This window comes from Eriocheir sinensis, chromosome 18 (assembly GCF_024679095.1).
Source record: "Eriocheir sinensis breed Jianghai 21 chromosome 18, ASM2467909v1, whole genome shotgun sequence".
NCBI classification, from domain to species: Eukaryota; Metazoa; Arthropoda; class Malacostraca; order Decapoda; family Varunidae; genus Eriocheir; species Eriocheir sinensis.
This window is the reverse complement of record NC_066526.1, coordinates 5,018,445-5,144,304: the sequence shown is the minus strand read 5'-3', so window position 1 is coordinate 5,144,304 and position 125,860 is coordinate 5,018,445. Positions and strand designations below refer to the sequence as shown.

At 44.0% G+C, this 125,860-nt stretch overlaps 2 protein-coding genes across 3 annotated transcripts in view; both read left to right on the top strand.

The window, feature by feature from the left end:
- Window positions 1-5,897: 5,897 nt before the first annotated feature.
- Window positions 5,898-90,721, top strand: LOC127000170 (ficolin-1-like). The gene is made up of 13 exons (XM_050863561.1): window positions 5,898-5,937; window positions 7,966-8,219; window positions 9,747-9,843; window positions 21,417-21,498; window positions 23,193-23,301; window positions 40,500-40,633; window positions 46,864-47,053; window positions 47,651-47,822; window positions 51,025-51,131; window positions 79,899-80,055; window positions 83,048-83,212; window positions 84,456-84,580; window positions 90,018-90,721. The coding sequence occupies exons 1-13, from the start codon at window positions 5,898-5,900 to the stop codon at window positions 90,147-90,149; spliced, it is 1,764 nt and encodes a 587-aa protein (XP_050719518.1). The 3' UTR covers window positions 90,150-90,721.
- An 18,598-nt stretch (window positions 90,722-109,319) lies between these two features.
- LOC127000245 (probable glutamate receptor) overlaps window positions 109,320-125,860 on the top strand; it is a 188,175-nt gene continuing 171,634 nt past the window's right edge. For both annotated transcript variants that reach the window (XM_050863697.1, XM_050863694.1), the window contains exon 1: window positions 109,320-109,472. The gene's annotated coding sequence lies outside the window, so the exon portion shown is untranslated. The remainder of the gene's footprint in view (window positions 109,473-125,860) is intronic.

The following is a 125,860-nucleotide window of genomic DNA, read 5'->3' as shown; positions in this document are numbered from 1 at the left end:
ATCTAATAAGACTGAGACGAATTTGAGACTGAAAGCAATAAGGAAAAAAGTTGGAGTGCCAGACCAGGAGGAGGAGGAGGAGGAGGAGAAGGAGGCCCACCTGTACTCCATCACGCACACCTGAAATCTGAGAAGCTTCAACATGGCCGCTCATACTCTTAATTTCGCTTTTGTTTGCTAATTTGTGGAGGGAGAGGGAAGGAGAGAAGGAGGGAAGGAGGAATGAAGGGAGAGGGAAGGAGAGAAGGAGGGAAGGAGGAATGAAGGGAGAGGGAAGGAGAGAAGGAGGGAAGGAGGAATGAAGGGAGAGGGAAGGAGAGAAGGAGGGAAGGAGGAATGAAGGGAGAGGGAAGGAGAGAAGGAGGGAAGGAGGAATGAAGGGAGAGGGAAGGAGAGAAGGAGGGAAGGAGGAATGAACGGAGAGGAAAGGGAGAGAAGGGAGAGGGAAGGGAGCGGAGGGAAGGAGGAATGAAGGGAGAGGAAAGGAGAGAAGGAGGGAAGGAGGAATGAAGGGAGAGGGAAGGAGAGAAGGAGGGAAGGAGGAATGAAGGGAGAGGGAAGGAGAGAAGGAGGGAAGGAGGAATGAAGGGAGAGGGAAGGAGAGAAGGAGGGAAGGAGGAATGAAGGGAGAGGGAAGGAGAGGAGGGAAGGAGGAGTGAAGGGAGAGGGAAGGAGAGAAGGAGGGAAGGAGGAATGAACGGAGAGGAAAGGGAGAGAAGGGAGAGGGAAGGGAGCGGAGGGAAGGAGGAATGAAGGGAGAGGGAAGGGAGAGAAGGGAGAGGGAAGGGAGTGGAGGGAAGGAAGGGTGAAGGACTATAAATTCAAGGGAGGAGGGAGTTTAAGTAGAAGAGGGAAAGAAGCTGAAGGGAAAGAAAAGGGAGAGGAGGTAGGAAACGAAGGAAAGGTGAAGGAAGAGAAGTCCAGGGAAGGAAGAATGATTAAAAACGAATGGAAGGAGATAAAAGCGAAAGATGAAGGAAGGAAAGGAGGGGAAAACGGAGGAGAAACATAGGGAAAGAGGAATACATGAGGAGTAAAGAGAAAGAAGGGAGAAGGGGGAACGTAGGTAGATGAAATAAGAGGAAAGAGAAGGGGAAGGGAAGAAAGAAAAAGCGAAGAATGTAGGAGAGGCATAGAAGGAAGGAAGAAAGGAGGATAATTAAGAAGGACGAGGAAGGGAGCAGAAAGTTGAGGGGAGACCAAAAACGGAAGAAAGGAAAGAAAGAAAACAATTGTGCCGGATTGATAGAGAAGAAAATAAAGTGAGGGAGGGAGAGAGGAAGGAGGGAGCAAGGAGAGATTCGTTGAAGATTAAAAGAATGGTTAAGGATGGAGGGAAATATAGGCAAAGGAATAAGGAAGAGAAGGAGGGGAAAGAAGAGGAGAATTTGAGGGAAAGAGGGATGAATGGAAAGGAGTGAGAAGAGGAAGGAAGAGAAGGAAGGGTGGAGAAGGAGAAACTGGGGGAAAGAGAAATGAATGATAAAGAATGAGGGGAAGGAAAGACGAAGGAAAAAGGAAGGAGGGGATAGAAGGAAATTTGAATGGAAAGGAGTGAGAAGAGGAAGGAAGAGAGAGAAGGAAGGGTGGAGGAGGAGAAACGGGGGAAAGAGAAATGAATGAGAAAGAATGAAGGGAAGGAAAGACGAAGGAAAAAGGAAGGAGGGGAAAAAAGAGAGAAGGAAGCATGTATGAGTTTGCGTGACATGGAGAAGGAAAATGAAAAGTAGAAGGAGAAGGAGAAGCTGAAAGAGATGAAATAAAGAAGGAAAGAAAAAGGCAATAGCGTAAAGGGAGTAAAGGGAGAAACGAAACACAGAGAAGTAATGTTGAGAAGAGAACATTTAAAACGCGAAGAATGGAGGGGAGGAAGAGAAGGAAGATACAAGCGAGAATAGCGAGAATAATGAAGAAGGACAAGAAAGGGAGCAGAAGGTTGAGGGGAGACCAAAAACGGAGGAACGGAAAGGAAGAAAAAACATGTGTAGGGGAAGGATAGAAGAAAATGAAAATAATATCGTAACGAACAAATCAGAATCACACACTGCCTTAATTTTGAAGTCATCAGCCAACCGCCAAGTAGGGAGAAGACAGAGGCTTGTCCCTATACTATGAGGGTGTGTCACTGTGTGTCAGGCAAAGATCCGAACACTCTCTCCTCTCTCTCTCTCTCTCTCTCTCTCTCTCTCTCTCTCTCTCTCTCTCTCTCTCTGGAAGATACATACTGAGAATGATTTTTGGCATGCTTGATGTGATACTGGGACTTTAATTTTGAGCATAGTGATACACATCTGGGCCGTGGACGTAATGACATGTGAGAGTAGGGTGAGGTGGTAAATGATGACTACTATGATTGATGGTAGAACGATTGCTCGTTGTATTTGTTTCTCTCGTTTGTTTTTGTTGTTATACCTTCGCAATTCTTCCTGTTACCATACTTTCAGCTCTTCCTGACAATAAAATTAATAGCACCACTTTAATTTGGCGATAAGAGCACCATTACTTTTATCAGTAGGTACATGCTATACAATAGCCCTACGAAAACGTACACCATAAACCACCAAACCACTACGCTACCAATAGTTACGGAGGTAATTAGGCTATGTAAGTAACACGTTACCCTACTCTCAACTTTATTTAAAGGATGCCTATCAGTATTAGAAAGAATATATAACGCCACTACAATTAATGCATGCATTTCATTCATTATAGTTACGAAGCTACATGAGAGAGAGAGAGAGAGAGAGAGAGAGAGAGAGAGAGAGAGAGAGAGAGAGAGAGAGAATATTGAGGAGAAGGAGGAGGGAGATGGAGGAAGAGGAACAAGGTGGGCGGAGCCTCTGGTAGTTGTGTTCGTATCTTTGCCTGACACTGATGACTTTACCTCTTGGTATAGGGACAAGTGCCTTTATTCTCTACTTGTGGCGGTTGGCGATACCTTCAAAATTAAGGCAGTGTGAAATACACTGTCGCAAAATCTCGTACCGATACGATTGTTCGTTACGATATTATTCCCAAAAAACGAGGCCGCACAGCCTCTGAAATCCTTAGTAGGAGTCTGCAAGAGACCGGTAGGCCTGTACCATGAATTTATCTAGTCTATTTTTGAATGTGACAATTGTATTGGCGCTCACCACATGACTGCTAAGCCTATTCCACTCATCCACCACCCTATTAGTAAACCAATTTTTGCCTATGTCCCTGTTGAATCTGAATTTATCCAGTTTAAACCCATTACTTCGTGTCCTACCCGGTTCTCTTACCAACAAAACCTTATGAATACCCCCCTTATTAAAGCCCTTCATCCATTTATAAACAGAAGAAGAAGAAGAAGAAGAAGAAGAAGAAGAAGAAGAAGACAAGAAAGATAGAGGGTGAAAAAGGAAAAAGAAAAAGGAAAGAAAATGCGTAGCTGATAATATTAACATGATGAGAGATACAAGGAAATAAATTAACAAGGCATGAGAGAGAGAGAGAGAGAGAGAGAGAGAGAGAGAGAACAAATAGACGAACACTTATAGTAAATATTCTTTTATCAGACGTAAGAGGGTGAAGGAGAATCATAAATAAACCTAAAATAAATAAACTAAGAAGAAAACAAACATAGACAAACATAGACCAGAGAGAGAGAGAGAGAGAGAGAGAGAGAGAGAGAGAGAGAGAGAGAGAGAGAGAGAGAGAGAGAGAGAGAGAGAGAGACCAAGCAAAATACCTCCTCCGTCCCCCCTCTCTTCCTCCTTCCCTCCCTCCCCCACCACCACACACACAAACAAACACACACACAAAATAATTATCTCACGCACGATGGCTTCTTGCTGAAATGTTTTGGTCGACGCGGAACAACACTCGACATATGTTTCATCTTACAACACACTTCCTCTGCGCTCAACACTTGTCATCGCCCTTCGCCCGGGACCACTACGCCTCGCCCGCTACGCCCTCCCGCATCCTTTCGTTCACTTACAAAACATCTGGCAGGGCATATGATCAATTAGACTCAAGTAACAGGATAGAAAACGATAGAGAGTGAGTGTATGTGTGTGGGGGTGGGTCCAGAGAGAGAGAGAGAGAGAGAGAGAGAGAGAGAGAGAGAGAGAGAGAGAGAGAGAGAGAGAGAGAGAAGAAAAAGGAAGAAACAGAGAAATGGTTCTAAAATATAAGTAAATAAAGAAAAGGAGAGATGAAAAGAGAGGCAGCAAATAAAATCAGAGAAAAATCATAAAAAAGGGATAAAATATTGATTAAGAAAGCAGGAATAAAGAACACACACACACACACACACACACACACACACACACGTACACACATACACTGTTTTCTTGTCTCCTGACCTTTTCCTCAAGCTGAAGATGATGGCGCCGTAGTCCTCCTCCTCCTCCTCTTCCTCCTCCTCCTCCTCTTGGCATCTTAGGCATCACAAGAGAAGGGCTTACCCCCCGCGTTGGGGTTTAACATCAGCTGCCTATCAGAAAGAGGTCACGTCCTTTACGAAAGGTCATAAGTTACAGGCTGTGAGTTCGCAACGAGAGAAGAGAGACGAGGGTGATATGTGATGAAGGGAGATGTAAATGGGAAGACGAATGGAGGAAGAGCGAATTAGGGACGGAAAAGAGGGGGACAAAAAAAGAAAGAAGCATATAGAGGTGAAAAGTTGAATGCTAAAAGTTTGCGATGAAAGTGACGAGCATTATGTGTGATGAAGGGAAATGTAGAGAGGGATAGGGAGAGGAAGGGAGGAAGAAGCAATACGTGAGAGAGGATGATGGTAAAGAAAAGAGGCATAGAAAGGTAAAAACTTGTATGGATGGAGTTTTGCGACAAGAGATGAGTGGCGAGAGTGATGTATTATGGAAGGTGGATAAAGAGGGAGCAGGAAAAGGGAGGCAGGAGGAAGGAATACGGTACAAAAGAGAGCAAGATGGATAGAGGAAGAGGCATATAAATGTTAAACGTTACATGTTGAGAGATTGCGATGAGAGGAGAGTGACGAGAGTGATGTATTATGGAGGGTAGATAAAGAGGGAGCAGGGAATGGGATGGAGGAAGAAGGGATACAGTACGAAAAAGAGGATGATGGATAGAGGAAGAGGCTTATAAAGGTTAAATGTTACATGTTGAGAATTTACGATTAGAGAAGAGTGATGAGAGTGTGACGTGTGATGAAGGTTTGATAAATTAGGGACAGAAGGAGAGGGAGGAAGAAGAGGAAATACGGAACGGAAAAAGAAGATGGAGAGAGGAAGAGCCATACACAGCTTATAAGTTTGCAATGAGAGAAGAGTAATGAATGTGAAGTATGATGAAGGGTAGATAAAGAGGGGGCATGAAAAGGGATGGAGGAAGAAGGAACACGGTACGAAAAAGAGGAAGATGAATAGAGGAAGAGGCATATAAAGGTTAAATGTTATATGTTGAGAGATTGCGATGAGAGGAGAGTGACGAGTGTGACGTGTGGTGAAGGTTTGATAACGAGGGAGAGAAGGAGAGGGAGAGAAGGAGAGGGAATACGGTACGGAAAAGAGGAAGATGGAAAGAGGAAGAGGCATAGACAGCTCAACCGTTTGCAAATAGAGAAACAAATGAGGGTAAAGTGTTATGAAGGAACAGGTAGAGGAGGAAAGGAAAGGAAGATGGGAAAGAGGAAACACTGTACGAAATAGAAGATGGAATGGGGAAAAGGCATATAAAATTAAAAGTTGCTTGCTGGCAGTTTGCGATTTGAGAAGAGTAACGAGGGTGATGTGACGAAGGGAGATGTAGAGAGGGAGAGGGAGAGGAAGGGAGGAAAAAGGGATACAGTACGAAAAAGGGGAAGATGCATATAAATAGAGGGGAAATTGAGTAGGGAGGAAACATGCATAAAAATCAGTCAGGAAATAGAGAAATAGGGGAAGAAGATGAGCAATGAGAGGAACAGAGATTGGAAGGTGGAAGGAAGTGAGGGAGGGAAAGAGGGAGATGAGAGAGATGAAAAGGGAGGATAAAAGAATAAGTGTCAAGAAACGGAGAAGCAGAAAGACGAGTAAAGAAGAAGAGGAGAAAGAGAAAAATGAAAACAGATAAACACAGATGGAAAGAAGCCAAGAAACAGAGAAGCAAGAAAGAAGGAAGAATAATAAGCAAACAGAGAAAGAGAGGAATAAAAAAGAAGAAGGAAAAAAAAGCAGAAAAGAAGGCACTGGAAAAAGAGGAGTAAAAGAAGAGGTGGAGAAGAAACCAAGAAGCAGAGAAGAAGGAAAGAAAGGACAATAATAAACGAACAGAGAGAGAGAGAGAAAGGGGGGGCAGATAAAACAGAGAGATAGAATAGGAGAAGGCATGGAATTAGAGGAGGCCGACAGAGAGGCGAGGAAGGAGGGAGGGAGAGGGAGGAAGCAGCATATATGTTTAGCTGTTAGTCAGAGAGAGAAAGAATACAAAAAAATAAGCTTGAGATAAAAACGGTTAAAGTTATGGTGGCGGTAAATTGTCGTCTTGTAATTAGGAGTAATATGCCACGGCGTTTCTTCTGGACATGTAAGTATATAATGATAGCTATTAGATGATACCGAGTCGTTAGAGAAGAAGGCGAGAGGGGAAAGAGGAGACGCTGGGGGCTGTTGGTTAGTGACAAGGGGAGATAGTGGTAATGGTAGTAGTAGTGGTAGTAGCGATAGTAGTAGTAGTAGTAGTGGTAGTAGTCGTGATGGCGGTGGTAGAAGTGTTGATAGCAGTAACGAGTGAATGGTTTATTTTTGAAGGCGAACTCACAGCCTGAAAGATACGTGTGGCAACAGAGGCGGTACTGTGCTGCGTGTGTGTGTGTGTGTGTGTGTGTGTGTGTGTGTGTGTGTGTGTGTGTGTGTGTGTGTGTGTTGCGGGTTTTAAGAGGCTTGTTAGGTTGAGGAAAACTTTAATGTGTGGAGAGAGAGAGAGCGAGCGAGCGAGAGAGAGAGAGAGAGAGAGAGAGAGAGAGAGAGAGAGAGAGAGAGAGAGAGAGAGAGAGAGAGAGAGAGAGAGAGAGAGAGAGAGAGAGAGAGAGAGAGAGAGAGAGAGAGAGAATCAGCGTTGTTTCAAGCACGCAAAGTAGAAACACACACACACACACACACACACACACACGCAAGCTCGAGTTAGAGAACATTTCTGCTTACAAATGCCCAATATTTAATCAACCTTTTTTTTCGTCCACCTGCTCCGGTAGAATAATTAACTTAGGTACGAAATTAAGGTGTTTTTAAATGTTGTTAGAGTTCAGTTCGCTTTTTTTTTTTTTTTAGAGGGCAGGAGGAAATTGTATAAACCTAATATTTTCTGTGTCTTATTTGTCTGTCTGTCTCTTTTCCTCTCTATGTAACTTACTTTTCTCTCTGTGTCTGTCTGTGTTTGCTTTTCCATCCATCAATGTATCTCTCTCTCTCTCTCTCTCTCCATTAATGTTTTCAATGTTTCAAGTGTAATTGTTTTTAAATATATGCAGACTCCCGTAATTGCGTACAATTTTCTGTTTCGCTTGTCCACAAACGCACGTACTCACTCACTCGTTCACTCACTCACTCACTCACTCGCTCACCCATTCTTTCCTCCATTTTCCATTCTTTCATTCTTTCTCATTCTCACTCAGCTTCGTTTTCATGTCCTCCTTTACATCTCCATTTATCCTTTTATCCTCACTCGCTCATGTCTTCAGTTCCTCACTTACACTCTTATTCACTTTCTTATCCTTCCTTACTGCTCTCCTAATTCCCTTCATAACATTATCATTCACCGTTCTATCTTCACTCCCTCCCATCCTCCCTCCCTGCCTGACACCTTTATTTACCTTATTTCCATCGTTCTATTATGCTATTACTATTATTATTGTTATCTTACTCCCTTTTTCCCTTCCTCCCTTTCTGTTACTCTCATTATCTCACTCCCTTTTTCACTCCCTCCCTCTTACCCTTATTCACCTATCCATCCTCACTCTCTCACTCCCTCTCTCCCTCACACCCTCATTCACCTACTTCTCACTCCCTTTCTGTCTCCCTCCATCCTCACACCCTTGTTCAACCTTCATTTTCTCCCTCCCCTTACTCACCACCTTCTCTCTCTTCCTCATAGGCGGGGGTCGAAGGAGGGTGACAGCCGCTGAAGTGAGGGAGGTCGTGAACGCCGCCCTCGAGGAACAACTGCAGCCGCTCCACACCGCCCTCGGCCTCATCCGCCTCGACACCTTCACTGAGCACGTGCATCGACAGGTAAAGTGGTTTGTGCGTGCGTGTGTGTGTGTGTGTAGGTGTGTAGGTGGATGAGTGGGTGGGTGGATGCAGGTAGGAAAGTGAGTAGATGGGTTGAAGACAGAAAACATGATGTGGAAAAGAAACAATAAAATATTTAAAAGAAAACAGAAAAGAAAAAGAAAATAAGAAAGAAACGCAAAGATATGGATGACAAAAAGACACTCACCCTCCAACTTCTTTTCTCCATTTCCTTTATTTCTTATATTTCCCTTAACTTTCCTTTCCTTCTCCTGATAAGGGGGTGGGTAGGCGGATAGAGGGGAAGAGAGAGGATAGGAGAATAGGGAAAGGGATAGGGCATGAAGGAAAGAGGAGGAAAGGTAGGAAAAATAAAGGGAAAGTTAAGAGAAGTATAACATATAAAAGAAGGAAGGGATGATAATGGAAGAGAAGGGAAGAGAGGTGTTAGGAGAGTAGAGAAAGGGAAAGGAAATGAAGAAAAGAGATTGATTAGTATAATAATGAAGGAAGAGCAGGAGAAAGAAAGGAAGGTTAAGAAATATATAGCATAAAGGAGAAGGAAGGGATGAGAATGGAAGAAAAGAGAGGGGATTGGAGAGTAGGGAAAAGGGAAGGGAAACGAAGACAAAAGAATAATAAGTATAGTAAAGAAGGAAGGGGAGGAGAAAGAAAGGAAAGATAAGAGAAATAAAACATAAAGGAGAAGGAAGGGCTGAGAATGGAAGAGAAGAGAGGGGATGGAAAAGTAAGGAAAGGTTAGGAAAATGAAGGAAAGTGCAAGTATAGCAACGAAAGAATGGCAGGAGAAAGAAAGAAAGGAAAGATAAGAAAAATATAACATAAAGAAGAAGGAAGGGAAGAGAATGGAAGAGAAGATAGGGGACAGGAGTGCAGGAAAAAAAAGGATAAAGAGAGGATAAAGAAGTTGATGGGTTGATGTCTTTCTTTCGTCCGTATTTTCGTGTATTCTGCCGTCATGAAAAGAGGGAATAGAAAAGGAAGAAAAAGGGAAATGAAGAAAAAAAAAAGCTGGTGGTGGGCATCTTTTTCTAGCCCTTTTTTCATGTTTTTGTTAATTGCTTTCTTCTCTGTCATATTCTTTTCTTTGTCTTCGTGTCATGTTTAATTACACTGTCCGTTAAAATGACAGGACGTGGTAGGTAAAAAACAGCAATTACTCCCGTTTTTTTACCTGTCTGCATTGTGTCTGTTATTGATTTTCACCTTCTGTACCCCCAACACACACACACACACACACACACACATACACGCAAACACATTCATAGCAACACGAACATGGCTTCTGTAATTACAAACACAACTACACTTCATCCTCTTACACCTTCCCTTTGCACTCTCTTCCTTTTTCCACCTCTTAACATGTAGCACTTCTCATCTCCTCTTTCCTCTTCCTTCCATCCTTCCGCTTTTCCCTTCCTCCCCGCTGTATGTACCTTCCTCCTCCTTTCTCCTTCCCTCGCCACTCCCTCCCTCTCACGTTCTCTCCCTCCTCGTCTCCCGCAGCTGTCCACCCTTGAGCACATCCAGGGCAAGCTGCTAACGGAGTACGGAGAGCTGAAAGCCGCCGTTGGAGAGGTCGGCAAGAACACGGTGGAGCTGAGTGAGTATTACAAAGGGGAAAGTATGGAAGGGGAAGGTGGAGGATGGGAAGAGAAAGGAAGGGTGGGTAAAGGAAGAGAATGGAACAGAAAGGAAAGGAAAAGAGAAGAAGGAAAATGGTTCAGTAGGGGAAGGGAAAGAAAAGGAAGAGAAAGGAAGGGAGAGAAAAGGAAAAGAATGGAACAGAAAGGGAAGGAAAAGAGAAGAAGGGAAATGGCTCTGTAGAGGAAGGGAAAAAATGATGAGAAAGGAAGGGAGAGAAAAGGAAGAGAATGGAACAGGAAGGGAAGGGAAAGAGAAGAAGGAAAATGGTTCAGTAGGGGAAGGGAAAAAAGGAAGAGAAAGGAAGGGAGAGAAAAGGAAAAGAATGGAACAGAAAGGGAAGGAAAAGAGAAGTGGAACAGAAAGGGAAGGAAAAGAGAAGAAGGAAAATGGTTCAGTAGGGGAAGGGAAAAAAGGAAGAGAAAGGAAGGGAGAGAAAAGGAAAAGAATGGAACAGGTAGGGAAGGGAAAGAGAAGAAGGAAAATAGTTCAGTTAGGGGAAGGGAAAAAAAAAGGAAGAGAATGGAAGAGAGCGGAAAGGAGAGTAGGGGAAGAAGAGGAAAGAAAAGTATGAGAATGGAACAGGAAGGGAAGGGAAAGAAAGGAAGAGAATGGAAAAGAAGAGAGCGAATAGGAGAGTAAGGGAGGGGAAGGAAAAGGAGTAGAGGGAAATGAAAAGTTAAGAAATAAAGGAAAACAAAGGGAAAAAAATAAGAGAAATGTAACAAAAGGGAAGGAAGGGAAGGGAAGAGAAGAGAAGGGATTTAATAGGAAAGAAGGGGAAGGGAAATGAAGAGAAGAGAATGATAAATGAAGCAACGAAGGAAGGGGAGGAGAGAGAAAGGGAAGTTAAGAGAAATATGACGTTAAGAGTAAGGATGGGACGACAATGGAAGGGAAGAGAGGGAAAAAGAAGAGAGAGGAGGGGAAAGTAAAAGAGGTAAAGGGAAAGGAGTAGAAGAGAATGAGAAGTAGGAAAAGGAAGGACAATCAGGAAAACGAAAGGAAAGCTAAAGGAAATATAACACAAAGAATTAAGGAGAGAAGGAAAGAGAAGAAAGGGCATAAGGGAGTCACGTAAAAAGGAAAGGAAGATAACAGAATAAAGATGAAACAACAAAGGAAGAAGAGGAGAAACAGAGAGGAGAAGTTAAGAGAAACGAAGCGAAGGATATTAAAATGTAAGAGCACTGAGATAAGATGAAACACACAGAGTAGAAAAAAATCCTGAAACAACAAATGGAAAGAGAAAAGCGGGAGAGAAAAAGCAAGAGATGTAATATGCAACTGAGCTCACTCGCTTCGCTTCACTACAACGATATTAATTGTTTACAAGAACAAAGAAAAGATAATTAAAATACAGGAACACGTGTACGTTGTATTTCTTTGTGCTTAAAGGAAAACTGAGGAAGATATATTTATTTATTTATATTTTTGTAAACATAGAAGAAAGAGTATTATGTTTCTGTGTCAGTGAGTGTTTGTGTGTTTGTGTTTGTGTGTGTGTGTGTGTGTGTGTGTGTGTGTGTGTGTGTGTGTGTGTGTGTGAGAGAGAGAGAGAGAGAGAGAGAGAGAGAGAGAGAGAGAGAGAGAGAGAGAGAGAGAGAGAGAGAGAGAGAGAGAGAGTAATTAAAACCTGACATGCCCATTCACGGCAAGGTAAAAAACAGAACAAACACACACACACACACACACACACACACCCACGACTGCACACCTATAAAGAATGGCCGAGGGAAGGAAGGATGGAGAGGGAGAGTAAGGAGGGACGGGAAGGGAAGGGACAATAAAAGAGAAGGTGAAGGGAGAAAGGAAGGAAAGAGGGAAATGAGAGTAATTGTGAAGGTTAGACACACCGTGATGGTGTTAAATTCAGTGTGTATGACAGAGAGAGAGAGAGAGAGAGAGAGAGAGAGAGAGAGAGAGAGAGAGAGAGAGAGAGAGAGAGAGAGAGAGAGAGAGAGAGAGAGAGAGAGAGAGAGAGAGAGAGAGAGAGAGAGAGAATTTTCATCAGTTTTATGAGACCAATATTGCATTTATAAGAGCCACAATAGCATAAGAGCCTGCGTGTGGGCGAAGCGAAATTCAATACTGGTAATAATATTCCAAACACACTTGTCTTTCCACTACAGTTCTTTTCGGTCGCATTATCCAGACCAACCCAAACAACAATTCAGCGCAACACGAGCGAAAAACAGCCTCATTTTATCGTAGTTTTGATGGGAGTTTAAATTCATCACATCTCGGTAAATTTGAGTGTATTTGTGGTGGCTTCTGTTTGGCGGTTATAAATCATGTGTGTGTGTGTTTGATTTGTGTGTTTGTGTGCAGTAAACAGCTGAGGTAATGAGTGTGTGATTGAGTGATTAATTGATTGAGTCAATGAGTAAGTGGGCGAATGAGTAAGCGAGTAGGAGTGAGGGAGTGAGTGGGTGGGAGGGATTGAGTTAAGCCAAAAGGGGAAGAAAGGAGAGACGAACGGAATGAATGAAGGAAATAAGGAAGATAGGTAAGAAGGAAAGAATAAACGAAGAAAGCAAAAAAGTAAGAAAGAAAGGGCGAAAGGGAAGAAAGAAGGAAACAAAAAAGGAAAGATAGAAAGATTGAATGAAGGAAATAAGGAAGATAGGTAAGAAGGAAAGAATAAACGATGAAAGCAAAAAAGTAAGAAAGAGAGCGAGAAAGGGAAGAATGAAGGAAACAAAAAAGGAAAGATAGAAAGAATGAATGAAGGAAAGAGAAAAAAAAAAGAACGAAAGAAGGAAGGGAGAAAGGAAGAAAGCAAGGACAGACGGTAAGATGGAAGGAAGGAAGAAAGAAATGGAGAGTGAGGGCATGTATTAGCGAATGAATATGGATCGAAAGTTAGTGAAGAAATGAGTGAGTAACAGACAGGAATAGTGAGACAGAAGGACCTAGAAAAAATAAAGTTAAGGAAAAATCGAAAATAGAGTTAGAAGTTTTGACTGAAAGAATAAATGAGATAATTCGTTTAGGAAGTTAGAGAGGAAGGGAGTAAATGGGAGGGCGAAGAGTTAGTGTTAGGGGGAGAAGGATGAGGAGAAGGAAGAGGAGAGGAGGAGGAGGAGGAATGGAGACAGTGAAATGTGAGGAAAATGACAACGTGTTAGCGAATGAAGGACAAAAAAGATGTTAGGGATTGAGTAAGTGACTGTGTGTGTGCGTGTGTGTGTGTGTGTGTGTGTGTGTGTGTGTGTGTGTGTGTGTGTGTGTGTGTGTGTGTGTGTGTGTGCGCGGGAGAAAACAATCAAGTAAAATCTACGGACCCCGCCCATCGCGTTTAATATACAGGTAGATTATTTTTTTTGTTTAGTTACCTTGAGAAAAGTGTTGGTTTGCAGGTAATAATTATGCTGCGATAAGAGAGAGAGAGAGAGAGAGAGCGTTATACAATACCATTATGTAATATCATTTTCTAAAAGCTATCCGTGTGTGTGTGTGTGTGTGTGTGTGTGTGTGTGTGTGTAATTCACCATGGTATGATCACGTATTAGACTCGTGATCGCCAGCCAGTACCCTCCCTGACTGATCTAGGAGCCCACAAGTGACGGATCTCTGGGTACGGCTGAAACCTCACACCCACACACACCTGGTAGGAGGTAAACCGCCCACACTGACACCCTGCACCCTTTGACTGCTGGGTGGACAGGGGGGTTTAAGGAGGCTGTCTATCCGTCTCCACTTTGCCTGGGACTCGAACCCTGGATCTATCGGTTGTGAGATGAGCAAGCTAACCATTGCACAACGGGGGATACGTATGAGTGTGTGTGCGTGCGTGTGTGTGCGTGGCATAATATTGTTAAAAAGTTTGTGAACCGTGTGTTAGTTGTCCGCCTCCTCCTCCTTCTCCTTCTTCCCCTCCTCCTCCTCCTCCTTCCCCTCCTCGTCCTCGTCCTCCTCGTCTTCCTCCCTCTGCTCTTACTTCCCCCTGCCTCTCTTCCTACTTCTTCTTACCCCCACCTCCTCCTCCTTCTCTACCTCCTCCTCCCACTCCTTCTTCTCCTCCTTCTCCTCCTCTTCTTTATCTTGTTCTTCTTCCTCCTCCTCCCCCTCCTCCTCCTTCTCCTCCTCCTCCACTTCCCCATCTCCTTCACCTCCTCCTCCTCCTCCCTCCTCCTCCTCCTCCAGCACTGAGACTCTTCCATCCACCTTCCCCGTACAGTTTTATTCCCCCGTTCGACAATAAGATGATTTTTATTCCTTCCTCTCGAAAACTCTTGCCCGGTTGCGAGGACTCGGCGACGCGGATCCAGACGACAAAGAAGATAAAGGGAACGTGTTATTTTCCTTTCTTCTTCTTCTGTTTCTTAAGCCAAAGGGTGGTAGCAAGAGAGAGAGAGAGAGAGAGAGAGAGAGAGAGTACTTTATGTTTTTCTTCTTTCTCTGTTACGTAAAAGAAAATAGTTGTTGAGCAAAAGAAAGAAAGAAAAAAACAAAAAAACGTCAGAGTGAGTTGAGTTGCATGTGGGTATGAATGTTACTTAAGTTTGTGTGTGTGTGTGTGTGTGTGTGTGTGTGTGTGTGTGTGTTATATGAACTGTGTCGACTTTAGATCAATTAAAACTTGTCAAATGAAAAGATGAAGGTAACAGAGAGAGAGAGAGAGAGAGAGAGAGAGAGAGAGAGAGTGTGAGAGGAGTGGGGAGAGAAAGAGAAAGCTGTCATGTCACCTCAAACTTTTAATTAAAACTAACTTCCTCAGACAGATTCAGAAAAGCTGCAAGAAACGTCCAAAAAGAAACACACACACACACACACACACACACACACACACACACACACACACACACACACACACACACACACACGAAATGCAGTGGTTGGTAAACTCGCCTCACAACCGAGAGATCCCTGGTTCGATTCCCGGATGGAGTTGAGGCGGATGGGCTGTCTCCTTTAATCTGTCCCCTCTGTCTACTCAGCAGTGAATGGGTACCAGGGGTCAGTCGGGGGTTGTGTTCCATCTCCTGAGTGTGTGTGTGTGTGTGTGTGTGTAATGTGAGGTTTCATGAAAGAGGTGAAGAAAGAGGAGAATAATGAAGAGCCCGCGCCCTAAGATCAGTTATTTGTGAGGAAGTTCATTGGGAGAGAGTACATGCTTGTGATCGGGAGTCCAGCATGTGATCAGACCATGGCAAACTGCTCACACAAATCACTCAAGCAAAACCACGCCCAGCCAAACCCAGATAACAGATAGTCAGTAGCCCAAACCACTTAACACACAAACACCAGCAACAACACACAGTTATCTCGGCTCACACGGTTGACTGCAAGAGTATAAGACCGTTTTGTGGAGGGACTATTAAAAAATGCCAAGTTTATCCACTCTTTACGACAGGGCAATGTAAACAGAGATAAGGAAGGAGGGAAGAAGCGTAGGAGGATCTCAAGGCCTCAAAATTAAGCATTCGATCCCAATACAAAAAACCTCAAAGGAATCACCGAGTTCTTTCTTCTTTTTATGTTTTTGAAATGTAAACAGAGATAAGGAAAGAGGGAAAGGGGAATGAGGGAAGGAGGGATTTAGTATCACAAGGCCTCAAAACCAAGCATTCGAATCTCTTCTGCAGACTTATACCAAATACAGGAAAGCACAGTAAAGAATCGACAAGTCTCTTCTCCTTTTACGTTATTGAAATGTAAACAAAAATATGGAAGGAGGGAAGGAGCATCTCAAGTCCACAAAACCAAACATTCTCTCAAGCATTCGAACCCCTTCTGTAAAACCTTCCTTCAATACTCGAAAGCTCAGTAAGGAATCACCGAGTTTCTTTTCCTTTTACGTTATTGAAATGTAAACAAAAATATAGGAGGGAAGGAGCATCTCAAGTCCACAAAACCAAACATTCTCACAAGCATTCAAACCCCTTCTGTAAAACCTTCCTCTAATACTCGAAAGCTCAGTTAGGAATCGCCAAGTCTCTTCTCCTTTTACGTTATTGAAATGTAAACAAAAATATGGAAGGAGGGAAGGAGCATCTCCAGTCCACAAAACCAAACATTCTCACAAGCATTCAAACCCCTTCTGTAAAACCTTCCTCCAATACTCGAAAGCTCAGTTAGGAATCGCCGAGTCTCTTCTCCTTTTACGTTATTGAAATGTAAACAAAAATATGGAAGGAGGGAAGGAGCAACTCATGTCCACAAAACCAAACATTCTCACAAGCATTCGAACCCCTTCTGTAAAACCTTCCTCCAATACTCGAAAGCTCAGTTAGGAATCGCCAAGTCTCTTCTCCTTTTACGTTATTGAAATGTAAACAGAGATAAGCGGAGCGTATCTCAAGGCCACACAGGCAATCGTTTGAAGCCCCACCGCAGTCTCGCCCCAGTAAGAAAACAAGGCGAGGGTTTATAGTTCCTGACCTGGCTGACCTCTTCTCTTCGCCGCCTCTTTGCCGCGTCCCGCCCTCCGCTGTAACCTGACCCCCTGCCCCCGCCTCTCGCTGCACATACGAATAATTAACAGTTTAGCCTAAATTTTTGAGCTTCACTTGACGCTGCGCCTTCACTGGGGCTCTGTTGGTCCGCTTCACAAAACAAACATGAATGCTGTTCCCGGACATGAGCGTAGCGAGTTAAATGAAGGTTGCACCGCTTTGCTACTCTCTCCTTACTTCTCTTCTTCCTCTTCCTTCGTCTCCTTCTCCTCTATGTCCTCCTTTATCTCTATCGCTATCCTTCATCTCCTCTTCCTCCTCTCCCTGTTTCTTCTCCTTCTCCTCCATCTCCTTCCCGTACTCTTCATCCTCCATCTCCTTTTCTTCTTCCTCCAGCTCCTCCTCCTTTTCCTTCTTTTTCACCTCTTCCGCGTTCTTTTCCTCCTATTTCTATTTATCCTCTTCCTTCTCCTCCACTTTTTTCCTACCCCTTCTTTTCCACCTCCTTCTCCACCACCAGCACCTCCTTCCTCTTCCTCCTAATTCTCTTCACTTCGAGGCGCCTTACATTCACCAACAAAACCGTCACTCTATGGCTTTATGCGAGGCACGTTTGGGGAGAGATGTACACTTCCCGCCGCTCGCCTTCTTACGCGTTGTGGGACTGTGGAAAGTTGGAATTATTCACGTTACCTGGGGAGGACTAACGCTTTCCCATAGTCGCTCAATATTCAAGGAAGGGTTCGAGATGAGTTAGATGTATTCCATTTTGGGGTCGATGTGTAGTTGTAAGGATTTAGGTTATAGTGTTTTCGTGGGCTACATTTTTTTAATTTTTTTTAGTTATTGGATAAAACTTTGACTTACTGTGAGTTGATGTAAAATGAGTTGTATTATTTTATGACAGATTATCTTGCTTTTTGTAGTTTATTGAAGAGTTGCGTTTGTCCTAGTGTTTTTTTGTTTCCTATTTGTAAGATGGGTTGTATTATTTCATGAGGGACTTTTTTTAACAGTAAATGAAATAGCTTTGTGTTGTTGTTGTTTTATTAGAAGAATCACGTTTATCATTGTGTATATTCATTTCTGGTTACATTTATCTTTTTTACGTTGCGGCCTATTGCTCCGGTAGGCTTTCTTGGTGGGGTCTGATGGTCGGCGCAGCCCGTTATGGCGCAGACAAATGTTTTTAGTGGCGCCATCTTGCTTGGCTTGTGGTTTAACGTTTCATGGCAAGTTGAATTTCTTTGTTGATTTAAGAAGAGTCCTGTTTGTCATTGTGTATTTTTGTTCCTGGTCGTAAAATGAAGTGGAAGGTTACATGGCAGCTTATGTTTCTTTTTGCATCAGGGACGATTTGTGCTCTTCATTTTGCATATTTTCTTTCGTAATCCTTAACTTCGTTGTATTATATCATAGCAGGTTGTATTTCTTTGTGCATCAGAGCCGAGTTACGTTTATCATTGTCTACGTTAAGAATAATACCTGCGGAAGTCCATCTTAATTAATTACAGGTACGGGGAGACGAGGCAGAAGCATACAGGGGAGTCATTTATAAATTCGGAGGGGAGAGCCGCGCCCTGATCCCCTTGAGCCTTCTACTAATGACCCGTGAGCCGCCCCGTGACCACCAGACGCCACACTAACTCCGCGTCTCCCTCATGAAGCATCGTCCTCATGACCTTCCCCTTCCCCTCGCTTCTTCCTGCTCGGGTGGTTCCTCTCTCCTCCCCTTTCCATCCCCTCTGGCGGTTGTGTTCCCCTGTGACAGCCTTACTTCGTTCCCCTCTCACGTTCTTCCTCCCCTCTTTCCTCTTCCCTCTCGTCTCTCAACTCTTCTCTCTTTCCCCTGGTTCATTCTATCTTTCCTCTTTCCCCTCGCCCTTCGCCTCCTCTTTCTTTCCCCTCACCCCTTCCATCTTCCTTCTTTCCCCCCTCATCGTCTCCTCTTTCCTCTTTCCCCTCGTTCCTCCCCTCTTTCCTCTCCTCGTATTTCTTCTTTCCCTTTATCCATCTCATCTTTCCTCTTTCCCCTCGTTATTCTCCTCCTATTCCTTTCCCCTCACCCTTTCCATCTTTCTTCTTTCCCCCTCGCATCCCTTCCCTCTTCCCTCTTTCCCCTTGCTCGTTTCTCTCCTCTCTCCTCTTCCGTTTGTCAACTCTTTCCTCCATCGCCTCGTCTTTTTCCTTTTCCTTTTTTTCTCTCCTCTTGTAACTCTCCTCTTTCCTCTTTCAACTTGTTCTTCCCCTCACCCCTCCCCTCTTTCCTCTTTTCCCTTGTCCCTCCCCTCCTTCTTCTTCCCCTTTGTACCAACCCCTCTTTCCTCTTCTCTCTTCTTCTTCATCTCCTTTCTTTCTCTCTCCCGCTTTCCCCTCTTCTCTCTTTTCGTCCTGTCGTTCCAATCTTTTCCTCTCTTCTCTCCCTCTTTCCCCTCGATTGATTCCTCCCCCTCGGATGATATAAGGATGTGTACCCCATTGGACTGATCTCTTCCTCTTCTTCGTTTTCGTCTCTTCGTCCTTGTTGTTGTTGTTATTGTCCTCCTCCTCGTCCCTGATCTTGTCTTCCTCGTCCTCGTTATTTTTGTTGTCCTCCTCGTCCTCCTCGTCTTCCTCCTCCTCAGCTTTCTCTATCTCATCATTTTTTCTTTCCTTCTCCTCCTCTTTTTTCCACTAATATGAACCCTCTTTCCTATTAATTGAACCCTCTGTGGCCCACCTTTTGTAACCCATCTCCCCCTTCGCCCCCATCATCACCCACCTCTCCCGGCACCAACCCCATTTTCACCCACCTCCTCCATCACCGCTCATCCTTTTTCATCTACACCATCACCACCAGCTCTCCCGTCACCCACCTCCTCACCACCCACCTCCACCCACCCAAACACAACCCCCATGCCCTGTCACTCTCCTCATCAACACCCACTACCTCTTTCACCACACACCTTCCCTGATACCTACCCCATAACCATCCATGTTCCCCATCACCCAGGCTGTTTGTAAGCACCCTCGTTAATGTCCTAGAGCAGGGCTACTCAACTGGCGGCCCGCGGTCTGAATCCGGACCTTCTGAGTGTTGTAGCTGCACCCCAGGCTCCGTGAGTAGAAAATATAATTGAATAACATGAAGGTCCTGGCGTATATTCCTCGACAGAGTGTAAGGCCAACAGTCAGTCCAGGAAATACACTTGCAAGTATCCGTCACCAGGACATTCATGTTGTATATTTATATTTTTTTCTACTCCTGAACCCTGGGGTCCAGTTACAGTATTTATCCGGTCCTCTGCATACATTTGAACTTTTCTAACTGGACCTTTGTTATATCAGTTGAGTAGCCCTGTCCCAGACGCACACATCATCTCTTATACCCCTCATCACCTCTCATAGTCCAGCCCACCACTACAACTTTGCCATCACCACAACAATAAAAAAAAACTCCTGGTGAAAATAATCTTTAGTTCCTCTCAATAAAAAGTTTATGAATAAAAAAAAGAATATTTAATCGATTAAGAAGACTAATTAGCTCCTTTGAAAGCCCCAAAAGTCTTTCCTTTACATGCCAAATTGATGTCTTTCTTCCCTTCTCCTTTTTCGTCTCCGCCTTTGAGTCCTAATAGCAAGTTCGGGGAATCCTCAGGGAGCGAGTGTAGTGTCAGGAACCTTTACACACACCAAGGTGATGGATTTCTTTTCTTCTTCTTCTTCGTCTTTGATCCTTAAATAACGACTTCGGGGAATTGTCAGGGAGCAAAAGTAGTGTGAGGAACTTTTATAAATGGCAAGTCGATGTTCACTTCCCTTTCTTCTTCTCAGTCTTTGGCTCTTCATCGCAAGTTCAGAGAATCATCAGGGAGAGAATATAGTGTTAGAATCTTTTAAACATGCCAAATTGATGTAGCCTATATTTTCCCTTTTTCTCCTTCTTCTTCTTCTTTTTCTTCTTCCTTCTCTTCGTCTTCTTTTTCTTTTATCTTCCTCTTATTATTATTATTGTCATTTCTTCCTCTTTTTCTTTGTCTTCCTCTTTTTCGTCTTTGCCTCTTCATCACAAGTTCGGGGAATCGTCCGGGAGAGAATGTATAGAATCTTTTATACATGTCAAGGTGATGTTATATTTTCCCTTCTTTTTCATTTTTATCTTCTTTTTCGTCTTGGCTCTTCATAACAAGTTCGGGGAATCGTCCGGCAGAGAATGTAGTGTAAGACTCTTTTATACATGTCAAGGTGATGTTATACTTTCCCTTCCTTTTCTTCGCCTTTGACTCTTAATAGCAAGTTCGGGGAATCGTCAGGGAGAGAATGTAGTGTAAGAATCTTTTATACATGCCAAGGTGATGTTATACTTTCCCTTCCTTTTCTTCTTCGCCTTTGACCATTAATAGCAAGTTCGGGGAATCGTCAGGGGGCGAGTGTAGTGTTCGGAAGCTCGTCGACACTGTAAACACAAACACCGTGTAGCTCTGCGCCGCCCTTGCCTCCCGCGCTCAGGTGGAAACAGAAATAAACACGTCGCTCGGAGTTGTGTTGTTTCGCCCGCCGCACCGCACTCCGCTCTCCGCCTTCCCTTGAGCGTTGCAGTATGTTGTGTTGCGAGGATGAGGCGCTGTGTGGGTGGGTGGAAAGGGGGTTGGAGGTATATGTGTGTGTGTGTGTGTGTGTGTGTGTGTGCAATGAAAGATCACGTCCACGGCATTGCTTACATAGAAAATAATAAAGACGCAACATAAAATCTATTAATATTCTTCAAACTTCTTAGGTAACAGCACCGTTCTTGTAAGGCTGTAGAGAGAAAAAAAACTGCCTGCTCATAACTTTCAAATAATAAAATGCAATAAAATCAGTAGTAAAACAAACAAGATATAAAAACAACTCATTCACTGCATATAACCAGTCTTGTGAAAATGCAAAGTTATCCTTCGTGAATATTATCTTTCCCTATATGCAGTGCTGTCTTATGCCTGTCTTATGTCTTACAGGAAAATGTATTAAAGGATTGCAGGGTGACAAGAAAGTGTAATGAATGATTGCAGAGTGACAGGAAAGTTTATTGAAGGAGTGCAGAGAGACAGGAAAATGTATTACGCCTTATGTCTATCTTATGCCTTATGTCTGTGCTTTGTTGCCGTTACAGTGAAGCAAATGGCGGCTCTGGATGCTCGTGTGACGGCCCTGGACCGCTCTTCGCCCCAACGACACCCACAGGAGACCATCATGTAAGTATCCTGTTATTGAACCTTTTAAAGAACGACACCCACAGAAGACTATCATGTAAGTATCCTGTTACTGAACCTTTTAAAGCCCCTTATAGTCTTGGGTCGGATTTCTTTAACGCTTTCGGCACAAACAGCAAGTATTTCCAAAGTCCACAAAGGATATGAGTCGGGTTATCATGGTCGTTCCTCACTTTCACGGTGCAGAAGGGTTGTCAAACTATCACTAGGCTCATAAAACTACAGATGGAAATACTATCACAACGTCCACGAAAGCCTTATCGAATGTGAGTGTGTGAGCCCCGAAGAACGTGAAGAAGAAGAAGAATGCGGGCGTTTGTCTTCATTTTCTTGTTCTCACCCTTGCCTTCAGTTTGTCTTCCATTTCCTTCTCCTCTGATCTTCCTCCTCCCGTCTCCTCTTCCCCCTCTCACCCTTACCTTCACCTTGTCTTCCATTTTCGTCACCTTTGATCTTCCTCCTCCCGTCTCCTCTTCCCCCTCTCACCCTTACCTTCACCTTGTCTAACATTTCCTTCTCCTCTGATCTTCCTCCTCCCGTCTCTTCTTCCCCCTCTCACCTTTTACCTTCACCTTGTCTTCCATTTCCTTCTCCTCTGATCTTCCTCCTCCCGTCTCCTCTTCCCCCTCTCACCCTTACCTTCACCTTGTCTTCCTCTTTTTCCTCCCACTGTTTCATCACGTCACCCCAGAGGTCTTACATCCACCAAACACGCACTCATTCCCTCTCGCAGTCACTTTACAGCCCCATCATAACCACTCACACACACACTCTCCCAGTCTCTCAGTCCCCCTACACTCATGGCGTTCATACAACCACCGTCAGTCACTTACACTCACCCTACAGCCTGCACAGTCACCTCGCATCCACTCACTCCCCCCCAGACATCTCTCAGCCTCTCACGATCAGCCTTTTGCTCTCCAGGGTTATCCCATACTCAGAAATTCTCTCTCACTGAAGCTCTTTACCTCGTCCCTGTGTGTGTGTGCGTGTGTGTGTGTGTGTGTGTGTGTGTGCGTGTGTGTGTGCGTGTGTACAGCCTGGTATTTTCATTTCACTGCTTGGAAAATACGAACAATTTGTGGTGACTTTTATACCTTTTGTAACATTTCAAATTACCCTCTTCGTGCTTCCTCCCTTCCTCCCTCATCGCCTCCTTCCATAACTCCTCTTCTTCCTTTTCCTTCACCTCTTCCATGTTATCTCTCCATCTTGCTTTTACCCTTATTCACCTCCTTCTTTTCATCCTCTTTCTTCTCCTTCTCCTTTTACTTCTCCTCATCTCATTCTTGCCTTCATCTCGTTTTCCTCTTCTTCCTCTTCTTATTTTCCTCCTCCCCTTCTCCCTTGTTATCTCCCATCTTTCTCCCTTTTCCTTATTTACCTCCTTTCTTTCTCCTCCTCTTCTTTTTCCTTCTCCTACTTCTCATCACCCAACTCTACCTCCTCATCTGCGTCTTCTTCTCCCTCCACCTCTTCCCTTCTACCTCCTCCTCTTTCTTCTTTTCCCTCTTACCCCCTTCTTCGTCTCTCTATTCCTCTCCTTCTCATTCCACCTTGTCCTCCTTCTGCTTCCTCTTCACTTCCTCTACCAAACTTTCTCCTCTTCCACATTCCTTCACCACCTCCTCCTCTTTTTCCTCCCCTAATCTCTCTCCTCCTCTTCTCTTCCTCAGGTCACGCCTCGACTCGGAGGACTACCCACAAGCCCCCGTGAGCTCGGAGGTGACACAGGTGACCCGAGTCGTGCGCGAAGCCGTGGCCTCCATCAGCGACCGCCTCCAGGTAAGATCAGGTGCACGGGAGTGATAGTGAGAGTGACAGGTGTTTGATGATCTTTTCTGTCCCTTTTCTCGGCCTTTTCTTTTGTTTACAAATGTTTCTATACTTGTTTTTTTTTATTTGTTTCTGGTTTTGTTTTTATCTGAGAGTGACAGTACGCAGGTGTTTGATATTTTCTTGTACGTTTCTTCACTTAATGATACTTGTCTTTGTACCTGTTTGTTTGCATATGTTTCTGCTTTTGTTTTTACCTTTGTTTCTCTACCTGTCTATCCGTTTTCCTATCTGGTTTATTTAGCATCTTTATCCTTTTTTGTTTTTTATTCATTCGTTTTTATTCGTTACCTGTCTGTTCTCTATATGATTAACCTGTGGCTTTATCTGGTTTAAATAACGTACCTCCATGTCCTTATTTCTTCCTTACTTGTGATAATTTGTTAAAGGTATGTCTATTTTCTTGTTTTCTTACTTACCTGTCTGTCTCCCAGCTAATCTACTATTATCTGTCTGTAATTAATTTGAACGCCCTATCCTCCGAGGACTTTTTTTTTTCTAACCTGAGATGATTAATTAGATTTACGCAGGAGATGGTAATTAATTGAATATACAGGTGTGTCTTTCTAGGTGTGTTTATATTTTTCTTTGTCTCTGTGTGTGTCGAGAGAGAGAGAGAGAGAGAGAGAGAGAGAGAGAGAGAGAGAGAGAGAGAGAGAGAGAGAGAGAGAGATATATCCCGTTTTTACGTTTACTTCCTCTGCAGACGCGTAGCAGCAGAATTATGATCCTCTCCTCCTCCTCCTCTTTCTCCTCCTCCTCCTCCTCCTCTTCCTCTTTCTCCTCCTCCTCCTCCTCCTCCTCCTCCTCCTCCTCCTCCCCCTCCTCCTCCTCCTCCTCCTCCTCCTCCTCCTCCTCCTCCCCCTCCTCTCCTTCCCCTCCTTATCCTCCTCCTCCTCCTCCTCCTCCTCCTCAAGGGTACCAGCGAGCCGTGCATCTCCAGGAAGGACCCGAAAAAGAGGATTCGGAATTTTCAACACCATTTGGAAGCGTGTGTGATCGGAGCTTCGCGAGTCGAGACCCCGAATCGTGATGCTTCAAGAGGTGTTTACGAGGAGGAGGAGGAGGAGGAGGAGGAGGAGGAGGAAAAGTACGAAGAAGAGATGTGGAGAGAGGCGAAGGGATAGGCAGAGAGAGAAAGAGACGGAGAAGAAGGAGGAGGAGGAGTAAGGAGGAGTAAGGAGGAGGAGGAGGAGGAAGAGGAGGATGCAAAGTTCTCGAGGGAGGCACAGATAGAGATGGAAAAGGAATAGGAATAAGAGAAAATAAAGAAATCAAGAGGAGGAGAAAATGAAAGAATAAGAGGTGGATAAAGAGATAGAGGAGAAGAAGGAGGAGGAGGAATACATAGGAAGAACAGACACCAGAAGACCTATCGGTCTATGGCGAGGGTGTCTGTTTACTACCGCTACTACTATAAAATATAGTTGGCCGTATGTCCCAGGCAGTCGGCAATCATGGTAGCCGACACCAAGACGCCAAAAAATTCTTGGAGCGTGGGAGCCGACTTGTCAAATGCAGATGAAACCATTAAGGAGACTTCTGTGGAGACTAAGAATGTTACAGAAAATGGCGATGGACCTCAGAAAGTAGAACGAACAGAGATAACAAAGGAGATTCTGCCCAGCAATAAAACGAATGAAATTTTAGTAACAGAGAAAGAAGAAAAACTACCTTCACAGGAAAGCATTACGATGACATCTGTGGAGAGTAGAAATGCTTCAGAAAATGGCGACGGACCTCAGAAAAAAGAACGAACAGAGAAAACAATGGAGATTTTGCCCGTCAATAAAACGAATGTAACAGAGAAAGAAGAAAAACTACCTTCACAGGAAACCATTAAGGAGACATCTGTGGAGACTAAGAATATTACAGAAAATGGCGATGGACCTCATAAAGTAGAACGAACAGAGATAACAAAGGAGATTCTGCCCGGCAATAAAACGAATGAAGTTGTAGTGACAGAGAAAGAAGAAAAACAACCTTCACATGAAACCATTAAGGAGACTTCTGTGGAGAGTAAAAATATTACAGAAAATGGCGATAGACCTCTGATAGAAGAACGAACAGAGAAAACAGTGGAGATTTTGCCCGGCAATAAAACGAATGAAGTTGTAGTAACAGAGAAAGAAGAAAAACTACCTTCACGGGAAACTGCTGTGACGCCACCGAAGGTTGTTAAAAAGATTAGGAGAAGGAAAGTTTGCAGGTGTGACTCGTTGTGGACCATTTCGGTGGTAACAGAAAAATTAGTTGAAAGAATCGCTGCTGTTGTACTGAAGGAAATGACAACAGAGTAGTGATAATGTGTTGCTGTTTCTCTTATCAATTTCGTTAAAAAAATCAGAATCAAAATACTAAATATTGAAGAAGTTGGGAGACCGTGAACCATTCAAACATGTCACTTATGAACACGGTGACTGCGGCCCCGGTTTAGATTCGAGAGAGTTATGTTTCTTTTAAGAGTGTACACACACAATGCCGGTTTGGCTCCGGCCTTGAGTATTACAGCCTTTAGTGGCGTCCTTAGTTAACAGTTTACCACAATTTACCTTCCGCAGGTTTCCCCAGTGAGCACTGAGGCCACGCGCAGCTATAGCGTAGACCCCAACTTTACCTCTGACCTATATAGTTACCGCAGCACCCAGATTCAAGGAGCCGTTATTTAAGGCAACGTGTATAAAATTTCAGCCTGTCACCATGCACGTATTATTCACGCCTAGTTAGTGCCACATCAAGTGTCAAAGAGCCATTTTTTAAGGTAAGATATACATGATGCTAGTCTGTCTATTTCCATGTATTAATCCAGACCCTGGTAACGTCGCATCCAGTGTCAAATAGCCATCTTCTAATACAATATATATACATAATGTCAGTCTATTTCCATGTATTAATCCGGACCCAACTAATGCCGCATCCAGTGTCAAATAGCCATTTTCTAATACAATATATACACATAATGTCAGTCTATTTCCATGTATTAATTCAGACCCAGCTTACGTCGCATCCAGGGTCAAATAGCCATGTTCTAATGCAATATATATACATAATGTCAGTCTATTTCCATGTATTAATCCAGACCCAGCTAACGCCTCATCCAATTTCAAAGAGCCATTTTTTCAAAGATAATATATACGTAATTCCAGTCTGTCTCCATGTATACTAAACCACACTCATTTAATTTCTGCACCTGTATTACGTTTAGGAGAGCCAGATTTTAAAGGAAGACCTGTATACATAACGTCGGTCTCCCTCAGTTCAGTAAACCACCACAAATGTAAAACAAGTAAACGGGCATCGTATTGTTCCACGCCCAGTTAACGTCGTCTCCAGTTCCAAAGAGTCACCCATGTGCTGGGTGAGCTGCACGTGGACTGTCCGGGCCTGGAGGCGGGAGAATGAAAGAGGAAAATAAAGTTAGCACAATGATGAGAGAACAAAAAAGGAAGGTAAATTAAGGCAACCCGGATGTCACACTGGCCCTGTGTCCCACGGTAATGGGTTCTCTCTCACCACAAACTCAAAGGTCGTTACTCTCAGACGCTTCTACCTCTCAGATCAACTGTTTCCAAAGACAAAGAAGGAGAATAACCGGGTTTTAAAGAGTGTCTGTTTGGGTTCATGGTACGGAAGGGTCAAACTACCAGAGGGAACTACCCCTGGAAATGCCCAAAACTCCAACGAAAGCCTTGTCAAATCCATTTACACTTCGCTTGGCCCTTTTGATAACAACGTGGCGCCTGTGATTTAGTGGCCAACCTCTCCTATTCTATGGCTCCGCAGCACGCGGCCAAACTTTCCCTATCCTTGACACTGGGTGAGATCCTGGCTCCTGCTAAAGGCGGCGTCACACAGGGCAAATTTCTCCCAACATGTTGCTTGTTTTCGTTGGTGATATCACCAAACAACAATGTTGTGCATCACACAGCATTGACCCTGAACTGTTGTGCTGACGCCGCGCTCCAACAACAACAAACACCACGCCAGCATCTTTCCATCCAGTTAACCATAAATCGGAAGGATATTGAGCTAGGTTTTAGAAGATTGTGCTGCTGCATTGCACATAATGAAGCATGAGCTACGACTGCAGAAACGCCAGAAGAGGCAGTGTTCTCCATCTCAACAGTTTGTTTACCTCGCGCCAGGCACAGACTCCGCCCAGCATACCATCACAGTCAGTTGAGTGTTATAAATAACTTTACACAGTGGAAAAATAAATCACAAACACATATTTGCACATGTACGTCGGTTTTTGGAGTTTTACAGTTGACAATTTGAGTTAATATGTACGATGATTGATTTTCAATTTACATTTACAGCTTATAGCACGAATGTCATTTTACCCCGATTTCTCCCAACCAACCAACCAAACAACCGTTGTCCATCCTTCCCGAACCGCCAAATCTTGTTGGTGGTTGTTCATTTTGCCCAACCGCGAACAAAAACGAGCAACATGTTGGGAGAAATTTGCCCTGTGTGACGCCGCCTTAAGCCTCATTCACACTGTACCGACTCTGTGCCAAGACAACCCACGACTCTAGGGAACACGAGGTCTTGGGTGTTGATGTGAAAGGGTCGGGCATGTCTTGAAAGAGGTCTTGAGACTGCTGCGCCGACGTCGTGACGGGAGTCTGGAGTCGTGAGGGGTAGCGCAAAAAAGTATTCCATGCTAAACTTTCACGACAAGAGTCGGCAAGAGTCTGGACCAACCGTCACTTCCGGTTGAGATCTGAGGGAGGTCTGGGGCAGTCGTGACGACTGTCGTCAACAGTCTTGGCTTGTCTTGAGACAGTCGTGACGACTGTCGGGGCCATTTTTCAATTTTTTACCGTTTCTTGTCGGCACAGTCGTCTGTGCCGACTACTTAAGAATGATGAGGGACTGTCGTGACGACAGTCTTCGCCTAATGAAGGACATTCGTGATGACTGTCGGCTCAGAAATATTGGCTAATATTGCCGCCATCAAGAAATTTATATATTTATTTTGCAATCACAAGCACAATAACAACTGGGCATGGTTACGTTTCGCTGGCACAACTTGGGAGCCGCACAGCACGCACGCACTCCTTTTGCCTCGATCTCTCTTGTGTTGAATGACACAACTAGGGTTGCCACCCTGAGGTCACAAAAATGTGGAATGCAACATCTCACTCTCCAATACGGAATGGATCCATATCTAAAGGAACAGGTAGCAACCCTAAAATTTCTCGAGCATGCAATGAGTGACAGCCGCACGCAGCACGCTGCTGGTGTAGGCAAGAGGGAGGGGGGAGGGACGTTACGTCGCGTATTTTACACGTTTTTTTGGACGAAGCTTTGACAAATTTTACAGGCTGGTTTTGTGATTGACCGAAAAATGCGCTCACTACAATTTTAAAATACTGAATTTTATTTTCTTGACCATTCAGATAACAAAATACCGTACGGAACAACGCGAAGACCGTCGGCCAACTCCTTGGCAACTGTCGGCCAGCTAGTCGGCCAACCAGTTGACAGACAATCTGGAAGACTGTCGTCAAGACTGTCGGCCAATCGGTCGCCAGATTCGTGGTTGTCGTAGACACGGCGCCATTTAAAAAAAATGACCGCTGAGACTCGTCCTGAGACTAGTTGGCAGCATGTTGCAGACATGCTGCCAACTATAAAAAAAAAAAGATAGTTGGCAGCATGTCTGTAACATGCTGCCAACTATAGATGAAGGCTCCTCCCCACCCACCTCTCCCTCCGGCAACGTGAGATGTAGTTTCAGGGGTTACCGGTAGATGCTTGATCCTCGTTTACCTTCGGTACTGGGGTACCCTCCAGTATCCTGTTAACCTTACTGTACCCACACCTCACTGCCTGAAACATTTGAAAAAGGGTCAGTAAAATCTTATATCCCTGAAATAGTTATCCAATGAAGACCTGAAGCTATTAATACTCTGTGCGCTAACTACTGACGGTGGGAGTCTATTCCAGTGATCGACGACTCTATTTTTGAAATAACTTCTGCGCGCCAATGTGTTACGTCGGTTTCCTTAACTTCATACCGTTGCTGCGTGTTATTGTGTTGGTGTCTCCTTGAAATAGACTATCTGGGTTAATGTTTTCGAATCTATTAAGGATTTTGAACACTTCAATTAAGTCCCCTCTTACTCTTCGCTTCTTTAAAGAAAACATATCTAAACGCTTTAAACGCTCGTCATACGTCAAGTTACGGAGCGCTGGAATTTGTTTGGTTGCTCGTCGCTGTATCCTTTCTAGCAAAACTTGATCTTTTAAATAATTCGGTGACCAGAACTGAACGGCGTATTCTAGGTGTGGTCTTACAAATGCTAAATATAATATCTTCATAAGTTCGGGTGATTTATAATCAAAGTTTCTTAAGATTAATCCTAACATCATATTGGCTTTTTTACTCGCCGCAGAACATTGATCACTCATTTTAAGAGTGTTACTGATAATGACACCAAGATCTTTTTCTTGTTTTACTTCGCTGAGCTCATGTCCTTGAAGCTGATATTTAAAGTTAGGATTCTTTTCACCTATGTGCATTACTTTACATTTATCTACCTTGAAACACATTTGCCATTTTTCGCTCCAATCGGCAAGTCTTATTAAGTCTGATTGAATGTTCTCGCAATTTTTACTGTTCATTACAGTACCTCCTAATTTGGTGTCGTCGGCGAATTTGGCTACTTTTGACAGGATATCAGTCTCTAAATCGTTCACGTAAAATATGAATAGTGTTGGCCCCAGGACTGAACCTTGGGGCACGCCACTGGTTACGGGTTGCCAATCGGATGCTTCACCATTAAGAACTACACGCTGTTCTCTGTCGGTGAGCCAGTCATGAATCCACGCACATAGATGGTCACTAATACCGTGGGAACGAAGTTTTGAAATAAGCCTAACGTGGGGAACTTTATCAAACGCTTTCTGAAAGTCTAGGTAAATTACGTCATATGGGGCTCGGGCGTCCCAACCTGAATAAACGTCGTTGAAAAAAGTTAATAAGTTTGTAAGGCAAGATCGATTACTACGAAATCCATGCTGATTATCAGTTACCAAATCATTTGTTTCGAGGAAAGTGATCATTTTATCCCTGATTATTTTTTCGAATAATTTAATTAGGACAGACGTAAGGGTGATAGGACGATAATTACTGGCTTGTTTTTTATCTCCTTTTTTTAAATATCGGGGTAACATTGGCCTTTTTCCACTCTAGAGGCAGACTAGCCTGTGCTAATGACTTGTTGAACATTAACGTTATGGGTAATTCTAGCTGTTGACTACATTCTCTTAACACGCGAGGAGATAAATTGTCGGGGCCCGGAGATTTATTTGACTCTATTTTTTGTAGGTACGCACGCACTTCACTGATATCGATTTCGGTCAACGCAAACTTATGTTTTTCAGGGCTTTGAAAAATAGTCCTCGGGGCTGGGATCGATGTCATGTTCTCTTTTGTGAATACGCTACTAAAGGTTGAATTTAGGACCGACGCCATGCCTTTATCATCATTAATCGTATCGCCATTTACTAATAGTGGGCCGATATTACTTTTTACAGTTTTTTTGCTTCTTATGTAACTGAAAAATAATCTGGGATTTTTCTTCGCATCAAGTGATATTTTCATCTCATATTCGCGTTTCTGTTTTCTGATTTTCCTTTCGCACTCTCTCTTGATATTGATATAATTAGTATGATCCTGTGAAGTGTGTGACAGTTTAAATTTCTTATACATTTTTCTTTTTTCGACGATGATTTTCTGCAGGTAATTAGTCATCCATAACGGCTTTTGATTCTCTGTCCTTCGTGGCTTGAGTGGGATGAATTTATTTACGCTCGCTGTGATTTGTGCAGTAAAACGATTATACATTTGTTGAACGTTGACGTTATTGAGCAAATAATTATAATTTACTGAAGCCAATTCTCTTCTTAGGTCCGTAAACTTTGCTTTACTATAGTTAGGTATTAAGAGTGAGTTTTCTCGTGCTTTTGTTTCAATATTCAAAACGCATCTGATTATGTTGTGGTCACTGCTTGGAAATGGCTCGCCGACCTCACAGGCGGTTATGAGGTTGCTGTCGGTCGTGAAGACTAAATCCAGAATGTTATTTCCTCGCTTCGGCGCGGTAACTGTTTGATAAAGATATGTATCTTACGCAAAATGTATTAATATAGCTCCTTCCCTGTCGGCAGAGTGCAGACCAGTTAACAGAGGTGTTATTGAAGTCGCCGCATATTATTGCATTTCTGTTTCTGATAATTTTATTTATCTCTGCGTAGAGATTTCCATCAATGTCTTCATTTGATTTAGGAGGTCGGTAAATTACGGAGGAGGAGAACGAAGTGAAGCAGTGGAGGGAGGAGGAGGAAAAGCGATATAGGTAGAGAGATAGAGATGGAGAAGGAAGAGGAATAAGAGGAAAGAGGAGGAAGGGGAGAAAGAAAACTATGAGGAACCGAAGTTGCGGAGGGAAGAGAAGCGAAAAGCAGAGAGATAAAGAGATGGAGCAGGAAGAGGAGTACAAGAAAAAGAGGAGGAAGGAGAAGAAGTAGGAGGAAGAGTAGGAAAAGGAGGAGGAGCAGGAGGAGGAGGAGAAGGGAAAAATGGGACGAAGCGAAGTTGTAGATAAGGAAGGAGATGAACAGAAAGATTTAGATGCGAACAAGGAAGAGGGATAACAAAAGAAACTGTGCAAGAGGAGGAAGAGGAGGAGGAGGAGGAGAGAGTAATTGCAGTATGGAGTAGATGAGGAGGAAAGGAAAAAATATAAACGTAAACAGGCGAGCAGTAAAGATGGAATGAGGCGAAATTAGGGAAGCTGGAACGAAACGAGAGAGAGAGAGAGAGAGAGAGAGAGAGAGATGTGTTTGTGTATGTTTGTGTATATATTTGACTTGCATGCATTGTGGCTTTAAAGATAGTGGTTGTGTTGTTAGTGTTTGGTAGTAGTGGTGGTAGAGATTTGGGTGGTAGTGGTAGTAGTGGTGGTAGTAGTAGTAGTAGTAGTAGTAGTAGTAGTAGTAGTGGTGGTGTTACAGGTGGTGGTGGTTGGAGGTGAATGTTAGGATTGATTCCAGCGTTCCCTCCGTTTCCCCATTTTCATTCCGTCCCTAAAATGCCTAGAAAAAGAAAACACGCTTGCCAGATGTGACTCCCCGGTTACACGGCGTCCAGCGGGGCTCGACACGGGCGTTCAATTCGCTTCGCCTGTCGCAGTTTTTCTCCTCCGTCCTCCGGGAGACGCTGATGGGCAGAAATAAAGGTTGTGGAGGAATATAACAGTGGTGGCGCTGTGAGGTCTCATAGGAACATGGTGACCCGAGGAAGGGAGTTAAGGATGTAGGATGTTACGTTCCTTTAGGATGTCACCGGTTTTATTTTTTATTGCCATGTCTGCCCATCGAGGGGACTCTGTTTGGATTTAGATTTTTTGTTTTGTTTTCCTTTGATGCCCTTCCATGGATCTCAATAATAATAATAATAATAGTTTCTTAGATGTAGGACATTTTTATTGGACGATAATAAAAGTTGTGGAGAAATATATCATTGGCTGTTGTCTTTAGGATTTCATAGGAACGTTGCGGCTTGAAGGAGGAGGCATTGAATGAGTGCAGGACGTTATGGTCTAGTATCTCTGAGGCAAACGACACTCTCAATGAAGAGAAGCATAGGTTATGAAGGAATTTGACATTTACTAACGGAAAAGTTGTCTAGAATACAGGATGTTGAGTGTCAAGGCATTCCTAGAACCGACAACATTCTGAGAGAGGTGTTGTGGGAATATACGATGCTCCGAATAGTAGGGCGGGAAAAAGGGACGTTCTAAATCTAAAGAAAACAAATTGTGTAAGATGGCGAGGGTAAAGGAACTCGTAAAAAAGGGACACAGTAAAGGGAAAAAAGTTACGTACGTTGTTTAAGGGTAAAAGAACTCGTGAAAATGTAGAGAAAATAATGTTGGATAGCAAGTGTAAAGGAATTTGTGGAAAAAGAACACTTAAGGAAATATATGCGACGTAATTCATGGAAGGGAACACACTAAATGAAATCAGTTGTTTAGGATTGCGAGGGTAAAGGGACTGGGGAAAAGGAACACTAAAGGAATAAGGTTGTGTCGGATAGTATGGGTAAAATAACTCAAGGGAAAAGGGACACCGTAAAGGAAGAAGTCATGTACGTTTATTAAGGGTAAATAAACTCGTAAAAAAGAGAACACTGAATGAATAAGGTTATGTAGGATGCTGAATGTAAAGGAACTGGTGAAAAGGAAAAGTGAAAAGTCATGAAGGATGCTCATGGTAAAGGAACTTGTCGAATAGTCAACATAATGGAATTCCTGGGAACGTCATATCAGCCTCTCGTTGTACTGCAGCGGCGTGTGTCTGTGGCGCTGCGTCCCTCTGGCGGCGCTCGAATGAATGAATATTCCACGCACACGTCACACAACCCTCCTCCCTCGGGGCTCGTCCTCGCCTACATATTCACCGCTACTCAGCCTGCAAGCGTTCCTGTCCAATTTCGCTACAAACACTCGCATGACCCATTTGCCTAAAAAAAACAGTCCTTGCATGCATGAGGCCGCGTATTCACGATAACTCAGCCTCCTGCAAACTCTCCCGTCTCACTTATTTGCGCTAGAAAAGTAAAGATGAAAAATTCCCTGTTCGCATGAGACTAAAGGGCGGAGGTAAATCTAAGGGAAAAAGTGCGTAATGGAAAGAGTCAAGATTATTTTCAGTCCGTCGCTCGTCTCCCGGAGGAACGAAATTGCCTCGAAAGTTGAATTCCTCAGGTGTGTCAAGGTGTTCCGAGATTCTCCCTCCCCTTACGAAGAGGAGAAATATGAGGACAAGAAAAGAAAAGGAAAAAAAAAAGGTGAGTGTAAGACTTTAACCTTCAACTTTCCCCTCGTCTGAACTGGAAAACAAAACAAGAAGAAAAAGAAATTCCAAGAAGAAATGAGAAAATATATGAAGAAAAGCAAAAGAAAAGGAAAATAAAGCATAAGAAGACAAAAAGAAGAAAGGCAAGGTAAAATTAATCCTCAAGATGTTCCAAAACTCTTCCTTCCCTTAAAGATGAAAAATGATATGAGGAAAAGCAAAATATAAGGAAAACAAAACCAAACTAAGACGAAAAGAAGAAAGGCAAGGTAAGTCTAATCCTCAAGATGTTCCGAGATTCTTCCTTCCTCTTACGAAGAAAACAATGTAAGTAAAAGTAAAAGAAAGGGAAAACAAAACAGGAAAAACAGAATAAGGCGACGTAAGACTCCAACCTTTAGCTGTCTCCTCGTCGCAACTAGAAAAGAAAAAGAAAGAAATGTCAAGACGAAGCTAAAAACAACAAAACAAAAATATGAGAAAAAGCATAAGAAAGAGGAAAGCAAAAGAAAAGGAAGAAGGTGGACGTGAGATTCTAACCTTCACCCTTGTCTTCGTCATCCCTGCAGAAAAAAAACAAAGTAGGAAAGAATTGTCAAGATGAAACAGAGACAACACAACCTTCCTCGTCAGACCTAAAAACAGAACAGAAAATATAAGTGTTCGTGGCTGTACCTTAACATTCTAATACCAAGAGAGGTTGAGAGGTTCATGTAGGGCAGGGAAGAGAAGATCCTATAGCACAAGCCGCCATCTCAAAGCCTAAAACAATGAATAAATAAATAAAGGCGATGTTTGTACGTGTTCTGTGGCCTTCCAATTCAAGGAGAACAGGCGACGACGAAGATGTATGGGTGACAGATAAAAGAATTGTCTACAGTATAAGTCACCTTCACCGTGGAACTTGTTAGATAAAAGGAAATAAGATAAAAATGCTAAAAAAGTCATTACAGTATTCTGGTTTCGAAGGAAGACAAGACAGAGATGTATGGAAGGAAGATGAAGAGAGGCAAAAATTTAAGTAAAAGAACAACACTCGTACGTTTTAGAATATTCTGATTTCGAAGGAAGGTAAAACGGAGGAGTATGGAAGTTAGGTAAAAGATATAAAGTATTCACCATCTTTTTCTTCGCCTAACAAGAGCTGACTCGCTTAAAACAATATTCTGGTTTGGAGGGAAGGTAAAGCAGAGGCGGATGAGAGAAAGGTCAGAGGCAAAAAACTCACCTTTCCCTGCTTCGCTTGACTAGGGAAAGAAGAGTAACTTAAACGATATTCTAATTTCGAGGGAAGGTAAGACAAAAAGTGTATAGAAAACAGATAAGAGAGCAGTGTCAAAATAAAAAAAAAGAATAAAAGATAGGAGTCTACGGTAAAGCTCACCTTCCTCTGCTTCGCCAAACAAGAGAAACTAAAACAAACAACTTAACAAACAACTTAGGCAAAAAAAAGTCGAGAACCCTAAAGGACCCAAGCGTGTGCCCTAATTAGCATAAAGCAAGATTTTTCCTTCCCTTTACCAAGAAAAACATACGGGCAGTTAAAGCAAAAGGAAATGAAAACAAATCAAAACTAGATTAAAAGAAAAATGTGGATGTAAGACTCTACCACAAGGCAAGAAAATAAAAATCACCTTTCTCTGTTTTCTCTTCTCCGCGAAACGATATTCTGATTTCGAGGAACCGCAGGACAGACTTGTATGGAAAAAAGGAAGGAGGATGGGAAGGAGGCAGAGTAGAAAGGGAGAGAAAGAAAAACGGCAAGACAAAGAAGAAGAAGGAGGAGGATACGAAGAAGACCGTAGGAAAAGGAAATGAAGAAAAACGGCAAGACAATGAATAAAAAGGAGGAAAATGGGAAGAGAACCGCAGGAAAATGAAATAAAGGAAAACGGTAAAAATAATAATAATAAAAAGGAGGATCGAAAAAGACAGTAGGAAAAGGAAATATAGAGAAACAAAGAACGAAAATGAGGATGGGAAGGAGAAAGTAGGAAAAGGAAATAAAGAGAAAAGGTAAAACAAAGAATAAAAAGGAGGAGGATGGGAAGAAGACGGACTGAGAAGGAAATAAGAGAAACAGCAAAACAACGAGTAAAAAGGAGGAAAGGAAGAAGACAGTAGGAAAAGGAAATGAAGAAAAACAGCAAGACAAAGAATAAAAAGGAGGAAGATGGGAAGAAAACGGACTGAGAAGGAAATAAGAGAAACAGCAAAACAACGAGTAAAAAGGAGGAAAGGAAGAAGACAGAAAGAAAAGGAAATGAAGAAAAACAGCAAAACAACGAGTAAAAAGGAGGAAAGGAAGAAGACAGAAGGAAAAGGAAGTGAAGAAAAACAGCAAGACAAAGAATAAAAAGAAGAAGGATGAAAAGAAGACGGTGGGAAAGGGAAATAAAGAGAAACGGTAATACAGATAATAATGAGGGAAATTATAAGTCTAAGGCAAGTCTCACCTTCATCAGCTTTACCAAACAATCAAACAAACAAACAAACAACATTAACAAACAACCCAAACAAACAATAAGTAAGGGTAAAACAAAAAGAAAAAAAGAATAGAAAAATAGGAGTCTACGGCCGATCTCATCTTCCTCTTCTTCGCCAAACAAACAAACAAACAAACAACATTAACAAACAACACAAACAAACGAATAGAAAGGGTAAAAAAAAAAAAAAAATAGGAGTCTACTGCAAATCTCACTTTCCTCTGCTTCGCCAAACAAGAGAAACTAAAACAAACAACAAACAACTTCACAAACAACCTAAAACAAACAACTTAGGCAAACCAAAGTCGAGAACCCTAAAGGAGCCAAGCGTGTGCCCTAATTAGCATACAGCAAGACAGGTAAGATGGAGGCTCTTTTTATAAGGCTGTGGAGGGGGGGGGGGGGGAGTGAGGGACAGGTAAGGGGGGGCGGGCAGGTGAGGGGGGACAGGTGAAGGGGGGGCGAGTGATTAATTATGTTTTGATTCTTGAAAGTTAAAAGGTTTTGTGATGTTTTTTTCTCTCTCTGCAAATAAGGAGAAATTGCTTATGTGTGTGTGTGTGTGTGGGGGAGTTATGTGTGTGTGTGTGTGTGTGTGTGTGTGTGTGTGTGTGTGTGTGTGTGTATGTAAGTATCCTCAACTATTTTTATAAGTATTTTAGTGTTAAGCCTTTTTTTTTTTGTATAATCAGACCCCATCTATCTCTGTACCTCTCTCTCCGTGTTTATTTTATTGGTGTTTGTATTTTCCTAACCACTGATGTCGGATGCTAATGTCTTTATTCATTTGTTCATTTATTTCTCCCTTCATTATTCATGCTGCTTCTCGCTCTCTCATTATCGCCATGTCTATTTATCCGTCTGTCTGTATTTATTTGTTAGTGTCTTTCTCCTTTCAGTTCTCCCCTTTTATTATTTTTTATAAGGGTTATGTTCTTTTCTTTCTCCCATTATCGAGTACATCCTTCTTTATCTCCTATCTCGTTCCTATCTTTTTCCCTTTTATCTTTTTATCTTTTTCTTTCCCATTTTGTTTTCTTTCAGCATTCCCTACTTTGTGCCTCCTTCCCATTCTGTTCTTTTCTCTCTCCCATTATCGACTACACCCTTCTTTATCTCATATCTCGTTCCCATCTTTTTCCCTTTTATCTTTTCTTTTTACCTTGCATCTTTTTTCTTTCCCATTTTGTTTTCTTTCAGCATTCCCTACTTTGTGCCTCCTTCCCATTCTGTTCTTTTCTTTCTCCCATTATCGACTACACCCTTCTTTATCTCCTATCTCGTTCCCATCTTTTTTTCCCTTTTATCTTTTCTTTTTACCTTGCATCTTTTTTCTTTCCCATTTTTTTTTCTTTCAGCATTCCCTACTTTGTGCCTCCTTCCCATTCTGTTCTTTTCTTTCTCCCATTATCGAGTACATCCTTCTTTATCTCCTATCTCGTTCCCATCTTTTTTTCCCTTTTATCTTTTCTTTTTACCTCGCTTCTTTTTTCTTTCCCATTTTTTTTTCTTTCAGCATTTCCTACTTTGTGCCTCCTTCCCATTCTGTTCTTTTCTTTCTCCCATATTCGTCTACACCCTTCTTTATCTCCTATCTCGTTCCCATCTTTTTCCCTTTTATCTTTTCTTTTTACCTCGCTTCTTCTCTCCTTCCCATTTTTTCCTTTCATCATTTCCTACTTTGTGCCTCCTTCCCATTCTCTTCTTTTCTTTCTCCCATATTCGTCTACACCCTTCTTTATCTCCTATCTCATTCCCATCTATTTCCCTCATTTTTTTAACCTTCTTCTCTCCTTCCCATTTTTTTTTTCTTTCAGCACTCCCTTCTTTGTACCTCTTTCCCATCCTCCTTCGCTTCATCCTACTTCTCTTCCATTTATTTCTTCCTTCGTTCTTCATGCTGCCCCTCGCTGTCTCATTATCGCTGTGTCTATTTATCCGTCTGTCTGTATTTATTTGTTGGTGTCTCTCTTCTTCTCATCTGCCCGCCTTTTATTCTTCTTCTCCGCGGTATATCTTTCTTTCCTTTTTCCTATTTTTCTTTCGCACAACATTCACAGTCTCTCATTTCACTCCCATCTTTATCTCTTTTGTTATTCTTTACATTACCTCGCTCTCTATTCTTCCTTTTATTTCCTCGTACAGCCTTCCCTATTTCTTACCTCTTCCTCATTACCCTTCTCTATTCCTTTCTTTATCTTACTTATCTTTCTTTCCTTCCTATCGTACTTTCCTGTTCTTTCCCACTTCTTACCTCATACCCTCCCTTATCTTTATCGTACTTACACCTTTCTTTCCTTCCTCTCATTTCCTCCTTCATCTTTCCTTACTTCCTACCTCATTCCAATCCTCCTCCTTTTATCCTACTTCTCTTTCTTTCATTTTACTTTCTCCTCAGCCTTCCCTATATCCTACCTTCCCATCCTCCTTCCCATCCTCCTTCCTTATCTCCTACCTTCCCATTCTCCTTCCCATCCTCCTTCCCAACCTTCAGCCTCCTCCTTCAGATAACAGAGCAAACGACCACCAAGGGCTACATGTTTATTTTCATCGTCTCATTCTTCTTCAGCACAATCACCAACCAACCTCATCCTGTCCCTACCCTTCCCTTACCCTACCTCACTCTACCCTTACCCTCGCCCTAATCCTGCATCGCTAACTCTCCCTGACCTTACTCTTCCCTTACCCTGCCTGACTCTACCTTACTGTGGCCCTAACCCTGCCTCGCTAACTCTCCCTGACCTTACTCTTCCCTTACCCTACCTCACTCTACCTTACCTTGGCCCTAATCCTGCATCGCTAACTCTCCCTGACCTTACTCTTCCCTTACCCTGCCTGACTCTACCTTACTCTGGCCCTAACCCTGCCTCGCTAACTCTCCCTGACCTTACTCCATACTCCATACTCTTATCCTTGCCTTCCATTCCCTCCCTGTGCCTTTAGTCTCCCTTACTTGGTTCCCTGGCCTTGGTTGCCTCACCCTCTCTGGCTGTCGTCTTTCTTTTCCTCCCCTTCCACTTGACTCTTTCCCTTGCGTCATTCAGCTCTTTCATGCCTTTCCCCTTCCATCCTTTCATTCATATCGATCTCCCTTTACCAGACAACCCACCTTTTTTGCCTCATTCTGACTATCCTCAACTTTCCTTACCTTCCCCTGCCTCACATTAACTTCCTTCCCTCGTTCTTTGCAAATCTTAGTAACTAAAAACTAGAAATAACTTCAAGCGAGATTATGTAGTACAGACATTGACAGGGGTTTCTTTTCAAACCGAGTCATCCACCATTGTAACAATCTTCCCTCAAAATTAGTTAATACGAATACCATCAACTGCTTTAAAAATCGATCTATCAATATTTCGTTGCGTCAGGAGTAAATTGAAAAATGATTTCATCTGCTTTGCGGGCTCTAAGTACCTGTCGAGCAGATTAAATCACCAGAGCGGGCAACCTCGCAATGAGCCAATAAATTTTATGTTAACAGCATTTCCATGTTTCTATGTTTTCATGTTTCGTCGAGCTTTCCTCACCCTATATTTTTTGCCTCAGTCTGACCTTTATCGACATTGCTTTACCTTCCACTACTTCACACCCACCTTCCTTGCCTTTACCCTTCGACTTTCCCCTTCCTCACCCTACCTCAACCTGCCTTCCTCTCTTCCTTAGACCTTCTTTGACTTCCCCCTTCTTTACCCTTGCGTTAACCCGCTTCCTACTCTCCTTCAGTCCTACCTTCCTCGACCATCCCCTTCCTCACCCTGCCTCACCCTGCTTTCCTCTCTTCCTCAGGCCACGGAGAGGAGGTTCAAGGAGGACTTAGCCACGCTGGAGAATCGCACAACCCAGGCCATGAGGAAGACCCACGTGGACCTGGACCGCCGCCTCGCCACCGCAGGACACGACAGCATCCTCATCCTGAACACGTGAGTTACCTGTGTGTTTACCTGTGGGAGGGAGGGAAGAGGGGGCAGAGGGGGGGTGTATGGAAAGGAATGGGAAGGGTGCTGATTTGTTTGTATGGGGGAGATGGATGGAAGGAGAGGGTGAATGGATGTGTGTGTGTGTGTGTGTGTGTGTGTGTGTGTGTGTGTGTGTGTGTGTGTGTGTGTGTGTGTTTGTTGACGAGTTTATTGGTGTTTGCGCATCGTTTTTTGCCATGTTTATGTGTGTGCGTTTTTATGTGTGGTTTGTGTTTATAGCTTGCCTGTCTGTGTGTGTGTGTGTGTATGTGTGTGTGTGTGTGTGTGTGTGTGTGTGTGTGTGTGTGTGTGTGTGTGTGTGTGTGTGTGTGTGTGTGTGTGTGTATTTTTTTGTTTTCGTATTCTAAGTTATGCATTCACGTATTCTCCTCCTTTTCTTTACTAAAATTAAACTCACGTCTCCGAGTTACATTCATATCCAAGCCTCACTTTGTTTTCTCTGCAAATTTTCATATTCATTTTATTTCCACTCAGCATTTTTCCCCATTCTGAATCTCTCTCTCTCTCTCTCTCTCTCTCTCTCTCTCTCTCTCTCTCTCTCTCTCTCTCTCTCTCTCTCTCTCTCTCTCTCTCTCTCTCCCCCCCCCCCCACGGCGTTAAACTCAAAAGCGTTCAATGCGTCAAAGACTTGGGGATCAAAATCGCGTCAAACCTCAAATTCTCACAGCAATGCATCGATGCAGCAAATAAAGCGAACAGAATGTTGGGCTTCATTAAAAGAAACTTTGTATTCAAGAATAAAGATGTAATACTCCCGCTCTACAATAGTTTAGTCAGACCCCACTTGGAATATGCGGTACAGTTTTGGTCTCCCCACCATGCAAAGGATATTGCTAAATTAGAAGGTGTTCAGCGTCGGGCAACGAAAAAGATCCCTTCCTTGCGTAACAAATCCTACGAAGAAAGGCTTTCTACCCTTAACATGTTCTCTCTTGAGAAACGTCGCCTCCGAGGAAAACTGATCGAATGTTTAAAAAAACTTAATGGTTTCACGAATGTAGACAGATCAACATTGTTTATGATCGATGACACTTTGCGCACGAGGAACAATGGCGTAAAACTCAAATGTAGACAAGTAAATTCAGACTGCACCAAATTTTTCTTCACCAACGTTGTAGTGCGAGAATGGAATAAGCTTCCACCATCAGTGGTCCAGTGTAACACGATTGACTCCTTCAAAAATAAGCTCGACCGTCACTTCCTTCAACTTAACATCAACTAGAGTAGAAATGCAACGTTTAGGAGCCTTCTGATTAATGTAAAATCACTTAGGTTTAAGGACAGACCACCTAGTCTGGACCATGGGGTCTGTGTGGTCTGAGTTCCTATGTCATTCTCTCTCTCTCTCTCTCTCTCTCTCTCTCTCTCTCTCTCTCTCTCTCTCTCTCTCTCTCTCTCTCTCTCTCTCTCTCTCTCTCTCTCTCTCTCTCTCTCTCTCTCTCTCTCTCTCTCTCTCTCTCTCTCTCTCTCTCTCTCTCTCTCTCTCTCTCTCTCTCTCTCTCTCTCTCATTCCTCTCTAGCCACGCGCTCGGAACCTTATTTTTTCACTTCTTTAGTCAGCGTGGCGCAAGATGCAAAGTTTATACCTCTGTGAGTGTGCGGGTGTGGGTGAGGGTAAGGGGGAACGTGAGTGTGTTGGGGGGTGGAGGTCTTTGTTGGGAGTGGAAGGGTGGGGGGGTTCCGTGTGTGTGTGTGTGTGTGTGTGTGTGTGTGTGTCTCGTCTCCTCTGAGTGTCATCTTTTGCTTCAAGTTTTGTGTGTGTTTGGTTTAATGAGCGCAGTTTGAGTACCTGAGTGTTTTGTTTTCCTTTTGTTTGTTTGTTTGTTTGATTTTTCGTTTTCTGGTATTCTTCTTTTTCCTAGAATGGTGTTTGTTTTGTTTTATTCGTGAGTAGAGTAAAAGTTTGGCACCTCATTCGCTCTTCATTACTTGATTCTTCTTTTCTTCTATGTGTCTGCATTTGCCTCTATTTTTGTATCGTGGTCTTTTTTCTTTCCATGTGTCTTCTGGTGTCATGTGTCTTCTCATGTGTCTTTCCATGTGTCTTCTGGTGTAATATGTCTTCTGATGTGTCTTTCCATGTGTCTTTTGATGTCATGTTTCTTCTGATGTGTCTTTCCATGTGTCTTCTGGTGTCATGTGTCTTCTGATGTGTCTTTCCATGTGTCTTCTGGTGTCATGTGTCTTTCCATGTGTCTTCTGGTGTCATGTGTCTTTCCATGTGTCTTCTGGTGTCATGTGTCTTTCCATGTGTCTTCTGGTGTCATGTGTCTTTCCATGTGTCTTCTGGTGTCATGTGTCTTCTGGTGTCATGTGTCTTTCCATGTGTCTTCTGGTGTCATGTGTCTTTCCTTGTGTCTTCTGGTGTCATGTGTCTTTCCATGTGTCTTCTGGTGTCATGTGTCTTTCCATTGTCTTCTGGTGTCATGTGTCTTTCCATGTGTCTTCTGGTGTCATGTGTCTTTCCATGTGTCTTCTGGTGTCTTCTGGTGTCATGTGTCTTTCCATGTGTCTTCTGGTGTCATGTGTCTTTCCATGTGTCTTCTGGTGTCATGTGTCTTTCCATGTGTCTTCTGGTGTCATGTGTCTTTCCATGTGTCTTCTGGTGTCATGTGTCTTTCCATGTGTCTTCTGGTGTCATGTGTCTTTCCATGTGTCTTCTGGTGTCATGTGTCTTTCCATGTGTCTTCTGGTGTCATGTGTCTTTCCATGTGTCTTCTGGTGTCATGTGTCTTTCCATGTGTCTTCTGGTGTCATGTGTCTTTCCTTGTGTCTTCTGGTGTCATGTGTCTTTCCATGTGTCTTCTGGTGTCATGTGTCTTTCCATGTGTCTTCTGGTGTCATGTGTCTTTCCTTGTGTCTTCTGGTGTCATGTGTCTTCTGGTGTCATGTGTCTTCTCATGTGTCTTTTGATAATGTGTTCAGATGTGTTTTCTTATTAGTTTGTCATCTTTTCTCCAATCCTTCATCTATATTTAATACGTCTTCATTATTCGGAAAAGGTAACAGTGTCCTTTGCGTATCATCTTAAGGGAACGCACATTTTTTCGTTATTTTATTTCGTATATTTTTAGTCATTAGTGCGAGATGGGAGTGGTGCAGTTCCCCCTTAACGATTTTCTTTGCGTCACAAAATTAATGAGGAGGGAATGGAAGAATCTCACTAATACAACCCTTTGAAAACCGTCGCCTCCAGCTTCAATCAATCGTACTTTTTCAATTTATGTCATCGATTCTGAGCTCTTTGATGACTTTAATATATGTAGTTGTACCTGACGCCAACACTCAGTTCACTTTAACATTGAAAATAAACTCACATACCACAGCCTCGCATCCAGCAATAAGATTCAATCTAGTCCATCATCCCACATACCTCTGTTAATCATACTTTTTCAATTTACGTCATCGATTTCCAGCTCTTTGATGACCTTAATATGTAAGGGGTAGGCGGTGGCTGAGTGGTTAGCGTGTGGGCCCTGCATTCACCGCGTGCTGGACGACGCTACCACCTGGGATTTTCAGTCACCGCCGAGTGGCCTAAGACTACCCACATGCTGTCCAGAAGACCACCCATCAACCCGGACTTTAGAAGAAACCGTCCAAGTGAATCAAGAATGAGTTCCGGGGGGCAGCATGAGCCAAGAATAAATGGCGCCATTATAAAAATTGCCTGCTCCATGACGGGCCTGGGCCGACCACTAGGCCCCTGAATTAAGCCTACCAGCGCTATAGGCGAACACGTTAAAAAAAAAAAACGATTCACTAAACTTAGAAAAATGAACCCACCGAAACCAGCTTCCCATCCACCAATAAGGTTCAGCATCCAGTAATCATATGCAGACTGGGTTAGATAGGAGGCGTGGCTTGCTGATAGAGTAACCAATGATAGGCGCTTATATGAGGAAGGGGGAGGGGCTTATATTCAAAGTGTGCGTGAACTGAGTGTAGATAACTAGATCAAACAGAATAACTCAATCTAATGAAGTGTGTACCAAGTGTCTGTTCTGTAATTAATGCCGCGAATTCATTAATCAGGTAGTTCAATTAAGTATGAGACAGAGAGGAATGAAACGAATGTATATTGAGCAAACACACACACACACACACACACACACACACACACACACACACACACACACACACACACACACACACACAAACTCATATACACAATACATTCAACACAATACAGTATACCAAACTAATGAAGCGAAATAAACACAGCCAACCACTTACTCACACAATACAAATCATTATTAAGGAAAGAGCAACGAGGAAGAAGGCCACTACGATACAAGCTCTTTGGGGGAATGAACTCCAGTAATCTCTCTTTAGGTGCAATTTAGTATAAGGCAGCGGAGACTAATGAGATGGAAATTCCGGGCACGTAAGGTAATGTAGGTGATTCATTAAGATACACACCTGGACGCAATTACCTCACCTTGGCGGTACTCCGAATTGGGAATCGATAGCACTCATGGAATTGGAATTAGGGGCTCAGACCGCCTGGAGGAGACCAAATGGGCTACGGGGGTCTATAATTCTGGGTAGTATCTCCTCTCTGTCTCTGTCTGTCTGTCTGTCTGTCTGTCTTTCTCTCAATCTTTCTCTCTCGTCCCCCTCTACGTTACTTAATTTTTTTTTGCTTTTACTGAAACGCATAACACACATTCTCTCTCTCTCTCTCTCTCTCTCTCTCTCTCTCTCCTTCCCCTCCCTCCTCCTCCCCCCCTCTCCCCTAATAAGCTTCCTGGTTAAACAGCTCAGGTGGTCTAAAAAAAGTCTCTAATTAATGTATACGGTCGATAATTGCAGCAGAGGAAGTCCAAAAATAAATACACACCCAGCATGAGCGAATTTCTGGATCCGCCTTCATTAAAAGTGTCCGCGTGAGTGAATTCTTTCCCCGCGCTTGCCTGATCAAAAGGGGTCTTAGGGCGAGGCCGCGGAAATTACAGCATAAATACATATAACTGTTGGGAAAAAAGAGGAGAGGTTAAAAACGGGTTGAGACGGACGCTGCATCTTTCTGGTAATTGGGATCGTTAGTCGATATTTTGGTATTTATTAATATGCTTGTATTTTTTTTCCTTTTTTTTCTTGATTTTTTTTTCTTCTTTGTTACCTCTTTTTTTTCATTTTCTTCTGCTTCTGCTTTTCGTTACAATCATTATCGTCATCATCGTCAGTTGTAGTAGTTAGTAGTGGTAGTAGTAGAAGTAGTAGTAGTAGTGATAGAAGTAGTAGTAATAATAGGGGATGTAGCAGCTATAGCGTTAGCAGAGGTGGACAAGTGCGGTACTCAGTGCGGTAGTGCGGTAGTACCGCATCACAAAAAAAAGTACCGCACTTCCGCAAAATTTCTGAAAATGCCGCACAACCGCGGACCGCACTAAATAATCCTGCGGTACTTTTTTTACGGTACTTTGAAAATTATCGAAGACGACATTTGCAGCGCGGCATGCTCACAGAAATATTTTCTTTTTACAGTGAATCGGACTCAATCAGTCAATCAGTATGTCATCAGAATCAGTGATTCAATCATTCTGACTTTTCAGTTATTGTTCAAAATTAAATACTGAATAGACAGACTAAACTACTACACTGCGCGTCTTCTTTAACCCGCGCGGTGCCGGCCATTTCAACCCTCGACCCGTCCGTGGTGCCGGCCGATTTTTCATTTTGTAAATTAAGGCAATTGTACTATTTTAAGCATGTTTTCTTTATTTGGATAGCCAGGATAGGCACTGAAGTATTTTTTTATTTTGACTACCGCTACCGCAGTACCGCACACCGCGTACCGCAATGGGAAAGAAAAAAATGGGACCGTACTACCGCAACCGCACTACTTCGGAAAAAGTACCGCACTACCGCAACCGCACTACTTCGGAAAAAGTACCGCACTACCGCAACCGCACTACTGATTTTTCAGTACCGCGCCCACCTGTGAGCGTTAGTATAAGTAGCTTCAGTAATACGATTATCAATAATAACAATAAAAGCACAATAACAATCACAAAACCCAACAAAACACAAACACACACAAGCACACACAAAACATTGAAAACAAACACCCTTCCCATACCCACTTCCTTCCCTCAAAATAATCCCCACAAACATCACACCACATACTAACCCATCTCGCCTAACTTCCCTCTATCTCTCCCTCAAAGCCTGGATCAGCTGGCCAACAATACGTGCCCCGGGGACAGGCGCGGAGGCTTGGGCGGTCCGGAGCGACGAGGCATCTCCCCCAGCCTCTCGCGGTCCCGGCAACAGCGGACCTACCTGACGGGGGCCAAGGAGAGGTCGGCGCAGGATGATCTCGCATACTTCCCCACTGAGAACGGCGTGGAGAAGGAGGTGAGGCGAGGAGTGTGTGTTTTTGGATGAGTTCGTGTGTGTGTGTGTGTAGATTAGGGTTGGTGTATTTGTATATGTGTGGGAAAGGGGAGAGGGGAAAGTAGAGAGGGGAAAATAGAGAGAGGGGAAAGTAGAGAGAGGGTAAAGAGAGAACACAGAGAAACAGAGGGAACAGAACCAAGCAACCATAGTTCTTTGTGATGGAGTTAGTGTGTGTGTGTGTGTGTGTGTGTGTGTGTGTGTGTGTGTGTGTGTGCATATATGTGCGTGGAGGGCGGCGGGAGTGGAGACAAAGTACAGAGAGGGTAGAGAGAGGATAATAATAGTCAGATAGATATAGATAAATAGCTAGCTAGATAGACAGGTAGATAGGAAGGTATATAGATAGAGACAACAAAATTTAGCAGTCATATATATTCACCCCCAAAAATCACCAAAACTACAGAAAAAAACAGCAATAAAGAAGCAAAATCAATACCACAAAACACCCACCCTCGCACGTCACCCTCACCCCCCACATACATCACCCTCAGCCTACACCTCTCTCACACATCCCTCTCACACACATCCTCACACACACTCCCTCCTTCCCCCCAGGCACCAGGAGCTCGCAGTGACGGGCGGAGGAGAGGCGACGTGGACGAGTCTGGGTCCTGGCAGATGCGGGGCGTGCAGGGGCGGCCCATCACGGAGGTCCAATCACTCAACCTGGGGATGGTGACTCGCCTGGCCTCGGAGATCGCCAGGCAGATGACCGAGGAGGACGCAGGTTAGTGCCTGGGATGCTCAGCTGATTGGTTAGTTGAGGGTTTGGGAGACAGTTCAGCTTATTGGTCAGGTGAGAGTCAGAGATCGAGGTCAGATAGTTCAGCTCATTGGTCACTTGTGGGTCTGGGAAATAGTAAGTCAATTGGTCAGTTGAGGGTCAGGGAGTTCAGCCTTTTGGTCAGTTGAGGGTCAGGGAGTTCAGCTTTTCGATCAGTTGAGGGTCAGGAGTTCAGCTTATTGGTCAGTTGAGGGTTAGGGACTTCAGCCTTTTGGTCAGTTGAGAGTCAGGGAGTTCAGCCTTTTGGTCAGTTGTGGGTCTGGGAAATAGTAAGCCCATTGGTCAGTTGAGGGTCAGGGAGTTCAGCTTATTGGTCAGTTGAGGGTCAGGGAGTTCAGCTTATTGGTCAGTTGAGGGTCAGGGAGTTCAGCTTATTGGTCAGTTGAGGGTCAGGGACTTCAGCTTATTGGTCAGTTGAGGGTCAGGGAGTTCAGCTTATTGGTCAGTTGAGGGTCAGGGAGTTCAGCCTTTTGGTCAGTTGAGGGTCAGGGAGTTCAGCTTATTGGTCAGTTGAGGGTCAGAGACTTCAGCCTTTTGGTCAGTTGAGGGTCAGGGAGTTCAGCTTTTTGGTCAGTTGAGGGTCAGGGAGTTCAGCTTATTGGTCAGTTGAGGGTCAGGGAGTTCAGCTTTTTGGTCAGTTGAGGGTCAGGGAGTTCAGCTTTTTGGTCAGTTGAGGGTCAGGGAGTTCAGCTTATTGGTCAGTTGAGGGTCAGGGACTTCAGCTTATTGGTCAGTTGAGGGTCAGGGAGTTGAGCTTTTTGGTCAGTTGAGGGTCAGGGAGTTCAGCTTATTGGTCAGTTGAGGGTCAGGGACTTCAGCCTTTTGGTCAGTTGAGGGTCAGGGAGTTCAGCCTTTTGGTCAGGTGAGGGTCAGGGAGTTCAGCCTTTTGGTCAGTTGAGGGTCAGGGAGTTCAGCTTTTTGGTCAGTTGAGGGTCAGGGAGTTGAGCTTTTTGGTCAGTTGAGGGTCAGGGAGTTCAGCTTTTTGGTCAGTTGAGGGTCAGGGAGTTGAGCTTTTTGTTCAGTTGAGGGTCAGGGAGTTGAGCTTTTTGGTCAGTTGAGGGTCAGGGAGTTCAGCTTTTTGGTCAGTTGAGGGTCAGGGAGTTCAGCCTTTTGGTCAGGTGAGGGTCAGGGACTTCAGCCTTTTGGTCAGTTGAGGGTCAGGGAGTTCAGCTTATTGGTCAGGTGAGGGTCAGGGAGTTCAGCCTTTTGTTCAGTTGAGGGTCAGGGAGTTCAGCCTTTTGTTCAGTTGAGGGTCAGGGAGTTCAGCTTATTGGTCAGTTGAGAGTCAGGGAGTTCAGCTTATTGGTCAGTTGAGGGTCTGGGAGATAGTTCAGCTTATAAGAACATAAGGAGACTGCAAAAAGCCGGTAGGCCTATGCAAGGAAGCTCCTGTGAACCTAAGCCTACGTACACTCACTATCAATGTATTTATCTATTTTTTCAATATATCTGTCGTATTGGCACTCACGTCATGACTGCCAAGCCTGTTCCACTCACCCACCACTCCTTTGGTAAATTAATTCTCGCTCATGTCCTTGTTGAATCTGTTTAATTTTATAGGCCTATTGAGGGTCCCGGAGATGCAATTACCTGCGGCCTCCTCTTAGTGTATCTATCATTATTATTGTCTAGTAGCTTTTTTATCTCACATTTTAAAGCTCGTGTATGGAGGGATAATAATTTTGAGAGGAATAAGATTAAACACCCTCATTAAGGGGCTAAGGGAGAACAGGTTAATGAAGATATATGCGAGCACTTGTACAAACATTGAACGTGTAGATGACAAGATAATGGAAGTAATTATGATGATCAGTAGCACACGTAGGTAATTAACGCGTGACGAGTGATGTTAGCTGGAAAAGGTGTGATGAAGCGACACGTGTAATTGCTCACAATATTAGATGGTGAATTGCTGATACGTGAAAGTGTGATGAAATATATGAAAGAGAACAGGTGCGATATAGGAAAGAGAGAATAGTATGTTATCTAAATTTCCAGATGACAGTAGTAGTAATTAGTAGTAACAGTAACAGTAATAAGAGTAGTAATTTTAGTAGCAACAGTAATAGTAGTTTTAATAGTTATGAATCTACGTCAAAAAATTGAAATAGTAGTTTGCTAGTTATATTTACAAACGTTAACGGCAATAGTAGTAGTTATAGTAGTAATAGTAGTGGTAGAAGTAGTAGTAATAGAAGTAGTAGAAGTAGCAGTCGTAGCAACAGCAGTAGTAGTAGTAGTAGTAGTAGTAGTAGTAGTAGTAGTAGTAGTAGTTATAACAGTAATAAATCTACATCATATAAAAAAAAATAGAGAGCAGGTCGTTATTTAAATTTCCCGACATACAATTAACGTCAAAGTCGCGTCACCCGAACCATTAAGTCGAGAGATGAATTGGAGGTGTTTAATTAAAGGCATAAATATCACGCGGGTGACCTCTGCCGCCTCGGCCCTCGATAACCCCCATCAATATCTGACCTCAAGTTGTCCCAGATGACCCCTCCACCTCCCTCATTTGCAGTATGGCCTCCACTCCCCCCTCAATCTGACCCCCATCCTTCCTCCTCCACAGCTTGACCCCCTACTCCAAAATCCTCCTCCTCCTCCTCCTCCTCCACCTCCTCCTTCTCCTCCTTTCCTAATTCCTCATCCTTCCCTACCTCCTCCTCCTCTTCCTTATACTCCAATTCCTCAGTCTTTCCCTTCCTCAGTTCATCTTCCTTTTCCTCATCTTCTAGTTCCTCTCCTTTCTCCTCTTCCTCATCATCACTAAACTCCTCTTCCTCTTCCTTTCTCCCTCTTTTGTCATCCTTCTTCAATTCCTCCATATTCTCCGTTTCTTCGTCCTCTTTCTCCTCCTCGTCTTCGTCCACCTCCTCGTCCTCGTCCTCGTCCGCCTCGTCCTCGTCCTCATCCTCCTCGTCCTCCTCATCCTCGTCCTCGTCCTCATCCTCCTCGTCCTCCTCATCCTCGTCCTCGTCCTCGTCTTAGCCCTTGTCCTCGTTGTCCTCGGAAGCTTGATAACAGTTTTTCCCCACTAAGATAAACCAGTTCCTGCCACCGCCACCATCACCCCTCCTCCTCCTCCTCCTCCTCGTCCTCCTCGTCCTCCTCCCCCTGCCTGACCCCCCTCCTCCTCCCTCAGTCAGCACTCAACCCCGGGATTGCGCCGCCGTAGCCGCTGCAGGAGAGACAACCAGCGGCGTCTACACCATCTACCCCGCCTCCTGCACCGCCCGCTTCTCCGTGCAGGTAAGGGCAGGTGTACAGGTGCGCGGGCAAGGCGTCACGCACTCACCTTTGTCTCGTGTATCTTTCGTCTTGCCTTTTAATTGATGTTTGTGTCTCTGTTGTGTTTTAATGTCTTGTTTTTTTCTGTTTTTTTTGTGTGTGTGTTCTTTATTTTGTATGTGTTTTTTGTTTCGTTTTTCGTTTTTATTTCTGTTTTTTTCGTTATTTTGTGTATTTTGTTTTGTTTCTTCGTTTTTTGTCTTGCTTTTCTTTGTGTGTGTTCTTTTGTCTGTTGTGTTTTCTGTTGTATTTTTTTTATGTGTTCATGTCTATTATGTTTTAACGTCTATTGTCTCTATTTCCTCTATCTTTTGTCTTGCTCTTAATGTCTGTGTTTTGTATGTTCTTTGCCTCGTTTTCTTATCCTCGTTCATAGTTTTGGTAAGTGTTATTCTGTGTTGTTTAATTGTCCCTCGTGTTGTGTGTTCTTACCCTCGTTTTGTTCTTCATCTTCGTCTATGTTAATTTTCTAATGTGTTATTGGTTTTTGTTTGTCTCGTTTTTACTTTATCGTAGTCTGCCTGTGTTGATTCTAAGGCTCTCATTTACCTTTATCTTTATCGTCCATCTTTCTCTGCGCTGTTTATTTGCCTTATTTTGCTTTATCTTCGTCTATCTTCCTGTGGCGCTTCTTCGTCTCTCATTTTCCTGTATCTTGATCGTCTGTCTTTCTCGTGTGTTGATTTTAAGTCTCATTTTTCTTTATCTTTATCGTCCATCTTTATCTGTGCTGTTTATTTGCCTTATTTTGCTTTATCTTCGCCTATCTTCCTGTGGTGCTTCTTAGTCTGTCATTTTCCTGTATCTTGAGCGTCTATCTTTCTCGCGTATGTGTCCATATCTTGTTTATTTGTCCCGTTTGCCTTATATTCGCTGATCTTTCTTTCTGTGTTAATTTATCTTTTTTTCTTTATCTTCGTCCATCTATTTTTTTTTTTTTTTTTTTTTAAAGGAGACAGCTCAAGGGCACAAAAGTAAACATTAATAAAAAAAAAAAAAGAATCCAAAGAGGTGGCCAAAAGATAAGTCAGTTTTGGGAGGAGAGGTCCTGATACCCTCCTCTTGAAAGAGTTCAAGTCGTAGGCAGAAGGAAATACAGATGAAGGAAGATTGTTCCAGAGTTTAGGATGAGCATGAGTAGAAAGTCGATGCAGTTAGCAAGTTCAGAAGAGCAGTCAGCGTGGAAATATCGATAGAAGATAGAAAGAGAGCATGCGGCGGAATTTAAGAGGTAGAAGACTATCAGTATGAGGAGGAGAGCTGATGAGACGAAGAGCCTTTGCCTCCACTCTGTCCAGAAGAGCTGTGTGAGTGGAGCCCCCCCACACATGAGATGCATACTCCATCCATTGTTTCTAAGCCTCAATTTTCTCTATCTTTATCGTTCATGTGTCTAGTGTGTGTTCCTGTATAGTTAATTTGTTCTCTTTTACTCTATCTTTGTCTATCTTTCTGTGTCGCCTCTTAGTTTCTCATTTTTCCCTTATCTTTGTCTATCTTTCTAGTATGTGTTCCTCTGTCTTGTTTATTTGTCCTGCTTTTCGCTATCTTCGTCTATCTTTCTGTGTCGATTCTCATTTTCTCATTTTCCTCTTATCTCCGTTTATATTTCTGGTTCGTGTTCCCCTGTGCTGTTTATTTGCCTCATTTTGCTCTATCTTCGTCATCTGAGTGTTGTTTATTAGTCAGTCATTTTCTTTTATTTTCGTCTATTTTTTTATCGTGTGTCCCTTTCTGTGTTTCTTAGTCCCATATTCCTTTTACTTTTGTGTGTATTTGTGTCGTTTCTTAGTTTCTCTTTTTTGCTTCATCTTCGTCTATTTTTCTATTACGTGTCACCTTCTGTTGTTTGTTCCATTTTCTTTTATCTCCGTCCATCTTTTTAGTAACTGTTCCTCTTCCATTTTCATTTGTCTTCCGTATTTTCTCTCTCTTGTCTTTGTGTTATTTCCTCGTCTCTCAATTTCCTTTATCTCCCTTTTTATTTTCTTGTGAGTGTTTCCTCTGTCGCTTATTTGTCCTTTTTACCTTTATGTTCGTCTATCGTTCTGTTGTGTATCCTCTCGTGTTGTTTAGTTGCCTTATTTTCTTTAATTTTTCTTCTTTCTAGTGAGTGATTATCCTTGTTGTTCCTCAGTCTTCAATAACACGTTTGTACCCTTTAACTTTTATCTTCGGCCCGCCTTTTAGTGAGTGTTCATCCATGTTCCGTTGTCTCATAAAGTGTTCCGATCCCTTCTTTATCTTCCTTCGGCTTCCTATAGTGAATGAGTTAATCTGTCTCCACTCTCTCACTTAACCCTCTTTATCTCTCTCCAGCTATTAAGTGAGAGAGTTTATCCATGTTTCACTTTTCTCTGGTGTCTCAGGTGGGCTGATTGTAAGTGCTCGGGTGCCTTTTATACCTGTCCAGTTATCTAGTGAAAGAGCTGACCAGTGTTACGATCCCTTATTTGTGCCTCTGTTTGGTGTCCCTCTCACTTCGGTTGTAGTTAAATGGTTCGACTCCTTGTTTTATCTCCCTTATTTGTGTCTCTGTTTGGTATCCCTTTCATTTGGGTTGTCGTCAAATGGTTCAGGTCGTTGTTTTATCTTCGTCCAGCCTTGTAATGAAAGAGTAGGTCCGTGTTTCTCTCCCTTATGACTTATTGGTTGGTGTCCTTGCAGCTTCCGTATCTCTCTTCGACTCCTTACTGAGAGAAATGAGTTATGTCTTTGCTCGCATTCTGGTTACCTTTTAGTGTCTCATAAGTCTTCTGAACTCTTTTTTTTCTTCTCTACGACCCACAAAACGATTCCCTCTTTTTCTTGCATTTTATTTTGAGTCTTGTTTTCTTGTGTCGAGATTTTTGGGCTCGACTTGTCAATACTGTTTGATATTCCTTAAGGCAAAAGGAGATGCAGTAAGAGTTAATTACAAGAAAAGTCTCTTCTCTCGATAATCAATATATATATTTCGAAGGTCCTTGCTTAATCGCGGCTTTTCTCAAATATCACCCATGCTGTTAAGACTTCGCTAGTATAAATATGAATCTTATTATCATCATTTTCATCATCATAATCATCAATGTTTTTTTATCTCCATCATCATCATATTCATCAACATTCAACTACCTCTTCTGATCAGACTAAGATGAGTGTACCAGTTTAAAAAAAAATGTATCAGCCATCGTATTAAGACATCGTTAGTGTAGAAGTGAGTCATATCCTCATTATCATCACCATCATTATTTATATCATCATCATCATCATTATCCTCATATTCATAAACACTCCACGCCCTACATAAACCAGATTAAGGACGTGCGCGCCAGTATATAAAAAAAAGCAACAACAACGAGTCTCAGGTAACCACGGCGGAGATATGACAGGCGTGTGACAGGCGAAGGGCAGCCAGGCGAGGGCAGCGCGTGAGAACAGATGTTACGGGGCGCCGAGGACAGGTAGCAGAGGCAATTAAGGACGTGTCGATGTGTTTAAGTGGCAGCTCCGTTGACAACCTAATTAGTGTCGCGGTGGCGGGCAAAACTCCGCTCACTCATTACCGGAGTACCCGCGCCATCATGCAGTGTTTTCAGATAGTCACACGCAGAACATTGCATTCATCAGTTCCAGGCCCCCAAACCGCCTTAGCCACTCCAATTACGATATCCAGTTGAAGTTAGTGTTAAAACCGTAAAGTATCGATGTGCTTTTTGTATACTTATGGGTCAGAAAGCGATATAGACGATGTGCGAAGTGCGTTGATCTGGTAAAAAACGAAGAATTGCTAATTAACGCGTGGGCCCGAGAGGTGATGCCAGGGTGATTGCTTGTAGGAGATAAGGCGGCGACAGGTTGGTGATACGGACGCGTGTTTTATGTAGAGTAGGTGTGGGTTATCGGCGGCAGATCTTGGTGTAGAAAATGAAGGTTATCTTTGACGTCTTTAACAATTTGGCTTCCAAGTACGCACATTTGACACGGCTCTCGTAGGTGTTATGGGCATTTCCAGGGTAGTTGTATGACCCTTGTGGTAGTTTGACCCTTTTCCTATGCCATGAACGTGAAAAAAACACTCATGGGAATCCGATTAATCTCCTTTTCGGCTTTAGGAGAACGTTGATGTGAGAAGCGGAAGTGTCAGAATACCAACTTCAGCGTACCCAAAACGTTTATTACAGCAGTTTTTATAGAAGATCCGTGAATGTTCTTAATCTAGTGAAAAAATGCGAGTTATCGGCGACAGATCTTGGTGTAGAAAATGTGTTATCTCTGATGTCGTAGTATACCCAGAAGTTTAATCCGGTAGTGTTTGTTTTAGTGAAGATACGCGAATGTTTTTTTGCGAGTTATCGGCGACAGAGCTTGGTGAAGAAAATGTGTTATCATCCTATGTCGTAATATACCCAGAAGTTTTATTCCGGTAGTTTTTGTTTTGGTGAAGATACGCGAATGTTTTTTTGTTTTTTTAACTAGTGAAAGAAAGCCGAGTTAGCAGCGATAGATCTTAATGTAAAAAATGTGTGTTATCTCTGTCATCTTTGTGTATCCAGAAAACTTAGTAAGGTAGCTTTTGTTACAGAAGATACACAACTGTGCTTAACCTACTGAAAAAATTCGTTAACAGTGACAGAGTTTAGAGTAGAAAATATAGATATCTTGGGCGTCTCAGTATACCCAGAAGGCTCGTTTTTTTATTTTTATTTTTTATTTTTACAGAGATACGTGAATGTGAAAGTGAATGAAAGTGAAGGAAAAGCGAGTTAGCAGTTACAGATCTTAGTGTAGAAAATGTATGTTATCTTTGGCGTCTTAATATACCCGGAAGGTTCATTTTGGTAGTCTTTATTTTTAGAGCGACACGTAAATGGGAAAGCATACTCCTTAAGTTCTTATGTTCTTATGTAAAAGAAAGCGAAACAAAAGCGAGTTATCAGGTACAGATCTTGATGAAAAAAATGCGTTGTCGCTGATGTCCCTGAAAGATTAGTAAGGTACTTTTTTTTTTTATAGAAGGTACGTGAATGTTTCTTTTTTTTTTATCTGGTGTAAGAAAAGCTTTTTATCAGTAAGGAATCAGCACCCAGATCTTGACGTAGAAATATGTGCCATGTGTGAGGTCTCTACCCAGGCGGCTTATCCAGGTAGTTATTTTTTTATTTTTTTTTATTGAGGAGGTATGAGAGAGTTCTAATGTGGTGTGGAAAATGAGAGTTATCAGTGAGGCTCAGTACCCGGATCTTGGCATAAAAATGTGTCATGTGTGAGGTCTCTACCTAGGCGGCATATCCAGGTAATGTTATTTTTTTTTTTTTTTTTACAGTGGAGGTATGAGAAAGCTCCAATGTAATATAGAAAATGAGTTATCAGTGAGGCTCAGTACCCAGATCTTGGCGTAGAAATGTGGTATATGTGAGGTCTCTACCCAAGCGGCTTATTCAGGTAGTGTTATTTTTTTTACAGTGGAGGTATGAGAGAGTTCTAATGTGGTGTGGAAAATGAGAGTTATCAGTGAGGCTCAGTACCCGGATCTTGGCGCTGAAATGTGTGTTACGTGTGAGGTCTCTACCCAGGCGGCTTATTCAGGTAATTTTTTTTTTTTTTTACAGTGGAGGTATGAGAGAGTTCTAATGTAGTGTGGAGAATGAGAGTTATCAGAGACGGCTCAGAACCCAGATCTTGGCGCTGAAATGTGTGTTACGTGTGAGGTCTCTACCCAAGCGGCTCTTATCCAGGTAGCGTTTTTTTTTTTTGTGTGTGTGTGTGGAGATACAAGAGTTCCCAATGTAGTACAGAAAATGCGGGTTATCAGTGACGGCTGAGTACCCCGAACTTAGCGTAGTAAATGTGGATTACCTCTGACGCTTCAGCACCCAGAGACATCGTCAAGGTGGTTTATAAAAGAGAAAGGCGAGGGATTTTAGTCAAGTGTAGAAATGTAACCTGCGACATCAGATTTTTTATTTTTTTATAACGAAGGAGACAGCTCAAGGGCACACAAAAAAAGGAAACAATAATAAAAAAAAAGCCCGCTACTCGCTGCTCCTAAAAAGAATCCAAAGAGGTGGCTCAGATCGTAGCGTTGGAGATGTGGGTTGGACGCCTCACCACCCAGAGTCACCGTCAAGACAGTTTATAAAGGAGGAAAAACGCGTATTGTTAATCAAGTGTAGAAGTATAATCCGTAACAGCTGAATATCTGGACTTGAGCGTAGGAAGTTTAGGTTGCCATGGACGCCTCGGCACCCAGAATCACCGTCAAGGTAGTTTATGTAGGAGATAGGTGAGCGTTTTAAGTCTAGTGTAGAAATATAATCGGAAACGGCTGAATACCAAGACTTTAGAGTAGAAAATGTAGGTTGCCATGGACGCCTCAGCACCCAGAATCACCGTCTGGATAGCTTATAAAAGTGATAAGGGAGTGTTTTTAATCTAGTGTAGATATGCAGTGAGTGACAGCTGAGTGAGTACCTAGAATTTAGCGTAGACAAGGGGGATCATTATGGACGCCTCAGCACCCAGACCCCTCATTAAGGTAGTTATAATGGAGGAGATATGAAAGTGTTTTTAATCTAGTGAAGAAATCTAATATGCAACAGCTGAGTGAGTACCTAGACTTTGGCGTTGAAAATGTTAATTAGCTTTGACGCCCCAGCAGCCAGACCCTTCTTTAATCAAGGCATTTTTATATTGGAGAAACGCGAGTCTTGTTAATATAGGGAAGAAATATAATCTGTGACAGCTGAGTACCTAAACGTTTGCGTAGAAAAGGGGAGTTACAATGGACGTCTTGTCACCTAGACTCTACATTAATTAAGGTATTTCAAATAGAAGATCAACGAGTCTTGTTAATTTAGTGTAGAAATATAATCTGTGACAGCTGAGTACCCAAACCTCAGCATCGAAAACGTTAATTATCTCTAACGCCTCAAGCCCCGAGACCAATAATTAAGGTAGTCCATGAAGGAGGGTTTCTTGAAGGGTCTTTTGATAAGGATCCTATTGCGTTCACGCCACCTTAACCTCCGGCGAAGATAAACAGACATCGAAGTCGCCGTCAAGATATTGGCCGCCGTCAGCTCACTCCAAACCACCGGCCGATCAAGGCGACTAAAGGGGGGACTAAAGAGGAGTGATAGTGAACAATAAACACCCATTCACTCTCATCATGACCTTAGCGGAAATATAATCAGAGGCACGCCAGTCCTCCTCGGGTGAGCAGTTCGGCCGGCCCTTCCGGTCCGCCGGTTAAGTTGACTGTCTGGCTGCTCACCCGGGTCTTGGTACGGGCTGCTACTGGGCGCCTGCCCGGGGGGCCCGTGTCTCCGTCGCTGCTCGCCGGCTGATACCCGTGGCTGTGGCGGCGGCGGAGACGTCCCTATAACCGCCCCGAGTTTTGCATCGCTCGCTCCCCCTTACAGAGCCCCCTTTGTGCAAAGGCCCTGTTCCCTTCTTGAAGGGGTAAATCTTAAAGAAGAAGAAGAAGAAATATAATCAAAACAGACATCGAGGTAACCGTCAATATCGTGGTCGCCATCAGCTCACTCCGAACCGCCGGCCGATCAAGGCGACTGAAGGAGGAACTAAAGGGGAGTGATAGTGAATAACAAACGCCCACTCACTCCCATAACGACCTTGGCGGGAATAAAATCAAGCCAGACATCGAGGTAACCGTCAAGATATTGGTCACCGTCAACTCACTCCAACCCGCCGGCCGATCAAGGCGAGTGAAGAGTAGACTGAAGGGGAAGGGATACTGAATAACAAACACCCACTGGCTCCCATCAGGACCTTGGCTTGGCGGAAATAAAATCAAAACACCGGCGCCAAGACTGCCCGACGCGGATAAATGACGCATCGATCCAAGTGGCATATTTAATGAGCCTCCGCGGAGCGGCGCGACAAAAATCGAGTAGTAAAAGCTAATGCAGTTCCCGCGTCGGTGTCAATATGGAATGAGGCCTGTCAGGGGTGTTTGTCCGGCGGGAGAGAGAGAGAGAGAGAGAGAGAGAGAGAGAGAGAGAGAGAGAGAGAGAGAGAGAGAGAGAGAGAGAGAGAGAGAGAAAGACAGGTCAAGAGACAAACATACAGAGAAAGAGAGAAAGAATAGACAGGTAGACAGACAGAAAGACAGATACACAGACAAATAGATAGACAAAGACAGAGGAAAACAGTTAAAACACCCACACAGATGTCAGACAGAGAAACAGACAGGCAGACAGACAAATAGAAAGACAAATAAACAATCAGACAGACAGAAAGACAGACAGACAGAGACAGAGAGAAGCAGCTAAAATACACACATCGACATCAGACGGAGAGAAAGAGACAGAAAGGCAGACAGTGTGTGTGTGTGTGTGTGTGTGTGTGTGTGTGTGTGTGTGTGTGTGTGTGTTTAAAGGGCGTGGCTGTGCAAAGACTAGCTTGGAAATGTGTCTCCATCCGCCTGAGTTGGAGAGCCGATCAGTCGAGGCAGGAAGGCAAGCAGGAAAGCGACAACTGGAAGGAGGGACAAGGAGAGGAGGGGCTCGAGGGGGGGGGGGGGGGGCACACGAGTAAGGGAGGGCGGCGACTCGGCTCACTCCTCTCATCCCGCATCGCTTAGGCTGGGCATGCACCCTTATCGTCGCCTCTTATGGCCCGGAGACAAAGCGACTTGTTACACATAATGGAGGCCGCGTCGTTACTCGCTTGACCGCGCATCCGAGTCACCCAAATAAGTGATGGGGTGTTACGACTGTGATTTTTTTTTTTTTTTTTTTTTTTTTGCTTCTATATTCTTTTTGCTCGGTTTTCATATATGTGCATGCGAGCGGCGCGGACCTTGGCTCACCCTGGCCGTCCTCCGTCTCCAGGATCTGATATTTATGTTGTCCGGCTTTGCATATGCATCTGTGGCAGCGTAAATTAATGGTTATCTGATGGTCTATGCGTGTTTAAAAGGATCCACACACGTTAACCCGGATTTATAGGACTAATCAAGGTTGTAAGCTCGTTAAGAAAGAATAAGCTACTGAGGGACAAGAAGAGGAACGAAAGGGATAAATAGGTTAGAATTAATGGGAAAGAGAGATAGAAGAACGAAGGAAGAAGAAAAGAAATACAAATAAGGCCAAATTAACGTGATCAGTAAAGGAAGACAAGATCGAGACAAATGGAAATGGAAAATAACGAAAGAGAAAGAGGAGAAGGAGAATGATGAGAAGGAGGAGGAGGAAGAGGAGGAGGAGGAGGAGGAAAGGAAGACATGACTGAGGGAGATATGAGAAGGTTGAAGAAACAGGAATGGAAGTGGAGACAGGAAACGAGAGAGAGAGAGAGAGAGAGAGAGAGAGAGAGAGAGAGAGAGAGAGAGAGAGAGAGAGAGAGAGAGAGAGAGAGAGAGAGAGAGAGAGAGAGAGAGAGAAGCTCTTAAAATACACACAGACATCAAACAGACAGAGAAACAGACACACAAAGATAAATAGACAGATAAATAAGCACATGGACAGGCGGCAACGACATATGGAAATTACTCTTGCAAAAAAAAAAAAAAAGGCCGACAGACAGATCCAAACATGTGCACAAACAGACACAGAAAAACTAGTCAATAGGAGGAAAAGAATCTGAGAACGTAAGACGAGAGGATCAGTGACCAAGAAGACGAGAAAAAAAAGAAAAAAAAAGGAAGAAAAAAACACAGTGAAGGAGGAACGAAGTACGATTAGGAAATGTCAGAGGAGAAGAAACAGAAGACATGGAAAAAGAGGAAGAAAGGAGAAGTGAAGGACATGAAATCGAAAGAAATGACAATAAAAGAAAATTAAAGAAAGAGAAAAGAAAGAAGGAGGAGAAAGATGAAGAGAAGAGAGATTTGAAGAGCATGAAAACAGAGGCAGTTAAGAAGAACGGGATAAAGGAGAGATGTCAATAAAAGAGAATGAGAGAAAGAGAAAAGGAACAAAAAGAGAAGGAAGAAGAGAGAAGTGAAGAGCATGAAATCAAAGGCTGTTATAGAGAAATCAAAGAAAAAAAGAATGAAAAAATGACAATAACAAAAATTAAAGAGAGAAACGAAGCTAAAGGAGGAAGAATAAGAGAGATTTGAAGTGCAGGAAACTGAAAGCGGTTATAGATAAAGCAATGAAAAAAAAAATGACAGTAAAAGAAAATTAAAGAGAGAAACGAAGCAGAAAGAGGAAGAATAAGAGAGATTTGAAGCGCCGGAAATTGAAAGCTGTTGCAGAGAAAGCAATGAAAAAAAGAATGAAAAATAACTAAAAGAAAATGAGAGAAAGTGAAGCGAAACAGAAGGAGGAAGAATAAGAGAGATTTGAAGTGCAGGAAATTGAAAGCTGTTATAGAGAAAGCAAAGAAAAAAAGAACGAAAAATAACAGTGAAAGAAAATGAGACAAAGAAAGAAAACAGGAGGAGAAATAATAGAGATTTGAAGTGCATGAAATCGGAAACTGTGAAGAAAACATAAAAAAAATAAAAAAAATAAAAAAAAGAAAAAGAAGAAGGAATTAGAGGAAACTGAACAACATGAAATCGGAGAACGCCAGAAAAAAAAGAAAATATATAAAAGATCAAAACAACAAACATATGAAGAAAAAATAAAATAAAATAAAGCTGATCGCATAACCGACAAAAAGGGAAGAAAATAAAACAAAACAAATAAAACCAATACCAAGAAACCACAAAACTATTAGAAGGCGAGGAAAACACATTAAAAACAAATTGCCACGAGGGAAGGAGAAGAAAAAAAGAAAACAAATAAAGGAGGAATGATAATAATTGGATAAGAACGAGGAGGACACGGAGGAAATTAAAATGAATACGAGGAGGAAGTTGCGTATAAAGGAGAAGGAGGAGGAGGAGGAGGAGGAAGAGGAGGAGGAGGAGAGGGAAAAAGAAGACAAGAAGTAGATGGCTTAGGATGAGGAGGAGGAGGAGGAGGAGGAGGTGACATAAAAGGAAGAGGATGGAGGAAGAGGAGGAGGAAGACGAAAAGAAGAAGATAGATAAGTGTATTCAAGAGAGGAAGGAGAAAGACGGATCAGGAGAAGAGGAAATAGAAAGACGAGAAGGAAGAAGAGGAGAAGGAAAAGGCGTTAACTTGAAGGAGGAGGAGGAGGAGGAAGAAGAAGAAGAAGAGGATGGAGGGATAGATATCAAAGAAGCTTGAGATGAGGAGGATGGAGCGAGACAAGAAAGGCGGAGGCGTTGAAGGAGGAAGAAGAAGAGGAGGAGGAGGAGGAGGAGGAGGAGGGGGAGGAAGATTAAAAGCACGTTATAATCAGCCACACACTAAACCCTCATCACTTTCCGGCAATAATCTGTGCTTTGAGAGAGAGAGAGAGAGAGAGAAGAAGAAGAAGAAGAAGAAGAAGAAAAAGACAAAGAAGAGGAACACGAAGAACTCTAAAAACACGAAAGAAGACAAAGAAGAAGAAGAAGACGAGAGTGACGAATAACATCTACAACAACAACAACAACAACAACAACAACAACAACAACAACAGCAACAACAATAAACAACACTACCACCACCACCAACAACAACAACAACAACAACAACAACAAGAACAACAAGACGAAGCGAAATATTTCAAGACGCCCAACGTGAGATTAAAACTCTTGCCTCACGCTGTTGCCTCTCTTCCCGACACTCGCAAGACAGCCTACAAAGTAATTTTTTTTCCCCGACCGCTGCAGGTAAATTTAAGCTCCTCCTCCTCCTCCTCCTCCTCCCGACTTGCATATTCCCCAAGAGACGTGATAGCAAAGCCTCTCGCCTCGCTGGGAGATGCATGCAATTTCCTTTTGAGGCGCCGAGATAAGTAGTCGACGCATGGCCCACGGATGTTTATGATCAAGGCTGTCGTAATATATTTCAAAGTCGCAAATCTTGATCGTTGAGTGAGTGGCTGAGGAGAAGAAAGGGAGGAAGAGTCGACCACGATATCCCCCTCTCCTCTCCTCTTCCTTTCCCTTTCCCATCGTTTTTTAATCAGGAAAGGAAAAAAGACCATTACATTTCCCCTTCCTTCACCTCCTTTCCTTTCCCCCTTCCATCTTTATTTAATTTGGAAAAGGAGGGTAGGAGAAGAAAGGGAGGAAGACCACGATATCCCTCTTTCCTTTCCTTTTCCTTTCCCCCTTCCATCTTTTTTTAATTAGGAAAGGAAGGAAAACCATTACATCTCCCCTTTCTTCACCTCCTCTCCCTTTCCCCTTTCATCTTTTTTTATAATTAGGAAAAGGAGAAAGACCACGATATCACTCTTTCCTTTCCTCTTCCTTTCCCTCTCCCATCTTTTTTTACTAGGAAAGAAAGGAAGACAACCTCATCCCCCCTTTCTTCACCTTCTTTCCTTTCCCTTTTCCATCTTTTTTTTTAATTAGGAAAATGGGGAAAACCACGAGATCCCCATTTCTTCAGTCCCCTTTCCTTTCCCTCTTCCATCTTTCTTGAGTGAGTGGGTGATGGTAGGAGAGGAAAGGAAGGCTACGACATCCTTCCTTTCTCCCCTCCTTTCCTTTTCCTCTTCCATCTTCCTTGAGTGATAGGGTGAGGCTAGGAGAGGAAAGGAAGCCTACGACACCCCTCTTTTCTCACCTCCTTCCCTTTCCTTCTTCCATCTTCCTTGAGTGATAGGGTGAGGATAAGAGGGGAAAGGCAGGAGACCACGACATCTCTTTTTCCTTTCCTCCTTCCCTTTCCCCCTTCCATCTTCCTTGAGTGATAGGGCGAGGAGAAGAGGGGAAAGGCAGGGTGACCACGAGATCCCCTTTTCCTCACTCCCTTCCTTCCTTCCTTCCTTCCATCTTCCATTCCCTATTTCCCCATCACTCTTCTTTCTTACCTTACTTTTTCTTACCTCTAACTGTGGGATACATGACACAACACACCCCTACATAACACTACATTCATCTCTCTTCACCTTCTTTCCTTTCCCTCTCTTCCATCTTCCTTAACTTCCTTTCCTATTTGGTTTCGTTCAGCTACTTAACTATCATATTATCTACATCACTAAATCCTCTTTTCTTCGGACCCTTTCTTTCCCCTCTTCATCCTCCTTCCCCTACTTTCCGATCATTTTTATTACGGCTGTGTCCAAACCATACATACATACCCCCACACCCCCTTACATACGACTACAAACATCCCCCTTGCTTTCCTCTTCCTCTTCTTTCCATCTTCATTCCCCTTCTTCCCTATTTTCTTGCCTCTGTATGCAAACCTACCTTCCTGCTACCCACTTACCCTTCATTCTTGAGTGAGTGAGTGGGAAGAAAAGGGAGACAAAAGGAGATCGCTGCCCCTACCATCACCCACTCCGGCCTCTTGCATACTCCTTACGTTATTATGCTCTTCTCACTCCTTATCGCCCTTATTTCCAAAACCTTCCACCCCACACCCATTTCATTAACCCACTCCATCTCCTCCACTCACTCAGTCCACTCAGCCATCCAGCCTTGACTGAGAGAGAGGGGAAGGGACAGAAAAAACTTTGCCCTGTACCTCACCGTTCCCTTCCCCATCTTTCCCCATCCTTCTCCTTGTCTTCCCTTTCTTCCTATATTGTCAGCGTGCAGCCACTCAGCCATTCACTAAGCCATCCATCGTTGAATGAGAGAGAAGGGAAGGGGGAGAAAAATCATTGCTTCATTTCTCACCGCCCACATCTCCTTCCTTCTCATTACTTCCTCTTGCTTCCCCTTCCTTGCCATTACTTCCCTTTCCTTCCCCTTCCTTCCACATCCTTACCCTTGCTTCCCCTTCATTTCCCGTCCTTCCCCCTTCCTTCACTTCCTTCCCCTTACTTAACCTTGCTTCCCCTTCCTTCCACTTCCTTACCTTTGCTTCCCCGTTATTTCCCGTCTTTCCCCCTTCCTTTCCCCTTCCTGCACTTCCTTCCCCTTCCTTCCTGTTGCTTCACTTTACTTCTCTTTCCTTCCCCTTCCTTTCCCCTTCCTTTCCCTTTCTTCCCCTTTATTCCCTCTCCTTCCCTTTGCTTCCCCTTCCTTCCCATTCCTTCCCCTTTCTTCCCCCTCCTTCCCCTTTATTCCCCTTCGTTCACCCTTCTTTCACCTTTCTTCCCACTCCTTCCCCTTCATTCCCTTTCCTTCACCCTTCTTTCACCCTTTTTTCCCCTTCCTTCCCCTTCCTTCTCCTTTCTTCCCTTTTCTTCCCCTTCCTTCCTATCCCATCAGCGTGCAGCAACTCAGCCGCTCAGCCGCTCAGCCACTCAGCCATCCAGCCATCCATCCAGCCTGCCATGACGCGCCTGTCCAAAAACGGCTTACCAACAAGCTTAAAGAAGGCTGGATATTAGGACACACACACACACACACACACACACACACACACAGGCAAGCAAGAAGGTATGGGCACGTCTTCAAAACAGTCATGGATATCGAGCTAAATTACGTACACATGGCCCGCAGATGCATGCAAGGGTACACACGAGGGACATAACACACACACACACACACACACACACACACACACACACACACACACACACACACACACGTCACCCACACAATCCACTTCGACGTAAGAGAGTGGAGGAGAGTTGTGACCCATTCTTCCACTCCTCCCCTCCCCCCTTCCCCTCCCTCCCCCCCTTCCCTCACCCTTACCTCCAACCCTTGCCCTCTGCCCTTGCCAACCACACACCCCATTCTTACTCATTCCTACCTTCCTTTGTCCCCCTTAAGGCGGTGTCACACTAGCACTTTTTCCGTCAACTTTTTCCGTCGTTTTTCTGAAAATCGTCGATATCTTGGCTGCAGCCTGTCACACACAAACTGTGTTTCGTCTGAAACTTTCCGTCGGCACAGACCAAGGAATGTAAACAAACATGGAGTCCACGCTGCGGCAAAGATACGCTGCTCTGAACCTAATACTGTGTATTGTGAGACTTAGACGAGCTAAACAAGCCAAAAAGCGTGCATGGATGCGCTCATGGTTGGCTCGTCGGGAAAGAGAAAGTGTGTACCACAGGCTGTTAAAAGAGCTGAGTTTAGAGGATCATGAGACTCTGAAGAATTGGATCAGGTTGGACAAAAGCCAGTACCACAGACTTCTGGAGTTAGTGACACCTCTTATTGCCAGAAATGACACCAGGATGAGGAAGGCTGTCACTGCAGGAGAGCGTTTGTGACAGGCTGAAGCCACGCAGAAAGTCTCGGTCTTGGTCTTGGAAATGTAAACAAAGGCGGAAATTTGCAGGCGGAAACGATCCTGATCGTCTGACAAATTCATGCGATAAGTTCATGCGGAACGATGAAAAATCGACGGAAATCGCATTAATCGACGGAAAAAGTGCTAGTGTGACACCGCCTTTACCCATCCCTACACCTCCTTACCTTCTCTTCCTTACCCCAATGCTTTCTATCCCCTGCCATCCTGCTGTCCCCCTCCCCCTTCTTCCCCCCTCTTCCCCCCTCCTCCCCTGCCGACCTCCGCAACCACAGAACACGTGTTGATGTGCCGAGTATTAAATTTACAGCTGCAAATAACATCGGTGTACCCTAAGTGTGTGTGTGTGTGTGTGTGTGTGTGTGTGTGTGTGTGTGTGTGTCTCTCTCTCTCTCTCTCTCTCTCTCTCTCTCTCTCTCTCTCTCTCTCTCTCTCTCTCTCTCTCTCTCTCTCTCTCTCTCTCTCTCTCTCTCTCTCTCTCTCTCTCTCTCTCTCTCTCTCTCTCTTTTAAACTGACGAATCTATAGTACACAACATATTTGTATTTCACCGACGACACTTTATGCGATCGTTCGAGTAGCATATGTTTCACTGTGCACTTTTCAGGGCTTAAAATGTCACTTTTTCTCGTGCATTATTTCAAAAGCCCTTTACACTTGCTCACTGTGTATTTAGCAGCACTAGTGGTGTGGGGCATGTTCTTCGCCACCTGTGAGCAGCCACTTTTACCTGCTGGGTGGACATTTCCCTCACTGTTGGCCCTGCTGCAGTGAATGTGTTCCACAGGCGGGACACCCTGGAGGTGAAGGTCCGCTGGTGCTGGCTGGCGCGTGACCTCGGCACCCCGACCTGCTCGTGGCTGGAGAGTACCGTTCTCGTATCTCTCACAGCCTCTCGCGGGGGGAGCCTCAGTCTCGCCAGGTGTGGTACTCCTTGTACCTGGGCCTTGTGGAACACCACCAGCGCAGCGACGTCCCGGCGGTGCTCCAGAGTGTCTAGATGTATAATATCCTGAGGGGGCGGCTGGGGGTTGTTCTCCTGTAACAGTCGCTGCACCCGTCGCTCCACCTTGTCCAGTCTCTGCAGGTGTGTGGCAGCGCTGGACATCCAGGTCAGAGCCCCGTACTCCAGGTAGGATCTTACCTGGGCCTTGTAGAGGAGCATAATTCCTCGCTTGTCGAGGAAATTAGCCACTCTACGAAGGGCAGAGACACGTAGGGAGGCTTGGTGGGCGACGTGTTTCAGGTGGCGGTCGAAGCGCAGCTCTCGGTCCAAGTCCACTCCGAGGATCCTGACGTAATCCTGGAGCGGGAGGGTGACGGAGCCAAACATCACCCTTCCTTCAACAGCTTGTGTGGCTGCCGGGGACCGATAGATCACCATCGCCTGAGTCTTCTCAGGAGCAAAGTTCACCTGCCAGCGCTCCCCCCACTCCCGTATCAAGCGTAGTTGCTGGTTGACCTCAGCAACCGCTTGCTGGCTTTCTTGGCGAGGGTAGGAGAGGGAGAGCGTGCAGTCGTCAGCGTATGCAGAGACTGCTGGCAGACTCCTGAGAAGGTCGTCGATGTACAGATTCCAGAGGATAGGTCCCAGCACAGATCCCTGAGGGACTGAGGCACCCACTGGGAGGTCCTTGGACTGCTGGCCGCCGACGACGACGTGGAGGCTTCTTCCTTGAAGGTAGTCGCTCATCAGCATCAGCAGGTGTCCTTGGATGCCTTTGGCACGAAGCTTCTCCAGCAAGCCCGCGTGCCACACCCGGTCAAAAGCACCCGCGATGTCGAGAGCGACGACAATGGTATCCAGGCCGGTGTCTAGCGAGTCCTGCCAATCCCTGGAGAGGAGCAGCAGGAGGTCTGAGGTGGAGCGGCCAGATCTGAACCCAAACTGCTCTCTCTCTCTCTCTCTCTCTCTCTCTCTCTCTCTCTCTCTCTCTCTCTCTCTCTCTCTCTCTCTCTCTCTCTCTCTCTCTCTCTCTCTCTCTCTCTCTCTCTCTCTCTCTCTCTCTCTCTCTCTCTCTCTCTCTCTCTCTCTCTCTCTCTCTCTCTCTCTCTCTCTCTCTCTCTCTCTCTCTCTCTCTCTCTCTCTCTCTCTCTCTCTCTCTCTCTCTCTCTCTCTCTCTCTCTCTCTCTCTCTCTCTCTCTCTCTCTCTCTCTACTCAGATGTAGACAAGTAAATTCAGACTGCACCAAATTTTTCTTCACCAACGTTGTAGTGCGAGAATGGAATAAGCTTCCACCATCAGTGGTCCAGTGTAACACGATTGACTCCTTCAAAAATAAGCTCGACCGTCACTTCCTTCAACTTAATATCAACTAGAGTAGAAATGCAACGTTTTGGAGGCTTCTGATTAATGTAAAACATGGGTCTAGGTGTGGGGAACCTTTGTTGGTCCTATTTTCTCTATGTAAATCTCTCTCTCTCTCTCTCTCTCTCTCTCTCTCTCTCTCTCTCTCTCACTCTCTCTCTCTCTCTCTCTCTCTCTCTCTCTCTCTCTCTCTCTCTCTCTCTCTCTCTCTCTCTCTCTCTCTCTCTCTCTCTCTCTCTCTCTCTCTCTCTCTCTCTCTCTCTCTCTCTCTCTCTCTCTCTCTCTCTCTCTCTCTCTCTCTCGGATTAGCTGCTCTTATTTCAGCCTCCTTTGCGCCTTAAGGGCCGTGGGAAAGGAGCGGAAATGGAAGAGCTTAGGAAGGGAAGGAGGAGAGGGAAGGAAGAAAGGAGGAAGTGGAGGAGACAAAGAGAAAGGATCAGAAAAAGGGATAGGATGAAGGAAGCGAGAGAGGGGAAAGAAGATTGAATGCATTGATTGATTCTAAGACAGACAGAAAGACAGACAGACACACATACACACATATATACAGACGGACAGACAGACAGACACAGACATATATTGACAGTTAACCAGAAAGACGGAGGCAATCAAACACACACACACACACACACACACACACACACACACACACACACACACACACACACACACACACACACCAAAGCGGAAACCCAATTTATCAATCCGAAAAGGAAACTATCTAAGTTAGGTTGAATTGTCTTTTTTTTTCATTTGGTAGAGAAGACGAGGGAGACGAAAAAGGTTCTTGCTAAAAAATTATTATAATGCAAAAGGAGAGAAAGAAGGAGAAATGGAGACAAAAAGAGATGAAAAAGGAGAGAACGGAATAGAAAAAGGATAAAAATAGAGAAAAAAGGAGAGAGAAAGGAGAGTAAAATAGAGAAAAGGAGAGAAAGGAAGAGAAAAGGGAGAAAAATAGAGAAAAGGAGAGATAAGGGAGAGGAAAAGAGAGAAAAGGGAGAAACAAAGAAAAAGAGAAAAGGGAGAAAATAGAGAGAAAAGGAGAGAAAAGGAGAGAAAAGGGAAAAACAGAAAGAAAAGGAGAGAAAAAGAGAAAAGGAGAGAAAAGGGAGAAAAATATAGAGAAAAGAAGAGATAAGGGAGAAACAAAGGAAAAGAGAGAAAAAGAGAAAAGGGAGAAAACTATAAATAAAAAAGGAAAGGAAAGAAAAGGGAGAGACGGAAAGAAAAAAAAAGCAGATTCATGCAAAAAATTAATATGATGCAAAATGGAAGATATAATACAAGCTCATTCTGCCGTGTAAAATATTAAATCACAAAGCTGCGTTCTTCCTCGCCTTCCTTCCGTCTCTCTCCGCCTCCTTCATTCCTTCCATCCTTCATTCCTTCACGCGTGCCTTCATTCCGCTCCACTTTTTGTTAATTTAATCTTACTCTCATTTCTATATTAACGGATTCATGTTTCTCTTCATCTCATTATTTTTTTTTTATTTCCTTCCTCTTTTCTTATTTGCTTGCTTCATTTTTCCTTCCTCTCTTCCTTTCTTCTTTCATTTATTCTTTACTTTCCTTTCTTTTTCCTTTTTCCTTCTGTTTTCCTTCTCTCCAATCCTCTCTAATTTTCCTTCTTTTTTACCTTTTTCTCTTTCCTTTCCCTCTTTTTCCCTTCTTTATTTGTCCGTTTCTTTTCCCTTCTTCTTTGCTTCTTCCTTTCCTTTATTCATGGCTTCCTGTTTCTCTTCCTTTCATTATTTATTTTCTTTCCTTCTCCTTCTTCTCTTCTTTGCTTGCTTTATTTTTTCCTTCCTTTCTTCCTTTCTTCTTTCATTTATTCTTTACTTTCCCTTTTTTTCCTTTCTCCTTTTGTCTTTCAATCTTCAATCCTCTTTAATTTTCCTTATTCTTTTTTCCCTTTTTCTCTTTCCTTTCCCTCTTCTTTGCTTCTTTCTCTCCTTTATTCACGGCTTTCTGTTTCTCTTTCTTTCATTATTTTTTATCTTTCCTTCTTTCCTTCCTTCCTTGCTTCCTTCCTTTCTTCCTTTCTTTCTTTCCTCACACTCTTCCTTCCTTTCTTCCTTCCCTTACCCTCTTCCTTCCTTCCTTTCCTTTCTTCCTTTCTTTCTTTCCTCACATCCTTCCTTCCTTCCTTCCTTCCTTCCTTTCCTTACCCTCCTTCTTTCTTCCCTCCTTCCTTCCTTCCTTTGCTCCCTTCCTTCCCTTTCTCCTTTCCCCTCCCTCTCCCTCCCCTCACTCGGTTTCCTTTTATTATTACTTGCTTCTCCTTCCATGACCCTCAACTCCTCCCTTTTTAATTTCCACCTTCCATTTATAGTTGGTCCTCCCCTCTCCCTTTATCCTTTCCTCCCTTCGTTTCGTTTTTTCCCCCTCTCCTCCTCCTCTTCAGTCTTTCCCTCCCTTTGTTTCTTAATATTCGTTTCTTCCTTTCTTCCCTCTTCATTCACTTTTCTCTCCCTCATGGTTTTGTTGTCTTGTGTTCCTATTCTTATTTCGTTATGTATCTTCTTTATTCACCTTTTTTGTATCCTTTTCATTTTTAATTATTCTTCCTCTCCTTCTCACGTTTTCTACTTCTTTCTTTCGTTTCCTGCCTATTACTCTTTCTTATTTTCGTTTTTTCTCATTATCATTATCACTATTTTTGTATTTCTTCTCATCTCCTTTTATCATTTTTACTCTCTTACTCTCGATTACTCCCTCCCTCGTTTCCTTTCTTCTCTCTTCTTTCTCCTTTTCGTTCTCTTTATCCTAATCACCTTTATCTCCCTGTCATCTTCCTTTATCATTCTTACTTTCTTATCTCCTCTTTTACTTCCTTCATTCCATCTCTTCTCCTTTTCCTTCTCCCTCTCCTCTTATCTACTCCCTCTCTTCCTTCTCTCTTTTATTCCTTCCCCTAATCCACCTCTTCTCTTCTTCCTTCTTCCTTTCTGAGAAGCGAAGAAAGCCGTTTGATACATTTTAAATCACTTACGAGTATTCTTTTCTGGGAAGGGAAGGAAGGAAGGAGGAACGAGAAGGGAACGGAAAATTAACGGAGAAAAGAAAAAAAAGAAAAGAAGATAAGAAAAGAAAAAGAAAAGAACGTAGGAGTAAAGTGGAAGGAAAGAAGCAAAGAAAGAGACGAAGGAATTTACAAAGCGATAAGATGAGAACTTGATTAGATCTACAGCAACACACACACACACACACACACACACACACACACACACACACACACACACAGCATCGGGTTCCCTGTGTGTGTTATGTGTCTGTTCCCGAGTGTTTTGAAAGCCCCCGACGAGAATGGCTGATACGTGAGAGAGAGAGAGAGAGAGAGAGAGAGAGAGAGAGAGAGAGAGAGAGAGAGAGAGAGAGATGAGGGTATGCTGGTAAAATGGGGAGATTGACGAAGATAGAGTGATGGGAAGAGACAGATACACAGACAGACAGACAGACAGACAGACACACTAATCGACCAACTAACTGACTTACTGACGAATAAAAAAAACTATAAAAAGAAGAAAACAATTAAGATAGAAAGACAGACAAGCAACGAGCCAACCAACAGACGAACACACGACCAAAGAGAGTCAGTTATCCAAACAGACAAAGAGACGGTAACAGACACACAGACAGCGAAGAAAGAGACGTAGACAGACACAGGAAAAGGGACAAAAATACAGACAAAATGATGAAGAGAAAAAAAAAATATACAGAAACAAGACGTAGAAAAGGACGAAAACAACAGAGAAATATATAAACAGACAAATAAACAAACAGAAACAAGGAAGTAAACAGACAGACACACAGAGAAAGACGAAAGAAATACAGACAAAGAGGATGCACAGAAACACCGGACACAGAAAAGGACCAAAGAGCAAACAGATAAAAAGGAAGATGGTGACAAAGAAAACACAAACAGGGAAAAAGACAGACAGACAGACAAACAGACAGAGGACAGAAAGGGCAAAGGCAAACACAAAGCCTACAATAGACTCAACATCGAAGTCGAACAAGCGAGTCTCACCCTTACTCGTGTCTGGCTGGCGCATAAAAACAACGCCTGCCCGATGGTTCCTTCTTTGTTCCGATAATACAATAAAAGTGTAACCTTTCCTCGCCTTCCTTTTGTCCCCAAGTGTAGCGACAGCAGCGTTTTGTCCGATATTATTTAGCTCTTTTATTTTGTCTCCCGGATTTTGTTTTTTGATTCGTATAAATTTTTTTTGTCTTCCATATGTCTTGTTGGTGTTGGTGTTCTTGTTGCTGTTGATGATGGTGCTATTGATTGTCTTGTTGTTGTTGTTGTTGTTGCTGCTGTCACCTCCGCCAACCCCAAGGAATTTGTTTTCGGAGCTGCACGATTTATTTTTCGATGTTCGTTGCTCTTTGTGTGTCTGTCTTTTAGCAGGATTACGTTAAAACTCTTCCTTATAACAAAACAGAAAATTTGGTGGAAAGGTGTAACTTTGGTAAAAAAAAATATGCTACGAAATATTGAGAAAAAACGTGAGACTAAAAAAACTTACTGAACGGGAGCAGTGGATAAAAAAAAAAAACTTCATAAAACAATGACTTAGGGCGACCATATGAGAAAAGAAAAATTACCTGTGCTGTAAAGACTGAACAATGAGTGCTTACAGTGTGAACCAGTAGGAGTCTGTGTGTAGGGGGGGGAAGGGGGTGCTAAAAAAAATAATGAAAAAAATGACTAAACTGAAATCAATGAGTGCTTCCTGTTTGATCCAGTAGAGGAGTGATGTAGAGGTGTGTGGGGGGGAGGGTTGCTAAAAATGAATGATTGAAAAAGTGACCAAAGTGGACAATGAGTGCCGCCAGTTTGAACCAATGAGAGTGGATTTTTTTTATCAGAAATTGAAATATCTAAGGGGAGAAAATAAATATTGAAAAAAACGTTTGTACCGCTCCGATGAAAGAAAGTCGAGAAGAGTGGCCGAAAGAGACGCCAATTTCGGGTGTGTGTGAAGGGGAGTGTGCTAAAAATTGAATGAATGGAAAAAAAATAACACCAAAAAACTGAATGAATGGAAAAAAAATAACACCAAAAAACTGAATGAATGAAAGAAACTGATCAAATGAAATAGAATGACAATGACAAATAACTGACAATAAAATAAAAATAAAAATCCCTGAATGAAAAAAATGCTTAAAGAAAAAAAAGAGCATATAAAAAGTGCCGATAGTGTGAACCAAAAAAGAGTGTTGGTGTGGATTTTTTTTTTTTACAACAAAGGAGACAGCTCAAGGGCACACACAAAAAAAGGAAACAATAATAAAAAAAAAGCCCGCTACGGATTACTAAAAAAAATGTCAAATGAATGAATGATTGCGACCGTCGTTATGATAAAATGGTGTCTGATTTAGCGCGAGCCTTTTGACGATTTGTATGCGTCAAATTGGTGTATTGTTTGTGTGGGTTTGTGTATACGTGTATATAACCGGATCTGTGCTCTCCAAGTGTTTTTCTAGTTGATTTTGTTATTTTTATATTTTTTTGTTTGTTTGTTTTCATGATGTCGCCGGTGTTGTTTTTCTTGTTCTTGTTATTGTTGTTGCTATAATTGCTGTCGTTGCTGGTGCTGTTCTTTTTTATCTTCTTTTTCTCGTTCTTCTTCTTCTTCTTCTTCTTCTTCTTCTTCTTCTATTCCTTCTTCTTTTTTTTCTTCTTCTTCTTCTTCTTCTTCTTCTTCTTTTTCTTCTTCTTCTTGATGTTGTTGTTACTATAATTATTGCTGTTGTTGTTGCTGCTGTTCTTTTTATTCTGCTTCTTCTTTTTATATCTTATTTTTCTACTTCTTCTTCTTCTTCTTATTCTTATTCTTCTTCCTCTTCATGTTGTTGTTACTACAATTATTGCTGTCGTTACTGCTGTTGTTCTTTTTTTTCTACTTCTTTTTATATTTTCTTCTTCTTCCTCTTCTTCTTCTTCTGTGGGGTCTTGTTATTCCTTCAGTTAATTATCCTGTTATTTTCTTTCTCATAATTATATACAACTTCGTCGTCGTGTGTGGCTTCCTACTTTTCTTTGCTTTATTCTTTTTTTCCTCATATTTTTCTTTTTCCTAGACCTTTTTTTTCCCCTTCGTTCCTTTCCTTTAGTTTGTTTTGTGTGTATTTTTTCCTCTTTTCCTCGTTCTTCTGTTGCCATTCGTTCCATTCCCATACTTTATCATCCTTTCATTTTGTTTCTCATAACTATATATAACTTTGTCTCTCGTGTAGCTTCCTTTCTTTCTTCCTTCCTTTTCTTTGTTTTCCGAGTGTTTTCTTTGTTTAGTGAGTGTTTTTCCGCAATTCTGTATCATATTTTTCATTACATATATTTTTTTCATTTTATCGTTTTTCTCCTCGTTCTTTTTTAGTTTCGCCCTTCGCTCCCGTCTCGCCGCACGCCGCCGCCCGTCTCGTCCCTTCTGCCACGACGTTAGAACTCACACGTGACTGACAAATTGCTAATGCTTCCTTCACGACGGGGTGCGCAGTCATCATGTAATCTCTCTCTCTCTCTCTCTCTCTCTCTCTCTCTCTCTCTCTCTCTCTCTCTCTCTCTTGCTCTCGGTCTCGATCTCTCTCTCTCGTGCAGGTTCGGAAATGCTGTCAAAACATCGAATTATTATTTTTTTTACTTCCTTTCGTAGTTTCTCATGAATATTCTCTTGCAGGGTTCACTCGCCTCTTAAAGCCTCCCCCTCGCTGTTCCTTGCGTATTCTTCAAGTTGTTTCTTTTGTTTTGTTTTAGTGTTTCGGTCTTATTCATTATCCCTTCTTTGTTTCGTTCCATTCTCCTCCTCATCACCTTTCTATTTCTTTTCTCATTCTCGTTATCTCACTCCTTGTCAGCCATCTTCTTTTCCTTCTCTTCTTTTTTCTCCTCCTCTTCGTCCTTCTCCGTGTCTTAATTCTGTTCTTCTCTTCTTTTGTTTGGTTTATTTATCTTTCTCTTACCGTCTTTTTGTTCTCTTCTGCTTATCTTTCTTTCTTAATTTTGTTCTCCTCTTTCTCTCTTACGTTTTTTCTTCTTCTCTTTCCATCTTATTTATTCCTTTTCTCTCTTACTGTCCCCTCGTTCTCTTCTACTTCTCTCTTACTTTTGTCCTCCTCCTCTTTCCTATATTCTTTCCCCTTCTCTTTCTCTTTTGTCTTGCTTCATGTCTTTCTAACTTCCTTTACCCTCCTCCTCCTCCTCCTCACCTCCTTCCACTATCTCTTCCTCCTCTCGCAGCTACAGAGGAGATATGTTTGGCTTCTGTCTAACGCCTCTTACTCTTCCTCTCGTCCTTCCTTCCTTCCTTCCTTCCTTCCCACGCTTCTTTTCTTTCCTATCTCCCTTTGTTTGGCCTTCAAGTACTTATTTCCTTCCTCCTTCCTTCTCTTCTTCCTCCTCTCATTTTCTTCTCCTCCATCCCTTACTCTTCCTCTGTTTTTTCCTCTCCTCTTTTTTCATTCTGTTTATTTTTTTCTTCGTTGTTTTCTTTCCCTTCGTCTGTTTTCACTTTGTTTAGCTTATATTTTTTTATTGTTGTTTTTGGTGCTGTTATGTTGCTATGTCTTTTCTTTATATGATCTTGTGTTTTGTCAGGGTTTCTCTCTTTCTCTTCACTTTATTTTGTTTCTTCGTATTTTCTCTTCTCCTTTTTATGTACTTATTGTTTTCACCTTTTATCGCATCCTGTTCCATCTCCTTCATCCTCTCCCTTTTATCAGAGCTCTTCACTCCTCTCGTTACTATTCTCCAACTCCTTCCTTCCTTCTGCATCCTCCTCCTTTATCGTATCCTGTTCCATCTCTTCCTTCATCCTCTCCCTTATATCAGAGTTCTTCATCCCCTTGTTACTATCCTCCAACTCCTTCCTCCCTTCTTCTTCATCCTTCCTTCATTCCTCCTCCTCCTCCTCCTCCTCCTCCGAAACAACATAAGAAGGTCAGGCGCAACTAAATTACTGTTCCTCTGAGATCTCAATAGATTTTACTGGTCTGAGTCACGTTTTCCACTCGTCTCTCTCCCTCTCCTCCTCCCTCGCTCTCTCCCTCTCTCCCCCTTTCCCTCTCTGGCCCTTCCTTCTCTCCTCTCATAATGTTCCCTCCCTCCTTCTTCCATTACCTCCTTTTGTCTCTCCTCCTCTTATCTCTCTGTCTTCTCTCCTTCCACTTTTCCTCTTCACTCGTCTTTGTTTCCTCCTCTCTCCACTTATCTCTTCCTTATCATCCTTCTTTCCTTCCTCTCATATCTCCATCCCATTCCTTTTCTCCTTCACTTCTGTCCCTTCCACTCCATATCTTCCTTCCTCCTCATATTGCCTCTTTCCTCCTTTTCTTCTCTCCTCTTCCTCTCCCTCCACCTCCACCTCCGTAACTTTTCCTCCCATCTTGCTTGCTTTAAATCTTCCTTTTTCTTTGTCTCCTCCCATCTTTATCTTTCTTTTTTTTCCTCCACCCCTTTCCCTCTTCTCTTCACTCCTGTATCCTCCTTCCTCCCACTTCTTCCTTTCTTCTCTTCACTCCTGTATCCTCCTTCCTCCCACTTCTTCCTTTCTTCCTTCCTCGTTTCTTCTCCACCACTCCCTCGTCTTTCTTCCCTCCCTTATTTTGCCTCCTCTTTCTCTCTCCTTAATTCTTCTCTCCTTCTTGCTTGTCTCAATTATCCCTTTTGCCTCACTTCTTGCCCTGCCTTGCCTTGCCTTCTTCCTTTACTGTCTCTCTTCTCCTCTTCCTCCTTCCCTCTCCCTCCTCCTCCTCCCCTTCCCTGCCATGTCTGAGGTTCGTGCATTTTGTTGCCGGGTTGTTTACGTCTCTGTTCTTGTGGTGACGAGCCTGGCGCCGCGACCAGAACAAGTCACTCAGATTATGTTGTGGAGGAGGAGGAGGAGACCAGTTCGTGCGTGTGTGTGTGTGTGTGGTGGGGGGGAGGAGTAGGATGGTGGGGAACAGGAATGAGTGGGAGGGGAGGGTGGGGAGGGGCTGTGTGTGTGTGTGTGTGTGTGTGTGTGTGTGTGTGTGTGTGTGTGTGTGTGGAGCCCTGTGGTTAGCTGTTTGTTGTTGGTGGCGTTGGTGGTGGTGAAGTGATGAGGGTGGTGATGGTGGTGGTGGGAATGGGGGTGGAGAATTTAGGGTGGGTGGAGGTTGTTGTTGGTGGTGGGGGTGAAGGTGTCGGGGGGTGGGTGGGAGGGGGGAGTAAGGATGGTGGTGATGGTGGTGGTGGTGGTTTGATGTCGGGGGGATGCGGTTAAATGACGATATGTGTGACGCGTAAGCAAGAACACACACACACACTCACACATACACACATAAATACACGCACATGGTCACACACACACACACACACACACACACACACACACACACACACACACACAAATAGGTTCAAGTATATTTATTTTGAATTTCTGTGTTGGCTTGAAAGTGATCACACACACACACACACACACACACACACACACACACACACACACACACACAGGGGGTATTCAGAGTTGCCAGATGTTATTTTTGTCATGGAGAGAACAAAATGAGAGCCAGTCAATCTCTCTCTCTCTCTCTCTCTCTCTCTCTCTCTCTCTCTCTCTCTCTCTCTCAATTTCACAACCATTGCATTCCTCTTTTTCAGACCACGTGATGAGTGTTGCGTGATTTTGTGTTACGTTGTGATGTAAAACTATTGTATTTCGTTTGTTCGTGTTCTGTTGGGGATTGTGTTTCTGTTTTGATTTGTATTTCTCTCTTTTTTCCTTTTTTGGGGCACATTTTTGCTTTTTCATTAATATTATTTTTTACGTAACTCTTTCCTTTGTTTTGTCTAGTTTCAGTTTTCAGTCACAGATTTGTTTTCCTCTTTTATAATATTATCTTTTACACACTTCTTTTTCTTTGGTTTCGTCTAGTATTCCTTTTTAGTCAGTTTTGCTTCTCTTCTTAATATAATCGATACAACTCTTTCCTTTGTTTAGTCTAGTTTCATTTTTCCGTCACAGATTTGCTTTCCTTTTTTTACTATTATCTTTTACACAGTTATTTTTCTTTGGTTTCGTCTAGTATTCCTTTTTAGTTTTTCTTTTCCTTCTCTTCTTAATATAATCGACAAAACATTTTCCTTTCGTTTTGTCAAGTTTCCTTTTTAGTCACAGTTTTGCTTTTACTTTTAATATCATCTTCTTTTACCCAACTCTTTCCCTTCGTGTGTGTCTAGTTCAATTTGGTCTATTTTTACCAGGTCTCGTGTTTTGTGTCCGTCTCGCTTCATTTGTTTGTTTTCCCCTCCTCCATGTTTTTCTTCCCTTAGCTTTTAATCTTCCTTGTTTTCCTTTACCTCTAAATTAGTGTCTTTCTTCTCCCTGCCTTTTTTGTCATCAACGGACGTCAAGTTTTGTTTCCAAACTATATTTCATTTTAACTTCCTCCTTCGTCTCACCACCGCCACTTCTCCTCCTCCTCCTCCTCCTCCTCCCAGCCTCCGTCCCTTTGTCCTCATACCCTTCCTCATTTTTCCTCTTTCTTTCCTTCTCGTTTTAATCTTCCTTTACTTTTTCAATCTCTTATGTACTAACAGAAAACTTACGGGACACATTCTTTGATCAGAAACCCCAAAAATTCTTATCCATTTTTCAATATAATACTTTTCCTCCTCGATGTCTTTTTTTTTCCTTCTCTTCTTCCTCCATCTTCCTCCCTTCCTCCTGATCCTCTTCTTTATTATTTTTCTACTACTATTACACCAGCTCCTCTTTCTCGTCCTCCATCTCTTTCTTCTTCTCCCATTAATACTACTACTGCATGTCTTCCTCCTCCTCCTCCTCCTCCTCCTCCTCCTCCTCCCCATATATCTTCCTTCTCTTACCACTATTCTTCCATCTCTTTCTTCTCCTCCTCCTCCTCTCCATCTCTTTCTTCTACTCCTCCTCCTACTACCACTATTCTGTATCTTCCTTCTCCTCCTCCATCTCTTTCTTCTCCTCCTCCTCCTCCTCCTCCTCCTCCATCTCTTCCTTCTCCTCCTACTGCTGTTCTTCCATCTTTCCCTTCTCCTTCTCCTCCTCCTCTCCTCCTCCTCCTCTCCTCCTATTTCTACCACTACTCCATCTCTTCCTTCTTCTCGTTCTCCTCCTCCTTCTCCTCCTCCTCCTCCTTCTCATCATCAGCAGCAGTAGCATCTTCATCACCATTCCCACATTATTCCTCCTCCTCCTCCTTCTCCTCCTCCATCATTCACCTCTCCTCCCTCAGGTGTGGTGTGAGCTGGAGGAAGGAGGACCCTCGTGGACGGTGATCCAGCGCCGCGGCTCCAAGACCTCCGAGACGCCTCACCCCGTCGTGGACTTCTTCAGGAGCTGGGCGGAGTACAAGTGGGGCTTCGGCAACCTGGAGGGGGAGTACTGGCTCGGTAAGTCCTGCGGCTGTTTGTCAAGGGCGTTAGGAGAGGCTAAAGAAAACGCTGTGAGAGGTCTTTGGATTTACTCGAAGAAGGAGCACTTGATCTTTTGTGAGGGTATTTGATAGGCTTAACTAATTGAAAAGAGGGTTTTATGATTTCCTAAGACCATTCTCTGTCTGTCAAGCGCGTTGGTAGGGGCGAAACAAGACGCTGTGGGAGATGTTAATATTTGTTCGAAGAAGAAGCGTTTGGTCTTTCTTTAGGGGTTTAGAAATGTTTTAGAAGTTAATAAAAAGTACCTTAAATAAGGAAACATGACGCTGTGAGAGGTGTTTGGATGTGCTCGGAGAAGAAGCATTTCTCTCTTCACTTGGGGTCAGGAATGTATGCGTAATTGATTAAAGTGCCTGAGAGTGTTTACTGGTTCCATAACTCCATTGTCAACTAATCTAGGCATTGAGAAAGACCAGAAAAAAGATAAGAGGTTGATGCTATGAAGGCCGTTTGCGTTTGTTCGACTAGAATGCGTTTGATTATTTTGGAAACCAGGAAGGACTGAAGAGTTTGATTAAAGTATTGTCAAAGGAAATATTAGCTCAGTAGGTCCTTCGCCATTCACTCAGGACGGCGGAGTGACTAAGTGGTAAAAAGTAGACGCAGTGAAGGACGCTTAGTTCAGCTGAGATGCATCTGATTAACCTCTTGAAACCAGGAAGGGCTCATGCAGCGAGACAGTTCGCCCTTTTGTTAGGTCCCTTGTCATCCCCAGCCGCTCAAGGACACTGGGAAGGACTTGACTTGGTATAAAACGTCAATTGTGTTCAGTTTATTGAGATTTGCAGGGCTAGAACCTGAGTGATATGAAGTGCCTGAAGAGAACTAACTGAGTCCAGGTCTGTTGCTATTAGGTTATTTTTAGAGAAAGGGCTTTGGAAGTTTCAATGTAGGTAATGCAAAGTTTATCTGGATTTTCTTGTTTAAAAAGACAGTAAGACACCACACCAAGCGATTCTGACCCTCTTTTGGGGGCTACTCGGTCAAGTTTGAGCAAGAGCAGTGCCACTGACCTTTTTTTTTTTGTGTGGCTTTGTTTTATTGCGTGGTTGTGAAAGGCTTTGTGGGAGGAAGGAAACAAGGAAGGAAGGAAGGAAAGAGAAGAGGATAATGAAAGAAGGAGGAAAAAAGGAACGAAGGAAGGAAGAAAAGAAGGAGGGAGGGAAGATAAAAAAGAAGGATGAAAGAAAGGAAAGAAGAAAATGCATAAGTAAATGGAAAGAAGGAAAGACATGAATGAAGGATAGAAGAAAGGAAGGAAGGAAAAACACCTCATCAACCAATAATTCTAACCCTCTTATATTTGCTCTTTTAACGTACGGAGGAGCAGCGCCAGTGGTCTTTTTTGTTTCTTCTTTTGGATTTACTCGATTAGAAAGAGTCAAGACACCTCATACACCGAGTTTAACCGTCTTTTAGCTACTCGATCAACTTTTTACGGGAACAGCGCAAGTGGGGTTTTGTTTTGTTTTTTCCTTTCTTTATGTCCTTGAGCTACAAACTTTACCGTCAAAATAATGATGGGCTTCTCTTCAGGGGACTAAGAAGGAGTTACACGATTACCCAAAAATACCCAAAAAGTAGATGAATGCAATTACTGTTCGGATTTGCTCAACTGGGAAGACGACGGAGCGCTCTTCATCAAATCCTGCCACTGAATGAACGGCTTAACATGATGGACTATATTGGTTTAAGGAATGTGTGAGGGCGTCCTTCGTTACTCAGAATATCCTTGAGTCCTTTTTTTTTACCTCCGTCGCCCAAGCTCCCGGTACCCAAGGAGGGGGATTAGCGTGTCTTAATGTGTCTGTGTGAGGAATGTGTTGGCTTAAGCGGCTCAGGGGACAACGCTTGGTCAGTCCTTTTGGCTCTTTTATCTCTCTATCGTTCATGTTCTCCACTTTATCGTCCTTTCCCTCTCTCTCTTACGTTTCCCCTCTTTGTTCAGTCTTCCCGCTTTCCCACATCATCAGCAGCAGCAGCATCGTCATCATCATTCACCATTTCCTCCTCCTCTTCCTCCTTCTCCTTCTTTTCCTCGTCTGTTCTTTCTCCCTTCGTTCTACACTGCTTGTCATTTCCTCGCTTCTTCCTCCTCCAATCACGTATACTCGAGTTGTCTTAAATGGCTTTCTCATCTTTCTTCTCCCCCCTCTTCTTACCTTCATCATCACCCTCTCTTCATTATCCTTGCCTCTTATTGCTGTTCTCTTTTCCTCCACCTTCACCATTATCTATATCCCCTCTTTGTTCTTCTTTAAACTCTCACCACTATCACCTCACCCCTTCATCACTATCATCATCATCTTGTTACCTTCTTCCTCTCATTACCATCTCCCTTTCGTCACTCCATTCCCTTCTGTCTTCACACTCTTATTGCTCTTCTCTCTTCACCCTCTTCTAATTCCCTTCCTCCCTGTTGTCTTCCTCCTCTTTGACTCTCCTTTCGTCTCCTCTTCTTCCTCGCCCTTCTCTCACTTCCACCTTAATCCTTTCCTGGTCCTCCCCTCATCCGATCATCACTGTCAGCCCCTCGTCCTCTCCCTTGCCTCTCCCTGCTCTCATCTCATTTACTTTATTTATCCGCCCTCCTCGTACTCCTCTATGTCACCCCTTCGTCCTCTCGTCACTTTCCTCATCCTCCTCTCACCATCACCCTCTTCTCATTCCCTTCCTGTTCCTCATCCGCCCTAGTTCTCGTCCTTCTCTTTGTCACTTGTCTTCGTTCTCTCTTCACCTTCCACCTAATTCCTCTCTTGGTCTTCTCTTCATCCGATCATCATTGCTCACCCCTAGATCTTCTCTTCACCATCCTCATCTTCCTATCACCCTCGCCGTCTCCTTCCCTTCCTGGTTCCCTCTTCACCATCCTCGTCTTCCTATCACCCTCGCCCTCTCCTTCCTTTCCGTGTCCCCTCTTCACCCGTCCTCGTCTCGTCCTCGCCAGGCCTCGAGTACATCCATCAGCTGACTCAATCCGGGGACTACGAGCTGAGGGTGGACCTACAGGACTGGGCCAACGAGACGCGCTGGGCCAAGTACGAGCACTTCTCCCTCTCCCACGAGGACCACAACTACACGCTCTCCCTGGGCGACTACGAGGGCACGGCAGGTCAGTCTTGGGGTGGTTGGCTACGTGATGGCTTGGGTCGGGAGGTCAAGTAATTTTTCGTAGGCGTTTTTGTATCTTTTTTTTTGTATGTGGGTTCTCTTAAGCTTAACCTTCCTTGCCGTAAAATATGGAATTCAAGGGTCATTTCTAGGAGGGTTTTCAAGGGTTTTCATTTTTTTTCTGTTGTTTTTTTTAGGTTATTTTTTTTATTGTTTGTTTGTTTGGGGGAGGGGTTATCGGTGTTGGTTTTCATGTTTTTTTTCTGGTTTGTTTTTGCTTAGTATTCAAATTTAATGTTTGTTTTTAGGTAATTTTTTGGGTGTTGTTGCTGTAGAAGTTTTTTGTTATCCTATTTTGGTTTGTCTAAGTATATTTAAGGTCTGGTTTAGCTTGGTTTTCAAAGGGTTTATTATTAGTGTCTGCAAGATCTTTTTTTTTGTGTGTGTGTGTGTGTGTGTGTGTGTGTGTGTGTGTGTGTGTGTGTGTGTGTGTGTGTGTGTGTGTGTGTGTGTGTGTGTGTGTGTGTGTGTGTGTGTGTGTGTGTGTGTGTGTGTGTGTGTGTGTGTGTGTATGTTACTGACGTATTTTTGTAAAGGTATCTCATTCTTGTCCCATTTTATGTAATCATCACTTACTTCTGTCCTATTTTTGTAACCCTCACTTAGTTATGTATTTCTAATTAACTCGCAACTCTAACTAACTCATTCCTATCCCTTTTCCATAACCACAACTAATGCCTGTCTATTCTGTTCCTTTAACTCATTTCTAACCCACCCCTCTTGAAACTCTTGTAGCTGTACCTCATTTCAAGCCCATTTCCATAACCACAACTAATGCCTGTCAGCTTTGTATCTGTAACCCACTTCTAACCCACCCCTCTTGTAGCTGTACCTCATTTCAAACCCTTTTCCACAACTATAACTAATGCCTGTATCTGTTCTGTCCCTGTAACCCAATTCTAATCCACCTCTTTTGTAACTGTAACCCTTTTTCATAACCACAATTAATGCCTGTCTGTTTTGCCCTTGTAACCCACTTGTAACCCACCCCTCTTGAAGCTGTACCTCATTTCAAGCTCTTTCCCACAAACAAAACTAATGTCTGTCTGTTTTGTCCCTGTAACCCACTTCTAATCCACCTCTTTTGTAACTGTAGCCCTTTTTCATAACCACAACTAATGCCCATCTCTGTTCTGTCCCTGCAACACCTTTTAAACACACACCCCTCTCGTCTCCTCTTGCAGGTAACTCGCTCAGGTACCACCAGGGCGCTCCCTTCAGCACACGAGACCGGGACAACGACTTCAACCCTCGAGGACACTGCGCCAGGACCTTCCACGGCGCCTGGTGGTTCACGGCTTGTCACGAGGTAAGGATGAGGGGGAGAGAGGGGAGAGAGAGTGAGGGAGGGAGGAAGGGCGGGTGGAAAGGATGGAGTGAAGGATAGAAAGGAAGGGAGGGGGGGTGAGAGAGCGAAGGAGAGAGAGAGGAAGGGTGAATAAGGAAAAGGATAGAGTGAAGGACGGATGAAGGGTGTACCTCTTTTGTTTCTTTTTTAGGAGCAGCGAGTAGCGGGCTTTTTTTTATTATTGTTTTCTTTCTTTGTGTGCCCTTGAGCTGCCTCCTTTGTTGTAAAAAAAAACAAAAAAAAAACAGAGGGGAAAGAGGAAGGGAGGGAGAGAGGGAGGGAGGAAGGATGGAGAGGATGGAGTGAAGGATAGAAGAAGGACAGAAGGATGGTGTTTGGTTGGTGGATATCAAGTATGGGAGGAGGAAGTGAAGATGGGAAGGACAGAAGAATAGGAAGAAGAGAGAGAGAAGGGGAGAGAAGAACAAAGGGATGCAAATATATGAAAAAGTAGAAAGAAGGAGCGAAGGAGGAACAGAATGCGGGAGATATAGGCGAAGGAAGTATAGGAAGAAGGGGATGGCGATGATGAAGTAGAAAGAGCATGGAAGGAGAGAGAAGAGTTTGGCAATTAAGGAAAAGGGAGAGAAAAGTTCAGGTATTAAAGAGTACTTAGAAGAGAACATAAGGAACGTGAGGCGAAGGGGTAGATGAAGGAAGAGAATGGAGTGTGAGGGAAAAAGAAGGAAAAGAAAAGAAATAAAGAAAGGAAAGAGTTAGGGTGAAAGTGCAGACAGTGGAAAAAAATAGTGGATGAATGGAAGAAAAAAGTGGATGAATGGAAGAAAAGAGCAGATGAATGGAAGAAAATAATGGATGAGTGGAAGAAAAAATGGATGAATGAAAGAAAAAAGTGGATGAATGGAAAATAATGGATGAATGGAAGAAAAAAGTGGATGAATGAAAGAAAATAATGGGTGAATGGAAGAAAATTGCGAATGAGTGGAAGAAAATAGTGAATGGAAGGGAGAAAGAAAAAGAGGTCAATAGAGAAAGGGAAATCAGAAAGAGGAAAGGAGTGAGGAATATTACGAATAGGAAGATGAAGGAAAAGAGAAAAAGGGGAAGAGATGAAAAAAAAAGGTAAAGCAGGACCAGGGAGGAAGACGAATAAGAAATAGGAGAAAAGAGAAGAAAAAAACAAAGAAGAAAAAGAAAAATAGTGAAAAATCGAGAAAGGAAACAGAAATATCAAAAAGGAGGGCATTGGGGTGAAGGTGAAGGCGGAAGAGATGGAGAAGAAGAAGAAGAAGAGGAGCAAGAAGGTCAAGGAGGAGGAGGAGGGGGAGGGGATGAAGAAGAAGAAGGAGATCAAGGATAAGAGGCAAGGACAAGGATGAGGTTGAAGAGGGATGGGAAGGAGAAAAGAGGGAAAGGAAGTGAAGAGTAAAAATGGTGGTCACTCAATGCAGGAGGAGGGGGAGGAGGAGAAAGAAGAAGAAGAAAAAGAAGAGGAGCGTGTGGGCCGAAGAGTAGAGAAAAGGAGAATCGAGTGAAGGGGAGAGACAAAAGAGAAAAAACGAGGAACAAGAGGAGGAGGGGAAGGAGTAGAACGAGGAGGAGGAGGAGGAAGAAGAAGAAGAAGAAGAAGAAAAAGAAGAGGAGCGTGTGGGCCGAAGAGGAGAGAAGAGGAGAATCGAGTGAAGGGGAGAGACAAAAGAGAAAAAACGAGGAACAAGAGGAGGAGGGGAAGGAGTAGAACGAGGAGGAGGAGGAGGAAGAAGAATAAGAAGAAGAAAAAGAAGAGGAGCGTGTGGGCCGAAGAGGAGAGAAGAGGAGAATCGAGTGAAGGGGAGAGACAAAAGAGGAAAAACGAGGAACAAGAGGAGGAGGAGGAGAAGGAGGAGGAGGAGGAGGAGGAAGGGTGCATATCCCACAATTGCGAAGAAAGTTTTGGATGCGAAACAAAGGGTTAAAATGCGTGATGAAGGCGAGGGTGAAGTTAGGGGAGAGAGGGGTGAGAGGGACAAACTGTATAAATGATAGGAAATGAAAAAAACGACAAACCCTACTATTGAAAAGGGGGAGGAAGGCCGAACTAAAGCAGTCTCCGCTAAAACATGAAGGCTGGAAATTGAACAGAAAACGGGAATACAGAGCCAAATGTCAGAGCCAGAGCAACGGTTTAATTTAGTAAGAAACAGAAATATACACGAGATAGAAGGAGAGGAAGGGAGACCAGTCGGCTTAGTCATGACAAGTCTGGAAAGCTATTTACTCACCCGGTCTTCCTGTGTGTTTCTGTCTATCTTTGTCTATCTTACTGTCTATCTTATCTATCTTACTTCCATTTCAGAGTTTTAGTTGTATTTCCATTATCCGTATGACAGCTGAGATTGTTCCAGCATTTGATTGTTTTCCTTCAGTCTTCCACATTTTATTTCTTCGTTTCATCCATTTTCATATATTTAGCTTCATAGTTTTCTATCATCCACCTATTCATCCACTTTTCATCCTCTTTTTTCATCCATTTGACGTTATATTTTCCAGTCATCCACTTATTGATCCTCCTCTTCATTGTCTTTTTCATCCATTTGACGTAATACTTTCCTGTCATCCACTTATTCATCCTTCTCTTCATCTACTTTTTCATCCATTTGACGTAATATTTTTCTGTCATCCACTTATTCATCCTCCTCTTCATCTACTATTTCATCCATTTGACGTAAGAATTTCCTGTCATCCACTTATTCATCCTCTTTTTCATCCTCTTTTTCATCCATTTGTAATATTTTTCTGTCATCCACTTATTCATCCTCCTTTTAATCAACTTTTTCAGCCATTTGACGTAATATTTTCCTGTCATCCACTTATTCATCCTCTACTTCACCCACCTGATTTATATTCCCCTTTCATCTACTTATTTATCATCTTCTTCATCCACTTGACTTATATTTTCCTTTCCATTCCCTTATTCATCCATTTTTTCATCCATTTAACAATAACTTCCTTTGATTCACTTATTCATCCTCTGTTTCATCCACCTGGCGTAACATTATCCTGTCATCCATATATTCATCCACTTCTCCATCCACTAGACTTACATTTTCCCTCCATCTACTTTATCATCCACCTGGCGTTACATTTTCCTGTCATCCATTTATTCATCCATCTCTTCATCCACTAGACTTATATTTTCCTGTCATCCACTTATGCATCCACTTTTTCATCCATTTGACGTGATATTTTCCTTTCGGGTCTATAAACTCATCCAGTCTCAATTTTGGAGTTTCATTGGTATCTTCATTATTAACTACCCGATTAATTGCTCTGTTTCATTCATCTACTGCCTGGTTTCACTCACCCACTGTTTCATTCTCTTCATCCACTGTTTTGTTACTCTCATCCATTGTTTCATCCATTTCACCTTCTGTTTTATACCTCTAATTTACTGTTTCATTTCATTCATCCACTTTTTTGTTCTGTTCATCCACTGTTTCATCATATTAATCCACTCTTTTGTTTCATTATCGCTGTTTCCTTCCATTTCATCAACTGTTTCTTTCTATTCTTTCATTCTCTTGTTCCATTGATTCACCGTTTCATTTTTTTTTCGTTTTTTGTCCTTTTCTCATCACTTTCTTTTTTTCTTTATCCTCTCTTTTCCTCCATTCATCCACTTTTCCTCCATTCATCCACTCTTTTCCTCCATTCATCCACTCTTTTCCTCCATTCATCCACTCTTTTCCTCCATTCATCCACTCTTTTCCTCCACTCATCCACTCTTTTCCTCCATTCATCCACTCTTTTCCTCCATTCATCCACTATTTTCCTCCATTCATCCACTCTTTTCCTTCATTCATCCACTTTTTTCTCCATTCATCCACTCTTTTCCTCCACTCATCCACTCTTTTCCTCCATTCATCCACTCTTTTCCTCCATTCATCCACTCTTTTCCTCCATTCATCCACTATTTTCCTCCATTCATCCACTATTTTCCTCCATTCATCCACTATTTTCCTCCATTCATCCACTTTTTTTTCTCCATTCATCCACTCTTTTCCTCCATTCATCCATTTTTCCTCCATTCATCCACTATTTTCCTCCATTCATCCACTATTTTCCTCCATTCATCCACTATTTTCCTCCATTCATCCACTATTTTCTTCCATTCATCCACTATTTTCCTCCATTCATCCACTATTTTCCTCCATTCATCCACTTTTCCTCCATCCATCCACTATTTTCTTCCATTCATCCATTATTTTCCTCCATTCATCTACTATTTTCCTCCATTCATCCACTATTTTCCTCCATTCATCCACTCTTTTCCTCCATTCATCCACTCTTTTCCTCCATTCGTCCACTATTTTCCTCCATTCATCCATTATTTTCCTCCATTCATCCACTATTTTCCTCCATTCCTCCATTATTTTCCTCCATTCATCCATTATTTTTCTCCATTCATCCACAATTTTCCTCCATTCATCCATTATTTTCTTCCATTCATCCACTATTTTCCTCCATTCATCCACTATTTTCCTCCATTCATCCACTATTTTCCTCCATTCATCCAGTATTTTCCTCCATTCATCCACTATTTTCTTCCATTCATCCACTATTTTCTTCCATTCATCCACTATTTTCCTCCATTCATCCACTATTTTCCTCCATTCATCCACTATTTTCCTCCATTCATCCACTATTTTCCTCCATTCATCCACTATTTTCTTCCATTCATCCACTATTTTCCTCCATTCATCCACTATTTTCCTCCATTCATCCACTATTTTCCTCCATTCATCCACTATTTTCCTCCATTCATCCACTATTTTCTTCCATTCATCCACTATTTTCTTCCATTCATCCACTATTTTCCTCCATTCATCCACTATTTTCCTCCATTCATCCACTATTTTCCTCCATTCATCCACTATTTTCCTCCATTCATCCACTATTTTCCTCCATTCATCCACTATTTTCCTCCATTCATCCACTGTTTTCGTCCATTCATCCCCTCTTTTCTTCTATTCATCCCTAATTTTCCTCCATTCATCCCTTATTTTCCTCCATTCATCCCTTATTGTTCTCTACTCATCCACTGTTTTCATCCATTTTAATCTTCTTCATCCACCACTCTTCCATCCATCCACTCTTATCTTCCCTTTCTTCCGTTTTTATCCATTATTTCTTCTATTCATCCACCGGTTTCTTCCATTTCCTTCGTGTTCATCCAATACTTTCCTCCATCCCTTCCGTTTCCATCTATTTTCTTCCATCCATCCGCTTTTTATTTTATTCTTTACCATTTTCTTCTACTTTTTTCTTTTTACCCTCTGCTTTCTTTCCCTTTCTTTCGTTTTCATGCACGCTTTTCTTCCTTTCTCCACTACTTTCTTCCATTCATCCACTACATTCTTCTCCTCACTCCACCTGTTTCCTCGTCTCACCCTCACAGTCTCACCTGAACGGGCGCTACCACCACGGCCGTCACAAGAGCTACGGGGACGGGATCAACTGGATGGCTTTCCGCGGACACAACTACTCCTTGAAGTACTCCAGGATGATGATAAGGAGGACCAACATCTAAGCCGGCGAGGGTAGAGCAAAGAAAAGGAAAGAAGAGAGAGGGAAGAAAACAAAATGGATAAAAAAGTAAGGTGTTCTGTGCACTCTAGAATCTTGTCTTGCACGTAGTTTGGGAGAAGAAAAGAGGAGGAGGAGGAGGAGGAGGAGGAAGAAGAAGTGCGTAAATAGAAGTAAGTGGAGGAGAAGGAGTCGGAGGTAGTGGTATTGATGGAGGAGTTTGCAAAGATTCATAGCGCGTTAAGCAAACATTACACGTGATTAGTTAGTCGATCAATTAGAAAAAAAAACACTGCATGCATGAGGATGATCAATGGCGTAGAAGGAGGAGGAAGAGGAGAAAGAGAAGAGAAAATATGAAATGATGAAAGACAAAAAGGAAAAAGGAAACTGAATATTCAACGAGGCAAATTGGACTTACAGAATCTACAAACGAAGCAGGAAAACTTAATAAAAATCGGAGAACTGATAGAAAAAAATTACTTGGCATTGGACAAAAAGGAGAAAGAGAAATGTCAGAAGAGAGAAAACATAAAGAAAACCGATGTTTTAAATTTGTATAGGACGAAAACATAGTTAAAGAACTGGAAAGGTTGAAATGATAACTGGTACAAAAAAGTGTTACATTACGCAAAAAGGAGAAAGAGAAATACAAGATGACAGAAGGCAAAAAGGAAACTGATAAATTCAACTTATATTGAACATAAAAAGTGAAAAAGAAAAGAAGTTAAAGATTTGTAAAGATTAAAAAAGACAAATGTTAGGAGAAAGAAACCATAAATAAACTGAATCATTAAACATATATTAAACTAAAAGGTGAGAAAGAAAAGAAGCTAGAGGTGTGGAAAGGTGAAAAAAGATAATTGTTAGAAGGAATAAAAACTGACGCATTAAATATTGAACGAAAAAAAAAGAAAAAAAAGGAAGTTAGTGATTTGAAAAGGTTAAAAATGGGACGCGTTAGAGCCAACACTTGAATAGCTGAGTCACGTGCAATGGTTTCTAGGCTTCATGTAGACAGACTAACCCGTAAGAAGCACCTCGCCTTCCGGGGCTCCTTATGTACATGTGACTAGGGTAACACTATCCCCATGTATACACTACCCTGTATGTATGTATGTATTTACCAGGACACGTGCATAGAACACCCGTAAGCAGTAGATATAACTCCCCGTGAGCCTCGACTAGTGTTTAGGAGGCGCAATAACCGTTCGCTTAGACTCGGGGTGGGGTCACTTTAGTTAATCAGGACACGAAGTTGCGATGAGGCTCCGTTACATTTCGGAGAGTTTATCTAAAAAGACGAAGTGATGGTACGCAACGAAGAAGTAGATAAAGGCGAAGAAAAACGAGATTGTAAATAACAGAGGTTCTTTTGGGGTGGGGTCACTTTAGTTAATCAGGACACGAAGTTGCGATGAGGCTCCGTTACATTTTGGAAAGTTTATCCAGGAAGACGAAGGGATGGTGTGCAACGAAGAAGATAAAAGTGAAGAAAAAATAGAGATAATAAATAACGGAGGTTCTGTTGGGATGGGATGACTTTAGTTAATCAGAACACACAAAGTTGCGATGAGGCTCCGTTACATTTAGGAAAGTTTATCCAGGAAGGCGAAGGGATGGTACGCAACGAAGAAGTAGATAAAAGCGAAGAAAAAAACTTGAGATTATAAATAGCGGAGGTTCGGTTTAGGAGGCGCCATGACCGTTCACTTAAAGGTCCAGTTCCTTAGTCCGGCACAGCGAGTTCGTAAGCGCCCCAACCAAACACAAAATGCGACGAAACTTCCTTGCATAGTGTTGGTTCATAATACAGAAGGTAAGAAAACGGTCCATTATAGAAATTACAGTTCGGTGTGGGCGCTTGCACTGACACTGTTGGACTGTGGAACTGACCCTCATCTGACTTGGGATGGGATGACTTAAGTTAATCAGACTATACGAAGTTATGATGAAGCTCCGTTACATTTCGGAAACTCTAAACACGCGATGCAAAAATACCCAGACGCAGTGATAGAAGGCAATGAAGTAGATAAAGGCGAAGATAAACTTAGAGATTGAAAATAGCGGAGTTTCTGTTCACTTGAGTCGAAATATTCACAAGGACACAGCGAAGTAATGCGACGAACAAACAGATAACGAACAAAATGCAACAGAAAAACGAAAATCACCCAAAGCCACATAGAGCCTGGGCTAGCGATGGTAACAAGGCATAGAAATGGAGAAATAAGAGGATACAGACGAAGCTAAAGAAAAAAAAAATAAAACGAAATTACCCCCAAACCACATCACGTCAGGTTAGGCGTTGGTAATAAAACGAAGACGGAGATGAAGACAAGACAAGGAAACGGACGAACAAGGAGATAAAAACGAAGATAAAAAACATACGGCAATCACCCGAAACCACATCGCGTCTGGGCAGGTTATGGGAAGCGCAGGTGTGCAAGCGGCGGGGGGAGACGATTACCTAACTCACCTGCGTCGTTAATGGCCTCAAGCTACGTTAATTACAGCGATAGAGCAAGGATGGGCCCTCTCGCACCTCCCGCCGCGGCCGAAGGGAGTCTAGCGCCCTTCCTGGACACATCCGAGCAGATTGCAGTGCCGATGAAGTTCCCCAAAATAGCGCCAACTCCAGGAGGCCGCGCCGTTTCCCCCTCCAGCAATCAGCATTAGAGTTTTGCCGTAACGATCACTCAGAAGCCAAGTTGTGCGGGGCGCCACCTGGGGACGCTTCGAACCCTGGAAGTAATTGGGTTGTTGCTACCAGAGAACTCGAGCAACCTAGGCAGTAAGTTTGTTTTGTTGCCACCAGAGAGCGCGCGAAGCCTATGAAGTAATTACCTTGTCGGTAGCGCGCGCAGTTTAAGAAGTAATTGTGTTGTGTTGCCACCAGAGAGCGCGCGCAGTCTAGGAAGCGAATTTGTTTAGTTGCCACCAGAGAGCGCGTGCATCTTAGTAAGTTTGTTTTGTCGCCACCAGAGTACGTGAAACTTCCCGCCCTCGCAAGAAACAGTAAACGAAAGTAAGCACACCAAAAACAAAAGCAACAAGCTCAAACCAACGCTAAAAGGGTCTCAATTTGCCCTAGGAAGAAAGTTTGTTTTGTGGCCACCAGAGCGCGCGCAACCTCCCTCCCTCGCAAGAACAGAAAACGAAAGTAAGCACACCAAAACAAAAGCAACGAATCCAGACCAACTTTATCCTGAAACTCCTGCACTACAACGATAAAGGGTCGCAATTTTATCCTTGGAAGTAAGTCTCCCTCGCAAGAACAGAAAACGAAAGTAAGCACACTAAAACAAAAGCAACGAACCCAAACCAACTTAATCCTGAAAATCCCCGTGCAACAACGATGCAGGGTCGCGATTTTGTCCTAGAAAGCAATTGTGTTTTGTCGCCAGAGTGCGCACGCAACTTCTCTCCCTCTCTGGAGTAAACAGTAAAAGCAAACACCTAAAAGAAAACTATGAAAACCCGGATCAACTTTACCCAGAAGACCTTGTACAACGTTTCAATGGTGTTTTTGCTCGAAGAACAGCGTGTCCGGGGGAACATCTGGTGCGTGGGCTTTCCTTTGTATCAGAATTGTTATCCCTCGCAGACCTCGCAGAAAACGGGAGATAAATGCGAGCCCGGATGATAGAAGACGGGAAGCGAGTGTTCGGAACGGCAAAAGGAGGCGAAATGTGAAGAGAAAATGGATTACTAGCAGCAGCGAGGGAGGAGAGAAAGTGTAGGTGAGGGAAAGGTAATGAAGAGGGAAGAGGAGGAGAGTGATGAGGAGGGAGAACGAGCGTGAAACTGAAGCGTGTGAGAGGTGGAGAGAAATGACTGCAAATGGGGAGAGAAAGAGGGAAAGGGAAGGAACCAGCGAGAGAGAGAGAGAGAGAGAGAGAGAGAGAGAGAGAGTAATTCTGAAATGATAATGAGAAGAGAAGGGAAGAGAAATAGGTTAGAGGAGAAGTTTGCACCCAACCATTTTATATTTTTTTCTTGCGATGACGACTAAAAGTTTACATTTGGGCAATTAATCAAGTGTGAAACGTTAAATGTATTGACTGTAACTGGTCTACCAAGAGAGAGAGAGAGAGAGAGAGAGAGAGAGAGAGAGAGAGAGAGAGAGAGAAAGATTGGAGAATCGGAGGGGTGTAAGAGAGATGAATGACAGCCAGCGAGGGGAGAGAGAAAGGGTGGAGAAGAGAGGGAAGGGTAGCGAGGTAGCTGAAGATTGCCGAACACTTACACAGCGAAAGAAGAGGAGAAGGAAAGGAAGAAAAATAGGAAGAGATACACACAAGATACACGCAGTTACAAATCCGATCGTAAGGAGAATTAAACAAATGAAAGCCGATGAAAAACAATATCATGGAAGCTGAAGATATCTGAACACTTACTCAGAGAAGGAAGAGGAGGAAGAAAGGAAGAACAATAGCAAGATCAACACGAGATACACGCAGTTACAAATCCGATCGTAAGGAGAATTAAACAAATCAAAACCAATGAAAAAGATAACCATGGAAGCTGAAGAAAACCGGACATTGACACAGAGAAGGAAGAAGAGGAGGACGAGAACAAGAGAAGTGGGAACATCAACACGAGATACACGCAGGTACAAATCAGATCGCAAGAAAGGAGTATTAATGAAATGAAAGCCAATGAAAAACAAAATCATGAAAGCTGAAGATATCTGGACACTTACTCAGAAAAGGAAGGCGAGAAATGAAGGAAGAAAAATAGCAAGATCAACACGATATACACGCAGGTACAAATCAGATCACAAGAAGGGAGTATTAAGGAAATGAAAGCCAATGAAAAAGATAACCATGGAAGCTGAAGATACCTGGACGCGGACACAGAGAAGGAAGGCGAGTAGGAGAGGAAGAAAAATACCCAAATCAACACAAGATACACGCAGTTACAAACCCGATCGTAGGAAAGGACTAATAAGCAAATAAAGTCCAGTATAAAAGAAACCCATGGTAGGTAAAAATATCTGGACACTCAAAAAAAGGAGGAGAGAAAGAAAAATTGGAAGATGAATAAGAGATACACACAATATAAGTCTGATCGTAAGAAGGAGAAATAACCAAACGTAAGCTAATGAAAAGGAAAACTAAAATAAAGAGAAAAAATGAACGCAAATCCCAGGACAGAAAGGTGGCTGTTGCACGAACTAGAAATTGGAAATACGACCTCACACACGTATAGTCTAGGTTATCATTGTCTTGCCCCAGAAAACTGACGAAATAGTTAGGTTCCCCGTCGTGAACAGAACGAGGCTGGAGGATAACTATCGAGGTATATATTTTTTTTCATCTTTTTTTCGGACTGTTAGCTTAGGGTGATATACTTCAGTGCTGGGGAGCGCGAGGGGGAAGCAGGATGAATTGCCTTGTTAAGTTTATTCACATCTTGTATTTTTATTTCTGTCGCTGTCTCTGTGTGCCTATGTTTGTATTTCGCTTTTGAACTCTGTATCCTCGACTGCCTCTTTTTGTCTACGTCTGTTTTCTAATTTGTAGGCATATATTTACCTTTTTTTTTAATTTTACTACTTACTTTTTTTTACTTTTTTACTTTTTTGTTTGTTTGTATCACTCAGTCTGAACTCCTATTTCTTTGACTTTTCTTTTGCCTTCTATTTTGTACACATATTTTTACTACTTTCTTTTTTTACTTTTTTACTAATTTCCTTTACTTCCTTAAGATGGTGGTGGTTAAGAGCGGGTAGTCTTCTATTGAACTACTACATTCTCTGTCTTTTTGTCTACGTCTGTCGTTTAATTTGCACATATTTTTACTCTTTTTAATTTATACTACTTTCGTTGTTAACCTCACTCTTTTTTTACTTATTTCCTCTCCTTCCTTAAAAGCAGGTAGTTCTCACCCTTCTACATATCCAAACAGCCATCACGTCTTTGGCTTATTATCTCTTATCTCGTGAGGGTTACCTGCTGATACCTGCCCCACCTGGCCCTCGCTCCCTCCTCAGCAGTTCCCCAAGACACGAAAGCTGTACAAAGGCTTCTCTCTAAGCTTACCATATCTATAGACACTCTCGTCTCAGTAGAGCTCACATATCGTTGTAGCTAAAACCGGGTTGACTTTCGGTTACCGTAGACATATATATTAGTGTCCGTAGGTGGGTATACCGAGAGCCTAGAATGGGCATCCTTAGAGTCGAGTAAATAGTATTGGTAAGGGTTAGTGCCCCGTGGGGAGGCGAAGAAAACGTGAGTGAGTCCCGTGATGGCATTCTAACAGGTGAAATAATCAATAGTCAGCCTTATCGTGCCCTTAGTTAGAGGTGATAATGGAGTCTCCCGTGTAGCCCACTGTTATACCCATGTACTGTTTATCTTGCCTGTACTGTTGTGCGTCGTCCGTCACTGTCTGTTTGTTTGTTTTCCGTTGGCTCTGTTTGTTTGGGCGCTGCTGCCAGGTCGTGGTGGTGGTGGCGGCGAGGGTGAAAGGGTAGTGGAGAGCTGGCACCGCTGTAGAGTGTGTGTGTGTGTGTGTGTGTGTGTGTGTGTGTGTGTGTGTGTGTGTGTGTGAACGAACGCTTGACAGGCGGCGACAAAATACTCATCGAGGACTGTAAGAGGAGTATAATTAGAGGACCTTATGTACATTCTTTTCGCCCCGCTGACGTCTGAATATGTTACGTCGCTTATTTTTAGGTTGTACCGAACGTGTCAAGAACGCGTGTTAGTCTCGGTCTCTATACCTCCCGAATTATCTTGTACATATGATTTGACTCTCTTCGTGTGCCCTTCCTCCTTTCTTCTCGTTTCTATTCGTTATGTTCCGTATTCGTGAACGCAGAACTGTACATATATATTGAGTGATTTCTATTGAATTTATAATGTAGTTTTACCTGACCCGCTGTACGGCAGGTGTATGTAGGTAGTAATTAACTCCACGTAGACTGTATTGTAAGGTAGAGGAGACGGTACTGAGGGCGAGATGTAGTATTCCCTAACACAGCAAGCATCGCCACGACGACCGAGGAGAACTGTCCGACAGGTAAGGAAGGGTTACGACATACCACACACCTGCCCGCCCACACCTGGCCTCTCCGTGCTGAAGTGGTCAGATGTGTGTGTGTGTGTGTGTGTGTGTGTGTGTGTGTGTGTGTGTGTGTGTGTGTGTGTGTGCATCGTTGGTGGCAAAGTGGAAGGTGATGCTCCCTCCTCCTACCGTTGTGTTAATTAGTTACCTGAAATCACCTACCTGCACCGCGCCTCACGTGTGTGTGTGTGTGTGTTTGTGTGTGTGTGTGTTTATTCCCACATCAATATGACAAAGGAAAACGTTAGCATGTCGCAAAAAATAACAAATAGTTTAAAATGATAACAACTGGAATTTCTGTTTATTTAAATTAATAGCTCTTCTGTGAAACTGAGAATTGCTTTTTACGTTATATATATATATATATATATATATATATATATATATATATATATATATATATATATATATATATATATATATATATATATATATATATATCTAATTAGGGTGAATTGAGAAGTCTAGAGAGAGAGAGAGAGAGAGAGAGAGAGAGAGAGAGAGAGAAACATATGACATGTGAGAGCGATGGGAGGCGACAGGAGGCGGCCATGGAGCCTTATTGAAAAGTTTCGGAGCGCGTCTATTGAAAGAGTCCAATTCTCATCTTATTTGCGGAGCCTAGACAGAGAAAGGCGGGTCAGCGGGGCCCTTGAGGCGCCCCGCTGCGGGCATTGTCAGTCTGTCGGGGGCCGCGGGGCCTGACAATGAGGACGGCCCCGCGCCCCGCCCCGGCGTGTCACGCCGCGAGGCTGCTGCCCACTTGTCCGCTGAGCTTTAAGTTTTCCTTCTGAGCGGCGCGGCACGTAGACACACTGCGCGTCTCTGTACAGGGCACGTGTGTCTCGGCGCGACCCTCAGCGTTAAGGTCTTGCCGTTTAGTGAGGAGATTAAGTTTTTATTCTGCTGGGTTTATTCGATATTAAAAGGTGATTGTGTATACGTACTGCGAGGCGGGGCGAGGCGGGGCGGGGTGAGGAGAGGCACGGGGTCACGGTGTTCAAGGCCGTGAAGGGTGGATAGAAAGCGCCAATGGAGATCAAGATAAACATGAGTATTAATATAGTGATAATGCTACGCTGATGGACGGGAGTGACGTGTTGACTTTGATGTAACTTAACTAACGTTCATCCTCGAGGCACTTCATCATTATCCGTATCGTTATGTAAGCACGAGTTCGTCTGCTTTGTTTAACATCACAATATTAATTAATTAACACGGTAGTTTTTTCAGTCGCTGAATGATGAATATTCTAATACTACGTAACTGAAGCTGCCAAGGATCCGTTATGTAACATGCGACTATCAGTACTATCACTATTATTCGTCATTATTATTACCGTCAAGTTATGGATGTAGAGAGCAGGGGGTAGGAGATTCGAACCCCAGTGCAATCGAGAAAGGGATCTGATCTTAATCTTCCAGCCACAACCCCAAAGAGCGATCCCATCATGAAACACGAGCAAGGAGTTATTAGTATTATCATTATTATCATTATTATTATCATTATCGTTATTACAGAAGCGTAAATAAGACTAAGATTATTTTCTACTTAGTGTACGATCAACTTATTATTATTATTACCATTATTATATCCACTGTTATTATCATTACTATTATTATCTTAAGCGCGTGAAGATTCAATATTTGTTCCTACTTGGTGCACAAGCATTTTATTACCACCATTAATATTACCACACTTATAACAATTACCATCATTAACACACGCGTAAAGAACATTAAGACCTTTTTTCTTCCATCTGGTGCACGCGTGACCTAATTAAAGCGGGCCCCCGAGGTCGAGGCTGCGTGACCTTTCCTGACCCAGTCGCCGCCCGGCCCCTGACGCAGGAGAACCTTTGTTGCTTATTATTTATGTGATATTACTTTTAAGCCCGTGAGTCCCCGCGTTGACGTGATTTACTGTCGCTACGCCTAAGTAAATATATGTGAAGGTAATTTATGGCGCGTTTTATTGCATCATCCTCCCGCTGTGCATGTGTGAGAGAGAGAGAGAGAGAGAGAGAGAGAGAGAGAGAGAGAGAGAGAGAGAGAGAGAGAGAGAGAGAGAGAGAGAGAGAGAGAGAGAGAGAGAGATTGTTTCATCCTGCAGAGTGGAAAGATAAAGATAAAAAGAAGGAAAGATAAAGTGACATAAATATATAGATACCTAGATAGATAGATAGATAGATAGTTAGATAGATAAAGAGATACCGAGAGAAAGTAATAATATATCATCCTGCAGAGGAGAGAGAGAGAGAGAGAGAGAGAGAGAGAGAGAGAGAGAGAGAGAGAGAGAGAGAGAGAGAGAGCAAATGAGAGGTTCGTCACTGGCTTGCGTGTCGCAAGAGGAAGAAAGGAAGATAATGGAATAATTAATTAATGACCGAGGAGGAGGAGGAGGAGGAGGAGGAAAAGGAAGAGGAAGAATATATTAAGCAAGATACTTATGGAAGACGTAACTCATCATCTAAGTAAGTATAAGACGTAGTAGTAGTAGTAGTAGTAGCAGTAGTAGTAATGATAATAATAACAATAATTAGTGGTGGTGATGGTGGTGATGGGCAAGTAATGAGTGGTGATGAGGGGTTATGGTGATGATGGTGGTGATGGTCAAGTAATGAGTGGTGATGAGGGGTTATGGTGGTGATGGTGGTGATGGGCAAGTAATGAGTGGTGATGAGGGGTTATGGTGGTGATGGGGGAGTAATGAGTGGTGATGGTGGTGATGGGGGAGTAATGAGTGGTGATGAGGGGTGATGGTGGTGATGGGGGAGTAATGAGTGGTGATGAGGGGTTATGGTGGTGATGGGGGTTATGGTGGTGATGGGCAAGTAATGAGTGGTGATGAGTGGTTATGGTGGTGATGGGGAGTGGTGATGAGGGGTGATGGTGGTGATGGGGAGTAATGAGTGGTGATGAGGGGTATGGTGGTGATGGTGGTGATGGGAGTAATGAGTGGTGATGAGGGGTTATGGTGGTGATGGGGATGAGTGGTGATGAGGGTGATGGTGGTGATGGGGGAGTAATGAGTGGTGATGAGGGGTTATGGTGGTGATGGTGGTGATGGGCAAGTAATGAGTGGTGATGAGGGGTTATGGTGGTGATGGGGGAGTAATGAGTGGTGATGAGGGGTGATGGTGGTGATGGGGGAGTAATGAGTGGTGATGAGGGGTTATGGTGGTGATGGGGGAGTAATGAGTGGTGATGAGGGGTGATGGTGGTGATGGGGGAGTAATGAGTGGTGATGAGGGGTGATGGTGGTGATGGGGGAGTAATGAGTGGTGATGAGGGGTTATGGTGGTGATGGGGGAGTAATGAGTGGTGATGAGGGTGATGGTGATGAGGGGTGATGGTGGTGATGGGGGAGTAATGAGTGGTGATGAGGGGTGATGGTGGTGATGGGGGAGTAATGAGTGGTGATGAGGGGTGATGGTGGTGATGGTGGTGATGGGGGAGTAATGAGTGGTGATGAGGGGTGATGGTGGTGATGGGGGAGTAATGAGTGGTGATGAGTGGTGATGGTGGTGATGGGGGAGTAATGAGTGGTGAGGGTGGTGATGGTGGTGATGGTGATGGTGGTGATGGGGAGTAATGAGTGGTGATGAGGGGTGATGGTGGTGATGGAATGAGTGGTGATGAGGGTGATGGTGGTGATGGGGAGTAATGAGTGGTGATGAGGGTGATGGTGGTGATGATGGTGGTGATGGGGGAGTAATGAGTGGTGATGAGGGGTTATGGTGGTGATGGGGGTGATGGTGGTGATGGTGGTGATGGAGTAATGAGTGGTTATGAGGGGTTATGGTGGTGATGGTGGTGATGGGGAGTAATGAGTGGTCATGAGGGGTGATGGGGGTTCTGGGGTAGTAATGTGTGGTGATGAGGGGTGATGGTGGTGATGGGGGAGTAATGAGTGGTGATGGTGGTGATGGGGGAGTAATGAGTGGTGATGAGGGGTGATGGTGGTGATGGGGGAGTAATGAGTGGTGATGGTGGTGATGGTGGTGATGGAGGAGTAATGAGTGGTGGTGATGGTGGTGATGGGAGTAATGAGTGGTGATGAGGGTGATGGTGGTGATGGATGAGGGGTGATGGTGGTGATGGGGAGTAATGAGTGGTGATGAGGGGGTGATGGTGGTGGTGATGGTGGTGATGGGGAGTAATGAGGGGTGATGGTGGTGATGGTGGTGATGGGGGAGTAATGAGTGGTGATGAGGGGTGATGGTGGTGATGGGCAAGTAATGAGTGGTGATGAGTGGTTATGGTGGTGATGGTGGTGATGGGCAAGTAATGATGGGTTATGAGGGGTTATGGCGTTGATGGTGGTGATGGGGAGTAATGAGTGGTGATGAGGGGTGATGGTGGTGATGGGGAGTAATGAGTGGTGATGAGGGGTTATGGTGGTGATGGGGACTAATGAGTGGTGAGGAGGGGTGATGGTGGTGATGGGGGAGTAATGATGTGTGATGGTGGTGCTGGTGGTGATGGTGGAGTTATGTGTGGTGATGAGGGGTGATGGTGGTGATGGGGGAGTAATGAGTGGTGATGAGGGGTTATGGTGGTGATGGTGGTGATGGGGAGTAATGAGTGGTGATGAGGGTGATGGTGGTGATGGGGAGTAATGAGTGGTGATGAGGGGTTATGGTGGTGATGGTGATGAGGGTGATGGTGGTGATGGGTGATGGGGGTGATGGTGATGGTGGTGATGAGGGTTATGGTGGTGATGGTGGTGATGGGGTAGTAATGAGTGGTGATGAGGGGTTATGGTGGTGATGGTGGTGATGGGCAAGTAATGAGTGGTGATGAGGGGTTATGGTGGTGATGGTGGTGATGGGGGAGTAATGAGTGGTGATGAGGGGTTATGGTGGTGATGGTGGTGATGGGGGAGTAATGAGTGGTGATGAGGGGTGATGGGTGGGTGATGAGGGGTTATGGTGGTGATGGTGGTGATGGGCAAGTAATGAGTGGTGATGAGGGGTTATGGTGATGGTGATGGGGAGTAATGAGTGGTGATGAGGGGGTGGTGATGGTGGTGATGGGGAGTAATGAGTGGTGATGAGGGTGATGGTGGTGATGGTGGTGATGGGCAAGTAATGAGTGGTGATGAGGGGTTATGGTGGTGGTGATGGGGAGTAATGAGTGGTGATGAGGGGTTATGGGGGTGATGGTGGTGATGGGGTAGTAATGAGTGGTGATGAGGGGTGATGGTGGTGATGGTGGTGATGGTGGTGATGGTGGTGATGGGCAAGTAATGAGTGGTGATGAGGGGTTATGGTGGTGATGGTGGTGATGGGGGAGTAATGAGTGGTGATGAGGGGTTATGGCGGTGATGGTGGTGATGGGCAAGTAATGAGTGGTGATGAGGGGTTATGGTGGTGATGGTGGTGATGGGGTGATGAGTGGTGATGAGGTGGTGATGAGGGGTGATGGTGGTGATGGTGGTGATGGGGAAGTAATGAGTGGTGATGAGGGGTGATGGTGGTGATGGGGGAGTAATGAGTGGTGATGAGGGTTATGGTGGTGATGGGGGTGTTTTGAGTGGTGATGAGGGGTTATGGTGGTGATGGTGGTGATGGTGGTGATGGGCAAGTAATGAGTGGTGATGAGGGGTTATGGCGGTGATGGTGGTGATGGTGGTGATGGGCAAGTAATGAGTGGTGATGAGGGGTTATGGTGGTGATGGTGATGGTGGTGATGGGGAGTAATGGTGGTGATGAGGGTGATGGTTGAGGGGTGATGGTGGTGATGGTGGTGATGGAGGAGTAATGAGTGGTGATGAGGGGTGATGGTGGTGATGGGGTGATGGTGGTGATGGGGAGTATGAGTGGTGATGAGGGTGATGGTAATGAGTGGTGATGAGGGGTTATGGTGGTGATGGTGGTGATGGGCAAGTAATGAGTGGTGATGAGGGGTTATGGTGGTGATGGTGGTGATGGGCAAGTAATGAGTGGTGATGAGGGGTTATGGTGGTGATGGTGGTGATGGGCAAGTAATGAGTGGTGATGAGGGGTTATGGTGGTGATGGTGGTGATGGGGGAGTAATGAGTGGTGATGAGGGGTTATGGTGGTGATGGGCAAGTAATGAGTAGTGATGAGGGGTGATGGTGGTGATGGGGGAGTAATGAGTAGTGATGAGGGGTGATGGTGGTGATGGTGGTGATGGAGGAGTAATGAGTGGTGATGAGGGGTGATGGTGGTGATGGGGTAATGAGTGGTGATGAGGGGTGATGGTGGTGATGGGGGTGTTTTGAGTGGTGTTGAGGGGTTATGGTGGTGATGGTGGTGATGGGGGAGTAATGAGTGGTGATGAGGGGTATGGTGGTGATGGGGAGTAATGAGTGGTGATGAGGGGTGATGGTGATGGGGAGTAATGAGTGGTGATGAGGGGTTATGGTGGTGATGGGCAAGTAATGAGTGGTGATGAGGGGTTATGGTGGTGATGGTGGTGTTGTGATAGTATTGAGTGGTTATGTGGGGTTATGGTGGTGATGGTGGTGATGGGGAGTAATGAGTGGTGATGAGGGGTGATGGTGGTGATGGGGAGTAATGAGTGGTGATGAGGGGTGATGGTGGTGATGGTGATGGGGAGTAATGAGTGGTGATGAGGGGTTATGGTGGTGATGGTGGTGATGGGGGAGTAATGAGTGGTGATGAGGGGTGATGGTGGTGATGGGCAAGTAGTGTGTGGTGATGGGGGGTTATGGTGATGGTGGTGATGGGGAGTAATGAGTGGTGATGAGGGGTGATGGTGATGGTGGAGTAATGAGTGGTGATGAGGGGTTATGGTGGTGATGGTGGTGATGGTGATGGGGAGTAATGAGTGGTGATGAGGGGTTATGGTGGTGATGGTGGTGATGGGGAGTAATGAGTGGGTGGTGATGAGGGGTTATGGTGGTGATGGTGGTGATGGGGGAGTAATGAGTGGTGATGAGGGGTGATGGTGGTGATGGTGGAGTAATGAGTGGTGATGAGGGGTTATGGTGGTGATGGTGGTGATGGGGGAGTAATGAGTGGTGATGAGGGGTGATGGTGGTGATGGGGGAGTAATGAGTGGTGATGAGGGGTTATTGTGGTGATGGTGGTGATGGGGGAGTAATGAGTGGTGATGAGGGGTGATGGTGATGATGGTGGTGATGGTGGTGTAATCAGTGGTGATGAGGGGTGATGGTGGTGATGGTGGTGATGGGGGAGTAATGAGTGGTGATGAGGGGTGATGGTGGTGATGGTGGTGATGGGCAAGTAATGAGTGGTGATGAGGGGTTATGGTGGTGATGGTGGTGATCGGGGAGTAATGAGTGGTGATGAGGGGTTATGGTGGTGATGGTGGTGATGGGGAGTAATGAGTGGTGATGAGGTTATGGTGGTGATGGAATGAGTGGTGATGAGGTGGTGGTGGTGTTGGGGAAGTAATGAGTGGTGATGAGGGGTTATGATGGTGATGGGGGAGTAATGAGTGGTGATGAGGGGTGATGGTGGTGATGGGGGAGTAATGAGTGGTGATGGTGCTGATGGTGGTGATGGGGGAGTAATGAGTGGTGATGAGGGGTGATGGTGGTGATGGTGGTGATGGGGAAGTAATGAGTGGTGATGAGGGGTGATGGTGGTGATGGGGGAGTAATGAGTGGTGATGAGGGGTGATGGTGGTGATGGTGGTTATGGGGAAGTAATGAGTGGTGAGGAGGGGTGATGGTGGTGATGGGGGAGTAATGAGTGGTGATGAGGGGTTATGGTGGTGATGGGCAAGTAATGAGTGGTGATGGTGGTGATGGTGGTGATGGGGAGTAATGAGTGGTGATGAGGGGTGATGGGGGTGATGGGTGATGAGGGGTTATGGTGATGGTGGTGATGGGGGAGTAATGAGTGGTGATGAGGGGTGATGGTGGTGATGGGGGAGTAATGAGTGGTGATGAGGGGTTATGGTGGTGATGGTGGTGATGGGGGAGTAATGAGTGGTGATGAGGGGTTATGGCGGTGATGGTGGTGATGGTGGTGATGGGCAAGTAATGAGTGGTGATGAGGGGTTATGGCGGTGATGGTGGTGATGGGCAAGTAATGAGTGGTGATGAGGGGTTATGGTGGTGATGGTGGTGATGGTGGTGATGGGCAAGTAATGAGTGGTGATGAGGGGTTATGGTGGTGATGGTGGTGATGGGGGAGTAATGAGTGGTGATGAGGGGTTATGGTGGTGATGGTGGTGATGGTGGTGATGGGGGAGTAATGAGTGGTGATGAGGGGTTATGGTGGTGATGGTGGTGATGGGGGAGTAATGAGTGGTGATGAGGGGTGATGGTGGTGATGGTGGTGATGGGGGAGTAATGAGTGGTGATGGTGGTGATGGTGGTGATGGGGGAGTAATGAGTGGTGATGCGTGGTGATGGTGGTGATGGTGGTGATGGGCAATGAGTGGTGGTGATGAGGGGTTATGGTGGTGATGGTGGTGATGGGTGGTGATGGTGGTGATGAGTGGTGATGGTGGTGATGGTGGTGATGGTGGAGTAATGAGTGGTGATGAGGGGTGATGGTGGTGATGGGGGAGTAATGAGTGGTGATGAGGGGTTATGGTGGTGATGGGCAAGTAATGAGTGGTGATGAGGGGTTATGGTGGTGATGGTGGTGATGGTGGTGATGGGGGAGTAATGAGTGGTGATGGTGGTGATGGTGGTGATGGGGGAGTAATGAGTGGTGATGAGGGGTTATGGTGGTGATGGTGGTGATGGGGGAGTAATGAGTGGTGATGAGGGGTGATGGTGGTGATGGGGAGTGGTGATGAGGGGTGATGGTGGTGATGGGGAGTAATGAGTGGTGATGAGGGGTGATGGTGGTGATGGTGGTGATGGGGGAGTACTGAGTGGTGATGAGTGGTGATGGTGGTGATGGGGGAGAAATGAGTGGTGTTGTGGGGTGTTGGTGGTGATGGGGGTAATGAGTGGTGATGAGGGGTTATGATGGTGATGGGGGAGTAATGAGTGGTGATGAGGGGTGATGGTGGTGATGGGGGAGTAATGAGTGGTGATGAGGGGTTATGGTGGTGATGGTGGTGATGGGGGAGTAATGAGTGGTGATGAGGGGTTATGGTGGTGATGGTGGTGATGGGGGAGTAATGAGTGGTGATGAGGGGTTATGGTGGTGATGGGGGTGATTGGGGAGTAATGAGTGGTGATGAGGGGTTATGGTGGTGATGGTGGTGATGGGCAAGTAATGAGTGGTGATGAGGGGTTATGGTGGTGATGGTGGTGATGGGGGAGTAATGAGTGGTGATGAGGGGTTATGGTGGTGATGGTGGTGATGGGGGAGTAATGAGTGGTGATGAGGGGTTATGGTGGTGATGGGGGAGTAATGAGTGGTGATGAGGGGTTATGGTGGTGATGGTGGTGATGGGGGAGTAATGAGTGGTGATGAGGGGTGATGGTGGTGATGGGGGAGTAATGAGTGGTGATGAGGGGTGATGGTGGTGATGGGGGAGTAATGAGTGGTGATGAGGGGTGATGGTGGTGATGGGCAAGTAATGAGTGGTGATGAGGGGTTATGGTGGTGATGGTGGAGGTAATGGTGTGCTAAACTCGCCTTCATCACCACTAAAGCATCACCATCATCATCGAATCTCCACTTACTTGCAATGCCCTTCACATTTTCCTCCCTTTCCTCTTTTTCAACCCCTCTCTCTTTCCTCCTCCTTTCCTTTTCCCTCTCATTCCCATCTCTCTTCCCCTCTCCTTGCCTTTACTTTCCCTCTACCTTCTCTCCCTTTTCTTTCCTTCTTTCCTTTCCCATCTCCTTCCCTTCCTCTTCCTTCCGTCTTCTTCCCTTTTCTTTTCCTCTTTCTCTTTCCTCACCTTCTCTCCTTATTCCCCTTTCTCCTTTCTCTTTCCTCCCCTCTTATTTCTCCTTCTATCCTCTTCTCCTTTTCCTTCCCTTCTCTTTTTTTCTTATTTTCATTTCTTTTACATTATCTTTCTTCCTCTTTCTCTCCGTGATCCTCTCTCATCCCCCAAAAGTGCTGAAGTCAGTCTCTCTCTCTCTCTCTCTCTCTCTCTCTCTCTCGTTCCTCATTACCCCGCTGTACCCTTTTTTAATTCCCAGTGCAAACAATATCCCGGGGAGCGAAACAATATTTAAAATAGATGAGTCTCGTAACTATGCATAATCAGCTTTAATTGTTTTTGCAATGCATATAGACACAAGTTTATTCAAGTTTATTCATGCACGTAGTTTTGCCTGGATGGAAAAGGAAGAGGAGGAGGAGGAGGAGGAGGACGGTGCGGAGGGGAGATAGGACCAGGTGGATAGGTGGGTGGGTAGGTGGGTAGGCTCGTGTATATTAGCGTGGATTTCTCAAATATTTAAGTTCGCTCCGAGTCTGGTATTGAAACGAGTGAGTGAGTGCTGCCTCCTCCTCCTCCTCCTTCTCCTCCTCCTCCTCCTCTCTCTTCCGTTTTTACTCCAGCTTACTCCATCCCTCCCTCTTCCATCTATCTCCCTCCTTCCTTCTTTATCATCTTCTTCGTCTTCCCTTTCGTTTTTACCTCTCATCACGTCATCCTCCTTCTTCTCTCTCTTCCGTTTTTATTCCAGCCTACTCCATCCCTCCCTCTTCCATCTATCTCCCTCCTTCCTTCTTTATCATCTTCTTCGTCTTTCCTCTCGTTTTTACCTCCCACTACTTCCTCCCCTTCCATCTCCCTGCCTTCTTTATCACTATTTTCCTTTCTCCTACGTTTTTTACCCGCCTCCATCTTTCTCCCTCCTTCTTTATCCCCGTATTCCTCCTTCCTCTTCTCTTTCCTTTCCTACTCCTTTTCCAGTCTTCCACCTCTTACGTTTTTACTCCAGTTTACTCCATTCCCTCCTTCCATCTTTCTCCCTTCCTTCATTTTTATTTCTCTCCTCTTACTGGTGTCCTTCTCTCTTACTTCTTTACTCCACTTTTTTTTACCCCCCTCTCCGTCCTTTTTCCCTTCTATATCATCATCTTCCTCCACCTCTTTCATATTTACTCCACACTCATCATCACCTTATTCCTTTTTCGTCCCTCTTCTTTTCCTTGCATCCTCTTTTTTATTACCCCATATTACTCCCCTTCTCCTTCTCCTTCTCCTTCCTTTATCATCATCGACCTCTCTTCTTTGGTTTTTACTTTAGATTTCTTCCTCCCTTCGTCTTCCTCCCTCTTCTTTAACTACCGTCTTCATTTTCTCCTACTTCTCTTCCCTCCTCTTCTTTCTCCATAACTTCCATCCATGTTTTTACTCAAGATTATCCCCTTCCTCCCTCCCTCCATCATTCTCCTCTACTCCATTATCACTTTCCTCATTTCCTCCTCCTCCTCTTAATTCTCCGTGCTTTCCATCCCCGTTTTTACTTAACATAATTTCATCCCTCATCTTTTCCTCTCCTCTCTCCTCCTCTTCCTCCCCGATCTGCTTTTGTTTCTGTTTCTGCTCTTCTCTCGCCCCTCCCTCTCCTCCTCCTCCTCCTCCTCCAAGCACTCGTTCCCCCTCCGCTTGTTCGCGTAATCATCATAGTCACTCATACGAGCATAACGAGTATTGATATTTAACAAGGGCGTAGTCGAGTCATCCGTCAATATATATTCACAGCTTCATTACGGAACACGAGCGCCATCTTCAGTCCTCCCAGCCTGTCAAATTAAGTCCTAAATTCGTTACGGAGTCGAAAAAAATATATATCCTGTTGACGTTACAATCTTTTCAGGGTATTTCAGGGACTTTGTGCATGTTTAAGACAAGCGGAGTGCCCTTAACAAGACGAAGACTACTCCTAGCCAGTCAAATCAAGTCCTAAATTCGTTGTTAAGTTGAAATAGAAATAATTTTGTTGCTGTTATAATCTTTCCAAGGTATTTTAGGGTCTCTGTGTTATGTTCAGGACAACGCGGAGAAACCTTAGAAAGACGAAGGATTCCGGTCAAATAAGTCAGTCAAATGAAGTCATAAATTCGTTACTAAATTAATAAAAAAAATAATCTGCTGACTTTACTATCTTTTCAGTGAATTTCAGTAACTCTGTGTATGCTTAGGACAAGGTGGAATGCCCTTAGAGAGAGAGAGACGAAGAATTCCGGTCAAATGAGCATCTGATACACAAAAGAGAAGAAGAAGAAGAGGAAGAGCTGGGACGCCCTGTGCACCAGATCGGCCGCCAGCCCACAGCCCACACTCCGCAGCCCCACAGCAGCCGACGCGACCACTCAGGCCAGCAGTCGTCTGGACGGTCACCGAAAACCCATTTGTGTGGTATGTCAATACTGGTTATTTTTACCTGTTGTCTTTTTAGCGTCGCGGAGCTCAGTGTTGCAATGTGTGTGTGTGTGTGTGTGTGTGTGTGTGTGTGTCGTGCTGTTGAAGTCTTCCGGTGTGGTGTCGTCTGCCATCTCGAGTCGTGAGACAACCCATTCTGAACTTTGCATCGCGGAACCCAATCTCTACACTCACAGAGTAACTAAGTGAAGCAGCAAGTATAAAAAAGTACCAAGGAGGACCAAAAACGCGATGCAAAGCGGAACAGGTCACAAGAAGAAGTGATTGTTGATATCCTAGTTATATACATACATACGTCATCATTTGCTTTTGTAATAATATAAATAAACTTGGGTGGGACTGATCCTGACAAGCAGTCGATAAAAGACACGGTACCGTGTCGAAATTCATGTATGTATTCAGGATGGGATGTCTCGCGAAACGGGATGTCTGACGACACCACACCGCGATGCAAAGTTCAGGCTGGGATGTCTCACGACACGGAATGGCAGGCGACACCACACCGGCAGAGGAGTGATGCTCGCTGAGTGGTTTGTTTTTGACGTGGGGTGGACGCTATGCCTAGCGAGTGGCCCCAGCTGGGTGTTACCTACCAAGAGGGGAACCCACGAGCCCCCGCCCACTGCGTGTTGTTGATGATGTCTGTTGATGTTGCTGGTGCTGGAGTGCAATTCAGATATTCCCGGCGAGGCTCATTAATATTCTTTGGGCGTGAGGGCGGCCATGGGTTCTGCCGCGCCGGAGGATTTACGTTTGTTCAGACGCACGCACGCAGACGTATAAGGAGTGTTGTAGTGGTACACACACACACACACACACACACACACACACACACACACACACACACACACACACGTGATCAGGCCGTAGTGAATTACACACCAGAGAGAGTGTGAGACAGACACACAGACAGACACAGACAGACACACAGACAGACACACACACAGACAGACAGACACACACGTCAGAGAGAGAGAGAGAGAGAGAGAGAGAGAGAGAGAGAGAGAGAGAGAGAGAGAGAGAGAGAGAGAGAGAGAGAGAGAGAGAGAGAGAGAGAAATTGGAGGAAACTTTCAAATCATGCCTTTGATCATTATTTAATTATGAGGGGAAACTTCCCTTCAAAGAAACAGGTGATTTGAAATTCGTTTTTAAATTGGAACTCGATGATGGGTGTAATTATACGCGTCTTTTGCCGCCCCCGTCACGAAGGGTTGTCTGGTTGTCTGTCTATCTGTCTGTCTGCATGGCTGTCAGGATGTCTGTGTTTGTTTGTTTTTGGCTTTTTCTGTCTGCATATACGGCTAGATAGAAGTGTGTTTTCTGTGTGTGTGTGTGTGTGTGTGTGTGTGTGTGTGTGTGTGTGTGTTGGTTTGCTTGTTATCTGGTTGGGTAACTTTCTTGTATGTGTTCTTATGTGTCTGTCTTCCAGTCAGTTTGTCTGTCTATCTGGCTGGCTGGCTGACTGATTGGTTGGATGACTGACTAGTTTACTCTCTGGCTGGCTGACTAACTGACTGGCTGACTATCTGACTGGTTGACTGGCTGACTAAGTAACTGACTGGCTGACTAACTGACTGACTGACTGACTGACTGACTGACTAACAGGCTGGCTGACTGACTGACTGACTGACTAACAGGCTGGCTGACTGACTGACTGACTGACTAACAGGCTGGCTGACTGACTGACTGACTAACAGGCTGGCTGACTGACTGACTGACTGACTAACAGGCTGGCTGACTGACTGACTGACTGACTAACAGGCTGGCTGACTGACTGACTGACTGACTAACAGGCTGACTGACTGACTGACTGACTAACAGGCTGGCTGACTGACTGACTGACTGACTAACAGGCTGGCTGACTGACTGACTGACTGACTAACAGGCTGGCTGACTAACAGGCTGGCTGACTAACAGGCTGGCTGACTAACAGGCTGGCTGACTAACAGGCTGGCTGACTAACAGACTGGCTGACTAACAGACTGGCTGACTAACAGACTGGCTGACTAACAGACTGGCTGACTAACAGACTGGCTGACTAACAGACTGGCTGACTAACAGACTGGCTGACTAACTTACTGGCTGACTGAGTGGTAACAGACTGGCTGACTAACTTACTGGCTGACTGAGTGGTAACAGACTGGCTGACTAACAGACTGGCTGACTAACGGACTGGCTGACTAACAGACTGGCTGACTAACAGACTGGCTGACTAACTGACTGGCTGTCTAACTGACTGGCTGTCTAACTGACTGTGGCTGACTGACTGACTACTAACCGAGTGGCTGACTGGCTTACTGACGAACTAACTGGCTGTCTGGGTGAGTGGTTGGCCTTCAGTCCCCGCCCCCTTCTGGCTGGCTGGCTGAGCGACTGTATGGTTCATTTCACCCTTTTTGTGTGCGGGCAGCTCTCCAATTCCCAAGCTTTATTAGCATTGTTATGGAGCATTTATATTTTTGTGCGCCTCCCCTGCTAGTGTGTGTGTGTGTGTGTGTGTCTGTATGTGTGTGTCATTTTTTTGTTTTTCTCTGCATATTTTTTCCGCCTACTTATTTCCTTTCATTTGTTTTTTGTTTTTTGTTTGTTTATTTGAGTTCGTATTTCTGTTCGTTTTCTATGCCTACTCCTTTCCGCTTATTTATTTTACCTATTTACTTCATCTATTTTCATTTGTATTTGTTATTTTTTTCTGTCTACTAATTTCCTTTTTATTTATCTATTCACTTCATTATCTATTTAGTTTCGTATTTCTATTATTATCCTTTGCTTCCTCACCTCCTTTTATTTATCTATCTATTTACTTTATTCGCGTTTGTATATCTTTTTTCTATGCCTACTCACTTCCTTTTATCTATTTATCCATCTACTTGTTTATTTATTTACATTTTCGTCCTTCAACAAAGACTTGATCAAGGTCCCCAAATGTATAATATAAAACACACACACACACACACACACACACACACACACACACACACACAACAGTCCTGCCCTGTGTGTCCGTCTTACTGTCTACCCCCGTGTTTGCGTCTCTCTATCCTCTTGTCCGCCCGTTTGTCCCGCCCCGCCTCCCGCTGAGAAGTGTGTTTGTGTATCAGTCAGTCAGTCTGTCAGTCTCCTTATCTTAGTGTCCCGCACCTCCGCCCCTGACTGTCTCCCCTTGTCTGTTTAGCTCACACTTCCCATGACTTCTGTTTGGTTGTATGTTTGTCTGTTTTGTGTCTGTCTGTGTGTGTCTGTCTCGCTCACACTCACTCTGGCTTCGGTTTGGCTGTCTGTTAGTAGCTCTGTTTGTCTGTGTCTGCCTCTGTCTGTCTGTTTTGCTCATATTCTCTCTGCCTACTGTTTGGTTGTCTGTTAGTCTGTTTATGCCTGTCAGTTGGTGATCTTGTCTGTCTCTTCTTGATGGCTGCTTACTGTGTGTGTGTGTGTGTGTGTGTGTGTGTGTTATTTGTTTGTCTGTCTGTCTGTCTGACCGTCCTCCTAATTCTCTCTCTCTCTCTCTCTCTCTCTCTCTCTCTCTCTCTCTCTCTCTCTCTCTCTCTCTCTCTCTCTCTCTCCCGCCACTATCCCCCAGTTAACAGTCACGGAGGCAAATGGTCGTGGTGTTTATCATGGCGTCGAGCGCTGCCGGGAATTAATTACCGCGAGTCTGTTGTTATTTTTTGTGTGCGTGCCGTCATGAGCGCCAATTACCAGCGGCTCGGCGGGTTTTGTTTTGGTTGTCTTTCCAGCGATAACGAATACGCGAGATCCTGCGGCTAATTGGTCACGTCTGGAGAAGAGTTTTGTATCCTTAATCTTTTATCTTATTTCTTATCCCCTCTTTATTACGAGATGTGAATGATGTTAAAGAGTGACCAGCCTGGGTGAGATGATTTAAGGGCAACTACACAGGGCAAATTTTCCGTGGATCTTCAGGCAAACCACGATTTCCACTGGCGTGGTTCTCATATTTCCGTGGTTTTCTGACGTGTCCACGATCTTCCAAAGCTACGATAGATTTCAACGAAGGACGACGGTATATTACTCACCATCAGCAGCAGTAATAGCAAGAAACAAATGAGAACCACGCTAGCGGGAATCGTGGTTTGACGGAAGATCCACGGAAAATTTGCCCAGTGTAATAGCCCGCTTTTTTGTCTTTCCCTTGATAACAAATGCGAGGGATCTTGTTGCTAATTGGGTACGTCTGGAGGAAAGGAGTTTTGTTATTATCCATATTTTTTTTCATGTCATTATTACTATCCTGGGTGTGAAAATATATACGCTTTTTTCTGTGTCTTTTTCTGTATGACAAACGTGACAGATCTTGTAACTACTTGGGCACGTCTGGAGGAGAGTGAGTTTTGTTTATGCCCATTTTTTTTATCTTTCCCTAATCAACAAATGAGAATGATGTTAAGAATATACGCTTTTTTGTGTGTGTCTTTTTCTGTATGACAAACGTGAAAGATCTTGTAGCTATTTGGGCACGCCTGCAGGAGAGTGAGTTTTGTTTATACCCATTTTTTTTTTTCTTATCAACAAATGAGAATGATGTTAAGAATATACACTTTTTTGTGTGTGTCTTTTTCTGTATGACAAACGTGAAAGATCTTGTAGCTAATTGGGCACGCCTGCAGGAGAGTGAGTTTTGTTTATACCCTTTTTTTTTTTCTTTTCCTTATCAACAAATGAGAATGATGTTAAGAAAAGTGACAAGTGATAATATAAACAGCTAATTGAGCACGCATGGATAGTAGTGTGTAGTTTGTGTTTATTTTGTAGTTATCGTTTCCTTTATTCATTTATCATTAAATGCGAATGATGTTTTATCACAAACGCGAAAGATCTCTCAGCTAATTGCATAAGTCTGGAGGAGAGTAGTTTTAATTCCTATCCCTTCTTTATTTTTTGGTTATTTCATTTATTAACAAATGCAGACGATGTTAGCTAAGCTCACAAGCCTAGGTGTGATAATTCGTACGTTCAGTTACCTTATTCTTTATTGTAAATGCGAAAGGTCTTCCAAATAGTATAACAAGCCTCAGGGGAGAGTAATTACATATTTCACTTCCTATATTTCCTTTAATTATATGCAGACAATGTTAGCCAAAGCGACAAGCCTGGGTGGCATGATTTATACGTTTTGGTTATCTTTATTCTCATTAACTAGTGCGTAAGATCATCCAGATAGTGACAAGGCTGAATGAGATTAGTCATTATTTTTAGTCAAGCCTCTCCTTCATGGCAAACGCGGGCCGTGTTAGCTTCATGTAATATCCCACCCAGGCATGTCACTTTACCTAACATTGCCCACATTTGTTAATAAAGATAAGGATGAAAATAAAGAAAGAATAACCAAGAAATAAAACCTACTCTTCTCTAGACCTGTCCAGTTATAAGCAAGATCTTTCACGTTTGTAATAAAAAGAAGGATAACCAAACCACATAAATTATCTCACCCATGTTTGTCCCTTTTTTAAACATCATTCGCGTTTGTTAATAAGAGGAAGGATAAAAATAAAGGAGAGATACGAGAGGCCTTGGGGAGATTAACTGTGTGTTGCCGTTATTCTTCTCTTTACAACAAAAGCGTAAATTCTCTCAACAAATCCTGTAAACCTTGATGAGACCATTTCACTCGTCCGTCCTTCTGTTAACACATTCGGATGATATTAGTTATATGCTTGTGACGAAAAGCTGAGCACTGAGGCCATGCGTAGCTAGCGTGTGCCCCAACTTTATTTCAACCCTTTACAAACTTAGAACAAATTACTTTTCCTTTTTTCTATATATTTATTTTTTTCAGCAGTTGCGAACATTCTAAGTTAAAACGATAACGATAATTATCTTTTACAGAGAAACGCGTTTAATCTTAGTTATAGTGAAAAGCCTGGATCTCATTTGTTATTACTTTTCCTTTGTTAAAAAGTGAAAGAATTTCCACGTAATATAAAAAGTTTAATGGAAGGGTTTTATTTCCCCTTTTATTAATAACCATGGACGGTCTTAGTTGGAATAATAGCCCAGAGATAGTATTTTTCTCTTTTATCAAGTATTCTTTCCTGTTAAGCATAGCAAACGAGTACACGCGTTAAGTGATATAACAAAGAATTATCGTTTATTGTTTTCCTTCCCTCTATTAATTGACACACGGACGGTCGTGGGTCTCATGGCAAGCCTGGAGTGTCTTGTCTCTGCTTACCTGTCCCTTTAATAAAAAAAAATCCCAACTTATTTCAACCGTCATTACACGTTTATTGTATTCCTTCCCTCTATTAATTGACACACACGGACGGTCGTAGGTCTCATGGCAAGCCTTGGGGGACTGCCTGTTGTCTCTGCTTACCTGTCCCTTTAATAAAAAATCCCCCACCTTATTTCAACCGACATTACACGTATAGAGGCCCAAAGGCTAATGCGCCGGTGATGAACTCCGAGGCCACGCGCAGCTATGGCGTATGCTCCCATTACAGACATTTTTTTCTTGTCTTTCTGTCCATTAACTAATTTAGAGGACCGGAATGGCAAGCGTGGCGGAGGTTAATCTTTGATCCGCTGCTGCATGCGAGAACTGTTTCGGGCAAAGAGCCGCTCCGCCGACGCTGAAAGGGAGGGGATAATACATGTGTAATGAGCACTTAGCATTATTAATTAGCCCTGGCCCCTCGCTAGCTAATCCCCGATCGCTGAACACTAAATATTACAGAGACAAATGTGCCACACTATTGATCCGGGGCCGCCGCCACGCGTCGCCACCGCCGCCGCGGCTCATAAGTTCACGTTTCAGGAACAGCGGAAGGAAAGTTATACCGCGGACAGGTTTTCCGGGAAGCGAACAGTGTGCCCCGGCGCTGCGTGCACGCCGGGGGGGGACACGGACGGACGGACGAACTGACAGACAGACACAGACAGACAGGCAGGCCGTCAGAAAGGCAGTAAGGCAGTAGACAGACAGGCAGCTAGGCAGGCAGATATATATAGACAGACAGAATGGCAGGCAGACGGCAAACAGGCAGATATAGACATACACAGACAGACAAGCAGATAGATAGACAGACAGACATTAGCAGGCGGGCAACAAAAAATCAGACATAGACAGACAGGCAAACAGACAGGCATTCAGGCAGAGTTATACACACAGACAGGCAGACAATCATGCAGGGTGGCAAAAAAAACAGACAGGTATGCAAAGGGATTGACACAGACATACAGGCAAGCAAGCAGGCAGACAGACATTCAGGCAGACAAATACACACAGACAGGCAGACAGTCATGCAGGGTGGCAAAAAAAACAGGTATGCAGAGGGATAGACAGACAGACAGGCAGACCAGGCAGGCCAGGGCGGCTCGTGGCAATAACTCCCTCTTTCCCCGTCGGAGGCCGCACCAGCAACAGCACCAGAAAAAGAACCTGCCAACACAAAATCCAATTACAAAAGACGGCCGTAAGTAAACAAAATTCCCCGCCCAACCAACGCCACTGGGTAAGAAAATATCGTCGCTTACCTTCACAAAACCGCAATTATCGTAACGCCAAACGTCCCCCGCAGAGTTATAATAATGAAATCCCGTCGTTAGAGGGGGGCTGTATGCGAGTTATATCGGGGGTCAACACGGACTAATATGCTGCTCTCCGCTAAGTACGAAGTTGCAGGTTTCTTGAGCATCGCCAACCCTGTCATCAGTTACTCTAAATTCGCCAAAACAGGACCGGGAAGCTGCTGCGTGTGACCTCCAACTTTTTCTGGCTCGAGTGTGTGGAGGTGCCCTTGGGAGGAGGAGAGGAGGAAGAGAGGACGGAAGGCAATATTTTTTCTGGTTTCTGGAGGAGAGGGAGGGAAGGATGGCAGAGGAGGAGAGGGATAGAAGGGAGGGGAGATAAGGAGGTACGGGACAGGAGGGAGAGAGGAAGCAAGGCCGAATAGAGAAGAGATGTAGGAGGAACACTGAGGAGAAGAAGAGAGATAGAGGCTTGGAATACTAGATAAAAGGGAGAGAAGAAAGGAGGAGAAGCGAAGAAGAGAAGACGGAGGTTAAAGAGGTAAGGGAGAGGAGGAGAGAGGAAGCAAGGCCGAGCAGAGAAGAAATGTAGGAAGAACACCGAGGAGAAGAGAGATAGAGGCTTGGAATACTAGATAAAAGGGAGAGAAGAAAGGAGAAGAAGCGAAGAAGAGAAGGGAAGACGTAAGGAGGGGTAAAGAGGGAAGGGAGAGGAGGAGAGAGGAAGCAAGGCCGAGCAGAGAAGTACAAAGAATGCAGAGGAGATGAGATTGAGACTTAGATCATAGGGAGAGGAGGCAGAGTAGGAGACGCAGTGAAGGGAGAGGAGGAGGAGGAGGAGAGTGGAGACAAGGACGAGGAGAGGAGGAGGGGTACAGGGAGGTAAGGGAGAGGAGGGGAGAGTAAAAACTATAGTCATGCGAGTCACCCATCGGCCGGCACCCCGCTGAGGAGGGACGAAAAGGAATATTAAGCTGAGAGTCAACACGAGAAGATCGCTCAAATGGAGGAGGGGAAGGCGTAGCAGCAGTAGTAGAGGCAGTAACAGTAACACCAGTAGTAGTAGTAGTAGTAGTAGTAGTAGTAGAAGTAATAGTGACCTTCCCAACCGCCTCGTTCTCATACCTCTTCCCCGCCTTCCTGATCAGATTAAGTGCACACCTTTACCTGCGCTGCGGTGGACGGCCAAACCACTTTTTCCCTCGTCTATTTACCTCTTCAAGCTAATTCATTTGCCTTAACAGCCGAGATAACCATCGGAGGAGAGCAATTAGGTAAACACTGTCACGCTCTGAGCTTTATACGAGCGAAGCGAAACCATAATGAGACCCCCACGAGATAGCGGACCCTGGGCTCGACTCCCTGTGCGTGTGTGTGAAGCTCCGAGGCCCAGCCAGCACGAAGCGGCTACTAGTGTTCCCTCGATTGTTGGGTCGTTGCGTCATTAAGTGATCCTCTTTCACATGCCCGAACCAGCTGTGAAGAGGAATTCAGTGGCGCTGCAGAGGAAGGGGAGGAGAAGGGAAGGGGATGAAAGGGGGTTGGGGAAGAGGAGAGGGTGAGGAGAAAGAGGAGATAGGAAGGGGAAAAAGAGGACTCAAGAAGGAGGGAGAGGAATATGATAGCGATTTAGGAGGAAGAGGAAGAAGGCGAGGAGAGGGTTGAGAAGGAGGAAACGGGAAGGGGAAGGAAGAAGAGGGAGAGAGGAATCTGGCAGGAATGTAGGAGAAAGAGGAAGTAGAGAAGACGAGAAGAGGGTTGAGAAGAAGGGGGAAGAAGGAAACGATGAGGAGGCGGAGGAAAGAAGAGGAGAGGAGAGGAAATGGAGGAAAAGGAGAAAGAGGAAAGAAAGAAAAGAGAGGGGGAATCTGGTAGGAATATAAAAATGAGAAAGAGAAAGAGAATAAGATTAGGAGGTTGGAGGAGGAGGGGGAGGAGTAGGAGCAGGAGAGAAGGAGGAGGAGGAGGAGGAGAGACTGAGCAGGAGAGGGGTAGAATCACACTCGCTTCCCCTCTGCTTGCTCCCCTGTCTCTCCTCCCCTCCTTTGTCCTTCCCCCCCTTTCCCCTTCCCCCTCCCCCCGTCCCGAGCCAGCATCATGTTACCGCCATTAGGATATTTTGCTTTTATTTTTTTCTTGGTCTCGTTTTTGGTCGAGATTTTGCGCGTCAGGTTACGAGAAATTTACTTTGCCACTTGACTCTCTCTCTCTCTCTCTCTCTCTCTCTCTCTCTCTCTCTCTCTCTCTCTCTCTCTGCTGTTGGTATCCGCGCCGAGTTACTTCATTTTCCTCCTCGTTTGTTTGTTTGTTACCTCAGTTGGCTGCGAGAGAGAGAGAGAGGGAGGGATGAGGGGAGGGGAAGGAGGCATGGCTGAATGTAGATGTGTTGGGCCGTTTGTCAATATATGTTATGATGCGAGGGCGTCGTTCGTCTTGGTATAAATTGTTGTGTACATTCTCCGATCCTGCGAGATAACGGGCCCGTGAATGTGAACTTTTCTCCTTTGTTTACTCTTGAGATTTTGTTTATAAGTGTTGTTGTTTATACCTTTGTGGCCATCATTGTATCCGCCAAGCTTGAGGGAGGAATAGTAAGATGATTTCGACTTTCTGATTGTATTGTGTGAGTGTGCATATGTTTATTTTGTGTTTGTTTTTCTACCGCGTGTGTGTGTGTGTGTGTGTGTGTGTGTGTGTGTGTGTGTGTTTTGATGGATCGTGTGTTCTGCGGGGAAATGGAGGTAGAAAAATAAAGGTGTTTGGATCTGGAAAAAAAAAAGCTTGTTGGCAAGGTACGTAAAAATAGTTGACGTCCAGGTACATGAGGAAAGTCGTGTGTGTGTGTGTGTGTGTGTGTGTGTGTGTGTGTGTGGTGATGATGATGGAGATAAAAGTCGTGATGATGATGCTGGTGTTGGCCTCGAAGAAGGTGGAGATAGTAGTAATAGTGGTGGTGATGGTAGTGATGAAGGTGATGATGGTGATAAAGGTGATGGTGATGGAGGTAATGGTAGTGGTGGTGATGGTTCGGATGACCTTTCTGTATGACGAAGGGAGGAACCGATGGGAGGAGAAAAATGACGAAGAGGAGGAGGAGGAGGAGGAGAAGGAGAAGAAGAAAGACTGGGAGGAGGAGGAAGAAAAGAAGGAAGGAAGGAAGGAAGGAAAGGTGTGAGTGGATAGGTAGTTAAGATATCTGCTCAAGATGGTAATGATGATGATGGTGGTGGTAGTGTTGGTGGTGATGGGAAGGGAAAGAAAAGGAAGGAAGGGAAGGGAAGGGAATTGCTATAAAGGAAAGGGAAGGTAAGGGGTAGAAAGGGAAGGGAAGGGAAGAGGTAGAAAGATAAGGGTGGTTGGTGGTAGTTTAGCAGGGCGTTGGTAAATCTTAAGGCGTAGGTGTACTCCATCCTGTTCCTATACTTACGCCCTCGCTACGCCCACACACGCACACATCGAATCATAGTTGTTGTTTTTTTCACTAATTGCGAGAGATTGTTTTTTCACGCTTGATTTAATGGGTCAAGAAGTTGTTGTCGAAATAAAATAAAAATAAAAACAGGAAAATATAAGACTCGTGATCATGATTTTCTTATTTTCTTTTCATCGACGCTAAATCTACGTAATTGCTGGTTGTCATTTTGCGTAAACATGAACACTGGGAAAAAAAAGGATAGAAAAATGGTTTATGTGATTTTCTATTTATTTTGTACCTCTCTGTTTTTAGCTACATTTCACTGGCTCGAAGGTAAAAACAACGAGAGAGAGAGAGAGAGAGAGAGAGAGAGAGAGAGAGAGAGAGAGAGAGAGAGAGAGAGAGAGAGAGAGAGAGAGAGAGAGAGAGAGAGAGAGAGAGAGAGAGAGAGAGAGAGAGAGAGAGAGAGAGAGAGAGATGATGGTGATAGATCGTTATTAGTGATGATAATATGATCGTGATAGTAATAGTTTTGTGTTTTTAATGATGAAGAAGGTGGATAGTCAGTGTGATAGAGATGGAGATAGTTAGTGATGGTGTTGATAATGATGACGGTATAATAGTGATGATGACAGTGTTGATGACGGCGTTGTTGACGTTGTTGCTGTTATTAGTGCAGAAAAAATGTATTGATGGTGATGAAGGCGATTGGTGATGCTGATGGTAGCGGTAATGATCCTTTTTTTTTAGTTAGTGATGGGAGAAGCAGAGATGATGATGGTGATGTTGGTGATGATGGGAGATGATTGAAGTAGTTATTGCGGTGATGATGTTGATGGGGAGAGCATAGATAAATGTTTTGGTGATGCTGGTAATGGTGAGAGATAATTGAAGTAGTTATTGCGGTGATGACGATGATGGGGAGAGCATAGATAAATGTTTTGGTGATGCTGGTAATGGTGAGAGATGATTGAAGTAGTTATTGCGGTGATGATGTTGATGGGGAGATGATAGATAAATGTTTTGGTGATGCTGGTGATGGTGGGAGATAATTGAAGTAGTTATTGCGGTGATGATGATGATGGGGAGAGCAGAGATAATTGCTTTGGTTAGTGTGGTGCTGATGATAATAATGACTGGTGGTGATGAAGATGGTGATAATACTTGTGATGATGGCGGTTGAATCAGCGTACTAACTAAGCCTATTTTGTTTCATTACTTTTTTTTCTTTAATATATTTTTCCTGTATATTTTTTGCTCTTCTTCGCAGTACATCATCGCAGTGGTTCTCTTGGCGACTGGTGACTCTTTTAGTAATGGTTGTAATGGTGATGAAGTTAATGATGATGAAGTAATTGGTGGTGGTTGTGGTCGTGATGGAGGAGGCGGTAGCTGCTTCTTGACGTGCCTGTGGTTAAGCCAATTGTCCTTGTGCTCATTTGGCTAATTTTCTGATTACGGCATGACCCTCCCCCCCCTCGAACCCCCCTCACCCTCACCCCTCCTCCCCTTCGCTCTCCCTACCCTTGTCTAAGCCTCCCCTTAATTTCCCCTCGCTCCCCATCCTTCACTTCCCCTCAACCCCCCTGCCCTCAGTCCCCCTTCGCTCTCCATCCTTCATTTTCCCTCAACCCCCCTGCCCTCAATCCTCTTTCCCTCCCCATCCTTCACTTCCCCTCAACTCCCCAGCCCTCAACTCCCCCTCGCTCCGCGTCCATCACTTCCCACTCTGCCCTCTCTTCCCCACACTCCCCCCCTCGCTCCCCGCCCATCACTCCCCCTCAAAGCTCCCCCTGCCCTCACTTCCCCTTTACTTCTGTCACTCCCCCTAGGCAGATCATGATTCTTCCTCCCCTTGTCCTGCCCCTTCCTATACTTTTCTCCCCCTTCTCCCCCTACCCCTGGCTACAGTTCATCCCCCTATACCCCTCAATTCTACCTTTCCAGCCCCTTCCGTAATCTTCTCTCCCTTCCCCCTGCAGTTAATCCCCACTACACAACTCATTCCCCTCCCTCTCCAGCCCTTTTCCATATCTTCTCGCCTTCCCCCCTCCGCATATCAACACCACAACACTCTCCCCTTCCTTTTCCATCCCCTTCCCATACTCCTCTCCTTACACATCTCATTCCCCTCCCTCTCTTGCCTTTTTCCATATCTTCTCGCCTTCCCCCCTCCGCATTTCAACACCACAACACCTCTCTCCCCTTCCTTTTCCATCCCATTCCCATACTCCTCTCCCCTTTCTCTCCCTTTCCCAGCTGTATTTCAACTCCCGCTCCACCACACCCCCTTCTCCCTTCCCCAACCCCTTCCCTTACTCTTCTCCTCCCCTTTGTCCCCCTTTCCCTGCTGCTATTCACCCCCCTCCCCCACTCCTCTCCCCCCCTCCCCTCCCCTCCTAGCTGCCTCCTCGTCCTTTGAGAGCTGAGTCAAGGTGAACAGCGGCGTAATTAAGCATGCACTTCAAGCACGTCGACTGAATATAACTTTCCTTTGCGCCTCATGGAGAGAAAGGCACGAGGAGAATTGCTGCACTTTCCTGGGAATTTGAGACAGACAGGTGGACAGGCGGACAGACAGACACACATATACGACAATTTTTTTAAAACTGTATTAGTATTTATTAACGATTATGTGGCTAGTTTAGCTTTTTAATTTCATTTTCAGGACTACGTTAGCTGGAAGTGGTAGATTTTTAGTTATGTCGACATTTTTTTTTTATGTCCTGGCCTATAGCGCCTGTAGGCTTTCTTTAGGGGCTTGGTGGTCGGCCCAAGTCCATCATGGCGCAGGCAAGCGTTTATAGTGGTGCCATCTAGTCTTGGCTCATGCTGCCCCCCGGAGCTCATTTTTAATTCACTTGGACAGTTCCTCTAGGGTCCGGGTTGATGGGTGGTCTTCAGGACAGCATGTGGGTAGTCTTAGGCCACTCGGCGGTGACTGATAAATCCCAGGTGGTAGCGAAAGATTCGAACTCGCATCGTCCAGAACGCGGCGAACGCAGGACTCGCACGCTAACCACTCAGCCACCGCCTCCCCTAACTCAGTCAAGAGAGAGAGAGAGAGAGAGAGAGAGAGAGAGAGAGAGAGAGAGAGAGAGAGAGAGAGAGAGAGAGAGAGAGAGAAGGGACGAGAGCAGGAAAAGAAGTATAAATAATCAACAAAACCAACTACCCTCCTTGAAAAACGGATCAGGAAAGACAAATTATAATTATCCACATTAGTGTTGATGAAGACCAATGCGACGTTTAGAAAATCAGGAGATAGACAGACACCCAAGAGGATAAATAAATCAGACGCTGGGACCAGAACTCGGCAAAGAAAAAAAAATGTTGAGCGATTTCTGTATTTTGTCACTTTCTTTTTAGCGACGTTAATGTTATGAGGTTGTCGCGGCGCCTGGCAGTGAAGGGTGACCACACGTTTTCTTTTTTCTTCCGCCGGGGCAAAGAAAACGAGCTGCACTTCCCGCTGATTAGTTTCTTTCGTACCGGGGCTGGCGGGAAAGGTGCGAGGCGGAAGGTGGGCTGGAGGGGGGGCAGATTCAGGGACCTTGGAGGGAAATGGGAAAGGAAAGAAAAACAGGATAGGAAGAGGTGGAGGTAGGAAGATGGAATAGGAAGGGAGAACAAAATAAGGAAAATGTGAGGTAGGAAGATGAGAAAGGAAAGGGAAGAGAACGAAATGAGGAGAGAGTTCAAGGTAGATGAAGGGGGTGTTGAGGGAGGTAAGCGTGGAGGGGGGGATGCTGGAACGAGGGGGAAGTAAGGAGATGGGAAAGGGAGAGAACAGGATGAAGAGAGGGTTTAAGGTATAAAAAGGGGACGTTGAAGTAGTGGGGACGATGGGGGATGGTGAGACGTTGGATAGCTAGGGAGATGGGAAAGGAAGGGACGAGATCAATGTAAGGAGAGAGGGAGGCAGGGAGAAAGGAAAGGGAGACACGGGAACAAGATCAGGCGAGGTGCAAGACAGGTAAAGGGTGCGTTGAGACATAAGGGAAGGAGAAGATCGAGAAAGGATGAGTTGTGAGATGAAGAATGTTTGAAAAGGCAACAAGAGGAAGGCAGAGAAGGATTAAGGGGCAAGAAACTGTTAGAAGTAGATAAGGAGGCGTTGAGAAGGACATGGACAAGGATTAGATGTGATATTTGGACGTTTGAAAAGGCAACAAGAGGAGGGAAAAGAAGGATTATAAGGGGTAGGAAAGAGTTATATGTAGGTAAAAGATGAGGGGCGAGGCGTTGGAAAGGTGAGGGACGAGAAAGGACGAGAAATGAGATGGATGACGTTTTAAATGGCAGCAAGAGGAAGGGAAAGAAGGATTATGAGGGGCAGGAAAGGGTTAGATGTAGGTAAAAGATGAGGGGCAAGACGTTGAAAAGGTGAGGGGCGAGAAAGGACGAGAAGTAAGATGGATGACGTTTTAAATGACAGTAAGAGGAAGGAAAAGAAGGACTAAATGGTAGAAAGGGTTAAATATAAGTAAATGGGACGAGGCATTTGGATTTACTTAGGTGACTAGGGACGGACGCCAGAGATGAGGGGATAGTGTAGGAGAGGGAGGGGGCACTGTCACATTCTTTAGGTATATGTAACGTGCAATTTTCGTCCACACGCACCTCACTTGTTACGGAAACGAGGTTGATGACTGTTGATTTAGGTTATGAAGTGAATTTACGACCCTCTGTGTGTGTGTGTGTGTGTGTGTGTGTGTGTGTGTGTGTGTGTGTGTGTGTGTGTGAATAAACAGCATGTGAGGTGTTATACATTGAATAATTGCTCCCCAGTGTATATATATGTACAGAAAGACAGAAATAAAGACACACAGGGAGACAGGAAGACGTATGTATTTATGTCTGTTGGTGCATGTATGAGTATATGTATGTATGTGTATGTGTGTATGTTTGCGTGTGTGTGTGCGTGTGCGCGTGTGGAAGCGTCATGTATAGTAAAGAACTTCTCCTTATTGCATGTACTTACGTCAGTCTGTGCGTGCGTGTGTGTGTATGTATGCCTGTGTGCGTGTAGCGTGTGAAAGTGTAATACAGTGAAGAAGTGTTCCGTAGTGGATGTCCATATGTCTGTTTGTGCTTGTATGGGGTATAAGGATGTATAACTATGGGTACAGGAAAGGGTATGGGTATAGGTATGGATGCAAGTGTTTGTAATGGTGTAACTGTGTGTATGTATGCGTGCGTGTGCGTGTAGCGTGAGGAAATGTTATATAGTGACGAACTGCTGCTTTGTATATATTTAGCCTTAGTGCCTCTCGCCTCCCTGCGGCCCGTCGCCATGGCTACGGCTGTTGTTCAGGTGGTGTCGCGTGGCGCTGTCGATACCTGCGACTGCGAGAGAGGGAGGGAGAGGAGAGGGAGAGGGAGAGGGAGAAGGAGAAGGATAGAGATGGAGTAGTAGAGAGTCAGACACATTGATATAAGAACCTAACCTAACC

Excerpts from the sequence above, each read along its gene's own strand:
- LOC127000170 (XM_050863561.1), top strand. The coding sequence starts at position 5,898 with ATGAGCAATGAGAGGAACAGAGATTGGAAGGTGGAAGGAA. Across the intron at positions 47,054-47,650 it reads AGAACGGCGTGGAGAAGGAG|GCACCAGGAGCTCGCAGTGA; the intron begins GTGAGGCGAGGA and ends CCTTCCCCCCAG. Across the intron at positions 47,823-51,024 it reads GATGACCGAGGAGGACGCAG|TCAGCACTCAACCCCGGGAT; the intron begins GTTAGTGCCTGG and ends CTCCTCCCTCAG.